At 46.6% G+C, this 128,020-nt stretch overlaps 1 protein-coding gene, 1 long non-coding RNA gene, 1 other non-coding gene and 1 pseudogene across 3 annotated transcripts; 2 read left to right on the top strand and 2 right to left on the bottom strand.

The window, feature by feature from the left end:
- Positions 1–21,081: 21,081 nt before the first annotated feature.
- LOC112209274 (U6 spliceosomal RNA) lies at positions 21,082–21,188 on the top strand. The gene has a single exon (XR_002944025.1). It is a non-coding gene; the product is annotated as a U6 spliceosomal RNA (small nuclear RNA).
- An 11,072-nt stretch (positions 21,189–32,260) lies between these two features.
- LOC134810160 (tigger transposable element-derived protein 1-like) lies at positions 32,261–34,036 on the bottom strand (annotated as a pseudogene).
- A 14,141-nt stretch (positions 34,037–48,177) lies between these two features.
- On the bottom strand, positions 48,178–53,678 carry LOC134810131 (uncharacterized). The gene is made up of 2 exons (XR_010157417.1): positions 53,553–53,678; positions 48,178–48,490 (listed from the first exon to the last, which is right to left on the bottom strand). It is a non-coding gene; the product is annotated as an uncharacterized LOC134810131 (long non-coding RNA).
- Positions 53,510–66,229, top strand: STC2 (stanniocalcin 2). The gene is made up of 4 exons (XM_518105.9): positions 53,510–55,264; positions 57,297–57,439; positions 59,877–60,088; positions 65,045–66,229. Exons 1-4 carry the CDS (start codon positions 55,114–55,116, stop codon positions 65,445–65,447), a joined length of 909 nt encoding a protein of 302 aa, XP_518105.2. The 5' UTR covers positions 53,510–55,113; the 3' UTR covers positions 65,448–66,229.
- The last annotated feature ends 61,791 nt before the right edge of the window (positions 66,230–128,020 follow it).

The raw sequence follows: 128,020 nt of genomic DNA, 5'->3' as shown, positions 1-128,020 counted from the left end.
CAAACCTGGGGGACAAGAGGGAGACTTCTCTAAAAAAAGAAAAAAAGAAAAAAAAAGTTGCTTTTCAAGAGAAGCTCAGTCTCTTCTGGGTCTGTCAGGGCCCCAACAAACAGACTTCATGGTCTACCTGGAATATGGTCCCCAAAATGGCATGAAAATGATGAAGTCATGTTTTAAATGAACGAGGGACGTTTATAGCTTAAAGGGGAATCTTTCTGAAAGCAAATGACTGCTCCCAGTGTCCTTCACTGCTCAAGTCCTAGCCTGACACCTCCCTAGCTCCTGGGGCCCCTAATTTCCTCCAAACACCATGGAGCAAACCTTGGCGATTCCCATTTCTTTTGGCATCCTGTTAGATCAAGTTTCTCCCATTTTCTGAATACTGACTGGAAATGTACTTCTTCAGCTGCTCCAATAAAAAAGTGCCGGAAGAGGTGACCTTTCAAGCACTCACACGTGCTTCCCCACCTTAGGCCTAAAGTTGATCCTTAAGTTCCTATGGGAAGCTTATCCAGGAGAAAATCCACAAGGGTGGGTAATAATAAAGACAGCCATCTCAGCCAGGCATGGTGGCTTATGCCTGTAATCCCAGCACTTTAGCAGGCTGAGGCAGGTGGATCACCTGAGGTCAGGAGTTCGAGACCAGCCTGACCAACATGGCGAAACCACATCTCTACTAAAAATACAAAAATTATCAGGCCATGGTGGCACGCACCTGTAGTCCCAGCTACTTGGGAGGCTGAGGCACGAGAATCGCTTAAGCCTGGGAGGCAGAGGTTACAGTGAGCCAAGATCGTGCCACTGCACTCCAGCCTGGGTGACAGAGCATGATACCCTCTCAAAAAACAAAAAACAGAAAATGAAAAAAGAAAAAAACAGCTATGTCTCAGATACTTATACTGTTCTTCATCCCTTGTACATAGATATTATTTTCCTCCATTTTATGGATAAGGGAAACTGAGGCTCAGAGATACGGAGTGTTTTGCCCAAAGCCCCAAAGCCACTAAGTAAAACCCTTGGATTTGACCCCAGTCTGTCTGACTCCAAAGCCTATACATGTTTTCTCTCTCCTGGAGTTAAACACTTTGAGAATAAATGTTGCATGTCCTTCCAAAGAAACTTTAACAGTTGATTTTCATGTCACATGATTTTTTTTTAATTTTAGAAGGGATAAAAATTCTACATTATTTTAGGGTGCATTGGGTGCATTACAAGTCAAAAAAAAACACACATACTAATGTTCTGTGTATTTTTTTAAAATAAGTCATTTCAAAAGGATTATAACTTCCCCCTAGCAAAAAACAAAAATTTCTTTACTCCACATTGATATCATATGGCAGAAATGAAGCAGATCAGTGACTTTTTTACAGTGTCATCCACAAGACATCAGTATTTGAGATGGAGCTTACGGAAGGGTTTCTATGCACAAGTCTGTCTGCCCACACTATGTGTGATGTGCAGCGTGAACCCTGGGCATCTTGGAAATGTTCCCCTCATGGCAAGAAGGAGGCGAGCTGCAGAGAATCAATGCTTCAGGGGCCAAGTGTGACTTCAGTACTTTGTAAAACATGATGATGTTACAGTTTCAGAGGGCTGCAGGTTAAGCATCTCATGAATAAGGAACACGTTCAACATTGTTTCAGAATGCTACCTGCAAACATTTGAGAACACAGCCATTTTAGAGAAAAGCTGGGCTAAGACAGAATGGCTCAGGCTGGGCGCGGTGGCTCACGCCTGTAATCCCAGCACTTTGGGAGGCCAAGGTTAGTGGATCACGAGGTCAGGAGATCGAGACCATCCTAGCTAACATGGTGAAACCCCGTCTCTACTGAAAATACAAAAAGTTAACCACGCGTGGTGGTGGGCGCCTGTAGTCCCAGCTACTCAGGAGGCTGAGGCAGGAGAATGGCATAAATCCGGGAGGCAGAGCTTGCAGTGAGCCGAGACTGCACCATGGCACTCCAACCTGGGCAACAGAGCGAGACTCCATCTCAAAAAAAAAAAAAAAGAAAAGAAAAAACACTTAGCATGGGTTATGATTTCTTCAAAAAATGCCTCTCTTTGTCTGATGAAGCACGTGTTATGGATGGTTTCAGGAAGATGCGTGAGGCAGTGACCTAATATTTTCCTCTAGCATCAGGGACAATAAATAACATTTTCCCAGGGAATGCAAATGGGGAAACACCGTCAGCAGCTATTATATGAACTTACAAAGTAGAAGTGGATGCCACATTGAACAAGCAAGCATCTTGCTTCTCCAACTTCAAAGTGAGTTGACAAAAATCTCCTAGTGATGGAGAACAATTTCTTCCTTCCCACAACAAACATTGAATTACCAAATTAATCCCATATCATTGTACTGCATGATGGAAAATCACCATCATCTTCTAAATGTAGAAAGACAATGAATCTGAAAATATCTTGTGGATTTTTCCCACAGACTCGATGTCCAGGATTCCACTGGCTATGATAAAGCACGAACCTGTAGGCAAAGGCAGCCTTGATCAATTGCAGAGGATGAACCCACCCTTCATGGCCTGACCCAAAAGCTCTGCTAAGGTTTAAAGGGCAGGCTCTGAGGTCAGACCATCTAGGTCCAAGCTTGCCTGTGTGATCTTGGGCAAAGTTTTTAAACCATATGTGTATATCCCCAGTTTCCTTGATTGTAAAATGAAAATAAGAGTGCCCTACCTACCTCATAGGCTTGTGGTGAGAATTAAATCAAGCAATCTATATAAAGTGCTTAGAACAGTGTGGAGTAAACACTCAGTAAGTGACAGATGCATGAGCGTTTGCTCCTCCATCAGTGCATTTGTATTGGCTAGAACTCTTGTCAGTGATCTGCATCTGATTCAAACTTAGCTCACATAACTGAAAGGTCCAGGGGAGTACTGGCCACTGGTACAGCTTGATTTGGGGGCTCCAATGACACCGTCAGGCCATGGTCTCTCTCTCCACCTCTTACCTCTTCTTTCTCTAGTGTGGCTCCATTCTCAGACAAGCTGTCCCCTCCTGGTGGCAAGATGGCAGCACCAATGTCAGCCTATATCCTCCCAGGTTCAAATCCAGCAGGAAAGAACACGACAGAGGTTGCAGTACGTCCTGCACAAATTCGAGTATGAATCACTGCCCGTGATTTCCCTCATTACTGACAAGGTTGAGCATGTTTTTTATGTTTATTGGCATTTATAGTAATAAAGAATGTTAACCTCATCATTTCATTCACGTTTTATTCACGTTCATTGTGCACAAAATGAGAGGAAGGCGTAATTTCTCCCAAGTAAACTGGTTTCCTGTGAGGGGTGTTCCAGGGTCTGCGAAAATAAGAGGTGCCTCGTCTTTTGGCACAAACCCCTCCCCCCTGTGATCTGTCACTCAGCTATGGCATTCTGTTAAAACGGTAATTCCAATGTGACCTCAGCCCCTCCTGAAGCCAAGGCAACACTCCAGCCTTTTCATTTCACATACTCTTCACCCCTCAAGTCCTAACCCCACACCTTCCTAGCTCCTGGGGACCCTAGCTTCCTCCAAACACCATGGGGCAAACCTTGGCTGTTCCCATTTCTTTTGGCATCATGTTAGATGAAGTTTCTTCCCTTTTCTAAATCCTTGGCGGAAATGTGCTTCTTCAGCTGCCCCTATCCACAGCCCTCAATAAAAAACCGCAGGAAGAAGTAACTTGTCAAGCACTCACACACTTTCTGAGCACAGTGGTTCCAGGGAGTCTGCTGCCTAATGCCCCTGAGGAGCTGGAGCCAACAGTTCTGCCCATCAACATGTTTGGTGCTTCTTGCTCAGCTCCCAAGCTGGTTTTCACCTAGGTAAGGCCTGTTTTCTTTAAGGACTTGAATCAAATGTCACCTGAGCCTCCTAAACTGGGGTTAGTCATTCCCACCTCTCTACTCCCAGGCCAGCTGGCTCATGCCCTTAACAGCGCTGAGCAGAGATGGTCAGTTTCCTACCCACACTTTCCCCCGTTAGACTCAGGGCTCCTGGAGGGTCCTTGAGCGCCTACACCTAGCCCAGCACCCAACACAGAGTGCAAGCCAAGCACTTGTTGGCTGACTGAGTGCCCTCTTGAATGATGGGATATCCGTCTACAACTGAGAGCCCCATCCTCCTCAGGACGCCACTACAGCACTTCCCAGGGTGTGTTACACATCCTCATGGCTCAATAAGGAGCAAGAAGACATGATTGGGCTTTCTTTCTCTTCTTCCTCTTTTACCATATTCTGTACCACCAACCATGGCCAAAAATAGTAGAAGACCACTAGCATGGTGATTGTATATTTGAGAGGAAATACACAACTTGACAAACACTTATCATGGGCTTTCAACATGCAAAGTGCCGAAGGGGAAAGTGGGTGAAAGTGCGGCACGTGTATCAGTCAGGCTGGGCTAGGCTTTGCTGTGATAACAAATAATCCCTAAATCCCAGTAGGTTTTTTTATTTGTTTGTTTGTTTGTTTTTGAGACAGGTTCTGTCTCTGTCACCCAGGCTACAGTGCCATAGCACAATCACAGCTCACTTCAGCCTCAGCCTCCCAGACTCAAGCAATCCTCCCACCTCAGCCTCCTGAGTAGCTGGGACTATAAATGTGCTCCACCATGCCTAGCTAATTTTTAAAAAACATTTTCTTGTAGAGACAGGGTCTTGCTATGTTGCCCAAGCTGGTCTCAAACTCCTGGGCTCAAACAATCCTCCTACTTCAGCATCCCAAAGAACTGGGATTACAAGCATGAGCCACCACACCCAGCCCTCAGTAGCTTTTAACAACAAAAGTTTATTTCTTGTATAGAATACATGTCTCTTGTGGTTTGGTAGGGGTACCCAGGCTGATAGAGCAGCAATCATCTCCAGTGTGATTGGTCAGCATCCCAGATGGGATAAGAACAATTAAATGACACATGTCACTTTCACTCCACAACTCATGCCCCAGAACTAGGCCCCCCCAAACATAAGAGGTCCAGAAAGTACAACCTTTCCATGTATAGGAAGAGGGCAGAACTGGAAATGCTTAATGAGCATCACTCAAGAGATCCATGGTGGGTAAGTTCTGGCCTTGTCTTTGATGGAGGGGGAAATAAAATGTAGAGGGGGAATAGAAAGGACACCACTCATATGGAGGCAGGCAGAAAGGTGGCGAGGGGAGGTTGTGGGTGGAATAAACAGGCTTCAGGGTCACCTGAATGTGTCACTCAATCTGCTTTACTAGAGCTGATTTGCTGCGTGTGTATTTTGTATCAGGTAAGCTCCTGTGCTGAGCTCTAGGATCATTTCATTAGGTCGCTTAGGAAGTTAACAACAGTCAAAGATGGGTGATATCAGAAGGCTCCAGGGAAGCTCACAGAACTGGAGGGAAAATGGAAGAATCAGGCCTCCCACTGGAAATCAGATCAGCTCCCAATAGCAGGACCAAACCACAGCCTCTTCAGCTCCAATTGTTTCCTTTCTTCATGTCATGCAGGTCTCAGATTCCCAGCAGAGAGGCTGCTGGCATGGCTTGGGTTTTGTGCAGCCTTGGCAAAGAAGGGAAGGCCAGGGCTCCTCAACTGGCAACCCCACTAAGACTGAATGTGGTAGGAACTTCACCAGAGGGAAGGCAAGGAGCTGCTTCTGGAAGAAGGGGAGTGACTGATGACTGCTTAGACAAAAAAAGATGTTCACAAAAGCACTTTAGGTCCAAATGGATTCTCACAACCATAACATGAGTATCACTATTTCCATGGTTTCAGACAAAGAGGCTGAGAGCCTCAAAGCCTAAGTAATGTCCCAATATCACGGTTTGTGCTTTAGTCTGTTTAGGCTGCTGTAACAAAATACTATAAAGTGGGTGGCTTATAAACAACAGAAATTTATTTCAGATAGTTCTGGAGGCTGGGAAGTCCACGATCAAGACTCTAGCAAATTCAGTGAATAGTGAATGCCTGCTTTCTGGTTCATAGATGGTGTCTTCTCACTGTGTCCTCATTGACAGAAGAAGCTAACTAGCTCTCTGTGACCTCTTTTTTTGTTTGCCTGTTTGTTTATTTGTTTGTTTGAGATAGGTTCTTGCTTTATTACCCAGGCTGGAGTGCAGTGGTGTGATCATGGCTCACTGCAGCCTCAATCTCCAGGGCTCAAATGATCCTGCTGCTTCAGCCTCCCAAGTAGCTGGGATTATGAGCATGTGCCACCATACCTGGTTAATTTTTAAACTTTTTGTAGAGGCAAGGTTTTGCCATGTTGCCTAGGCTGGGCTTGAACTCCTGGGCTCAAGCAATCCTCTTGCCTTGGCCTCCCAAAGTGTTAGGATTATAGGCATGAGCCACCATGCCTGGCCTATTCCCATTTTTGTCATTGGCATTAAAAAGTGAAGAAGGAATTTGAAATTGCTACTAATCATGTGACTACCATATTTGTAGAACACTTAATAGTGTTCTCCTTGGTCCTCCTCAAACAGTATGATGTAGGCAGACCCTCTATCATTCATCCTATTTGTTGGATTAAGACATGATAAAGTTGGGCCCAGCATCCCATGGTCTTGTTTTTCCACTGGAGGTGACGACCTGGCCGGAACTGCCCTTTCAGGTGTGGGACTGTTTGCTGGTCTGCAGCATGAGGCTGATTGGCTGTGGTCAGCTTGAAGTTGGAGGGAACGGTTGTGGTTGGAATTGACCAGGCACATGACCTGTGTGGGGACCCAGAGCCTTTGAAGAAAGAGCTTGGTCCCTCAGCCTCACCTGGTAGTTTTCAGGAAGAGATCTCTATTCTTGTGTCTGGGCCTTAATGGAAGTGTGTCTAGGTGTTACTTAATGGTGTTAAAAGAACTGGGAAGTGCAACTGCAGGGAAGGAAACTCACCTCCCTGCCACATCTGACTTAGGAGGCCCCTAACAAATGTTTATGTTGTAAAATGGAAATGTGAACATACATTTTCACGGTTTTGGACATACATGAAGAAGTGAGTTAAAAGAACAGAGGGGCCTTGAGTATTGAAGCTTCTCTGCCACTCACCTTCAGCTTCCTGCTTAGATGTGGTTGGTGACCCCTGCTTCCTCAAAGCTTGGAGGCAGTGTAGTGTGGGGTTGACCAGATGTCTCTGGCATCCACTGTCTGGATTTAAATCCCAGTACTACTTGTGCTGTTCTGTGACTCTAGGTGAGTTATTTATCTCTCTGAGTCTGTTTTCCTGTTAGTAAAATGTGCCCTCCTTGTGGGCATGAGCATTAAGTGTGCTAATACACAGACAGCAGCTATAACAGTGCTTGGCATATAGGAGATATTCAAAGACATTTCAATAAATGGTAAATTGGAGAGACTGAGTGACTTGTCTAAAGGTATGCAGCTAGGGAGTGAGGGAGTCAGAATCCAGACTTAGATTGGAATCCAGATTCTGAATGATTCTTCTTCATGCCCTGCTACCTCTCACAGGGGATTAATGGTCCTGGTAGAAATGAGGTTGGTGTTTCACTTCACTTCCCATTGAAACTCTCCCAGGGTTCACTGTCTTATCTTCAATGGATGTCTTACCTCCTTGAGGAGAAAGCATAATCCTTGCCCCAAATTTTTCCCTTAAACTCAACTGGTCTTGCAGTCGTGAGGCCTGCCCTGACCCTTCAAAGGGTGCTCTGTAAGCTTGAGAACAATACAGAGTGTAGCATTTTTATATAGCATATGCTCACTTACATAGAGGAGAATAATTCCTCCACAGAGGGTCCTCTAGCTTGTCCCTGATGCAAACTGATTTGAACAATCAGAAGATGCACATTCTCAAGTAATAGGGAGGTGGTGTAGGCTTCAGGTATGGTATGATCAGGGTGCTATCTGTGGCTCTCGGCTCAGCCCTCCTGCACACATTGACTCCACACTTCAGTCTGACTCTCCATTGTGGCATATGGCAGTCTGCAGCAAATAGATTTGTATATTTGTTACATCTAGGGAGAGAGAGAGTACTGCACACTCAGTACCTTCATTCCAGTGGGGCAGCTTAGGCCACACACCCAACCTTACCCAATACCAGTTGCTGGGCCAACACTATGCTGATTGGCTCAAGGGAATTGGGAATCCCTCAAGCCAGTCAGGTCCATTGCTAGGGTAGGGGTGGGCTCAGGTGCAGAGGGACACAGGGGCTTCTCAGGGGAAGGATGGAAACCAGAAAATGGATTCTGTTGGGATGGAGGAGGGAGGAGTGGATGCTGGGTCCTCAACCAAAACTGCCCACTGTGGCATATGAGGACAGGAAGGACAGGGTGATGTCTCTGCCTAGGAATCCAGGAAAAAAGATCTTATAAAAATGTCATTTAAGTCAAAACTTTAATAAAAATTTCAAGGTCACCACATTTAATTCAGGAGAAAAGTGCCAGAGTGGTTGCCATTTATTTATTTATTTGAGACAGGGTCTCTCTCTGTTGCCCAGGCTGGAGTGCAGTGGCGCGATCATACCTAACCATAACCTTGAACTCCTGGGCTCAAACAGTCCTCCCACCTCAGCCTCCTGAGTAGCTAGGACTACAGGTGTGCAGCCATGCCCAGCTAATTTTTTAATTTTTATAGAGACAGGGTCTCCCTATGTTGCCCAGGCTGTTCTTGAACTCCTGGGCTCAAGCAATCCTCCTGCCTTGGTCTCCCAAAGTGCTAGGATTACAGGCATGAGCCAACATGCCCAGCCCCAATTTACTTATTGAGCAGTCATTGAACAAGAAGTTTTTCGTACATGGTATCATTTGACAATTTAATCCTCACGACAATCTTTCAAAGTTGGAACTTCATCCCTATTTTATAGATGAGGAAACAAGGCTCTGAGAGGTCTTGTGACTTGCTGAAGGTCACACAGCTAAGAAGGACAGAGTGGAAAATCAAACTCGAGTTTCTGTGCAGCAAAAAGCCCCAGAACAAAGTTTTGCTTGTTATAATTAAGGAATTATAAACAGGAACTGTGAGTTTATTTGCTGCAGGTCTCAGACCATTGTCAGAAAGCAGGAAATAGATGTCCTTCCACCTCTGGGTCCATGAATAAACATGAAAAAAATGTTGCAAAATGGGACCAGGAGACTTGGGGGATTAGGAAGCCACCATGCATGCCTCTGCCTAAAAGCCCAGAGTCCTACCTAGAGTTGAGGCAAGAAGCTAGGATCCCCTTCCCATTGCCCGGTGGGGAGATGCTCATAATGGGACATAGCAGGGGGAGTAATTTAAATGGTTGTTTTATGCTAACAAGGTATTTGAAAAGGAGAGATCCTTTGGTCCCTTGTCCTTCATCTAGATGGCATCTATAGCATTAAAACTGACTTCTGTGCTAAAATGACTTTTTCTTGTGAAGGGCACTCAGCTGCACAGGTTATCATACTGATGTTGGTGTGGAAGCTTGGCCAATGAGACTCATGGGATCCTAGCCATCTGGTGGAGGGGCTGGGGGTTCTTAACTTAGAAAGTGGTTCTGTGCTTGTTCCCACTGGCTGCTGGAGTCAGCATCTGCAACCTTCCCCCGGCAGTGGATGTTGGGGTATGATAGTTTCCTATGCTGCCGTAACACATTACCAGAAACCCAGTGGCTTAAAACAACGTGAATGGCCAGGCACAGTGGCTCATGCCTGTAATCCCAGCACTTTGGGAGGCCGAGGCAGGTGGATCACCTGAGGTCAGGAGTGCGAGACCAGCCTGACCAATATGGTGAAACCCTGTCTCTACTAAAAATACAAAAATTATCTAGGCATGGTGGCGGGCACCTGTAGTCCCAGGTACTTGGGAGGCTGAGACAGAATTGCTTGAACCCAGGAGGTGGAGGTTCCAGTGAGCCAAGATCGTACCACTGCACTCCAGTCTGGGTGACAGAGCGAGACTCCATCTCAAAACAAACAAACAAACAAAACCAATATGAATTGATTCTCCTGCAGTGCTGGAGGTCAAAAGTCCAAAATGAGCCTTACAGGGCTGAAGTCAAGGTGTTATCCAGGCTGTGTTCCTTCTGGAGGCTGTGGGGGAATCAATTTCCTTGTCTTTCCAGCCTCTAGAGGCTGTCTGCACTCGGCTAGTGGCTCCTTCCTCCATCTTCAAAGCACATTACTCCAGCCCCTGCTTGCACTGTCACATCTCCCGTCTGCCTGGGAGATGTGACAATGTCACATCTCCTCTTGCCTCCCTTTTATAAGGACCCTTGTGCTTATATGGGGCCCACCTGGATGAGCCAGGACAATCTCCCAATTTCAAGATCCTTAACTGAATCCCATCTGCAAAGTCTCTTTTGCCATGTAACATACATATCCACAGGTCTGAGGGATTAGACCACTGACAGCTTTAGGGGGAGCATTATTCTGCCTGCCACATGAGGAATAATACCAAAGGCATCACCTTATGAAGCCATTGTCACCCACCACTAAGGACTTGGAAAGGCACTGTCTCTAATGGATCAGCTTAAAATGGAGACTGATAGGGGAATGTTCTTAACATTGTTGTTCTCATTTGAGACTTGAGATTTTAGTCTGATAATCTTTAACAGAGAGTTTTCAGGCTGTATACACATACACACCTAAGTATACATGTAACTAGGAAAATGAGGAAATTAGCTGGATGATTCCGTTTCTTAAAACATTAGGCCTGATATTGCAAATAAATGACCTCCTCCTCACCCACCAGGTAGTTTAAACCTGAATGGCCACTTTCCTTTCCATGCACAGGCTCCAGGTGTGTCATTGTGCTGCCTCTTCCCACCTGGCAACGGTAGAAGCTTGGTCACAGGTGACCAGCTGTGGTCACCACAAAGCCACAGCCACCATGCTGCAAGTGGACAGAGAATTGATGAACCAGGGCATCTGGGAGGTAGGAGGGCCAGGGTAGGGGAAGCTTGGGACATCTCCAGTGGGGTGGAGTTTCCCAAACTTCGAGCATTAACAAATCATTAACAATATGTCCGTCCCATATTGGTGACTTACTATACTATAATTTACTTAATATTTTTCTTTAAACTGACTAAATTTTAGTGAAATAAATTGTTCTATCTCATATAAGTTCCATAAATGAAAGAAATAGTATCACTTATAGAGAGAATATAATAAAACAAATAATTATTAAAATAAAATGATGTCCTTGGACCACCTAATATATTCTCATCTGGTGTACACATTAGAACTTTTCTAACTTTAATATGCATGCAGATCGCCTGGGGGTCTTGTGAAAATGCAGTTCTAATTCACTCTCATCTCGGTGGAGTCAAGAATTCTGCATTTTTAAGCAATAATAGTAACTTGAAGTTCAGCATACTGAACAACAGACTCAAGGGACCTGGGGCCTGTTCATTCCACCCCCAGCATCCCCCCAACACCTCTCTACCCACTTCCATATTCTATTCCCCTTTTACATTTTATTCCCCCCTCCATCAAAGATAAAGCCAGAACTTCATGGATCTCATGAGTGCTTCTCACCAACTATTTCAACGCTTCCACCTCCCAACACATGAAAAGATTGTTCTTTCTGGATCCCTTATAGTTGTGGGCCTAGTTCTGATCCATGAGCTGTGAGTGAAAGTGACATGTGTCATTTAATTGCCAGTACAGGAGCCCCTAGAGTTCTTATGCCCTCTGAGATGCTGACTGACCACTTTGGAGATGGTGACTGCTTTGTCACCTTGGGTACCATTGTCAACCCCCAACGGGCATGGAGTATGAGTAGGAAACAAACCTTTGTTGTTAAAATTCACTGGGACTTAAGGACTATTTGTTACTGCAGCAAAACCTAGCCTAACCTGTTTTACCCACTTTTCCCTTCAGCACTTTGCATGTTGGAAGGTCAAGATAAGTGTTTGCTAAATTGTCTGTTTTCCTCCCCAAATCCACAACCACCATGCTAGCGTTCTTATTCTATTTTTGGCCATGTTCAATGGCACAAAATGTGGTAAAAGAAGAAGAGAAAGAAAGCCCAATCATGTTTCCTGGCTTCTTACCAAGCTGCATCTCAATTACTAAGTGGGACCCACATAGTAATTATTCTAACCCTCTCTGAAGGCTTACACTTTCCATGCTAGCCCTGGCTCCCAGTCATCTTCTACTCTGAAGTTTCATTCTGAAGGGATTGTACAAGCCTGCCAAGGGTGAGTGAAGTTTCATCCACCCTTCGATGGAGCAAATATTTCCCAGATAGACCTGCTTGACTGATGTGGACAGGTTTCCATCAGGATAGGCAGCAGTTTCTTACACATGTGATAACATCACCTCTTGACAGATCACAAATGCAGAAGCAGGCTGGCATGGAACACATGACTATGGGGGAAGGACCCAAGTGCAGTGGAGCATGAAAACCTCTCAAAAAAGTTCTCAAAAAATGTCAGGAAGAAACCATCTCCCTTTGTGACAGCACACTGCTATCTCTGTGTTGGCTCTCTTCTCAGATCTGCTCTCCCCAAGTGGCAACCAAGATGACCACAAGCAGAGAGGTCCAGGCTTACAGGCCAGCAGCTCAGCAACCCCTGGTGAAAGGAAGAGCCCCGCTTTCCAACAATTCTATCAAAAGTCACAGAATGGAATTTCATTGGCCTGGATTCAGTCACATGCCCATCTCTGAACCAATCACTGTGACCAGGGAAATGCAAGTGCTCTGATTGGCCAGGTCTGGGACATATGCCCACCACTAGAGTGGGAGATGGGAGTGGTCTCAGTCACAGCACATGGACTGAGAGTTGGGGAAATGTGGTTCTTCCCAGGAAAATCAGGGTGCTGTTACCAAAAACGGGGTTAGCAGATTGGGGAAATCAATTCAGACAAACCAAACTGATGGGAGGTTTAATAAAAGCCTTAATTCCATTCGATGGATTTATCATAAGTGATGTGAGAAGTCTAAAGACGAGAATCAGTTGTCTGCACAGGTATATAGATCCACTCAAAAGCCCAAATTGAACAGGAGTGCAAAGTAGAAGGAGTGAGGGCAACAGCCCTAACATTCAATGATGCCCATCATAAACAAATTCTTAGGTCACCATCAGTGTTACATCTTTAAATACAGAAGATTTCTCAATTAGCACAAAATTAAAGCAAAGGAAAATGCATGGTTTTTAAGTACCATTCACATCAAGTTAGAATAGCTGAATGAATTGCTGTGGTAAGCAGAGAAATGACCACCTCCTTCCCCTACCCCTACAAAAAACATCCCTGTCTTAATCCCCAGAACCTGTGATTCTGTGACCTTATATGGCAAAAGGGAATTAAGGTGACTAATCAGTGGATATTAAAATAGAGTATCCTGGGTTATCCAGGTGGATCCACTGTAACCACAAGAGCCAGGGCAGAAGAGGAGGTTAGAGAGATGCTGTGTAAGAAGGACTTGACCTGCCCAGTCTGGCTTTGAAGATGGAGGATGGGGCTGTGAGCCAAGGAATGCAGGTGGCCTCTAGAAGCTGGAAAAGGCAAGGAAACATTCTCCCAGAGGGCCTGAAGAAGGAGCTCAACCCAGCCAATACCTTGATTTTAGCCTAGTGAGAGTCACGTAGAATTTCTAACCACAGAAATGTAGAATAATTTGTGTTGTTTTAAGTCATCAATTGAGGTAATTTCTTTCAGCGGCCATAGGAAACTAATAAAATCGCCCATTTCCGGTTAAAAATGTAATTAAGAAAAAAAACTGATAGGGCTCCTTGGTAGCCAAGGATTTATTTCATCACTGTGGCCAAGGAGATGAAGTGCCTGGGACACATGCCTATCCCTTGAGTTGGAGATAGGAGTGACCTCAGTCAAACCACATGGACTGAGAGTTGAGAGTAGGTCACCCCAAGAAAATCAGGGTGCTACTACCAAAAAGGGGGAAATGCTTGCTAGAGAGACAAAACTGGCTAAGTGCAGTGGCTCCTGCTGTAATCCCAGAACTTTGGGATTACAGGAGGATTACCTGAGGCCAAGAGTTTGAGACTAGCCTGGGCAACATAGCAAGACCTTATCTCTACAAAAAAAAAATAATAATAATAATAATTAGCCAGGCCAGGCACAGTGGCTCATGCCTGTAATCCCAGCACTTTGGGAGGCTGAGGTCAGTGGATCACGAGGCCAAGAGATTGAGACATCCTAGCCAACACGGTGAAACCCCATCTCTACTAAAAATACAAAAATTAGCACGGCGTGGTGGCGCACGACTGTAGTCCCAGCTACTTGGGAGGCTGAGGCAGGAGAATCTCTTGAACCCGAGAGGCAGAGATTGCAGTGAGCTGAGATCATGCCACTGCACTCCAGCCTGGGGACAGAGCAAGACTCCGTCTCAAAAAAATAAAAAATTAGCCAGGCATGGTAGCATGCACCCAGCTACTTGGGAGGCTGAGGCAGAAGGATCACTTGAGCCCAGGAGTTTGAGGCTGCAGTGGGCTATGATGGCGTCATTGCACCAAGCAACAGAGCTAGACCTTGTCTCTAAAGAAAAAAAATAGAAGGAGAGAGAGAGAGAGACTGAGAGAGACACACACAAAAGCAACTTTGGGCTTCTCCAGCTGCCAACCTCCTCCCATCCCCCTAATCTCAGCAATTCTAAATCACATTCTTTGCCAAGCTCAACAGGAAGCTGAAATGCCTACAATGCAATATCATTTTAATGCAAAGTGACACTGACAATATTCCCAAAGATGCAAGAAGTCATGAATTTGGGAGAGTAATGGTGAAGAGCTGCTCAAATCAAATGCAGGCCCTTTAGCAAATGAGCATCTGGCCAAAGTCAATTAGCTAACAATTAAAACGGAAAAAGGAAATGTCTGTAGGAATACTTTTTTAAATGAAAGTTTCAAAAAATAATTACTTGATTAAAAAAATAATTATTATTTGAACATCAGAGTTTGATGTCCTCAAATATCTTTGTCAACATCGGTCTTTTTTATGGTAAGACTCTGGATATCAGGTAGTGCTACCTTATGATTTTTTTTAATTTATGTTTTAGAAATATCACACACATATAACACAAAACAATAAACATTTAATTCTTACTTTGTATGTACCACGAGTTAGTGCACAGTTAGAATTATAATGTAAATTTGGTTATGTATAAGGTACATTTTTCCCAACTAAATGGATGTGGAGGGCAACCTCGTTGAGGTCTTGATCTGAACTTCCCTGACCCTAATGATACTGAGCAAGAATTCATAAGTTGATTGGCTTCTTGCACTTCCTCTTCTCAAAAATATCTGTTCATGTCTTTTGCCCATTTTTCTACTTTCTTTTCTTATTGATTTGTAGGTGCTCTTTTCATATTAATGACACCAACCCTTTGTTGTGTGTATTGCAAATATCTTCTCCAAGTTAGCATTTCAATTTATTGAAGGTAGCTTTTAATTTACCAAGTACCAGTCAAGGGTTTTTTGTTTGTTTGTTTGCATGTTTGTTTTAGATTTGATAAGAAATATTAGCCCCAATTTTAAGAAGATTTAAGTGTTCCCTGTACTAATTATGTTTGATTTTTAAAATCAACACAGTGAAAGATGCTGATACATTTTTACTCTGACTTTTTTTCTGTTAGCATTCCTAATCAGCACCAGGAATTAACTCAATCTTTCTTGGGATGGAACAGATCAGATATACTTAGCAGGGTTAGTATTTTCCTCACATTATATTGTTTGTCTTAAAATTGATGCCTCTGTTAAAGACTTTCAAGTTACTTTAAGTTACTTTTTGGAAATTAGAAAACAATCTAGTTGCATCACCATTGCACTTAAAAACTATCAGTAAGGTTAGCCATTTTCAAAGATATCTAGAAGAAACCAATCTTGTCATATTCATCTCCAGTATAGAAAATTACATATTATCTTTTAAAAAAGTGGGATCTAATTAAATTAAAGAATGTCTGCACAGCAAAAGCAACTATCAATAGAGTAAAAAAAACAACCTACAGAATGGGAGGAAATATTTGCAAACTATGCATCTGACAAAAGCATATCATCTACAATCTATAAGGAACTTAAATCAACAAGAAATAAAGAATCCCACTAAAAAACGGCAAAGACTATCCACAATAGCAAAGACATGGAATCAACCTAGACACCTATCAACAGTGGACTGGATAAGGAAAAGGTGGTACATATACCCCATGGAATACTATGCAGCTATAAATAAATGAGATCATGTCCTTTGCAGCAACATGGATGTAGCTGGAGGCCCTAATCCTAAGCAAATTAACTCAGGAAGAGAAAACCAAATACCACATGTTCTTATTTATAAGTGGGAGCTAAACCTTGAGTACACATGGACACAAAGGGAACAACAGACACTGGGACCTATTTGAGGGTAAAGGGTGGGAGGAGAATAAAAACTGAAAAACTACCTATCAGGTATTATGTTGATTACCTGTGTGACAAAATTATCAGTACACCAAACCCCCAGGACATTCAATTAATCCATGTAACAAACCTGCACATGTATACCTTGAACCCAAAATAAGAGTTGGAAACAAAAATATGGGCAAAGGACATGAACAGACACTTCTCAAAGGAAGATATACATGCAGCCAGCTAGCATGTGAAAAAGTGCTTAACATCACTAATCATTAGAGAAATGCAAATCAAAACCACAATGAGACACCATCATATACCAGTCAGAATTATTATTATTATTATTAAAAAATCAGAAAATAACAGATGTTGGCAAAGTTGTGGAGAAAAGAGAACACTTATACACTGCTGGTGGGAATGTAAATCAATTTAGCCACTGTGGATAGCAATTTGGAAATTTCTCAAAGAACTTAAAATAGAACTACTGTTTGACCCAGCAATCCCATTACTTGCAATATACCCAAAAAAATATAAATCAGTCTACCAAAAAGACACATGCACTTACATGTTTATCACAGCACTATTCACAATAGCAAAGACATGGAATCAACCTAAATGCCCATTGATGGTGGACTGGATAAAAAGAATGTGGTACATATACACCATGGAATACTATGCAGCTATAAATATATGAGATCATGTCCTTTGCAGCAACATGGATGCAGCTGGAAGCCATTATCTTAAGCAAATTGATGCTGAACAGCAAACCAAATACCACATATTCTCACGTATAAGTGGGAGCTAAATACTGAGTACACATGGACAAAAAGGGAGGAACAATAGACACCAGAGCCTACTTGAGGCTGGAGGGTGAAAGGAGGGTGAGAACTGAAAAACTACCTATCAAGTACTATGCTCACTACCTGGGTGATGAAATCATTTGTACACCAAATCTCAGTGACACATAATTTACTCATAAAAAACCTGCACATCTACCCCTGAATCTAAACTAAAACTCAAAAAAGAAGAAAAAATAAAGAAAATTCTATTCATGCATCGGATTTCATTCACCATCATGCACTAAAAAAAAAAAAACTACTGCAGCTAGAAGAAAAATAAAGTTAGATCCCTACCTCACACCATATAAAACCATTAATTCCTGATAGAGTGAAGTTCTACAAGGACAAATAAAACAACATAAAACGAAAATACAAAACATTTTCATAACATTTTTGGGAGGCCTTCCTAGTAAACAAGGATGAAAGTCAGAAACCCCAAAGGAAAGAGAGCAAAAATATCCAACAACATTTTTAATTTTTTAGGGTTCAACCTTCTTATCAGCCCGATTAAAAGTGAATAAGCAATAAGGACATTTACCCAACCAAAAAAAAACAAAGTAGGATAGATGCTGAATGGGTTAACTTGAATTTTATTATGTCATTGAAGACCCAGGCTCTATCTTGGTACTCCGCCATCCTCAGCTCTTTGGCTTTTGGCCTTGGGCTTGTCCCAAGATGCTGTCACTGCTGCAACCCTCACAGCCCTGCTCAACAGTGTCCAGAGGCAAAAGAAGGAAAGGCAGTACCCCTCAGATCCCTTTGGAAAGTGTGAAACTGACTCATAGGCTTTCCTTCCCAGAAACCCCCCATAGGTTTCCCTTCACATCTCTATGGCCACAATTCCATCACAAGACTGTGCCTAAACCTCAGAATGAGTAGGAGTGGGATAACTACCACTGGCTTAAACTAATCAAGATTCACCCTCTGGGACTGGGGAGAAGCCCATCTTCCCACAGCCCTGAAACTCATGGCTGACCCTGTTAGCAAGGAAGAGGGAGGAATGGCTGTTGGGTAAGCAACCCACAGTTCCTATTGTGGATAATATAAAATCCCCTCTTGAACACAAACAAATAATTACTGAGTTTAGGATATGTGCCAAGCAGCCTTCTGAACTTCATAGACCAGTACAAAAGTCAGCAGACTTTTTGCGTACAAGGGCACATGACAAATATTTTAGGCTTTGAGGGTCATTTGTTCTCTTGCACAGCTACTCAACTCTGCTGCCATAGCTCAAAAGCAGTCGTAGACGATACGCAAACAAACAGGCATAGCCATGCTCCAATAAAACTTTCTAAAAATAGGTGGCAGGACAGATTTTGACCCAAGGGCTGTAGTTTGTGAATCCCTGGTCCAGTGGAAAGATAAGCAAGTAAGTCAATATCTCACACTTGCTGCAGACATGTTTTATTTGGCCAACCCAGGGTTTAAGCAAGATATGCACTGTCTGATTGACCAGTCTCCACTATTCCCTATTGTCTTACACCATGCCACTTTTCACATTTACTGCCATTATTCCTGGGTAAAAGAAAAGGCTGTTTCACTCAGAGTTCTGGGAAACATCCACTTGCTTATTTATGGCATCTCTAGAGGCAGATTTTTGTACATAAACTTCATTAACAAATGCCACGTAATGAAACTGTTCCACTATGACCCTTGGTATACGCTGGTACTATAGTACCAAACATACATACTGTCTTTCTAATAAATTTCATGAAGTTATTTAGGCACTGATTTTCTAAGCATGCAGTGTAGAGGAGCCCTGTACTAATTCTTTCTCTGAAGTGATCAGCAGTGGTCCCTGTTGACAAGCTCCGTGGTAACCCAATCTCTGTATTCTGCTGACAAGCTACACTCCCGTGGTTTATGAGATCAGTGGAATCCCTCCATAGAATTATACCCTTTTATTGAGTCCTGAACCATATATTATCATGAATGTTAAGCCAGTCGAAATGGTCCATCCCCTCTGCCTTAACATTAGACAAAGCCTTGAGCAATTACCCTTCTCTGCAGAGAATGTCCTTTATTTGGCATCAAATCCTGCTGAAACTTTATGTGCCTGGGTCTCCTGCACTTTATCTCCAGGCTCCAAGCCGAGCTGCCCTTAACTGGCATCGGAGTCCGAGGCCATTTGGACAAGGACCATGAGGAAGTTGAATGTCTCCCTTTCCATAAAGAAAGAATTAGCAAAGAAAATTAAAAGTGTGCGCTCAATTTCAGAGGAAATGATTATACCCCTGACAAAGAGTAGCAGCCTCCAGGGAATGTCAAGCACTTGGAAAGCATGCTTTCCACCCACAAGGAGCCAAGTAGTGTACCTAAGCCTCCCCAGAAAATGATGCTTTCTTAAATGCTTCAAAACAAGGAGACATTCATTCAACAAACATTTCCTCAGCATCTGCTCTGTGTCAGATACTGTGCTGGGCACCACAGATGCAACAGGGAATGGAAAAGCCCAGAATTGACAGTGTGTTGCATGTTAAAGAAAGGCTCACACCTGTAATCCCAGCACTTTGGGAGGCTGAAGCAGGAGGATCACTTGAGGCCAGGTAAGTGACCAGCCTGGACAACATAGTGAGACCCCATCTCTACAAAAAATACAAAAATTAGCTGGGCGAGGTGGCATATGCCTGTAGCCCCAGCTACTCAGGAGGCTGAGGTGGAAGGATCACTTGAGTCTGGGAGGTCAAGGCTGCAGTAAGCCCTGATCATGCCACTGCACCCTAGGCTGGGCAACAGAGTGAGACCCTGTCTCAAAAAAATAAAAATAATTTTTAAAAGGGAGCTGGGGGCAGACAGTAAACAAGTCATCAAGTCTGTGACATGAAAGTAAGTTGTCATAAGTGACATGGAGGGAAAAAACAAAGTGCTGTGTGTGTTAATTTGCTGTTGCTGTTCTCACACATTACCACAAATTGGGTGGCTTAACACAACAGAAATGTATCCTGTCACTGTTCCGGAGGCCAGAAATCTAAACTATAGGTGTCAGTAGCGCCATGCTCCCTCCAAAGCTCTTGGGGAGAATTGTTCCCTGTCTCTCCCAGCTCCAGGTGGCTGCAGGCATTCCCAGGCTTATGGCTGCACCACTCTATCCTCTGCCTCCAACGCCATACAGCCTTCTCCTCTCCCCAGGTGTTTCTCTTCTGTTTGTGTCTTGTAAGAACATGCGTCATTGCATTTAGAGCCCACTCAAATAATCCAGGATGATCTTATCTCAAGATCCTTAATTGAATTGAATCTACAAAGACCCTTTCTCTCCAATAAGGTCACAATCATAGGTTCCAGCAAGTAGAGATATCTTTTGGCAGCACCATTCAACTCACTACATTGTAGGAGATAATAAATAATGGGGTAGCTTACTTTAGACGGAGGGGTCAGAAAAGGCCTCTGAGAAGGTGAGACTTAAGACACAACTTGAAGAATGAGGAAGATCACAACATGCAGAGAAGGGGAGAACTGGGCATAGGGAGAAAGCGTTGCTGACCGAGGGCACAGTCTGTGCAAAGGCCCCGAAAACAGCTGAGTTTACAAAAACTGAAAAAAAGGCCAGTGTGGCAAGAGCGGAGAGAATAAAATGGCCTGAGATGTGCTGGGAACATGAGCAGAGGCCTGTCCTGAAAGCTTTGGAAGCCACAGTAAGAAGCTGGCATTTTGCAGCCAGGAGCAGTGCCTCATGCTGAAATCCTAGCACCTTGGGAGGCCAAGGTGGGCGGATTGCTTGAGGCCAGGAGTTCAAGACCAGCCTGAGCAACACAGCGAGACCTTGTCTCTACAGAAAATATTTTTTTAGCATTTTTTTAATTTTTTTTAAATACAAGCAGCTGGCATTTTACCTCAAGTGCAAGGGAAAGGCACTGAGGGTTTGAAGCATAAAAATAACATGAGGAAATTCACATTTCATCTTGAAGATTTCTCAAATAGCATAGCTAGCCTTCATTTAAACCAGAAATTATTGCTTTTACTGTAGCTTTAGCAATAACAAATGCATAGAATCATTTACCCTGTTATATGCATTAATTCATTTAATAAAATGTATATATAGTGCTCACTTTGGCACCACATATACTAAAATTGGAACAATACAGAGAAAATTAGCATGACCCCTGTGCAAGGATGACACAAAAATTCATGAAACATGACATAAAAAAAAATACAATAACCCAAATACAAGTTAGGGCATCATGTGGTCCAGAGTATACCTGTGTTATGGACTGAATTATGTCTGCCCAGTAAAAAATCCTGAATTGTAGTCCTAGCCCCAGAATCTCAGGTGTGACCTTATTTGAGAATAGGGTTATTCCAAATGTAACTAACTCAGATGAAGTCGTACCAGAGTAGGGTGGGCCCCTAACCCAATATGTCTGGTGTGAGAAATTTGGACACAAGCATGCATACAGAGAGCACTCCACATGAACATGAAGATGGCCATCTACATGCCAAGGAGAGAGCCCTGGAACAGAGCCTGCCCTCACAGCCCTCAGAAGGAAACAGCCTCACGGATGCTTTGACCTTCAACTTCCAGCCTCCAGAACTGTAAGACAATAAATTTCTGTTGTTTCAGGCATCCAGTCTGTGGCACTTTGTTATGGCAGTCCTAGTAGACTAACACAGTCTGATAACACTTTAGGAAGCGAGGTCTTCCTAAATGTGAGCAATTCCAGTCTTTACCAGCACCCCTGCTAGAACACCGAAGGGGGTCTAATTCACAACCCATACCAACACCTAATCAAGCCATCTTCTCCACTCTTCTCATTCTCCACTTCTCTTCCCACCCACAGAGCCCCCAGCAGCCTCTTTCCTCATGCCTGGCCTTGACTAACTCCCCACCAAAACTGCTCCCAAAATCCTACAATAAGGTTTTTGATTCCTTCATGCCCCACGCCCACTTCCTGGCCCTGTTCTGTTTTTCTCTCCAGTGGTTCTTTACTCTCAAGTACTCATCACCATCCCCTCTCCCCAAGGATTACCCCATCAGATACATGGCCTGGGAGCCCTGCCGGGTCCCTTAACAGACAGAGAGAGACAGAGCCTGAGAAGAGAGACAGAGAGAGAGAATATTGAGGCAGGAGTAAAAACACAATTTTATATCTTATGCATTTCTTTTCACATGCAAACTTTTAATGATAACCTCCATGAGAACAGAAACTACATCTTGTACATTTTGCACCCCCTGTAATGTGGAGCAGACCACTTTGCATGAAGGTGACACAGATTGATTTTTAAAATCTTGCCTGAGACCCTGAATCCTTGCTCTATGATCAGGCATTCTTCCTACACCATCTATGAAGTTACTGAGCTGAAACCGTCTCGTCTAGTCTTAATTAAGCTTTGGCGACATCTGTCATGAGTGACTGGTGACATTTTTCCATCCACTCATCACTCCTAAAAATGGACTCACTCCTGCTAACGAGGAATCAACAACCTAAGGCGGCCAGGAGCATAGGTGAGGGAGGGTGCAGGAGGCCTCACAGACATATGCAGGGAAGGGGAGGAGTAGCTGCCACGTTGGGACCCTGCTCCCAAATGCAACTAGCATAGACAGCAAAATCCCCTTCTACCAGAAACATGTTCTGTCGATCAGACACAATCCTAAAAAGGATGGAGTAAAGCAGAAAGGGACAGTGTCTCCAGGAGAAGCCAGGGAAGGCCAAGATGCTATGTACTTCACAATGGCCTGCAGGATCCTGAGGGAAGGAACTATACATAATTCAACTTTGTACTTCCTGTCTCCCCTCCAGTCTCTACCTCCAGGCTCCTAGCCTAGGACCTAGCACTCTTTGAAACTGACTGGGTAGTTGGTTGGTTGGTTGGTTGGTTGGATGGTTGGTTGGTTGGATGGATGAATGAGCAACCAAAATCTCCATTCCCTTCCTGAGTACTATTCTTCAGGGATTTTGCAAAGCCCATCATCAACATCTTAAGCCAATCTCTACTGCCTTAAGCCAATCATCAACATCTCCGACTAAGAAAGGAAGTTAAAGATTTCTTAGAATCCCAGAGTCCCCAAAGATGCTCATGAGCTATCAAAGGGAGCACATCTAAGGGATCACTAGAGAATCTTCTATATTAAAACTTTCTAACTTTATACTTTTTTTTGACCAACTTATTTTTATCCTAATGTTTTACAAACTTCAACTACAAACATTTTTAAGCACTTACTGTGCATAAGGTCCCATAAAGCAGTCTTTTAACTTTAAAAGTTAAAGTCTTCAAACTTTTAAGCTCATATTACCTCCTAAAGATTTTTGATATGCTAAGTAAGTCCTTGCACATTTTTGGTTGACATCTAAAATTAACATAAATTTAAATAATATGAACGATGCAATTCCCACTGTATTGTAAATATTGACATTTTATAAATAAAACTGTTACATTACTCTTTTAAATGTTTCCAATGGAATCTAAATACCATAGTAATTTGATACTCACCATCAGTTATTTTTAAAAATACAAGAACAAACTCTTCTTTATGAGTCATAAAATTTTACATTTTTCCTTTTTCCTCTTTGAAATCAAATTTATTTGTTCTAATGTAATTTTGTGCTAGTAAGTCTTTTATAATCACATTGTTATCCTAATTCTATGCAAGAAAAAAATGTATATAAGTTGAAATTCTAGTTTCCTTTTCACCTCCAGCAACCATTAGGCTCCGAGTGCTAATAATTTTCCTCTGGATTGAATATCATTGTAACCATTATTTGTATACATTTCATCAAGGCAATGTAAACATATTACAAATTTTGGTATATGAGTAATAAATATATACATACAATCTATTGAAAACATATGTCTTAATCAGGTTGAGGGGGACATGGAGGCTTTGCAGACATCGGTGTTTTGAATGTCACTGTTTGGCACTTCCAGGGAGATAGGGCTGGGTCTTTCTTTGTTAAGGTGAAAGAAAAACATCTGGAAAGAGTAGGAGGCAAAAACAGAACCAGCCTCCACGACAGGCACATTCTCAGGCAGACGTGTGTTAGCACAGGACACATAGGGAATTCCTTTGAAGCCACCTTTGCCCACATACTCCTTGGAAAGTTCTCCCATACCTCCTGGGGTATCAGTAGCTAAGGTTTGAAGATGAAATCATGAACAATTCAGGTCAGAACAAGACCCAATTTCAGTCTGTCATGAGTTTACATCTGGGCAGGTAGGTGAGCCATAAGCACTCCACCTGAGATGTATTAACAGTGAGAGATGGAAAGCACAATTTAAGGCAATAGATGTGGTGGGCAGAATAATGGCCTCCAAAGATGTCCACATCCTAATCCCTGCAACCTGTGACTATGTTACCTTACGTGGCAAAGGGAATTAAGGTGGCCAATGGAATTAAGAGTATCAATCGACAGATCTTAAAATAGGGAGATTATCCTGGATTATCCAGGTGAGCCCAGTGGAATCACAGAGGTTTTTAAAAGTAGAAGGGGAGGCAGAAGAGGAGATCAGAGTGATTCAAATGTGAAGAGGACTCAACACACCCAGGCAGGCTTTGCAGATGGAAGGAGCGGCCATGAGCCAAGGAATGCAGGCGGCCTCTAGAAGCTGGAAAAGGTGGCCTCTAGATTGCCCCTTGAGAGCCTCCAAAAAGATCCAAAACCAATGGCCTTTAAAAGAAAAAAAATAAAAATAACAAAAAGAATGCAGCTAGCTAGCCCCTTGATTGTAGTAGCCCAGTGAAACCTTGTGTTGGACTTCTAGTCTGCAGAGCTGTAAGATAATACATTTGTGTGTTTTAAGCCACTATGTCTGTCGTAATTTGTTACAGTAGCAATAGGAAACTAATACAATAAAGAAATGGTCTCCACATAGGACAGGAGGAGCCCTGGGTGCTCAGAAAGAGGTGCCCACTCCTGCTGGGGTTGAAGGGTGTTGTGATCAGCACTGGCCAAGTGCAGGCAGTCAACATCCGGGTATGAATCCCAGTCCCTTCCAGCTTGGTGCTGCCAGTCTGAGAACCCATTCAGCCACCTGCCACTGCTGTTCTCATGTTCACCCTGTTGGCTACAGGGCCCCAGCATGTCTGAATAAAGGCTAAACCCTCACAAGCAATACCTCTCCTGCCTCAGCCTCCCAACTAGCTGGGATTACAGGCATGTGCCACCATGCCTGGCTAATTTTTTGTATCTTTAGTAGAGATGGGGTTTTGCCATGTTGACCAGGCTGGTCTCAAACTCCTGACCTCAGGTGATCTGCCCGCCTTGGCCTCCCAGAGTGCTGGGATTACAGACGTGAGCCACCGCGCCCGGCCGAAACTTTATATTCTTTTAGAAATCATTTTAAAATATCATGGACTCAAGGTCATTGTGAAATGAGAGGAGAGCTTTTTACAAAAAGGATGTGAAGAACAGTTCCCATTTTGTACAAATATATATGCATCACCATTTTTAAAACTGGAAGAATTTATATCAAGATGCCAGCGAAAGGCGGGCTTTTATTCCTTCTGACTATCTGGGGATTCTAATTATTTGACAATGAATTTGCATTACTTTTGTAATAAGGAGAGGGGAAATAAAAGATTTTTTAAAAGCAATGGTCTATAATAAATGAAGATGTTTAAAATTCTAACCAAAAGTATTTTTATACCTAATCCTATATTAGTGAAGGTTGCTAAGGAACCATGTGCTGCAAATTAGGAGTAATCCCAACTATAGCTCAAAAGGGTAAAAATCAAAGCTGACAGTCAGGTAGACAGAAGTCTATGGATGGGAGAAAAGAATCATGCGGCCTGTGTCTAATCTTGCTGCCACCTTCTTCCCCTGATCACATGCAAAAGAAAGATAACTTCTTTCCTAAAATACTGGAGGGATGAGCACAGAAGGACGATGACCCAAGACAGCCAGAAGCGTCTCTCCAGAGAATGACCAGGGCCAGGGGAAAACGAATCATCACTAGTATTTATCTGATACTACATGCCAGGCACTGGACTCAGCATTCATTTAATCCTCACAACATCCCGAAAAGGCAATGATATTATTTTCCCCATTTTACAAGCAAGGAAACTGAAGCAGAAAGAGTTAGGTGACTTGCCCCAGGTTACACCACTAATAAGTATCAGAGCTGGCCTCAGAGACCAGCTGCCGAGAGTTTAACCATCAAAGGACACTGCCTCCCGAGAAGGCAGATCCAGAGCTTTTGTGCAGGCAGAGAGCAGGAATGAGACTCGAAGGCAGTTTTCATTGCCAAAGTAAAAGCGAGAGGAAGTATTGGTCTCTCTTCTCAAAACAGAATGACAAATAGGATGAAGAAGTATTCATAGTTAAGGAGTAGAGAGAAAAGTATAAGATTTTATGTTGGCATTTATTTATGTATTTCTGCTAGGTTTCTTGTTTCTATAAATAAGCTGTTGTTTGATGTTTGTATTCCTCTGCTTAATTAAAGAGGGGCATGGTGAGTGTGTGTCCACATATGTGCATGCTTGTGTGAGTGTGCACTCGTGCTTGTGCATGAGAGCATTTGTTCATGTGTGCAGCTTGCGTGTAGGTACACACGTGTGTGCACATGAGTACCTGCATGCAGGGGGTATGGTTGCATGTGTATGTGTCCACGTGTGTGTGTGTGCGTGGGTGTGCATGGCTGTGCAAGTACAATGAGTGGCCACACCCATAAGAAGCATGACTGTTCAGACCATCACCAACATACTTGTGTTTTCCCATGAGCAACCTGGCCTAATTGCCAGCAAAATTCCTCAGAAGAAATAAACAATCTCCCGGAAGCCAGCCCTGAACCCCGTGCTGGAAACAACAGCAATGTCTCCTCCTCCATCTCCTCGTGCGCCCACAGGGCCCCACGGACAGAAGGGCTCAGTACGAGCTGTTGACTGACTGCAAGCGGGGCTGTGGCAGGCAGGCAGATGCATTTGCCAGAGGCGTAGGTAGCGGACAACTCTCCTGGTCTGACGACTGGCCTTCCTCAAATTACTAGAAGATTTAAAAGTAGAAAGTTTCCCTTACTTCCCCGTCCCCTGAAGATGCACAGGGTGTAAATGACAAGCACAGACCGGCCCAGGCAGGGCAGCAGCAAAGGCAGCCCATCTCCAACTCCACCTCCTGCTCAAGCGAAAAATTTGACCCACACATTCTGGAGCTGGCCTTTCCCTGCTGTGATGACAGCCACCTCTCCCTCAGGTGGTACCATTCATGTCCCCATGAGAGGACATCCCTCTTTTTGAGGTTTTCTTGGAAATAGCAGAAAAGCAAAACCTGATAAATCTTTTTAGCAAGCAGGGATCTTCCTTGTCTAATCTTAGCATCATCAATAACTTCAAAGCATATTGCAAGTATTTTTTTCAAGTCATTTTGCAGCCTTTATTCGACTCAAGGCAACCGGCAAAGCTTTCCCAGGGGCAGCTTTTGGGAGACTCCAACTCAGTGTGACAGTGGAATCTCCCAGAAAACAGGTCAAATGGGGAAGATCACTAAAGAGCAACCTCCCCACAGATGGCCGGGAGGGAAACTAGAGAAGTTTCTCCCTGTACTCTTACCATCCGGGGAGATCCTTGTCCAATCTTGAAAGCCAGAAAGCCCTGGGATCATTTCCAAACTAACGGAGCCAAGTGTAGGAAATGGGGAACACACTGCAGGAATGGAACCTACTGAGCATTTAGGTTATTTTTTTTTTAACATCTAGAAGAAAGGTGTCCTTTCCCCAAAAAGGTAAATTACAGAACAAGAGCAGGCTGTGAATAGCTAATGCAAGGTATGATGGGCTGGCGGATATGGGCCTGAGGGAGCTGATTATTAGAACTTGAAGGATGACTGCAGAAAGCTTCGCTGAGGACCCAAATCATGCCTTCATTCCATAGACGCCTCATTGACAGCTGCTCTGGACCAGGCCCTGGGATGCACATTTTCTGAATGTCAGCAGGTGACATGAGCCAGTTTGCTCGCCAAGCAAAGTGGTGAATAAGGACTCCACTCCTTCTCCCTCTGACCATCCCTCTCTACCCTTCTGAGGGAGGCTAGCACCCCTCTGCCTCGCAGGCTTCATCCACTCCCACAGAGCCAGCAAAGAACAACCTTCTATTTTCAGAGATGAGGAATAGAGACCCAGGAAGGTCAAGTCCCTCGACAAACCCGGGGCAGAGGCCGTAGAACCAAGATCTCCCACACCCAGACTCGGTGGCACCATTTCTCATGGCAGGACTATCCCCGAGCAGGTGCTTGGAATCAGAGAATGCTGCTTGGCTCTTGGTGTTCCTCAAATTATGCACAATGAGGCTGCCTGGAAAAGTACCCCGTCCTAAGTAGGGTGGAATCCCAGGCTGGAGATGTCACCATTTCTCGTCTGCAAAACAGGCATGATTCCTGGATCCCTTATCCCTCAGGCAGTGCATGTTCAGAGAACGCCCCACATTTCTTGAGGCCTATGTGCCAAGAACTGAAATTTTAAATGCCTTAAATGCCATACTAATGAGGCCTAGCCTACTTCTGGAGGGAAGGTGTGGGTGGAGAATGGAAAGACCCTAAGGCTAACGGAGATCAGATTTGCATTTTAGAAGGACTGGTTTACAGACACAACAGGGATTAGAGGTGAGCAGAAAGCCCAACCACCAGGCCACTGTAATAGTTAGGTAAGAGGGGACGGGGGTGAAGCTGAGGCTGTGGATAGCCAGCCAGGAGCTCCAAAGATATTTTTATGTTACACATAAATTCTGCTGGGCACAGTGGCTCATGCCTATAATCCCAGCACTTTGAGGCACCGAGGTGGGAGGATCACTTGAGGCCAGGAGTTTGAGACAGCCTGGGCAACATAGCAAGACCCATCTCTACAAAAAAAATAAAAATTGTTTAAAAATTGTTGAAATAAAATAAATTACCTTCTGGAAATGAATGGTGGTGATAGTTGTACAATAATGTGAATGTACTTAATGCTACTTAACCGTACACTCAAAAATGGCTAAAATGGCCTGGGCATGGCAGCTCACACCTATAATCCCAGCACTTTGGGAGGTTGAGGCAGGAGGATCACTTGAGCCCAGGGGTTCGAGACCAGCCTGGGCCTGTTTAGGGAGACCCTGTCTCTACAAAAAAATTTAAAAATTAACAGGGCATAGTGGCTCATGCCTGTAGTCCCAGCTACTCAAGAGGCTGAGGTGGGAGGATTGCCTGAGCCTGGGAGTTCAAGACTGCAGTGAGCTATGATAGTGCCGTTGCATTCTAGCCCAAGCCACAGAGCAAGACCTTGTCTCTCACACACACAAAAAAGGCTAAAATGGTAAATTTTATGTTTTGTATATTTTACCACAATTAAAAGGGGGAAAAACAAAGGCTGGTCATGGTGGCTCATGCCTGTATTCCTAGCACTTTAGGAGGCTGAAGCAGGAGGACTGCTTGAGGCCAGGAGTTTGGGACGAGCCTGGGCAACACAGCAAGCCCCATCTCTATGAAAAATGTAAAAATAAAAAAAATTAGCCGGGCATGGAGGTGAGTATCTCTATACCCAGCTATCTGGGAGGCTGAGGCAGGAAGATTGCTTGACCCCAGGAGATCGAGGCTGCAATGGACAATGAGCCATGATTGCACCACTGCACTCCAGCCTGGGCGGCAGAGCAAGAATGTGTCTCATAAATAAATAAATAAATAAATAAACAAATAAACTCTCCCCCTCACCAAGTAACACTTCTCATTTGCCAAAAGAAACAAAAGTCATAAATGCAATGACAAGGACCACCCTCCCTAGGTCTCAAATACCATGAAGAATGGAGATGGCTAATATTTACGGAGGGCACTTACTGCAGTTAGATATTGTATTACATATGTCTATTAACTCATTTAATCTTCACAACAACCCTACAAGGTAGACACTATTATTGCACTCATTTTACAGATAGGAAAACTAAGAAGAGAGAACCTCAATAACCACCTCAACATCACAAAGCTGATCTGTGGCAAAGCCAGGACTTGAACCCAGTCGATCTAACTTCAGAGCTTTCATGCTTATGCACTACGCGAAGTTGTCTCAATCTAGCTAGATGAAGAACATCCAAATTAGAACAAAAACACGTTGTCTACTGACCAACTAGCCCCACTTTTCAATTATTTGGCTCCACAGAGAACAGGAATCCAGACAGCTGACTGAATTTTTTTCCATTTTCACCCAGATGTTTGGCATCACACAAACAAGATGATGAGTGGGAGCCACTTAGGAATTAGAGCTCTGTCACCAGTAGAAACGCTGTCTTAATGCAAGGTTGTCATTTCACGAATTAACATCCTACCCAACAATGTTTGCTTAACCTCCTAGGGTATTTTACTTTTTGAGGATCTGTTTCTGATAGCCGTCTGGTCAACGCAGTGCACGCTCAAGTAATCGTTAAAAAACATCCTGACCATCCTTCATTCTCCACCCAGTAATAGCTGAAGTCATATTAGATTTTTTTTTTTTTTTTTGCATCACAAATAACAAAAACCATGCATATTTTAACTTCATCTCTGGGATTAAAGTAAATACATAATTTTGGCAAATTACTCGGAATTACGGGCTAGCAACATCTGGTTCGGATATTCTCAAGTAAATTATTGGCACGGTCCCTGCCACATTTTTAATTTTAACCAAAATGTTCTCAGAAACATGTGTTTTCTGTCCCGCTTGCATGTAATCAGTTCGAGAGCGCCTCAGAGTTTTAAACAGGGGTTTGAGACATGAGCTGCCCTACCTGCACACCTCCCTCAGGCCTCAAAGAGCTGCTCTCCCTCCCAGCACCGGGGGAGGCGGCCACCTGGGCCAGGCGCCCGTGGCTTTCTGTTCCTGCCTCTAGCGCTTCAGAACCAGAGAGGCCCACAGGTACTGTGTGTACACGCTCCTCACCCTCCGTTCTGCTCCCAAATTACATACCTCGCTTTTATGTCAAGTCCAATATAGCTTCCTTAGTAGTTTTTTTTTCCTCCCCTCCTTATTCCACATCAAGAGTACCCAATTACTTTTATAAATACTTGTTTTAAAAATATCACAGTGGTTTCCTGCTGCTTCGAATTCTGAAGGGCTATGCAGGATTTTAGACTCTTATAAATCTCTCAAACAGTTCATATTTTATCAACAAAGTGTGTTTTTTTGAAAACCCTTAGTAGAACATCGAGGACTTCTTTTTTTCAATTATTTGACCTTTCCATAAAAACGACAAAATAAAAAGAATTTTTGCCATTTCAAAAGTCATTTGCAAGGCCCTCCTTGTGTTCATTCATTCTGCCTCACTCACCAACGAGGGTGGTGTTTTTGGTTAAAAGAGAAAGCATGAGGGTTGTCAATTCCAAAACATCCTAGCAGAGGTAAAACAGGATTATGGATGGGTCTTTAAAAGAAAATCCCAGGAAGGCTTTGGCTTTTGTTACAAATGAAAAGTTCTCTAGCTCAAGGCAGAGACTTCTTAAGTGAATGTTCACTGCGGCCCCGGGGCCATGTGGCAAAATGTCACCAGGGACATGGAAGCGGTTAGCCTATACCAGGGAGGTGTCCTCGGGATGCCACTGTTCTGCACAGTCTACTGAGCTATTTGGATTTACATAGGCACAGCTGTGGTTTTTCCACTTGGAACAACTTGGAGATACCCAAGGGATGGTCACTTGGACGGGAACCCCCAACGTGATTAGGTAGCCATGAACAAGATGCAGTTCTAAGCATGACAACCCTGAAGCCGTAGCTACCATTCAAACAAATGTCTGAAAGATCAAGCACATCGTGCCTGTCTCAGTCCATTCCTGCTGCTATAACAAAATACATTAGACTGGGTAATTTATAAACAACCGAAATTTACAGGCATACCTCAGAGATATTGTGGGTTCGGGTCCATTCTACCGCAATAAAGTGAGTCCCACAGATTTTTTGGTTTCCCACTACATATAAAAGTTATGCTTAGGCCAGGCACAGTGGCTCACACCTGTAACCCCAGCACTTTGGGAGGACAAGGTGGGCAGATCACCTGAGGTCAGGAGTTTGAGACCAGCCTGACCAACAGGGAGAAACCCCATCTCTACTACAAATACAAAATTATGTGGTGGCGCATGCCTGTTATCCCAGCTACCTGGGAGGCTGAGGCAGAAGAATCACTTGAACCCAGGAGGTGGAGGTTGTGGTGAGCTGAGATCGTGACATTGCACTCCAGCCCGGGCAACAGGAGTGAAACTCCGTCTCAAAAAAAAAAAAAAAAAGTTATGCTTACACTATACTGTAGTGTGTTTAGTGTGCAATGGCATTATGCCTACAAAAGCAATGTACATATCTTAATTTAAATATACTTAATTGCTAAAAAACGCCAGCAATCATCTGAACCTTCAGCAACTTGTGATCTTTTTGCTGGTGGGGGGTCTTGCCTTGATGTTGATGGCTGCTGACTGATCAGGGTGGTGCTTGCTGAAAGGTGAGGTGGCTCTGACAGTTTCTTAAAATAAGACAACAGGGAAGTTTGCCGCATTGATGAACTCTTCCTTTCATGGAAGATTTTTCGGTAGCATATGATGCTGTCTGATAGCATTTTACCCACAGTATAACTCCTTTCAAAACTGAAGGCAATCCTCTCAAACCCTGCCACTGCTTTATCAACTAAGTTTATGTCATATTCTACATCCATTGTTGTCACTTCAACAATGTTCGCAGCATCTTCACCAGGAATAGTTTTGATCTCAAGAAACCACTTTCTTTGCCCATCCATAAGAAGCAACTTCCCATCCATTCAAGTTTTATCGTGAGATTGCAGCAATTCAGTCACATCTTCAGGCCCCACTTCTCATTCCAGTTCTCTTGGTATTTCTACCACATCTGCAGTGACTTGCTCCACTGAAGTCTTGAACCCCTCAGTCATCTATGAGGGTTGGAATTAACCTCTTCCAAACTCCTGCTAATGTTGATATTTTGACCTCCCCCCATGAATCACAAATGTTCTTAATGGCATCTAGAATGGTAAATCCTTTCCAGAAAGTTTTTAATTTTCTTTGCCCAGATCCATGAGAGGAATCACTACCTACGGTAGCTATAGCCTTACAAAATATATCTCTTAAGTAATAAGACTTGAAAGTCAAAATTACTCTTTGATCCATGGGCCACAGAATGGATGTTGTGTTAGCAGGCATGAAAACAACATTATTCTCCTTGTACCTCTCCAGCAGACCTCTTAGGAGACCAGATGCATTGTCAATGAACAGTAATATTTTCAAAAGAACCTTTTTTTCTGAGCAGTAGGTCTCAACAGTGGAGTAAGTCATGCTCCAAACAGATGTGCTGCTATCCAGACTTTGTTGTTCCATTTACAGAGCTCAGGCACAGTAGATTTAGCATAATTATTAAGAGCCCTGGGATTCTGGGAATGGTAAATGAGCACTGACTTCAACTTAAAGTCACCAGCTGCATTAGCCCCGACCAAGGAGTCATGCTGTCTTTTGAAGCTTTGAAGCCAGGCATTGACTTCTCCTCTCTAGCTATGAAAGTCCTAGATGGCATCTTCTAATATCAGGCTGTTTCATCTACACTGAAAATCTGTTGTTTAGTGCAGCCAACTTCATCAATGATCTTAGCTAGATCTTCAGGATCACTCACTGCAGCTTCTCCGTCAGCACTTGCTGCTTCACCTTGCACTTTTATATTATACTGATGGCTTCTTTCCTTAAACTTCTTGAACCAACCTCTGCTAGCTCCCAGCCTTTCTTCTGCAGCTTCCTCACCTCTCTCAGCCTTCATAGAATTGAAGAGAGTTAGGGCCTCACTCTGGATTGGGCTTTGGCTTAAGGGAATGTTGTGGCTGATTTGATCTTCTACCCAGACCACTCAAACTTTCTCCATATCAGCAATAAGGCTGTTTTGCTTCCTTATCATTTGTGTGTTCACCTGAGTTGCACTTTTAATTTCCCTCAACAACTTTTTCTTTACATGCACAACTTGGTTAACTGGTGCAAGAGGCCTAGCTTTCAGCTTTTGACCTGCCATCCTCACTAAGCTTAATCATTTCCAGCTTTTGATTTAAAGTGAGAGACATGCAACTCTTCCTTTCACTTTAACACATAGAGGCCATTGTAGGGTTATTAATTTGCCTAACTTCAATATTGTTGTATCTCAGGGAATAAGGAGGCCCAAGGAGAAGAGAGATGGGGGAATGGCTAGTCAGTGGAATAGTCAGAACACATACAACCTGTGTTGATTAAGTTTGCCATCTTATATGGGTGCCGTTTGGGGTGCCCCAAAACAATTACAATAGTAACATCAATGATCACAGATCACCATCATAGATCATGAAAAAGTTTGAAGTATTGTGAGAATTACCAAAATGTGATACAGACACATGAAATGAGTACATGCTGTTGGAAAAATGGTGCTAGTATTCTTGCTCAATGCAAAGGTGCCACAAATCTTCAACATATTTTTTTAAAAAGCCAGTAACTCAAAGCACAACAAAGCAAAGTGCAATAAAACAAGCTGTGCCGGTATTTCTTACAGTTCTGGAGGCTCAGAAGTCCCAAATCAAGGCCTCAGCACCTTCGGTGTCTGCTGAGGGCTGTTCTCTGCTTCCAGGGTGGTATCACAAACACCGTATCCTCCCAGGTGGAAGAGATAGAAGGGCAAAAGGAGTAAACTCTCCCCCAAGCCCTTTAAAATGTCACTAATCAGGCCAGGTGTGGTGGCTCATGCCTGTAATCCCAGCACTTTGGGAGGCCAAGGCAGGTGGATGACCTGAGGTCCAGAGTTCAAGACCAGCCTGACCAACATCATGAAACCCCCGTCTCTACTAAAAATACAAAAAATTAGCTGGGCATGGTGGCGCACGCCTGTAATCCCAGCTACTTGGGAGGCTGAGGCAGGAAAATCACTTGAACCCGGGAGACGGAGGTTGCAGTGAGCCAAGATCATGCCATCGTACTCCAGCATGGGCAACAAGAGCAAAACTCTGTTTCAAAAAAAAAAATGGCACTAATCTCACCTATGAGGTCAGAGCCCTGAGGGCCTGATCACTTTCCAAGGGACCCACCTTTTAATATCACCATCTTGGGTGTTAAGTTCCAACATATGAATTTTGGAAAGACACACACATTCAAACCCTACCAATCTCCTAATTTTCTCTAAGATATAAGTTTGTTTTAGGTTTGGAGACCATGCTGGGCAAGGAGATAGGAAGAGGGAGAATAAGAAGAAAAGGTAGTTAAGGACTATTTCAGAGCCTTTGGCCTCAAACACCAAAAGAATAAACCAACTGTTTAGATTACTGTTTCGTTGTTGTTGTTGTTGCTGCTGCTGCTGCTGTTGTTGTTTGTTGGAGATGGGCTCCTGCTCTGTCACCCAAGCTGGAGTGCAGTGGCACAATCGTAGCTCACTGCAGCCTCAAACTCCTGGGCTCAAGTGATCCTCCCACCTTAGCCTCCCGAGTAGCTGGGACTACAGATACACACCACCATACCCAGCTATTTTTTTTTAATTTTTAGTAGATACAGGGTCTCACCATGTTGCCCACACTGGTCTCAAACTTCTGACCTCAAGTGGTCCACCTGCCTCGGCCTCCCAAAGTGCTGGGATTACAAGCATGAGCCACCACACCTGGCCAGGAATGTGTTTCTAATCAGCTTAAAATCACCACTCTCCCTGATTTACCACTCAGTCCCACCACGTGCATTCATTCAGCAAATAGTAAGTGACCACCTACCATGTGTTTATCTCTCCTAGAAGCTGAAGGAGAGCCCAATAAGTACAAAAGGGGTACCTATCCTCAAGAACCACACTGAGGGTGCAACCTGAAGCTCTGTAACTCCACAGCCACTGCATGAGCAAAGTCTCAAGGATGCATCCAGACAATCCACGAACAGGAATAGGCCAGGAGGCACAGCTCCTAGAGGCTGGATGCTCAGAGAAGGCTTCAGAGGAGGTAAGTGAATTAGGGTTTGCCGGAGAAACAGAACCAGTAATACAGTTGACCTTTGAACAACACAGGTTTGAAGTACATAAGCCTACTTATACCTGACATTTTTCAGTAAATGTATTGGAAAATTTTTTGGAGATTAGCGACCATTTGAAAAATCTCACTAACTGTGTAGCCTAGAAATACCGAAAAAACAAAAAGGTGTGTCATGAATGCATAAAACATGTAGATACTAGTCTATTTAATCACTTATTACCATAAAATATACACAATCTATTATAAGAAGTTAAAATTTCTCAAAACTTACACATACAAAATCGACCACAGGCACATTCACATTCTAGAGAAATGTAAACAAATGTAAAGATGTAATATTAAATAATTGCATAAAATTGACTGCAGTACATCCTGTACTGCTGTGATAATTATATAGACCTCTTCTGTCTTCTGCAATGAGCTCAAGTGTTTTGAGTATCCACTTAAAACGCTGTGTGACTGTGTGACACCAATCATCTACGTGTGAGCAGTTCATCCCTCCAGTAAATTGCATATTGCAGTAAAAAGTGATCTCTTGTGGTACCTGTGTATTTTTCATTGTGTTTAGTGCAACCTTAAATAACACCATGGGGCCCATACGAGGTGCCACTGATGATGCTGGAAGTGCCTCCCAGAAGCAGAGAAAAGTCATGACATCACAAGAAAAAGCCGACTTGCTTGAGATGTACTGTAGATTGAGGTCTGCAGCTACAGCTGCCTGACATTTCAGATAGACAATTCATCTTGCAAACAGATGATAAGAACTTACTTACGGTATTGGTAAATACAGTACAGTCCTGTACATGTATTTTCTCTTTCTTATAATTTTCCTCATATTTCCTTTTTTCACACTATCTCAGAAGAATCAAATTTCATTGTCTCTAGCTTACTTTATTGTCAGAATACAGTATATTATACAGTATATAATATTGTAGGAATACAGTATATAACATACAAAATGTATGTTCATGGACTGTTTGTGTTATCAGTGAGGCTTCTGGTCAACAGTAGGCTATTAGTAGTTTTGTTTCTGAGGCGTTGATATGGTTTGACTCTGTGTTCCCAACCAAATCTCATGTCAAATTATAATTCCCAACGTTGGGGGAGAGGCCTCGTGGGAGGTGATTGGATCATGGGGGCAGATTTCCCCTTGCTGTTCATGACAGTGAGTGAGTTCTCACGATATCTGGTTGTTTAAAAGTGTGTAGCACTTCCCCCTTCACTCTCCTTCTCCTGCTTGGCCATGGTAAGGTGTGCTTGCTTCCTCTTTGCCTTCTGCCATGATTGTAAGTTTCCTGAGGCCTCCTAATGATGCTTCCTGTACAGCCTGCAGAACTGTGAGTCAATTAAAGCTCTTTTCTTCATATATTGCCCAGTCTCAGGTAGTTCTTTATAGCAGTATGAGAACAGACTAATACAGGAGTCAAGAGTTATACTTGGATTTTCAGCTGCAGGAAGGGTAGGCACCCCTAATCCTGAGTTGTTCAAGGGCCAACTGCATATGTGCGGGGCAGTGGGGGTAGTGTGGAGAGAGAGGATTTCTCGTAAGGAACTGGCTCACACGATGGTAGAAGCTGGAAAGTCTGGCCTGCTAGGACAAGCCAGTAGGCTGAAAACTCAAACAGAAGTTGAGGCTGCAGCCTTAAGGCAGAGTTTCTCTAAGGAGACCTCGCTTTTGCTCTTAAGGCCTTCCGCTGAATAGATGGGTCCACCCACATCATCGAGGTTATCTTCTCTACTTAAAGTCAACTGATTGCAGCTGTTAACCACATCAATAAAATACCTTCATAGCAACACCTAGACTAGTGTTTGATGAAACAACTGGGCAAACAACCTAGCCAAGTTGACACATAAAACTAACCATCACAGGAGGCCTCCCAATAAGGAACAAGAAAAGGCAGCATGAGGGTGTGCAGCATGAGGGTGTGCAGCCTGGGCCTAGACAAATGGTAGGTCAGAGGGCTGATGGCCACGGGATGAAAACAGGGCCCATGAAGCAGGACCTGCTGTCTGGGAGTCACTCGAACTCCCTGCTGAGAAGTTTGCCACCCATGCCGCAGCCTCTGGGAGCTGCCAAAAGTTCCCCATGATACAGGCGCTACCACAATCTGGGAAGTCTGAGGATGAGCTGGAAGGAACAGGCCACTGAGAAATCTGCTCTATAAACCCGAGGGCAAGACCAGAACCCAGGTTGGGGAGGGGAGTGGAGGGACTGAGCGCAGGAAGGATGCCCCACATGAAGGACGCCCCTGGGCAGAAGCAGCAGCACGAGGAGACAGAGCCAGCTCGAATGCAGGGTGAGGAGTCTGACCCTTGATGTTGACTGAGACCACTGGGGACATGCAGACAGACTCAGAACACAGGTGGGGACCAGGTGGGGGCAATCAGTGATAGAAAACTGCTGATGCCATGGAAACTGATGGAGTCTCCAGGGAAGAGTGCAAGAGAAAAGGTCAGAGAAATTGGCCAAGGGGCTAGGAGTGACCCTAGAAATAAAGACAAGCCTGGCCCTCAAGCCTTCTCCCGCATGTGACGGCACCAGGTGCAGTCAAGGATGGGGGAGACACAGCCTGGAGGAGAGTTTCTCTATGTGGAATCAGCCCCTCTGGAGCCTTGAGGCTGCCAGCAGAGGCCCCAGGAGAGGATGAATAGATTTGCAGCAGGCTGAATGGAAGTCCCTGGACACCTAGGAGGATGGGCACCGGGAGGCTCAGGGGTTCCTGAAAGCAGAGTTGTTGGTAACAGGGATACAGACAGCAGTAACCTGGGAGAAAGGGTGAGGTGCATGGAGGATGGGGAAGGACTGGGCGCACGGGGCCTTGTTACTTGACGGAGGTGAAAGGAAGTGGGAGGAGCAGATGCAAATTAGATGATACTCACACAGCCAGGATACAGGAGACCCAGGCTCAAGTTCAGAGTGAAAGGTTAGGCCAGGCACCGTGGCTCACACCTGTAATCCCAGCACTTTGGGAGGCCAAGGCCGGTGGATCACTTGAGGTCAGAAGTTCAAGACCAGCCTGGCCCACATGGTGAAACCCCGTCTCTGCTAAAAATAAAAAAATTAGCCGGATGTGGTGGTACACACCTGTAATCCTAGCTACTCAGGAGACTGAGGCAGGAAAATCACTTGAACCCGGGAGACGGAGGTTGCGGTAAGCCAAGATCACGCCACTGCACTTAAGCCTGGGTGACAGAGCGAGACTCCATCTCAAAAAAAAAGAGACAGAGCAGAAGGTTAGTGTGGCAGCAGCCTCAGGAGGAGGCAAACACTGCCAACAGAGTTCTCAACTTCACACACCTCCCTCGTGCAAAAGGGAGAGGGGAGGGAGCAGCCCCAGATGATGTCAGAAGCTCACACTTCTATGTAGAGTGTACACCAGCCATGGCTTGGGGACTCTCCACACTAACGTGTGTTAAGTCTCTTAATTACCACAATACCCTAAGAGACAGGTACTAGAATTGTCACCATTCTACAGGAAGAGAAACTGAGGAACAGAGAGGCTAATAACCTGCCCAAGGCCACACAGCTAGCAAGTGGCAGAGCTGGGATTCCAATTAGACCGTCAATTTAGGTGTGAGAGGTTAAGTGACCTGTCCAAAATCATAAGGCGAGGAGATAAATTCAGGACTCGGGCACAGGCCCCAGCTATATATATGGCGGCTGATTTACCCACCCAGAAGCAAGCTAGCTGATGTGGTTTGGATCTGTGTCCCCACCAAATTTCATGTTGCATTGTAGTCCCCAGTGTTAGAGATGGGGCCAGGTGGGAGGTGACTGCATCATGGGGGTGGATCTCTCATGAATGGGTTAGCACCATCCCCTTGGTGCTATTTGTTCTCATGATAGTGACTGAGTTCTCCCAAGATCTGGTTGCTTACAAGTGTGCGGCCCCTCCCACTTCACTCTCTCTTGCTCCTGCTCTTGCTTTGCCTTCCGCCATGAGTAAAAGCCCTCAGGCCTCCCCAGAAGCAGGTGCTGCCATGCTTCCTGTACAGCCTGCGGAACCGTGAGCCTATGAAACCTCTTTTCTCTGTAAATTACCCAGTCTCCGGTAATTCTTTATAGCAATACAAGAACAGACTAATACACCAGCCTAGATGACCCTGTAAGCAGGAGCTTGCGATGCCCTCTCCTGACCCTCAACCAGGCATCCTGGTTCCCAACATCCTTGCAAAGGCTGGTCCCAAAACAGCACAATGTCTTCACAGGAGCCCGAGGCCTGGCATCCAAAGGGCAAGGGTTGCAACTTCAGGCACCAGCAACCTGAGCACCTCTAGAGGTGCCCTGAGGAGCTAGTGGGCCACCTGCCAGCAAGGTCCTCCCACAGGTTTACATTCAGATTCAGAGGATGCCAGACATGCTAAAAGTGGCTCAGCCCAGGGACTCTGAGGAGATGCCTCACACCAAGGTCCCTGCCAGCTCTATGAGACCCTGTACCTGTACTGAACCATGAAACACAGGTTTGGCATTTGGAGGTTTATCAATGACGCACGGTGCCATTGACCTCTTAGCCTGCTGAAATCCCAACTGGTAATTAAACCAAATCCAAACAACTGAGAGAGAGTGAGTCTGCACTTTAATAATCATCATATTGCTTTTATTAACTTTACTTAATTTTTGTAGAGACGAGGTCTCACTTTGTTCTCAGGCTTGTTTTGAACTTCTGGCTTCAAGCGATCCTCCTGACTTGGCCTCCCAACGTGCTGGGATTACAGGCATGAGTCACCACACCCAGGCCCATATTGCTTTTACATTGGTACCTTGCCTTTTACTCCTAAACTCCTTTGTCATACAGAAGGGTCACTCACGGCAGCCTAAGAACCAAAATACTGCTTTGGGGCTCGTCCACCCAGTCATCACCTTAAGACTCAACAAACAGATATTCTGCTGACTTCTCATTCTAAGCTAAAACCCTTGTCTTTGCTGCAAGGCAGTAGAGCCAACCCTCCAGCACCTCTCAGTCCCCTACCCTCCATATTCCAGCTCCTCATTTGCGCCTCATTCTCTCTCCTCCCTCAAGCCCACTGCTCAGCCTGTGTTCCACAGGCCCTGTTCCTGTTCCTGTTGGCTCCACTCAGCCTCCTCCTCCGCAGCTGTTCTCAGGACGAAGCTCACGGGGGAAGGAGAGAGCGAGCTCTACTCCCAGCAGGAGGCTAGAGTGGGTAGGAGGGCAAGAAGTCGAGCTTGATGGCTAAGCCCTAGTTTCCTGAGGCCCCCTCACTGGTCACTCACGCAACCTCCTCAGAGCCACACATGGCAAGTGGCAGCCCTGGCTACCACATCCACAGTTCATGGAAGGGGAAGTTACCCAAGGTCCAGAAATTTGCCAGGGACAGTTAATATTTTCCTAAACATATCCTCACCCACGATACAAGTCAGAGTTCCCCAGAGTGTAATGTCCGTTTTATGGTGCCCTGGAGATGATTCAGGGAGAAATGGACATATGCTTTCTATTTAGGAGTTTTGTATTTAATTTTACGATCACCTTCTATTTATGGGTCGGGGTACTGGATTTCATGTGCGGTCATGGTATAAAGTTTCCTGCTAAAATAAATTTTCTAAGTGAAAAAAAGAGCCAATCTTTTTAAAAAGTAGAAAGTAAGTCACTGCAGGGGTGGAATGCAGATATGCCAAAAACCACAAAGGTGGTAAGCAAATGAGTGCTGATTGAATGATTCTGACATCAATTGCATACAGACCCATCCTGTAGATCCACCTTGGTCCTTTGTTAATTGAGAAGAAATCAGAATCACAAACCAATTCCATTTGATGGACAGATGTCTGCCAAGAGCCTCTGCTGCATACAGAACTGTTAAGAGTCACACAAAAGGGGAGTTTCCGCAGCAAGCCCTGACTCAGGAATCTTACTTGCTGCAAAGAACAGGTGGAGACTCGTGGGATCTGCCAGAGAATGGAGCAAACCAATATGTAAGAGAGTGAGGCAGGCACAGCGCAGTGCGGGGCATGAGAAACAGGGTTCAAGAGACCTGGATCAGCATGCAGGAGTCTAGAAACATTCTTTCCACTCTGACCTCACCACCTGGACCCTAAGAAGTCCCTCTTGGACCCTGGTGACCTTCCTGTGGCAGTGAAAGCCACAAGAGGACTGTGCTTCTAAAGGTGGGGAGCATCGTGAGAAAATGACAGCCACCTGCCTGCCATTTCGCCTGCTGCCCTGTGGCCCAGACAGCCCCCGTAGGAGCCCGCAGGGAAGGCTCTCCTGGGCTATGTTTGATCAGGCATGACTGAGCGTCACTCTCTAGCCAGGCTTCCGCCTACTTTCTGCCTTCCTTGTACTGTTCCCTTACTTTCAAACTTCGCATGCTGTTCTCTGTGGCGCTTGCTCCCTCCCATTCAGAAACTGACCTAGGAGCCCTAGACCTTGAGAATTCCTGCATGGCAACAGAGGCAGGCATATGGAACTACCACACTTTCTTCCAAATCTTCAGAGCTGACACTTTCGGGGGCCTTTTGGTGTCTTGTGTACTACGAAGCCACGAGCCTCCGTGGTAGGGGACCGCCCTCCCCACCCTACCCACAGGGTCCCAGCGTGGGCTCCAGTTCACACCACATGACCACGGACATCGGAGTAGGGATCTGAGCCAATCAGATTCTCCTCTGGAATTAGAAACTATTATGAATTTGGAACTAGAGCTGAGAGACTCCAGCTCGCTCTGGGCTGGGCTCTGTACAGCAGAGGTGCAACATTCCAGAGTTAGGGGAGGCCATTTCCTGCCAGGTGGCCCAGAGACATGGAGGAGGCAGAGCTGCAAACAGGAGCAGAGACGTGAAGGGAGATAAGCACTGCCCAGGCCACCACGGTCTATCCAGGCCCTAACAAGCCGTGCCCTTGCCCAGCCTTTGCCCAGTGCTTCCTCTGCCTAGCGTACCCTCCCTGCCCTTCTCCTCCAAGTCCTGCAGGGCTCAAGAGTTCCATCATGTTTTACAATAAAATCCATACTCCTTCCCCTGGCCCTTGATCCTAGGGCACTCATTCTTGCCACCCTCCTAGCACTCGCTAGGCTCTGGCCACACCAACTGTCTTAGTCTGTTTTCTGTTGCTTATAGCTGAATGCCTGAAACTGGGTCATTTATAAAGACAAGAAACATATTTCTTACAGTTTAGAGATCCAAGGTCGAGGGGGAGCATCTGCCAAGGCCTTCTTGCTGCTTGGGACTCTCCGCAGAGTCTCACGGCAGCGCAGGGCATCACATAATGAGGAGGCTGAGCATGCAGGCCCAGGTCTTTTTTTCTCATAAAACCACTAGTTCCCCTCCCATGATAACCCATTCATCCATTAACCCACAAGTGAATTAATCCATTCATGAGGGCAGAGCTCTCATAACCCACCACCTCTTAAAAGCCCCACTTCTCAATCCTGCCACATTGGGGATTACATTTCAACATGAGTTTTGGAGGGGACATACATTCCCACCATAGTGCCAAGCCATTTTCCATTATTTGAACAGGACAACTTATCCCAGCCCCAGGGCCTCTGCACTTGCACTGCTTTTCCCTGGCTGGCTTTTTTGTGTCTTTCAAGTTCCTGGAGAAATGACCCCAGTTCAGTCATTGCCTGACCACCCTGACTAGCATAGGACCTTAGTCACGTCCCTTTTCTTGTTACTTGATTGGCTGCATGTGACCAGCTGGCTTGTCCATCTAAGTCAACCTGTGTCCCCCAAATCCCCACACAGCACCCAGTACATCAAAGGTACTCATCAGCTGTTTGTTGATAAATGACTGAGCTATGAGGCTCTGGCCTCCACTAGTCCCGCTGGAGAGCCACACTGCTGCAGGTAAAAGGAGAAAGGGTGACACTCAACAGGGCCATCACCATTAGCTTGGCCCATGTTCAGAAGTTTCTCCATCAGCGAGCCGGCTCAAGCAAGTCCTCCTAAGGAAACACAAGTCAGTGAAGAACTTGACAAATGGATCCCACGGCTGGTCAAAAGACGGTCACACTCTAAAATATGCACGACCAGATTTCGTGCACCGCTCAAGTTTTATCTTTGACCGTACTTATGGAAACATTATTCAAGAACATCGTGAACACACAAAAATAAATCTTTAAAAATACCATTTGGACGACATACACATACCAATGAAAGATTTTCTCTTTCTACTACAGCAGCCCATTAAGGCGTTTTCAAAGAGCAAATGTGGTAAGTTACTGCACACAGTAACCCGCAAATAAAAACGTACCCAGTTACGACCCACACAGCTTCCTCACAAATCAAAGCCACCCCAATCTCCAAGTCTAGATGGAGCCACCCAACCGGGGGGAACAGGGGAACAGCTCACTGACTCTGTTTCCTTGCTTCCTGCCTTCTGAGGATTTGAAGACAGTGCCCAAAGGAACAGAAAGTCACAACTCTTACTGAGACTCAGATTCCTGTCACAGAATGGCCACAGCCACCACCCCCTGCTTTGATCAGTGAGGGAATCAATGGCTATGCAGTGCCTGCCAGGCGCCAAACACTGAGCAACATTCGCGACACATGATCACATTTAACCCCATGACAACCTATAAAGTACATGGTGTTATTCCTGTGCCTATGTTGACCCGATTGAAGCTCAGAGAGATTAAGTAATCCGGTCATGGTCACACAGCTAATCCACATCAAGGCTGAGACTCGAATCCCTCGACACCTAGCTCCAAGCCCCTACCCTTCCCACCCACACCAAAGCCATCCCCACCTGCGCACCCCATAGATCATCTCTCCTTGCCCTCGAACCTTTCCCCATGTGGCTGCCATCAGCAAACTGAAGTCAAGGGCCTAACATCTTCCTCTTTTCTGTCTTCCCTAAACACCCACCACATGCTGGGCCTCCAGTGCTCACCGTATGGGAATGGCTTGGCCAGGCTGAGCTGTGCTGATCCATGGCCGCCTCCCTCTGCCCCGCCTCGCTTTTCTTCTGCCTCCCCCAAGGGAACTGTTTTCTTCTTCTTTTTTCTTCATCAGTTATAAGCCTTCTTGCTTTAGTTTAGTGTGCCTAATTTATCTTGTTACCCACATCTTTTTGTTGATAACCTTGCCAAAAAACAAGAATAATTTAAATATGTTCTTTGTCTTTCTTTTAGTTTATAATCCTACCTTTGTTTCTTTTCATTTGTTCCCTCTGAGCCCTTTCTTCTAGTTATATTTTTATCTCTCCCTAGTTCTTCTGCCTTTCTCGAGGTTTCAAGATCTTAGGGAGAAAATATATACATACGCACATATATATGGCTTAGCCTTTATATATATATATATATATATACATACACGTGCAAACTAAGCTAAGTTTGATCAGCATCAAAATGAAAGTGTTTTGCAACATGATTCATCATCCTTATTGTTCACTGGTAAAGGTGGAGAAAATGGGTCATGACTTCTAAAACCATAATAAAATACAAAGATCTGGGGATTTGAATACCCAGGTTCAAATTTGGACTTAGAGCCTTCCAGCTGTGTGAGCCTCAGACAAGAATCTCTGTGCTCGAGGTTTTAATCTGTAAAATGGGAATAATCATTCTACTCCCTTCCAAGGCTGTAGAGAGGTCTAAAGGGGCCATGTCTACAGAAGCACTTTTAACCTATAAATAATCTCCGCATAAAGCAGTATGGAATGAGGAAGTGCTACAAGAGTAAGGAGGATCTGAATTGTCCATTGTACATCCCACCTGGATGGCCTGCTCATCCCTTGCTTTCCACACCTTCCTCTGCAAACTGGGCTCCCCCTCTCTGAGTCCCAGTTCCGCAAACGGAACTAGGGGCCTTTTGTCATCCAACACACACACACACAACCACACACACACAGGCGCACATACACACATTTAAAGCTGTGTGTCAACCATTGTAGTGGGTGCTGGGGATTGGACGCTGAACATGGCAGGCAACGTCCTCTCCATCAGGGAATTTATCATTCATTTTGGGTAGGAGAAGGAATAAGGCAAGAAATCATTAAAACAAATAAATAAACAAGATAATAACTGGGCGAGACCTCTGATTTGCAGGAACAGCCTACATTAAGACCCTAAAGCAGGGGGAAAAGCTTGGCTAATTTGCAGTAAAGAAAAAAGGCACCAGGGCCGGGGACAGTGACTCACGCCTATAATCCCAGCACTTTGGGAGGCCGAGGCGGGCGGATCACGAGGTCAGGAGATTGAGACTATCCTAGCTAACATGGTGAAACCCCATCTCTACTAAAAATACAAAAAATTAGCCGGGTGTGGTGGCGGGCGCCTGTAGTCCCAGCTACTCTGGAGGCTGAGGCAGGAGAATGGTGTTAACCCGGGAGGCGGAGCTTGCAGTGAGCCGAGATCACGCCACTGCACTCCAGCCTGGGCGACAGAGCAAGACTCCATCTCAAAAAAAAAAAAAATTTAAAAAAATGCAACGTTAGCCGGGCGTGGTGGTGCATGCCTGTAATCCCAGCTACTCAGGAGGCTGAGGCAGGAGAATCGCTTGAACCCAGGAGGCAGAGGTTGTAGTGAGCCAAGATCACACCACTGCACTCCAGCCTGGGCAACAAGAGCGAAACTCCATCTCAAAAAAAAGAAAAAAAAACGGCGCCAGAAGGGAATGAGGAAATGAGAGAGTAGGTTCCATGAGATCTGCACACCAGCAGGGCCAGATCTCCCAGGGCCTTCCATGTGGACAGGAGTGGATTTTATTCCAAGGAGGCCTCTGGAGTTAAGCAAGTGAGAGGTATGATTTGGTTTGGGGGCTTTTCGTTTGGTGATTTGGGTTTTTTTTTTTAATCATTATTAATCTGGCTACATATGATGCAGAGAATTTGGATTGGAGAGAGTATTGGCAAGTGAAAGTGGACACAAGAAACCAGCTGGTTAACCCGGCAGTGGTTCAAGACAGAGTTAACTGAGGCTTGGAGGGTGGAAATGGGAAGCGGAAAACAGCAAGAATTGATGGTGAGTTTCATGCCGAGGTGTGAAGGAAAGGAGGATACCAAACATCACTCCTGGGGTCTTTGCTGGAGATGGGGGATGGCGAAGGAGGGGTGGGAAAGGTGTTATAGGACAGGAGGGAGGGAAAGGTGACAAGGGGATAGTCAAAGAGAGGCTTTAAACTGCCATCGTTTTTCTCACTTACGCTTTCTGTGCGAAACTTGGTTATCATGCCAGTTTGTCCCTACACGCTCCTCAAAATCACCTCTTCCTTCCCATTTCCAATTTACCACCTGACTTCTCAATGGGTCCCTGACTCAGGGGTCTCCCCTCCAATCCATCTGCAGTTCCCACGTCCTCAGGACTTCCTGGAACAATGCACTCTCCTTTATTATTTAAGAGGTTTGCGCTGGGCTTTCTGTTACTTGCAGATGAAGCCAGATATACCAAGTCCTGGGGTCTAACCCCAGTCAAGGTTCCAACTGTGGGTCCTCTCCTCCCCCAAACACGGTCCCTCCTAGCCATGCTAAATCACCCAGCTTTTGCAACATGCTGCTTGCTCGCTCCTCTAGGCCTCTACGTGTGTTGGTCCATCTGCCTGGATTCTTCTTTCTCCTCTTCTCCAGCCTCGAAATGCCACCCTCCAATTCTCCAGGATCCAATTTCTACTTTTTTAAGTGAGTATAAAAACTAACATTTTTCATCGTTGACACCTTTCACATGTCCCTCACCCATTCTCCTGGTTCATCTGTATCGTAACTCCTGCCATGTGATGCTATAAAAATTACTGCTTCCTCCCTCTGGATTGCTACCACAATAAGGGCAGCAACTGTGTCTATCTTTTCCGTTTCCCAGGATGCAACACCTAATCTAGTATACAGACATGCACAAGAGTTTGTTGAATGAATGAATATACGTCAGAGTGGGTTAGATTCTAAAATCTTCAAAGTGAAAATCTTCTGTGGTCAAAATTAATCTTAAAACATCTGTAAAATATTCATTAAGATATAATGTCCATGAGATATTCTATCAGTCCTGTATAGTAATTCTTATCACCACCAGAATTTGAGAAGAACTGAGTTACACCAAAGAAAGGAATAAACAGAGAGGCTGTGTGATGATGTCCCACATTCAAACCACCCATCTTTAAAGTAATCATCAATCAATGGTGGGCCTGTGTAAGAAAGGGCTGGGAATGGATGGAGACCTCTACAGTGACTCCCATTTGCTAAAGGAGTTTACTTCATTTCTGTTTTAATATTTTACCCCTAAACTCTTAGCCCCCATGTAGCAGGAAAATGTCATCATCATCTTTTACCATCAGGGTCCAATGGATCCTTTCTGTGTTTATGAATAAATCTACAGAAGTAAGACTAAAAGGATCATTTTTTAAAACTTTATTAGAGACGTTAGTAATAGCAAATTTTCACAGCATATTTTCCTGGTTTTGAGTGTAGATAGGCCCAAAATGAGCAATGTCCTCTGAATGCAACTAACTGCTCACCAGCTGTCATGCATAAGCCTGGGACAGACCCATCTTATAAACACCAAGTCCTGATTTCAAGGAAATCTCTGATAAGTTCTAGCTCATCATTACTTCTGGTTCTTCTTCCACTTGCATCATAAAACTTATTACCTTTGAAACCTTTGACAGTTCATAATTTTGTTCAGGAGAAGATGGTCATCTTCTTTTCTCTGTAATTGAAAAGCATTTTTATTTTTAAATTTATAAACACCAATTAGAATGTTTAGTCCAGTGATTTTTTTCTTTCCTTTCTATACCACCTATTTCTTTTCAATCATCTTTGTACTCACCTTTGATCTAACTTCATCATTTGTCCCCTTCAAACTGTATCAAGAAAATTTCAATAAACAAACATAAAAAGTAAAAAAAAAAAAAATTGGCCCCCATTCTTTTAGCAAAACAGGATGCTCCAAGTTTTTGCGGCAAAATATAGTGTGATGAAATCATTCCTGTTGAATGACTAACAGGATGAGAATATCGTATTTTTTGTTATCCTTAGAAATATATTGTTTACTCGTGAATCCTTAAATCTGAGGAAATTAATCTAGGTTATTATCATGTAGGACTCATAGTCTGAGACTTTGCTTATACAGTTCAGTCAGTTTCACCATTATCGAGTCTTCCATAGTGCTGTCTCTTTGCATTCATCTTCTGATTTGACTAATAACTGTACAACATTTTCCTCTGTCACTTTGCTTCTCTTTACAGTTTGTGCAGAAAAATGAAAAATATAGCTGAATTTACAACTATATTTGATAAAAGTAAGAAGAAGAAGACTACAAAGATGGTATCCTCTGTCTTCTTTTATACTTTCTCGAGAAATGATGTAATACTTCGGGCAATGTGATCAAAAACCTGAAGGATGATACAACAGTGATAATTTGTTTCATTCTTGCATCATCCTTCTAGGTGATTCCATGATTCTCCCATTTCTTATTGGTGTTTTTTTTTTTTTACCATAATTGGCAATAATTGATGAGTAATGATGAAATAATTTCTAGGGTGATAAAATGGAAGATGTTTAAAGATATAAGAAAATTAAGATCTCTAAGATCCTATGATACATCATCAATTTATAAATTATTTCAATAGTCATATGGTAACTTCAAGATAGAATGAGTTTTATTCTATTTTTGTTAAAAACTAGATGTTATCTTTCATCTTCAGAAGACTTCTGAAAACAAACAAAAGTCATGAAATACCAATCCTTACAAATTGTTAGAATTTCTCAGGAAAAAAAAAAAAAAAACCTTCAAAATCTAAAATTGGGTCCAATGGACCCTGATAACATACTGAAAGTTAAATCACATTAATAGATTTGGTCGTTTCCTGAAGCTTTCAAAATGTGGCTCCCTAGAAAACTGCCCCACAAAAAGATTCTTCCTTCAGCCACTTGACATCCAACCATTCTCCAACCAAAGTTAAAACCCACCCAGAGAGAGCTCTATCATACTATTCCAGCACCACAATGCCTGCCTCTGGGCCCAACCAGTACTCTCCATGGAAGCCAGGCAGCCCCTTGCCTGGGATACGTTCTCCTGGAGTTTGTCTCAAGATACAACAAGGAAGCAAAAATTATGACCCATGTAAAACAGAGAGGCCTTCTGGGATACCATTCAGGCTTCAGAGAAAGGCGTTAACTCAGACTACAGTCAGATGCCCAGTGTTTACTACTTTATATTCCTTCCAGTAAATGGGTTTATTGTGTTCCTACTCTCTTGGGGGTTTTTTTTAATGCTTTTTTCCTTTTGTATTTCCAGTCAATCCATGAATGGTTTGACTATTGATCTGTGACAGAGAGGAAATGCCCAATTCACAAAAGCATTGTGTTCCCACACTTCCAAAGTTGATTGTTTGGGGAACTCAGAATATATTTTCTTCCAAGAAACAATATTATACATGATAGGTTTACAGGCCAGCACCACAAAATCCTTCTTAACTCATTGTGTTGTTGGTCACTGCACTTTTATGGTATAAATTAGTAGAATATAATTTGGTAATAGTATTAAGAATAAACAAACCCAAATATTGAAGATATAATCTCCTTTATCCCGAATTATATTTAATGAAATAACCAGTTTAATGAAAAAAAGATAAGAGCAAAGATAGAGGCTTTTTTTTTTTTTTTTTGAGACAGGGTCTTGCTCTGTCACCCAGGCTGGAGTACAGTGGTGCAATCATAGCTCACTGCAGCCTCAACCTCCTGGACTCAAGCCATTCTCCCAGAACTTCAGTCTCCCGAGTAGCTGCGATTACAAGCACACACCACCACGTCCGGCTAATGTTTGTATTTTCTGTAGAGACGGGGTCTTGCCATGTTGCCCAGGTTGGTCTCGAATTCCCGGGATCAAGCAATCTACCCACCTCAGCCGCCCAAAGTGCTGGGAGATGGAGGCTTTTAAGGGAGAGACCTCTGCTTGCAAGATAATTTGGGAGGCCTGATAGCAGCAGTTTGTTATTTTTTTCTGTCCGGTTTCACCTTAATACCTTTTTTCATTTTCCTTCATACAGGTATGATGCACAGGAGCCAGGATTAGGGTAAATTTGAGACTCACAAAGGAAAACAGCAAAGGATAGGGGAGCAAGAGGGAAAATAAGTGTGAAAGAGATCTCTTTGATGGGGGGATTAAGGCATGTTATTGCGAGGAGATTGGCTAAATCTGCATTAATTGATTTGCTAAGAAAAGGAAAGGAAACTGGGGAGAAGGCTGGAGACCCAATATCAGAACTTTCCAGGCAGGCAGAGTCGTGAGGACTGTGTAGCCAGACAGTTCCCTCTCTGACCATAAGGTGGTGCCATCAGCCCAGACAGTCGGCCCCAAGGGGGCGGGGCGTGCAGTGGGCGGAGCTCCCCACGTGTAAGCCATGTTCTCCACTCAGGTTCCGGAACTCAGAAAGCCTGGACCAGGCAGCACGTGTCAACTTGCACATCACTGACTCAGCACCCACGAACTATGCCCATCCGCTAAAGCCCCTTCGGCTCACACTCGAGCAAGAACACGTCTGTCTTGCTGGGCATCGAGACGCACGTGAAGATTCCAACTAATTCCTTCCCACTCCTCTCCTCTTTCTCCACAATGGCAGCTCTGGGCCCCTGAGCATTTCCTAATTCCTAAAGAGAACCTAGTCTAAAGCGCCCTACAGTCTCATCCTTAAATACCGTCAGATCTTCCGTGAGGAGCACAGATTTGTCACAAGGGGCCCAGCCATGACAACATGCCCTGGCCGACTTCCCCAGTTTGATGTCCCACTTTCACACCTAACTGGGCAACCCCTATTCCTGATACAAATCCCACCGGATCCTCTCCATGCACTTAGCCCTGCTGGTCCTCCCACCTCCCATGCCCACTTTTTTCCTTGCCTCTACTTGTCACTATCCTCCCCCATCCTTCATGGTCTAACCCAAATATCCCCTCCCCCAAAACCTGCCACTCAGTGTTGACCGCATGTAACTAGCAAAGTGGATTTAGACAGGAAAACATGGGCTCCAGGCGTCAACCACAGAAGGCCCTGGATGACACAAGGTAGGTCATGTCTGCCTCTTCGTGGCTGTGTGTGCGTTAAATTGAGGAGGAGGGCCCATCCAGACAGGTGCTGCTGAACCTCAGGGCAGCAGCAGCTGGTCCATCCAGGAGACCTCCCAGGCCTCAGTTCCCATCTAGGGAGGGCCCTAGGTCTGGAGGGACACCAAAGGCATGAGTGTGGTGTGTAGTGCGGTGTCATGTTCGCTATATAATAGTAATAATGATTATTATTACTGTCCCCTGCCCCACCCTCATCAGCCACAGTCTGCCAAACTTGGCCTCAGTTATAGAGCTAAAGGAATCAGCCAGAGAGAGGGGGAGTCAATCACAACAAAGTCACCAGTCTGAGCCCCCATCCCACTTCTACCCCTGCGGCCTAGACTGGCCGTTTCAGCAAACTGCCTAGTGATTCTGCAAGGGAATTTTCACAGCCCTGGTGGGTCAGACTCAGATGGACATTCTTATCTGGATGCTTTGGACTTGGCTAAGTGGCCCAGAGATAAACCCTTAAGAACTAGTGCCTGTGCTTACGCCACCTCCAATTCTAGCTACTATGTGTTCTTTTGGTTCTAAAGGGGCAGTTGGCTCAGGTGAAAACCAGGAATGTCCCTTGGAAGGCAGGAGCAAACAGCCTCAGGACAAACTTTGAAACTATGTAGGTCCTCTGAGGGCAGCCCCAGGGGCCCCATGGTAGCAAAAGGTAGGCCTAGCCAAAGGCTGGGCAAAGCAGGAGCAGGGAGAGCTCCATCCCCCTGGCCGTCGCTCCAGGTATCCTGGGAGGCCTCTGCCCAGCACACTAAGTGTCTGCATCTGGCAAAAGAGGGCTTGCTCCTGCCCCATGGAGCTCTCTCCTATTTCTGCTTCTCAAAAAAAAACAGGTGACCAGATGCCTTCTTAATGTCAATATTGCTCATGTTCTCTCCTACAAAAGAGGCCACATAGAAAGAAAGTCTACCCAGCTGTACCATAAGCAGGAGTGGGACCAAATGGCTACTTGTTCTCAGGAAATTCAGAGCCTTAAAGAGTTAGTTAGGAGAGGCCAGAATGCCGCTGTGTTGTTTGTTTGCTTTGTTTTTAAGGATCTACAGGAGGTAGTTTTCCATAAACTAGGAAGCTAAGTTAACTATGCAAACCCAAGCAGGGTGGGCAATGTGAACCGGCCGTTTTAATGTATTTGTACCCGCACGTCCTTGCACAAAAGATCCAAGGCTGCGCGGAGTAATTGCTATTAGAATAGTGGGCACGGTCCCTACCGCCGCAGGTTCGGACCTTCAAAGTGACAATTTATGGATGCTCCCTGGCGCTCCAGCGCAGGGGAAGCCCACTCTGAAGACGCCCTCCCCACCCCCTCCTCTCCTTCCTTCCGACTCAGGAGAGCTCGACACGCCGGATGGCTGCGGCCAGCCGTGGCCATCCTGGCCCCCCGCCTCCGCCTTCCCCACGCCCGCGTGCAGCCGGGACACGGGAAAGGAAAGCTTTGGAAGTCAAGCGCCGGCCAAAAGATAACCTGCCCGCGTGTCTCCTCGCCCCCTCCCCCAGCCGTGTCACATGGCGGCCCCAACCAGGCGGGCAGTGCGCCCCGCCGCGGAGACCCAGGGCCGCGTCGCCTGGGCAGTGGGTGATGAAACTTCCCAGGCGCATTACCGCAGAGGGCGCGGGCGGGGCGCGGGGCGGGGGTGGGGGATCGAGAGCTGGTACCCGGGCTCACCTGTTCTCCAGGAGGAGGGTGGGGACGGGGGGAGGGGCGAGTGCGCGCCAACGCCGGGTGCGTGCCCTGGGGCGCTCGGGCGCGGCGCTCGTGTCCCCGCCCTCCCCCAGCCCTGCGAGCCCCCCGAGCTGCGCCGTGGGGTGACGGGACCGAGAGCAGTTCCTGTCCCCGGCCCCGGCGCGGGGGAGACGTGAGCGTGCACACGTACACACACAGCAGGGGAAGAGGCGCTCCAAGCGGCGCCCAACTTTCTCCTTCCCTCCACGGGCCGGGTGAGAAAGTAGCCGGGGGCTATCCCGACCCGGCGGTTCTTGGGGAGGGGGCCGAACAAGAAAAGGGAGGAGATGGAGATAATTTCCCCGGATTTAGCTTTTTTGTCTTTGTTTTTGTTCTCACCACTTCCATCGGATGACTGGAGAGTAAAAGGGAACCCGGAGCGGGGTGGCGAGCAGCGCTTTGAGAAAATGCAGGAGTGTGTTTGGAGACGCGTAAAGTTGCCTTTCAAGCTCTGGCCTCCGGGCACGCGATGCTCCGCGGCGGGCTGACTCAGGGCTGCCTTGGGCCTCCCTGCCACCCTCCTGGAAATGATGCAAGTCCTGACTGTCACCTGGATCCCTGCAGCCCAGCCTGGAATGCGTCTGGATTAGGGGAAAGACGAGAAACGACACTCCAGGTGTTGCACGGCCCACCAAAGCGGGAAGATAGGGCAGTTGCTCAGACCAAATACTGTATCTAGTGCTTCTGCTCCTATCTTCAATCGTGGGGTTCTTTTTAATGCAAAGTGTCACAAGGCCAGGAATTCCCATGTGTGCTCAGTTGGCCCACAGCATCATTGTGCCTAGGAAACTGCTTCAATTTATCAAGTCCTCTGGGCTGGGAATCTCACTGAATTCCAAACGGCGGAAAGAGGAAACTTTCCCAACCCGATGTGGGTGTGACGCGAGGCAGGGGCCCCAGGGACACTGTCCCAGAGCACACCGTCCCCCTTTAACAGCAACTGGAGCTTGGATTCGCTCTTATATTCTACAGTCCTTTCGACCATTGCCCTGGAGCACCCGCACACGCGCACGCATCTCCGGCAGCGCTCACACACACTCATACACACGCACGCAAACGCGTGGCCGCCGCCAGGTCGGCAACTTTGTCCGGCGCTCCCAGCGGCGCTCGGCTTCCTCCTGTAGTAGTTGAGCGCAGGCCCCGCCTCCCGGCCGTGTTGTCAAAAGGGCCGGGGTCTCGGATTGGTCCAGCCGCCGGGACAACACCTGCTCGACTCCTTCATTCAAGTGACACCAGAGCTTCCAGGGATATTTGAGGCACCATCCCTGCCATTGCCGGGCACTCGCGGCGCTGCTAACGGCCTGGTCACATGCTCTCCGGAGAGCTACGGGAGGGCGCTGGGTAACCTCTATCCGAGCCGCGGCCGCGAGGAGGAGGGAAAAGGCGAGCAAAAAGGAAGAGTGGGAGGAGGAGGGGAAGCGGCGAAGGAGGAAGAGGAGGAGGAGGAGGAAGAGGGGAGCACAAAGGATCCAGGTCTCCCGACGGGAGGTTAATACCAAGAACCATGTGTGCCGAGCGGCTGGGCCAGTTCATGACCCTGGCTTTGGTGTTGGCCACCTTTGACCCGGCGCGGGGGACCGACGCCACCAACCCACCCGAGGGTCCCCAAGACAGGAGCTCCCAGCAGAAAGGCCGCCTGTCCCTGCAGAATACAGGTAAGTGCATGTGCCCCCGCAGCCGGGAGCTACTGGGAGAGGACACCGTGCACCCACGCGGCGCGCCCCAGGCGTTTCGCCGGGAGCCAGGCGCCCACCCAGGGCCACGCAAACTCTTGGGATGGCACGGGACGTGCAAAGGGAAGCGCGAGGCAAGGCGAGGTCCGCGCCGGGCTCCGAGGGCCCGGAATCTGCACGTGCTAGCAGGGTGATGAAATGGCTGGGGCAGGACTTGTTGCTGTCCTCCCCAGGGTCGAGGGGAAATGAAGCAGCGTCTGACGCTGCCAGCGCCAGCCCCCGCCCCCGAATCCCGGGTCCGGTGCAAAGCGCGCTTCATCCCTGCCGGCACGCGGGAGGCCCAGAGGGTCCCCGGAGCTGGGCTGCGCCCTGCGCCCGGAGAACTTCTCTTCCTGGCCTGCCGGCCTCAGTAAGGGTGCCGCGTCTTCCCCCTCCTCAAAAGATGCCCGACATCCCAGAACTTTGCCGGCGAGACAAATGGCATTGCGAACTTTCCCCCTGGGGGCACTGCTTTCGGAAGGGAGCGTGAGGGCAGCGCAAAGCGTACCTCCGCGGTGCTGCCGCCATCCCCAGCTCCTGGCCAGGTCGGCAAGCCAAGAAATGGTGACACGACCCGAACCGTGCGCCTCCTCTGCTCTACCGGCTCTTGGCTCACCAGCAAGCTGCAAAGCAGAGCCAGGCGTGCAGGGCACGGGGCTGGCCCTTTTCCCAGCTCGGAAAGAGAAAGAAAATCTGCCTACAGCTCCTTCGCTCCACGACCCCTCCCCCGACTTTGGGGGGCCGTGTGAACGCGGCAGCGGCGGCGTGCGTGCGCTCACCGCACGAGCTGGAATGCACGAGTGCCCATTAGGGACGCCCCAAGTGAGTGAATCGCGGCCCTGTGCGGTCCTGCCCCGGCGGCGCGTGGGGTCTTACGGATCCTGTCGCCTCCACATGCTGGGGCCGGCACCCCCACCACCCCGAGACCCTCGCCCACCCTCCCCCTCCTCTGGCGCTTCCTCTGAGAACTGAACCTGATTCTCGGTGGTTGGTGACCCTCAACAATACACGCCCCTCATTCTCTGGCTAGATTTAATCTGATGCGGGTTATCTGCTCCGACCCCGCCCTTCTTCCAAAATATACTTTTCTGATGTAATTTTGTGGTTGATTTAAATCAGAGACTTGGGTAGTGGAAAGGGAGGGAAGAGGCTTTGCACGCTGCAGCCTGACAGTTAACTCCCTCCGTCTGCCCCTTCCGAGAGAGGACTGGGGGCCACATTCGGTGAAGGGCTGCAAGCTTCCTCCCGGGCTGCGGGAATTCTAGGGGATTGGGTGATACCTCACCCGGATCCCTAATTAAAAGGAGCCTGCAACCTCTGATAGTGGCGTTTCTGAAGGCTCGCCCCCAGCTGACTCCACTCCTAAGCCTGCTCGCCAACCGCAGCTTCCCTAGCTGGTATTTTAATGCGAAGGGTTGGGAGGCACTGCCTTAATAGGAATTTTGTTTTGATTTTTAGGTGTTGAATCATAAAGCTGAATTGAAACTGCTTTTTAGATGCTGTCATTTGGGGGTCAGGAAGCAAATGGCTGTGATTTAATAGCAGCAACTTCTACAGATCAAGTAGAGAAGGGTACTTCATTGATGAAGTACAGTCTTCGACTCAAAATTTTATTTTTGTCTGTGGGTTTAAAAAGCGGAAATATATTTTGCTCTCAAACTAAGTATTCCCACAAATACTTTAATAAAATGGAAAGGATGAAAAGAAGGAATGCTCAGACCAGCCTTCTGGTTGTAATTTTTGTAATTTTTCGGCTCTTTTCTACAAATATTTACAAATAGAGATATTTTTCATGAGTAGATTAAAGGATGAAATTTTGTTTCCCAGGCTTTTTAGGTCCTGAAATAGTCATCACTAACTCTTTTTTCCTCCTTAAATTTTCCTTTAGTTGTTAACTTTTATTTCAAATGACCTCTCTGCATTGCCCAGCATGGGTTAGAGTTTTGTATATATTTGTATGTGATTTTCCTTTTAGCGGAGATCCAGCACTGTTTGGTCAACGCTGGCGACGTGGGGTGTGGCGTGTTTGAATGTTTCGAGAACAACTCTTGTGAGATTCGGGGCTTACATGGGATTTGCATGACTTTTCTGCACAACGCTGGAAAATTTGATGCCCAGGTAAAAATCCATCCAGAGCATGAAGAATGTTTGGGGTGAGCGTACATGATTGAAACGTTCATTGGAAAGCCCTGTTAACCAACTTCCTTTGCTGTTCCTTGTGGTGTGTTTTAGTGCTTGCAAGCGACAGTCTAGGTATAAAACATTATGCCAGTGTCTCCCTTCTGCACTCATAAGCTGTGTCTACACAGGCAGGGTGGACTGGAGACCAATGTCATAATAAACGATAAACACCTTGTAAGGGGACACGCTGTGTCTGGCCACCCAGAACTCAGTCTCCAAAGCCCACTGCATGAGAGGCAGGGGCAGGAACCCCCAATTATACATTTCAGAAGTCATTTCACCTACTAGGAAAATGAGACACAAAGTATGTAGAAATCCGTCATGTGGTGTGTGGGCAGCCAACCCGAATAACTCAGGACCTCCAAAAGAGCAGACTTCTATTCCTCCTGAGTAGCAGATCTTTCTCTCCCAAGCTGACCAGTCGAAACCCTGATTGAGTCCTTCAGTTCCACGCTTTCCTTTTGCTCTATATAATAAATATAGTCAGGGCCTGACCCACTTCGGTTATCCCAGGGTCCCAAGGGGAACGCGGAGTTGCTGCTCAGGGCAAGGCAGGAACACAACAAGCAACATATGGCTCCAGTGCCAACAACGCAAATACATTTTTGGATGGCATGTGGCATCAGACTCACCTTCTTCGTGTTCTCCCTGGCCACTTATATGCCCTGTTGAAACGCCCTGTTACTATATCTCAGAAACGTCTCTCCTGCTTCATTGGAGAGCAATGCCAACATTTGGAGGTGGCCATCAGCTTAGGTGAGATTTATGGATGTCACCAGTCCCCATCCACTGACATATAGTAGTGAGCCTGACAAAGCAGTGCCTGGGAACAAGGAGGGGAGGCGAAGACGGGGCCGGCAGCCTAAACTGCAGAGGATGTGCGGTGTGGCCAGAGGGGAAACTGAAACCAGGGAAGGAAAGAGGTAGAACTTTGAACTCCTGGAGGCTCCCTAATAAAGCATCACTCTGGATTAACGGGAATTAGGAAACGTAATAGGAAATCCGGAGGAAAGACGTGTATTTAAGGGCAATCCCACAGGATGTCAGGGAAGAATACCAAGAACAGATTGCCACAGCCCTCGCATAAATTCATCTTCCTCTTTTTTTTCTCAACCAACAGGAATATGTTCTCAAGTTAGAGACATCCCTTTCAAGTTGATGCTCAGCACATAACTGCTTAATAAACGGGCACACCCTGCCCTCCATTCTGTTTGGCTCTGGCTGGAGAGTCAAAAGAGAGGGGGCCATGGGGAGGCCGCGCGGGCCACATGGTTTTTCAGAGATCAGACGCTATCTGTAGACATTTCTATGGCTGCTAAAGACAAAACCAAAATAAATGTGCTGGCTGGCTTCCCACTTCCAACCTAAACCCATTTACTTTCTCAACTCAGTGACTTCCGGGCCTGTCTAAAAACAGAGGGGTGACCTCTCCGACGACAGCTAGTTTCTATAGTAATGTGGGGTGCGGGGATTCCTGGGTAGGCATCCCACAATGCCTCCGGGCTGCACGAGGTTGATAAGGGAGCAGCACCGAGCTCGCCTCCACACCCCCAACAGCTGTCTCCTTTCTAGGATAAGCACAATCAAACGGGGTTGCCAGGAAAGAGAACTGCAGGCCAGATGTATGCCTGGCTGCCTTCGCCACTCGGAGGCAGGGAGCGTGGGGGAGGGGCCGCCAGTGCGGCAGTTCAGACTCCAGATGCTGCCAGGCAGGGTGCCAGGCCGGCCTTTTAGAGGCAATAATCCGAACAGTTTAAAGGAGTAGAGTCATTTTCAAAAAGGAAAAGAACGCTCTTCCTGGTAGGGTAGGAGGAGACAAGGGTATGGATTTGGGGCGTGGGAGGCACGGAGGCAGAAAGGGAGGTACAATCAGCAATCAATCTTGGTGTCGCCCCTGGAATCAAGGGAAAAAGGAAACGTGTGAGATTTGGACATGCAGGCACCTTCCACTTAGGGAAAACTGCTTGTGAGAACCGTGAGGGATTTATGGATTTGTGTCTGGCCAAATTCCCTTTGTGTTCCAGAAAAGTTGCCACCACACAACCAACACAGGGCTACCTGAGGGACACATAGCCACGGAAGCCCCCGTTGGAGGGAAACTCACAGAGTAGCCAGGGAGGAAGGAGGGAGATGTGTTAGTCTACAGAATGAACATCCCTTGTTGCCCAGTGCTGGGGGTGTCATGTCACTCTGGACGTGCCTCTGGATGTGGCATTGCCTGTCACCTGGGAGGACGTCGGTCTCTGGTGGGGCCTTGGGGCTCTGATGTCAGAAATATCCTGTGTAAGCCCAAGAAGGGCTGAAATGTCCAAGCATGTAACGAGGTCTCCTGCTTTCTGCCCCTCTCTCCCTTCCCCGGCCTGTGTGTTCTCAGGGCAAGTCATTCATCAAAGACGCCTTGAAATGTAAGGCCCACGCTCTGCGGCACAGGTTCGGCTGCATAAGCCGGAAGTGCCCGGCCATCAGGGAAATGGTGTCCCAGTTGCAGCGGGAATGCTACCTCAAGCACGACCTGTGCGCGGCTGCCCAGGAGAACACCCGGGTGATAGTGGAGATGATCCATTTCAAGGACTTGCTGCTGCACGAGTGAGTACTGCCCCGCAGAGGGCCTGGGGTGAAGGGGCCACCCAGCAAGGACGGCAATGTGTATGGGAGGAGAGCCGCGTTGCTTCTAGAGGCTGAATGCCTGTCAAATGGAGAAGGCTTCCATTTACTTCAGAAAGCTACACTGACTCTCCTAAAAGGCCCCTTTCCTGCTGGCTTTTAGGAAAAGAGAGAATTCCCTCATCAGTCTCAAAATCACAAGCAACAGAAATGGGAAATCGTTTTACTAAGAATGAAATGTGTCTATTCAGTAATACTCTTCATCTTCCCCTTAGCCAAGAACCCACTAGCTCTCAGAATATTCTGCGTAGCTGTAGAGGTGTCCTTACAGACAGCAAACTGCTAATAACATTTGTTGAATATTTACTAAGCGCCAGGCACTGGGCTAAGGGCTCCTTGTGAATTTTTCACTTGATCCTCACCACAGCCCTTGTCACCTCCATTTGACAGATGAGAAAACTGAGACTCACTAAGGCAGAGCTCACACAGCTAGTGACAGGCAAAGCCAGGCTTGGGACCTGGCTCCAGTCTGCTGAGCAGTCTGCCTCCAGAACCTATACTCTTAAATCCCGAAAACAGAGCTATAGATGCTTTTCCTGCCTCCTTAAACTTTCCTTTCCCGTAGAAGGTTCGGTTTACCTTCTTTCATACATTAGTGCCCTCTCAGAGGAAATGCAAAACAAATGCCAAAAACTTTAATCAGCTAAACGCTTCTATGCCAAAACAAGGAAATGTGAACTTACTTATTTCAAGACTTGAAATTCAATGATAAATTCAGGATGCATCATTCCTTACAAAATATTTCAGCTACAGGATCCTAAATTTTGCAGCATGGTAAAGCATGTTGGTACACAATTCATCCTAACAGGAGGCAGGGCCAGGAGCCCCTGAAGATTTTTTTTTTAAATATTGACAATGGCTCTTTCCTAAGAGACACAGGGCAGAAAGAAAGCCACTAGCCAACCAGTTCAGTACAAGTCATTACCAGTTTGATGGCACTGTTGGTCTCTCCACGGTGACTCATTGAGCCAAATCGGTATAATTTTATGAACTCTTGATCCTCAGTTTGTGCCACAACCTTCTTCCAGTTATGTCCCTACCACACCAACACCACTTAGATGACAGAGAACAGCAAGCACCTCCTGTCTCTTTCCACTTGGTTATAAGGTCATAGGCATCTTGCAACACCCTTGCTACAGTGTTAGAATCATACAATTCATGGCGAAACTCTGCAGGAAGCTCTTGCCAAAAGCAAAATAATATTGCATTTTCCTTGAATTAGGCTAATGCCTTACAAAATATTTTTTATTCTTCAAATATTTTTAAGGGAACAATAGCAGCCACAGCATCATCAACAACAATGATAGCTGTCTTTTTTTATGTTTTTTTAATTTTGTTTTTTAATGGTCTAGGCCCTTGGCCAGGGCCTTTACATGGGTTATCTCATTTATCTTTCCCAAAGATGCTACAAGATAGAAATTACTATGCCCAAGAGGAGGAAAGTGAAGCTAAGAGATTAGAGAACTCGGACTGAGGTTTGATTCCTGCTTTTAAGCTTTGGAATTGCTGGTATACATGACTGAAGCCAGTCATCAGGAATAGACTTCAAACCTGCTCCCAGCCTATTATCTCCCTGCTAGACCTGAAAGGGCTCACAGCTCCCCACATGTGGTGGGCTTCTTGTCCTTTTATCAAATATATCCCCATTACACAAGGAGAACACTCTAAAATTCCCTTCCTTCAGGTGCCTCTGGAAGAGACAAATGCCCCATGGCTAGGAAACACTGTGAGCTTCACTCGCCTCTAGCCCTGTCCCCCATTAGAGAGAGTTTGCTGGCCTCAGAAATGGGTGGGGAATGGGGCCCATTCCTAGTTTATAAGGCTATAATGCATGCCTGGAGCACAGGAATTCTATCTTTCTTGGAGAAAAGTATTCTTTGGGAAAACTGAAGGTTGGAAGTCCCACCCCCTCCCCTTAATTTAAGAAGAAGGTAAAGCTCTCTGGCGTTCTAGTGTCTCCTTCTTGGGAATGTGGCCCTCGGGGCCATGGTCTCCTCACACCATTCAGAATGAGCCTATGACCCCCCACCCCAGCCTGCTCTGGAAATGCAGGCAGCCCATATAAGAAGCCTGGTCACATGCTGTTCCTCTTGCTTCCCCCTAAGTCAGCATCTCTAGGCAGGGGTCTCCCCTAACTCCAGCTTCCCAAAAGCCCCCATTACCTTTCCTTCTGAAGTCATGATGTGGCCGTGCATCGACTTGTACTTCTAGCTGAACTGCCTGTTTTTTAGTTTTTTTTTTTTCCCAACTGTCTTAACTGATTAAAGTATCCTATCAGTCCCCAAATATCAAGAAGCCCATTTCCAAATGTGTGGCATTGGTCAAAAAAAAAAAAGAGAGAACTGAATTTGCTTTTCACTTTAGAGATGAGGAAATCACAGTCACCCCAGAATCTGCACCACCCCCATTCTTCAACCCAACCCCCATCCACACCAGAACACTCACCCCCAGTTAATGCTGCTCTTTTCAAGCTCTTCCTCTCCGCTCCCCTCACCCCTTCCTGCCCGCCCCACTTTCTGCACAGCATCTGTCTCCCCCTAGCTGCCGCCTGCCTGGTTTTACCCCCACTCGCCATGTCACTGGGTGCTGGCAGGCTCCAGGCACATCCCCCTCCAAGTATTTTTTAAAATCCTTTAGGCTTGCTGACACCCAGTTGAACGAGCTGGACTTTGTCATTAGACACGGGCTGAGCTTGCAGCCTCAGAAGGCACCAGGCCAGCTCGGAACACGGCTTGGATTAACTTGGTTCGGCACACACACCCCTCCCCGCGGTTCACAGCTTCCTCCTGGAGAGAGAGAGGGCCAAGGGCAGAGGACAGCATGGGCTCATCCAGCCTTCTGGGATCCAGATCCGCCTTGGGCTTCTGGGGGCTCATCTGGCAGACAGAACGCCCTGGCCGGGAAGGCGAAAGAGAGACAGTCTGCATATTCCCAAGACAGCCCTCCCCTTACTCTGGGGAAAGGAGCTTGAAGACAGCATCCAGTTAGTATCTCAGAAAGACAGACCCTCACCCCTGCAGTGTGCTCACCTAGCCCTGGTGCCGCGGCAGGCACAGTCAGGTGCTAAAATCCTGTTGCTGCTTTAGCAGACACACTCGGTGAACTTGAGCTCCGGAGGCAGTTTCTAGTTTTCAAAAAATAGAAGGAAACAAGCATGCGTGGAGCATTTCCCTCATATTGCCTCCTGCATGCCCACCTGCCCACCTCAGGGCAGTCCAAGGGACAGGGTTAGGTTGTCTTGCGCTGTCAGGGGCCTGCCTTAGGGGGTTTAAAGCCCTTTGCCCAGCGGCCATGCACAGACTTGCTGACTCCAAAGTCATCAAGCAGGCCCTAAACAGCAGCTTGATCTCTCTCAGCCAGAGCATTCCTCCTCTCTGCTCTGCTCTCAGCCAAGCCCTGGGCCCTGAAGCCCAGAAGCTTCCAAGAGCCACCTTCTCCCTGCTTTTCTCAGTTTTTGCATCCATGAGGTGAGGACAGTTCACTCAATTCCAACTTGAGGAATAATTAATAAAAAGGCAGTAAACTACTTCACACATCTCAAAACACAGTCTGCTCTTTCCACATAGCAACAACTGCCAACTTGCAAAGAAAAGGCTCCATGGGCTGTAACGCAGCCTCTCTGGTGGCCCAGACTTAGGGAGGACAAATCAGATTGCTCCTTGTTATGAATGACCTCACATTCCAGGGTGACTTCCCTGCTCAAGGTGATGGCCCAAAACTGCAATGCTTGTGGTCAGATAGATCAGAAACTTTGCCAGCAAGGACTGCCTAGGAATGCTGGTTAGCCATGTGAAACATTCTATACCCCCCTTGGGGGTTTTAAAGGCCAGTGAGAGGTTAAAATAAAAGCTCAGTGAGTGGCGCATGAGAGCCCATTGCTGGGGACACTCTACCAGATGGGCCCATAAATATAAAAAGCAGATGCTCCTGCCTTCTGCACACCTTGTCCACCCCCTGGAGTAAATTATTCCAGCGGTTTTCCTAAAGAACAACCCAAGACAACCGGAATGGCCTGAGGAACTGGCTCTGCCCTCCAGAACTAGGCGAGTTCATTGCACAGCGAGCTGTCTCTCAGTCCAAACACAGGGGCCCCTGACCGCCAGCCTTCAACTCCAAATCTAAGGAAGCCCAGACTGAAAGAATAAAGATGCTCAGATGGCCACACCTACTCCCCAGCCTCTGCTACTGAGAGAGGGAATCACTGCATGCACGGGCAATGACATCCCAGGGACATGGTCTTCCTCCCTCCCACTTCAGCTCTTCCGTACTCCTCCAGATGCAGAGGAAATGCATCCAATAACTTCCAAAAACACCCTTCTTCATCAGAAGCCTAAACCCGGGGCAAACACAAACATGGGGAAAATGGTTTCTTGGGGGCTTCTCATAGAGGGCACATGGTCCTAAACCTTCATGGTTTCCTCTTCCCTACCAAAAAGAATCCTCTGTTTGAGAGTCTATGTAAGGCCCTGCACCATTTGCCTAATTATGATTCCACTGGACCCCAGAGCCATCTCCACTCTAGCTGAAACTCACCTAGTTAGTGTAGCCTAAAGGCACCCAGAGCTCTCCTGCCATTATTCACGCAGCCACCTGGATTTCTCACCATCCCCAGAGGGTCTTCCTTTTAGGGTCCTAAGCTCTTACCCTATGCACCTGTGAGCCTGGGACACAGTGGCCACCCAATAAGTGTTGGTTGAGGCCAGTACTCCATAGACTATGAGAAAAGGCTTGAAGTCATTTGAGAGAGATCTTCCACCGAACCCAAGACAAGCACTGGCCATGCCTCCTTCCCAGCATTGCCCCTGCCCTCTGTGGTCCATTCGGGACTTGCTCCATTCCCAGCCTCTCTCTCTCTCCCTCTTTGCTTTCAATCTTTAGACCCTACGTGGACCTCGTGAACTTGCTGCTGACCTGTGGGGAGGAGGTGAAGGAGGCCATCACCCACAGCGTGCAGGTTCAGTGTGAGCAGAACTGGGGAAGCCTGTGCTCCATCTTGAGCTTCTGCACCTCGGCCATCCAGAGGCCTCCCACGGCGCCCCCCGAGCGCCAGCCCCAGGTGGACAGAACCAAGCTCTCCAGGGCCCACCACGGGGAAGCAGGACATCACCTCCCAGAGCCCAGCAGTAGGGAGACTGGCCGAGGTGCCAAGGGTGAGCGAGGTAGCAAGAGCCACCCAAACGCCCATGCCCGAGGCAGAGTCGGGGGCCTTGGGGCTCAGGGACCTTCCGGAAGCAGCGAGTGGGAGGACGAACAGTCTGAGTATTCTGATATCCGGAGGTGAAATGAAAGGCCTGGCCACGAAATCTTTCCTCCACGCCGTCCATTTTCTTATCTATGGACATTCCAAAACATTTACCATTAGAGAGGGGGGATGTCACACGCAGGATTCTGTGGGGACTGTGGACTTCATCGAGGTGTGTGTTCGCGGAACAGACAGGTGAGATGGAGACCCCTGGGGCCGTGGGGTCTCAGGGGTGCCTGGTGAATTCTGCACTTACACGTACTCAAGGGAGCGCGCCCGCGTTATCCTCGTACCTTTGTCTTCTTTCCATCTGTGGAGTCAGTGGGTGTCGGCCGCTCTGTTGTGGGGGAGGTGAACCAGGGAGGGGCAGGGTAAGGCAGGGCCCCCAGAGCTGGGCCACACAGTGGGTGCTGGGCCTCGCCCCGAAGCTTCTGGTGCAGCAGCCTCTGGTGCTGTCCCCGCGGAAGTCAGGGCGGCCGGATTCCAGGACAGGAGTGAATGTAAAAATAAATATCGCTTAGAATGCAGGAGAAGGGTGGAGAGGAGGCAGGGGCCGAGGGGGTGCTTGGTGCCAAACTGAAATTCAGTTTCTTGTGTGGGACCTTGCGGTTCAGAGCTCTTGGCGAGGGTGGAGGGAGGAGTGTCATTTCTATGTGTAATTTCTGAGCCATTGTACTGTCTGGGCTGGGGGGGGACACTGTCCAAGGGAGTGGCCCCTATGAGTTTATATTTTAACCACTGCTTCAAATCTCGATTTCACTTTTTTATTTATCCAGTTATATCTACATATCTGTCATCTAAATAAATGGCTTTCAAACAAAGCAACTGGGTCATTAAAACCAGCTCAAAGGGGGTTTAAAAAAAAAAACCAGCCCATCCTTTGAGGCTGATTTTTCTTTTTTTTTAAGTTCTATTTTAAAAGCTATCAAACAGCGACATAGCCATACATCTGACTGCCTGACATGGACTCCTGCCCACTTGGAGGAAACCTTATACCCAGAGGAAAATACACACCTGGGGAGTACATTTGACAAATTTCCCTTAGGATTTCGCTATCTCACCTTGACCCTCAGCCAAGATTGGTAAAGCTGCGTCCTGGCGATTCCAGGAGACCCAGCTGGAAACCTGGCTTCTCCATGTGAGGGGATGGGAAAGGAAAGAAGAGAATGAAGACTACTTAGTAATTCCCATCAGGAAATGCTGACCTTTTACATAAAATCAAGGAGACTGCTGAAAATCTCTGAGGGACAGGATTTTCCAGATCCTAATTGGAAATTTAGCAATAAGGAGAGGAGTCCAAGGGGACAAATAAAGGCAGAGAGAAGAGACAGAACTAAAAATACGAGGAAAGGAGAGTGAGGATTTTCATTAAAAGTCTCAGCAGTGGGTTTCTTGGGTTATTTAAAACATCACCTAAATAGGCCTTTTCTTCCTAATTGGCCATCAAATTAAAGCCTATCCTTTCTCAAGCAGGAGCTGGTATTGTAGGGAGTGGCCGGGTATTCTGGGCTGGGCTCTTCTGGAGTAGGGGTCAGCAAACATTGTCTGCAAAGGGCCAGATACTGAATCCAGTACTTTGAGTTTGACGAGCCGTGAGGTCTCTGTCGAAACTACTCAACTCTGCCATCCTAGCACAAAAGCAGCCATAGACAACACACAAACGAGAGGGCTTGGCTCCCTTCCAGGAAGATTTATTTAACAGGCCCTCAGCTGAATTTCACTCACAGGACACAGTTTACTGATCTCTGTTCTAGTGAGTGGGTCAAAAAGCATATGCATCCTTATCTGTCAACTCATCAGCTCTTCCTCAAGGCAACCTGAGGCCAGACACCAAGAAACCAAGCGTATCTGCTCTAAAATGACTTGTTCCTGGGGAATGCCTTCAACCAACACACAGCTAGTATTTCTATGCCCCAAATCCAATCCCAGTCTTTCATGATCCATGCCGGTGGTTGGGTGGGGAGGGGAATCATTGGGGCGGTTGGGTGGGGAGGGGAATCATTGGTTGGGGGAAGGGAGGAAACCCCACCTCCAGCCCCCGCCACCGGGCCCCCCAGGCACCCAGCAAGATCTGGGGCTGCAGAGAACAGAAGAGCTGGTGCACTTAATCCAGCTCTGCCCTTGGGGGGAGGAGGACCTGTGTGTCAGGCTCTGCCATGGGAACGAGTGTAAACCGTGGCTGTCTCCTGCAGTGAGCCACCGCGGCAGGCACGTTGACTGTTTTACTGACATCACTCAAAAGCTAAAGCAATAACATTCTCCTGCGTTGCTGAGTCAGCTGTTCATTTGTCCGCCAGCTCCTGGACTGGATGTGTGAAAGGCATCACATTTCCATTTTCCTCCGTGTAAATGTTTTATGTGTTCGCCTACTGATGTCCCATTCGTTGCTTCTATTGTAAATATTTGTCATTTGTATTTATTATCTCTGTGTTTTCCCCCTAAGGCATAAAATGGTTTACTATGTTCATTTGAACCCATTTACTGATCTCTGTTGTATATTTTTCATGCCACTGCTTTGTTTTCTTCTCAGAAGTCAGGTAGATAGCATTTCTATCCCGTCCCTCACGTTATTGGAAGCATACAACAGTATTTATTGCTCAGGGTCTTCTGCTTAAAACTGAGGAAGGTCCAAATTCCTGCAAGCATTGATTGAGACATTCGCACAATCTAAAATGTAAGCAAAGTAGTCATTAAAAAGACACCCTCTACTTGGGCTTTATACTGCATACAAATTTACTCATGAGCCTTCCTTTGAGGAAGGATGTGGATCTCCAAATAAAGATTTAGTGTTTATTTTGAGCTCTGCATCTTAACAAGATGATCTGAACACCTCTCCTTTGTATCAATAAATAGCCCTGTTATTCTGAAGTGAGAGGACCAAGTATAGTAAAATGCTGACATCTAAAACTAAATAAATAGAAAACACCAGGCCAGAACTATAGTCATACTCACACAAAGGGAGAAATTTAAACTCGAACCAAGCAAAAGGCTTCACGGAAATAGCATGGAAAAACAATGCTTCCAGTGGCCACTTCCTAAGGAGGAACAACCCCGACTGATCTCAGAATTGGCACCACGTGAGCTTGCTAAGTGATAATATCTGTTTCTACTACGGATTTAGGCAACAGGACCTGTACATTGTCACATTGCATTATTTTTCTTCAAGCATTAATAAAAGTTTTAAATAAATGGCTTCCACTTGAGTAGCATCATTGTCTGAGAGGGTCATTGATGTCCGGTGCACAGGGGGACAGCTGTGAGCAAGTGGGCTTTTACGTCAAGAGAATCCTATGCTTCTGTGGATGTTCAGCCTACAGGGAGGGAAGTCAGATGAAGAGGACTACCCTAGGCTTCTCCGTCATGAGGGACCCTGTCCAAGCCCCTGCCTGAGTCACCCAGACAAGGAGGAGAATAAATTTCATGCAGTTGGCCTGGAAGTGCCACCCCCACACCCCATTAGGAAGGTCCTTAAGGCTCACTCTGGTCTCACCTTTGAGTCTCCCCTGTGAGTCTCCCCTGTGGCTTGGCCACCCCTTCTCTCAGACTGAGCCTGCAGCAGACACCACCAGCTTAACAGCTGAGTGGCCTGGCACATAGAGGGAAGCCCACTGCCTCCTCCCCAGCTCTTGCTCACGACAGCGGAACAGAGCTGGAGCCCCTGGTTTACGTGACCTGTGCCACTGTTGGTGTACCTACTATGTTCCAGGCACCACAGTAGGCATTTTGCATGCATTCTTTCATCCTCATTACATACCACAAATAATAGGTATTATCCTCATTCTACAGGTGAAGAAACTGAGGTACAGACTTGTCCCAAACTGTGTGGCTAGTGAGTGGGGTGGGGTCTGAACTCAAACTCAGATCAGGACTCCTAAGCCCACACACCTTCCCCTACTTCAGGCCTAGAATCTCCACTTTAAATTCATTTTTAAGTTAAACCAATCAGTGTTATGCCTACTTTACACGAGGCTTGGGGAAAGAATAATTATACTCTTACATTTATAGTTCCAGGCCTCCAAGGAGGTCTGCTTCAAAATGGAAAGGAAAGTTAATGCTCTCACCTTTACTCTCTGCAAAGACTCAAATTTTGGTTCCGATAAGGAAAGCAGGAGAATCGTGGAGCCTCCTCATTTTTCTTTGCATGTGGATAATTTTTTATAAGGTTCTTCTCATGCACCACTGGGAAAGCATTTGGGGAGCGTCTGGTTTTCTTGAAACATGCAGCTGGAGCTTTCCTCACTAAACTCACCCCATCACCTTTCTGAGAAGCCAGCCTCCTCCAAACCCTTCACCAACATCATCACCCTCATCAGGACAGCTGCAGATTCCTGGGGACCCATGATGTGCTCCGTGCTTTGCCTGGTGCTTTAGGGATATTATTTCTGAAACCCATTTTAAAGATAAAGAAACTGAGGCTTCATGACATTTAATATGCCTGGAGCCAGTCACAAGGCTAGTGAGCTCTAGAGTCAGCATGCAAATGCACCCCTCCACCTTGTCTTCTTGCACTCCAAGTGTGAACACATGGGTTAAATGCACCCAAATGAGTCGAGAAATTCAGCTGCCTCCCTCTAAGCCCCAAGGTTCTTCCAATCCAACTGTGCTGGAATTATTAGGCTGTGGGGGGAAGAAGTCAGAGAGCTTCCAAATATGCTGGGATTTAAGAAGAGTTTCCAAAGGAAGCTGGATCTATGCACCCCAAAATCTGGACACAGAAAACCAAATTGGTTCTAAAGTCAACAAAAAAGAAAGCCCCCTGCTGAGGAGGCGACAAGCCCTGGCCAGAGAACAGTTTTTATGTGAATTATTTTTTGTGGGTGGAGAAGAGAAGAAAAGAGCAATAGAAGCCTTGGGCTAGGAGTCCCGTGTTGCTGCTTGCATAAGCAGTTCAGTTTTTATCACTCCCCAAAAAGAACAACAAAAAAAGTCACTTCCCAAAGAGTACAGAAAAAAAAAAAAGTCACAAAGCCAACCTAGGCTTATGCATGAAATGGACTCCACACCAAGATGAACCCAGATCTCATGGCACCTTAGAATCTGTAACCACCTTGCCACCATTGAACATCACGCCTGAGCTAAAACTTGGGAGAAACAAGGAAAGCTCCTACATGGAATTCTCAGAGGCAGGGTATTGTTCACAAGGTAATGAGGAGAATCAGCTGGTTCCGTTTCCCATTCGATAAATTCCAGGAATTTTTATGGTTCTTAAAACTAAGGGGGAATGCACATGTAAAAAAGCAGTGGCATGCTAAAGAGGACAGGGACCACCTGCTTGTCCCCTGAGATATGAATAACGTTCTGCAAAGGGCCAAGGGCTCCAAAGAGGGCTTTGTTCAGAAAGAATGATCAGTCTCTAGAATTCTGTCCCAGATGTTTATTGCTGTTTAACAAAACTATTCCTGAAGCTTAGTAGGTATAAAACAACTATTTTATTTTGCTCATAATTTTACAGGTCAGAAATTTGGAAAGGGTGGTTAGACTCTTCACATGGTGGTGGCTGGGGCAACCGGGGCTGGAGGATCCACTTCCAAGATGACCTTCTCAAGATGGTGCCTCAGTGCTCCAGGCCTCCTCTCTTCTCCCCTCCCACCTCTCCCACAGTCCCCCATTGTGGTGCCTCATCCCCCAAGGCCTGTCAGAGCATGGCCGTCCGGGGGTAGTCTCACTTCTTCCATAGTGACTGGCTTCCCTCAAGACAGGCTGGAGGATCTTACACCATACTCTTCAAATCTAAGCTCTTTTCACCCTTGGTACTATAAGAACCACAGGTTCTAAACTCCATGAGGACAGAGGTTATGTCATTTTTGGTACACAGTTGCCTGTATCCCCAGCAGCTCTGCCATTGCTCGATGTGAGTGAATGAATGAATGAACGAACGAATGAACGAAAGAAACCTCTTGTCTAAAATGGTGCCAAAATGTCAAATCAGATGAGTTTCAATGTATTTTAACTTCTAAAGCAAATATATCCTTGCATCCTTGTACAAGGGATCAACACATCATAGAATCAGTGAGAGGGTGTCAAAATTGAAAATCGCTGGGAAGCCTGTAATTTTGAAGTCAGGAGACATAGACAGGGGTACCAATCCAGCCACCTACTCATCTTGCACCAGGTAAATCTCTTTGGGGATAAGAAGGAAATATAACTAATGACTGAAAAAATCAGGACTGGCCCTGAGACCTTGGCGAATCGGTTCAATTTTCTAAGCCTGTTTCCTTAGCTACAAAATAAGGAAACCAACAGCTATCCTGCTTTTCTCAGGGGGATGGGGGGCAGTTGAAGATAAAATGACTTAAGCTATATAAAAAGTCACAAAGCCTAGGAAATGCTTTGAAGACTATGACATGCCACGTAAAGGGTGGTGGTTATTTCTCTCGGCCATTTCAGAAGACAGTGGCCTAAAGCCAAGATCACGGATGGGATGAGCTGCCTCATGCTTTTTACTCTGTCCTGTCTCTTCTGGGGCAGGCTCAAGGTCTCTAAGGGACCCAACAGAGGGGCCAGCCCTGCAGGGTGAGACTTTGCCTGAAGTGGGCATGAGGGGTTAGAGGCTAACTAAGTGGGAGCCCTGAACGAGTCCCAGCCCCTGCCCCAGCGAGGTGAGTGGACCCTGAGCAGCTCCTGAGCAGCCCCATGATGCTCTCACCGAGCTGAGTTCCACCAGGAGTGCCATGTGGCAAGCTCCACCGGGTAGCACCAAGGCCCATGCCCAGGAGCAGAGGGCCCTTCCTGCCAGGGCTCCCTCTGAAAACCTCAAGGCAAAGGACTCACAGAAAAGCTAATTAATAAACCTCTTTACTGAGAAAGGAAAGCAGAGCCTGACAAAGACAAGGGAGGAAAGAGATTTGGGGCCAGAGCCCACTCTGCTCTGTGCCAAGGTTCCTAAGAGTTTGACATTTGGAAAAGATCTGGCCTGCAGGAGCCAAGGATTCGGGACAGGGCTCCTTCTGGCTCCCGGGAGTGTCAAGAAGAGAAGGAGGAGGAGGAGGAGGAAAATGACTCAGCTGAAATGAAGAGAAATGTATTTTTAAAAAGTGAAACGATGAAAGGCACAAAGGAACGAAATGGAGCCCCAGGACAGGGTCCAAGTGCCTTCTCAGAGTAAGTGGGGCAAATTTTCAAAAAGCTAGAGAGCTCGCCTGTGTTTCTTAGCCAAGAATAACACCATGAAAATGAAGACAGTCCTCTGGGCTTGCCAGGCCCACCGTTCTCAGAAGCCTTCCCCTCCCAGGTCTCTGTTGGGGCTCGTGCCCACCTCTGCAGGAGAAACACTGAAAGCCACCTGGCAGCAGAGACCCTTCTCCTCTCTTCCAACTTGGAAAATGCAGGCGAGGTCTGCAGCAAATGAGTTAGGCTGCACTGGGCTCACGTTCACCTAGTAAGGCAAGGACAGAAAGGGGGGTCCCATTGCTCCATCGGGTGCATGGGAACTGTCAGGGGGGCAGTGAGGAGAGGGAGATAGAAGGAGCCTCCCTCCCCAGAAGCTGCCACAGCCCCATCCCTTTCAACAGCCAAGGTCAGGTGACCCTGATTGCAAAAGTGTCATTTTGAAATATTCAATGGAGAGTGAGCACAATAACGAGATATGAGAAGAAAGAGAAGCCACTGCCTCCACCGCTCAGACCTCCCTTCTCCAGGGTCATTCAGCAAACATCAGCTTCATGCCTTCATGCTGGGTTCCTACCTCTTCCCTAGCATGCAACGCCATGGAAACTCACATTTCTAGGGAGCCAGCATGGCTGGGAGCACAATGACCAAAGCGGCGGAGGACCCCAGGAAGGGGATCAGTTGATCAAACTTCCCTGCCCCAAGTGTCTCAAAGCAGGGCCAGGGTAGGAGGCTCCTCACAGCCCTCAGGAGAAAGCAGCCTAGCTGTATTCCCCACATTCCAACAGAAAATAGCAAACCAGCAGAGAGTTCCTGGCCCTCCAACCCCTGGGTCATCCCAGCGCCTCCAAGGAGGGAAGCCATTCCTGTAACCCCTCCAGATGGTCACCAGCACCTGGTGGGGACGTCCTCGGCCTCCTAATGGCTGCAGCTGTGCAGAAGGAATGGGGCCGGCTGCCCTCTGAGGCCCCTCCCTGCCAACCTTGAATGTCCTGAGATTCCTTTTCCAACCACCACTTGTCTAAGCAAACATGTTAGGCCAAGAGGGAAGCCAGCTCCATACTTATATTTCCAAGCCTGGAGCCCCAAAAGCTGCGCCCGTTAGGGTCCTCTAGGAAGCAGAGGCAGAATTAAATGCAGGGGAAACGCCGTGAAGGATGATGCGAAGAACAGGCGTGGGTAGGCAGAGCCTCAGCCCATGGTGCTTTCTGACACTTTTGGAGGGACAGAGGGACAGAAGGAGAGCTGGGCAGGACTGCAGTTCAGCCCCAAAAGTCCCTGCCAGGATGATGGGGAGCCCCAGAGTGAAACGTGAGGCCTGTGCTGGACAGATGGAGGCCCTGCTCCAGCACCTCTAGGTGCTCAGTCACTGCTGGGAGCAGCCTGGGAAGAGTGTGGCTCAGCAGGGACACCGTCAGGGGCCCTGACAGTGGGGCAGCTGGAAGCTGTGAGCAAATCTCATTCTTCACAGCAGGGAGATATGAGCAGCACACACCATGGCTACCTGAGGTCAACGCTTTTTTGGAAAAAAAAAACAAAAACAAAAACAAAACCTTTAAACAGAACACTATGCTTAGTTCCTGAGACAGGTTCTACACGTGACAAGATCTCTGGCAAGAGGCTTCACAGAGTTGTTGTAAGAAAGAAAAAACAGAAGGAATGGAACACTCATTTGCACACTGTAGGGTCCATACCTGGGGTGGGTTGGAGGGGGACAAAATGGTGGCTCATAGGCCAAATAGTGCCTGTAAGTGTGTTTTGTTTGACTTACATGTTGATTTTTTAAACACCAGATTCGTTGCAAGCAAGTGCAAGCCACAAAAATCCAAATTTGCAGCATCTTTTCAAGAATGAAAACATCTGCCAATACTGAGCCCACATTCCAGTTCAACACAGTCCCCACCACTCCCTATTGTCTCCTACCCTGTCCACTTCACTCAAGGGCTTCACCAGCCTGGCCCTCGCAGGCCTCCTGCCCACATTCACAGGTGCATCTAAGCTATTCATGGTCATCCCATTTCTTAGGGGGATATGAAGAAGAATATTCAGGAAACCAAACAAGAGTTCCTGAAAATTAGAATAAGAGAGAAAAAATAAAAAAATACAATAAACCAGTTGGAAGATAAATTTGAGAAAATCTCTCAGAAAGAGATGGGCCATGGAAGGAAAAAGATAAGAAAGTCAGAGGATCAGTCTAGGAGATTTAATACCCAAGTAGTAGGAACATTAGAATGAAGGAACAGAGAAAATGGTAGAGAGAAAATTATCTAAGAAATAGTACAGAACTGAATGGTAAGAGATTCCAGATGTAAAAGGCCTGCAGAGAACCCAAGGCAGTCAATGAAAAGTTTCCCAACAAGACACATTCTTGTGCAATTTTGAAACTCCTACTGGTAAAGAGGAAAATCCCAAAAGGTTCCCGGAGCAGGGAAAAAGTCACATAAGAAGGATCAAGAATCAGTATGGCATCAGACTTCTCAACAGCAACTTTGGAAGCCCAAAGCCAGAGGCTCGATGTTTCAGCCTGCCAAGGGAAAATAATTCTAAACCTAGTCAGATCATCAATCAAGTGGGCTACTATCAAGATGTATTTCAGGCATGGAAGGTCTCAAAACATTTCCTTCTCAAATATCCTTTTGCATGGAGCTCCTGGGACTGTGCTCCACCAAAAATGAAGTACACTGGCTAAGACATAATCTGATTCAGGAAGCAGAGATCCAGCCCAGGAAAGAGGGCAGGGTCCCAGAACCTGCAGCTGTGCAGTGGTGGAGACAGCAGCCAGCCCCACCAGGAGGTGGGGACAGGAGGGGCTGCAGGTGATCATTGCATGGTTCTCTCAGATGGCTTGGGGATAAGTCAGTTATGATTAAATTTGGTACAGATAGCAAAGCCAAAAATGAGCAAAAGACTTGAACAGGCATTTCACAAATGAAGATGTTCAAGCAGCCCATAAGCACATGAAGGGGGCCTCGATATCATTAGTCACCAGGAAAATGGAAATTAAGACCACAATGGCAATCACTGTCCACCCAGCAGAGTAGATAAAATTAAGAACAACAGACAAGCCCAAGTGTTACAAGTCAGCGAAGCAACTAGAACTCTCATTTGCTCCTGGCAGGGGCATGAATGGTACAACAACTTTGGAAAACTCTTTGGCAGTTCTTTTTATTTTATTTTATTGTTATTTATTTATTTATTTATTTGAGACAGAGTCTTGCTCTGTTGCCCAGGCCAGAGTGTAGTGGTGCAATCTTGACTTACTGCAACCTCCACCTCCCAAGTTCAAGCAATTTTCCTGCCTCAGCCTCCTGAGCAGCTGGGATTACAGGTGTGTGCCACCATGCCTGGCTAGTTTTTTTGTATTTTTGGTAGAGACAGGGTTTCACCACGTTGGCCAGGCTGGTCTTGAACTCCTAACTTCAAGTGATCTACCTGCCTCAGCCTCCCAAAGTGCTGGGATTACAGGCGTGAGGCACCGCACCCAGTTGGCAGTCTCTTATAGTGTTAAACATAGACCCATCAATGGCCCAGCAATCCCAGTCTTGGGAATATCCAGAAAAGTGAGTGCCTATGTCCACAAAGATACTGGTACAAGAATATTATAGCCAAAAACTGGAACCAGCCAAATGCCCATCAAATAAGGGACAGATAAACAGACTGTGGTGTTTCCATCCAAGGAATATTACTCAGCAATTAAAAGGAATGAATGGCTGATTCACACCACAACTTGTGGATCTCAAGACATTACGAAGCCAGGCAGAAAAGGACACATGTAGTAGGAGTCTATTCATATGAGATTCAAAAACAGGAAAACTAATCTATAGGAATAGAAGTCAAAACAGTGATTATATCCACAGAGAAAAGCATAGGCAGGTATTAACTGGATAGGGACACAAGGGAACCTTCAGGGATGACAGGAATGTTCTATATCTTGGCCTCGGGGGAGGTGTCACAGGAGATCATGTGTAAAAGTCATTAAGCTGTGCACTGAAGATTTGTACATTTTACTACATGTAATTTGTTCCTTCACAAAGTACTGAAAGAAAAGAGAACTAGACACATCCCAAAAGATACATTATTAATTCCATGCAAAGTAAAGAGTTATTTTCAAAAACAAAATGTCATCCTTAAAACGCTCCCTGCATAGGGACTTAGCTCAGATGTGAACAATATTCACACGGGTGTAATAAGGGACAAATGCACTATATGTGGATTCAGCCAGTCATCTGCACTGGGAGGATGAGCAGAAGGACAGTGTTTGGGGCAGTAGCAGAGGATTGGGGGTGAACAGAGAGCTGAATCCCAATATTTTGTAGGAAGATGTCAATAGATAACATCTAAAATAAAATAAACACATAAACAAGACACAGCAGCAGAGCTGTGTTGTTCAGCCATCTGGAGGGAAATACTAGAAGAAACAGCTCCAGAGCAGCAAGTGATTGTCTCTGAGAGTGGGATTCAGTGGTGGGAAACTGTACAGCTACGTGTAATTTGGTTCTGCTAGAATCAGTTTTAGCAAAAAGAAACTGGAACTCAAAGCAAAATCCCTTACTTAAAACAGAAATGTGGCCAGGCGCAGTGGCTCATGCCTGTAATGCCAGCACTTTGGGAGGCCAAGATGGGCAGATCACCTGAGGTCAGGAGTTCGAGACCAGCCTGGCCAACATGGTGAAACCCCGTCTGTACTAAAAATACAAAAATTAGCTGGGTATGGTGGCAGATGCCTGTAATCCCAGCTACTTGGGAGGCTGAGGCAGGAGAATCGCATGAACCTCGAGGCGAAGGTTGCAGTGAGCCGAAATCATGCCATTGCATTCCAGCCTGGGTGACAAGAGTGAGACTCCATCTCAAAAAACAAAAAACAAAAAAACAGAAATGTATTTCTATCTCAGACAAAAGGCTGGAGCTTCGCATCTCAGGGCTGCTCCACAAAGTTCTAGAAGACTAGATCTCCTTTTTCTCACTGCTACACCATGCATGGCCTCCATTTCCAAGATGTCCTTCTTGATCAATATGGCTGCTCCAGCTCCAGCCATCGAATCCACCTTCCAGTCAGCAGGATGGAAGATGGAAGGGACAAAGATGAAAAAGGGTTCACACCCTCTGTCTTTTTAGGCAGTTTCCCCCTAAGCTACTACATAACACTTCCGGCCAGAACCAAGTCCTCACTGGCCAGAACCTAGTCCCATGGTTACTCCTAGGTGCAAAGGAGGCTGGAAAATACCATCTATATTCTGGAGTGCCATAGCCAGCTATGGAACCAGGGAGTCTCTGCCATTAAGACTTGTATTTAAAGTTGTCAACTATCTATAGGTATTACTTTGATAACATGTAAAATGTAAACAAAAAGAAATAGCATGAGCTGCCAATAGACAAAGTGAAGAGTACTTGGGCAGGGTGCGTTGGTCCTAAAGCACACACCTGGGCAGATAGCAGGGATGCCTGATGAGAGCAGGACCACCACCCAGGCCCCCCAGCACAGTCCAGGAACCAAAAGAGGAGCTGTAGGAGGAAGACTAAGAAGCTGGCCTGGCAGAAGGAAGGCATTAGGTGCACGCTGTCACTATGGGGCCAAATAACTCCATGTCAGCAGCCTTGCTGATAGCCTCAAATGCTCAACTCTTTCTGGTCTTCCACATTTAGACCAGTGTTTAAAAAAATATTGTCTCACGATGCCCCCCAGTAAGGTGGAAATGGTTATTCCTACTTTACAGATCAAGAAACAGACTCTCAGAGGTAAAGCAACTTCCCCCAGGTTGTAACTGGAGGGTCCTAGGCTTAACCTCAGGAATCCAAAGACTAAGTCCAGGTTCCTGTCTTCCGAGGGGTCTGCCACCCGCAGCTTTTGGGTTCTCTGCAGGGCCAAATCAGGCCTGTCAATAAGTCACGAGAAGCAATGATTCATTTGAAGACAAGATACACAACAGGGAGGCCCGGTGGAATGAGCAGTCCTGTTTCCTAGGAAGTCGGCCTTCTGCAGGGCTGAAAGAGTACACAGTTAGCAGGGAGGATCCCCTTCTGCAAACACCAGCACAGCAGTTTCCAGACAAAGAGAAAGTGCTGCTGGTGCTAGCGGGGAGCTGCAGTTATTTCAATCCTCAAAGGGCTTTTGTCAAGACGAGGCCACAAGCTGGAGCATATAGAATTCCAAGTTTTTCCCTTCCGATTCCTCCAAAACCAGAAGGGAAAGTCGTTCTGCACTGCTCTAACAATATTTGCCCCCTGAGTACCATCTGAGAACCTCAGAATGCTACACTAACATTTCTGAATAAACCTGCAGAACCTCCAAGTGACCTTGGGACGGTCATTGCCTCTCGCCACACCGCACGTGTCATGGAAGGTGCTGGAGAGACACTGTGCTTCTTGAAGAAAAGGAGGCAAATTGGCAGAGGGCAGAAGGAGTTTACTGTCCCCAGAACCCATCCTAGCCATGCCTGTCTGGATGCAATGAATGCATGAGGACCAGCCAAAGCCCGGAGCTCAGATGGTCCAACCAAAAGGGGCAGGCAGATTAGGGAGAGCCAGGCAGACAGAAATAGGTGAAGGGCAGAGCAGAAATGTGCACAGCCTGGCAACAGGGACCTAGCTGGAGGTTCCTGGACAGCGCTCAGCACCTGCAAAGACTCGGATCACGGCAGGACCCCCCCACCCCCAGATGGAATCAGGTTTCAAGTGAAGAATCCGGGTAGAGCTGAGTCATGGCAGGGTCACTGAGAAACAAGACAGGAGAGGGGCCTGCTGGGGCTGTAGGTCACAGTGAGGTGACAACCGTAGTGTTGACTCAGCCAGAGAGACATTAGAGGAAATGTTCACACTCACACTCCTGGCTGGTCACAGAACTGATGCCAGAGTCTGCAGTTGAGGCAGCTTCAAATGTTAGGGGACTATGGAGACTGATCGGGCACCACGGAGGCAACTTGCTCAGCAGCAACTGCTTTGCCCCTCCCCCTGTTTTCTTACTGAGAGAAATCTTTCTCCAAATCATCAGAGCCAAGCAGGTGACCTTCAGTCCAGGACTGTCACCCTCCTACAGCCCCTAGAACTAATCCCCGCTCCTCCTTGACCCCTTCCCAGACTCCTCCAGCTTGAATGAACCTTCCCAATGCATGAGTTTTATCTCTGACCCAATTTAAATCTTCTATTTTAAAAAGTTTTTTTTTTTTAAGGTGTTCCCCAGATGTTTAATTTTATGTTGCCCAGGCTGCTCTCAAGCTCCTGGGTTCAAGCGATCCTCCCACTTCGGCCTCCCAAAGTGCTGTGATTACAGGGGGTGAGCCACTTATAATAATAGAAGGCCCAGCCTTCTATTATTGTGTTTAAATGACTTACTCTCACTCCACCCCATCCTCCAGCACACTGTCACATAACCAGAAGAGTTCAGTAAATATCTTTGTTGGGTTTTTTTTTACTTGACTTGAAAATATCTAGTTAAGGACATAAAAGAACAATACCACCAAATAACAATATACAAATAAGCACAAAAGGATACCACGCAAATAACAGTTACCAGTCCTGAGGGAGCGTTGAAAAGGATAAGTGAATCTGTAAGAGAGGGCACTGATCTAGGGAGGTTGCATGGAGGAGGCGAGTTCTGAACCAGCTACTGGGAAAAAAATAGAGTTTGGGTTAATAGATTAGACTTATTTTGGTTGTAAGCAACAGCAATCTAATTCAAAGCAGTTTAAGACAAAGAAAAAAGAAAAAGGATGGAAGGAGGAAAACAAGAGGGAAGGAGGAATAAAGGAAAAAATAGAGGAGACTATATTGCCCCAGGTAATGGGAAACAGGCATGGCCGGTTCCAGGTGCTCAAATGATAACATCAGGAATCCACTTCTCTCCATTCGGCTTTCTTCTGTGATAGCTTCATTCCCAGGCAGACTCCCTGCCAGGTAGCCCCCCAGAGTTAAATGCACAGATTTGCAATGCCAGTACGGAGAGGGAGCTTCTCTTTTTCAGTAGTTGAGGGGGCATTTAAAACACACACGTGCATACATACATACACACACACACACACACACACACTTCTGTTGTAAAGAGATATTAGCAGGATGATTTGTTACTGCAGCTTAACTCGGCCTGTCCTGAGTAATAATATGCTTCACTGGTCTAGCTTGGGACACACACTCATCCCTGTGGCCAGAGGGGCACAGTGCTCTGATTGGCCAGGCTGAGTCACAGTCTAGCCTCCAGCCATGGATCTGAGGGCCAGCCCCACCCTAATCACAGGGTTTCAGATTTCCTTCAAAAGAAAATCAAGATGAGGTTGCCAAAAGAGAAAGGGGAATTGATCACTGGGCAACAAAACTCAGCAGGGTTCAACAAGCACTTGGCAGAATGTGGAGGAAGGGTGGGCACCCTTCACCTCAACAGTTTCTGGATCTGGGGCCCACTGCTCTGTCTAATACCCCCCACCCCCGCCACAAGGCACATGTACAAAGGTGCCAAGCTCCCTGCCTCCCCACGGGTTCCACAGGAGAGCCTGGGGCTCCCAGCACAGGGACAGGTTCTAGCCTCCCGCCCCTTGCCGCCCACCTCCTGGTGTAGCCAAGACTCCCAGCTGAGACAATCTCCCAGCCCTGCAGGGAGACCTGAAGGTGTCTGAGAGTGACATGGAGGCCAAGCGTCCACACCTGCAGCCTCTGAGGGCCACCAAATTCCACCCAGACCCTCCCAGCAGCCAGCACACGGATGCTCACACATCATTCCAGCAAAGCCCATTCCTCCGGGAACTAAGTGAAGCCATCCACACTTCTAGCCCTGCCATTCCCCTACATATTTTTAACCTCCTGGGCTCAAGAGTTCAATCCTGCTTGTCTGCCTCTCCCACAGCCCCCTGAATCCAGCCAGAGTCCGTACGTCACACTTCCTGCAGCAGGCCCGAGGGTCAGGAGTTCATCCCATTGAGCCATTGCCTGGGCGGGGCGGGGGTCCTAATAAGCATGACATCCTCCCCCAAAGCTCCAACAGCTGTGTTTCCCCCTTGCTTGGAAGGAAAGAGACCACGTACAGCAGCAGAAAGAATTTCGTGCTGCAGAAATGCTCAGGGTAGGACTCGCAGTCAAAAGGTCAGACTCTCAGGATTTCAGGCAGGTCATTTTTTTTGGTTTCTGCCTCGGTTTTCCGTTGGCAAAATGGGGCTGAAAGGGGCAATTTTAGAAAAGCAAACAAGCCTGTGATGGGGTACCAGCTTCTCCGTTCCAGCTCCACTGGGTCAAACAGCAGTCCAAAACCAAGCCAATCCTTTTACAGAGAATTTTCTAGACTCCCAGACCCACTTTAGGAAAGAGAACTGAGAGCTGAGCATGGTGGCTCTCACCTGTAATCCTAGCACTTAGGGAGGCTGAGGCAGGGGGACCATTTGAGGCCAGGAGTTCAAGACTAGTCTGGGCAACAGAGTGAGACCCTGACAGAAAGGAAAGGAGAGGAAAGGAGAGGAGAGGGGAGGGGAGGGGAGGAGAGGGGAGGGGAGAGGAGGGGAGGGGAGGGGAGGGGAAGAGAGGGGAGGGGAGGGGAGGGGGAAGGGAGGGGAGGGGAGGGGGAAGGGAGGGGAAGGGAGGGGAGGGGAGGGGGAAGGGAGGGGAAGGGAGAGGAGGGGAGGGGAGGGGAAGGGAGGGGAAGGGAGGGGAGGGGAGGGGGAAGGGAGGGGAAGGGAGAGGAGGGGAGGGGAGGGGAGAGGGGAAGGGAGGGGAAGGGAGAGGGGAGGGGAGGGGAAGGGAGAGGGGAGGGGAGGGGGAGGGGAGGGGAGCGGAGGAGGGGAGGGGAGCGGAGGAGAGGAGAGGAAAGGAAAGGAAGAAAAGAAAGAAAGAAAGAAGAAAGGAAGGAAGGAAAGAAAGGAGAGAAGGAAGGAAGGAGAAAGAGAGAGAAAGAAAAAGAAAGAAAGAAAGACAAAGAAAGAGAGAAAGAGAAAAAGAACTGAGGACTGAGGGTCTAGCTAAGCGTGTGTGGTCAGTTCTCTGTCTACACCTGCTGCTGGGCAGAGTAGAAAGCCAGAGGGTTGAGCCATCAGCTGATGGCCTTAATGGCTGCTAAGCATCTCTTGAAGGTGACCAGAAGCTGGCCAAGGAACGGAAGCAGGACAGGCCACAGTGTCCCCGGAACACTGGGCCTGGCCTCCTACACTGCGCCTGAGAGCACCACAGGAAGGGGCGCCTCTGAGAACTCGCAGCTGCCACGCTGAGTTCTGTGCACACTTATAAAGGCAATGAGGGCCGCAGTGACAAAGAGAGTCCACAGTCTGGGGAGGGGCTTGAAGAGAATTAAACATGCAACGAGGTCAGAAGAGGCAACAGAGAGGTGGATCCCAGCTGTTAGTCTAGAACTCAAAAGTTATTTATTAAAAAAAAAATACACAGTAGAAATTTTTAAAATCTAGTCAACGCACCTTCTATGCTCTAGGCTGGGATGAATACAACTGAATATAAGGTTCTGAGCCTTCCAGGAAGCAAGGCTGACCATAAGGCCTGTGTGTGGAAGGGGCTTCAGAAAGCCAGATCCAGCAAAATCATTGAAACAGAAATAGAGCGAGTCCTGGCCGTTGCATTAGATGACTTCAGTTACCAGTAGCAGCCACCGAATTCACCCTGGCTTAGGCCAACAAGGAGGATTTATTGGTTCACTCGACTAAAAAGGTCAGGGTCCAAGTTTCAGGCATAGCTGGACCCAGGCTCAGACAGGGCCATGAGGCCTCCACCCCCTCTTCTCAGTGTCTCAGCTCTGCCTCCCTCTGTGCCCGCTTCATTCTAAGATGCCGCGTGGCATTGCCGAGGCTGCAGGCTCCCAGCCTCCTTCTCACGGGCAATCCTGGGGAAAAAGGAGCTTCTCCTCCCAAGGGTCCTCATTGGCCCTGTTTGTGTCACTATCACTGTGGTCAGGGACAGGGAATACACTGACTGGGCAGACCTGGGCCTCATTAGGGGGCCTGATACAAGGGTCTTGAACTTGGGAGGCCTGGGCTGGAAATAGAAAAGGAAGTCATGCCGGGCGAGGTGGGTCACACCTGTAATCCCAGCACTTTGGGAGGCCAAGGCGGGAAGATCACTTGAGGCCAGGAATTCAAGACAAGCCTGGGCAACGTAGCACAGAGACCCTGTCTCTACGAAAAAAATTTTAATTAGCTGGGCGTGGTGGCACGCGCCTGTACTCTTGGCTACTCCGAAGGCTGAGGCCGCAGGATCACTTGAGCCCAGGAGTTAGAGGTTACAGTAGCTATGATTGCACCACTGCAATCAGAGTGGCGCTCAGAGCAAGACAGACGGAAGGGAGGGAGGAAAGGGAAAGCAAAGGGAGTTCCGGGATCCAGATGGAGCCCAGGGTTACCCAGCTTTGCCGCTGACTAGCTGTAGGGCCTTGGGCAAGTCGTTACCCCTCCATGAACTTCTGTTTCCTCATCTGTAGATGGGGGTCATGATACCTACTGCAGATGGCTGCTATAGAGATTAAGCATGATAAGTTATGTAAGTTAACCGGCACTGGGCACTTAGCAAATAGTAGCTACTAGTATTCTTTTCTCTACGTCTTCCATTTGTTTCTCACTTCAGTTTCCCTTTGCCTTGTTTCCACCTTAAGACGGCCAGGGGCTGGCCCTTCAGCATCACTCAGTACCCTGGGAAGTGCAGAGGCTAAAGAGAGGGCCTGTCCTACCATTCATTCCCACGTGTTCTTGGAGCCCTGATCTGAGAGACAAATTGGAGATGCCATGAGCCAGCCAGGGGGCTGAGGTTGAGATGGGGTTCCAAGGGGCTGGGGGAGCAGGGAGTTCCATCCGCGCTGGCACCACCTGGGAATGTCCAGTGCAGAGCCCCCAAGAATACAGCTCCGGTTTGGAAGCATCAAGGCAGGAATGGAGCTGGGACTGCCAAGCTGGGAGGGCGGGAGCAGGAAGGGGAAGCAAAGGGAAGAGAAGGGGCAGAGAAATGACCCATGGAATCCAACAGCTCATCAGGGACGGGAGACCTCCTCGGCAAGGCTCTAGGGCCCGGCTGGGGCCATCCCTGAGTTCTGAGAGATTTGTGAAATTCTTTGAATTCAGAAAAACATCAGGACAGCCCGACCCACTGTTCCTGGAAAGGGCCACATAATGATGACAGCAGCAGTTATGGCCAGGAAGCCGGGTGGGAATCCAGGGAGGGACGGTCACAGGGAAGAAAGAGCGGCCACCGATTTCAGAAGAGCAGCCATCCCAAAAACCCTCTCACGCCCTTCCCTTCGTCTCTGCCTTCGCAAGAGTCTTCTCACCGAGAATGCCTCCCAGACCTTCCAGCACGCAATGAGAGTTCTCCAGCTGAAAAGAGCCCCCTTTCTCCTTTTCTAATCCTCCCTGCAACCCAGAGGAACAGCAATTCTACAGACAATAGGGCTGAGAAGGGAGGCTGGGCCTGTGGGCTCGCAAGAGAGCAGGGAGAGTGGACAATGCCGGGTGTCTGTCACTCCTGGACTGGGGGTCCTTGGCAAGTCTCATTTCCTCGTTTGGAAAGTTGAAATAACTATTTCTCACAGGGTTTCCAAAAGGAACAAAAATAATGTATTTGAGAGTACTTCGCAAAATCTTAGGAGCAGTTTCAATGCTAGTTTTTAATATTATTATGAGCACCTGCAGAAGCCAGTCCTCTGTCCTTCACTCACCTGCAACCTCTGTGTAGCAGACGCTGCCATGGCCGTGCCCCACCCTCACACCAGCACACTCCGTGCTGGGACACACACCTGTGCCTCTCTCCCTGGAGGCTTTCCCAAGGCCTGTGCATGGGGCAGGCAGAGGTGCTGGGGAGCTGGTAGCCGTAGGAGCAGCCTTTAGCCGGGACAGACACTCCTGCTGTTTTCACCTGCTTGGAGCCCACGCTGTCTTCAGGTAACTGCAGGACAGTTTGGGGGCAAGGGGAAACTCCCCTCAATCCATGTGCTACAGTTGCGGGGACCAGTCCCTCCCAGCAATCCCAGGTTAGCCAATCAATATCGGAGGCTACTCGGGAATGAGCCTGTATCTGTCCCCAGGCCAGGGGACTCACGGTGGGGAGGCAGCTGGAGCTGGCAGTGGAGGCCTGCCCGAGAAGGCAGTGGTCTTCGATGGGCTTCACAGGAAACAGATTCAAGACAGAAAATTGCAAGGTTTGTTGCGAAGAGCAGTCAGGAGATGCCCCTGCACGGAATGACCAGGCGGGAGTGGGCAGCGGGGAAGCCAGCCCACCGTGCCATAGTAAGTGAGGCCGCCGCTGGTCCTACAAGGAAAGCTGAACATGGTGATCCTGCAGAGTAGTCCCAAGGGCATCAGGAGTCAGCAGCCACAGGCCAGCCCACTGGAGGTGGGGCGTGACCTTGGGTGAGGTGTTCCTGGAGTCCAAGGGCGATTCCTGGTGAGGGGAGGGGAGGGAGGTACTGGTGGGCCCCAGCATCAGCAGCTCAGGGACCACGGGCCCTGAGGAGGGGCAGGGGCTGCACACGCAGCCTTCCTCGACAGAACCTGACTCTGAAGAAAGCAGAGATGGGCCAGAGCAAGGAAGGCGCACTGGCGGCCTGTGTGACCCCAGGACCCACTGCCCAAGAGAGGCTCGGGTTGGGGAGGTGATGCAGTCACTGCAGTGGAAATGGCCCCCTTCTGTGCACCACGCGTTTGCTGCAGGACAGCCTCTGGCCAGAGTTCCCCCTGGGAGAAAATGTAGGGGCAGGTCAGAGTCCAGAGAAAGCTGGAGTGGATGCATGTGTCCCCACCCTTCAGATACCCTCCGCTGGGTACATTACCCATTCGGTCATGTCCTCGGTGCACACTCATTAGTGCTGACCATGGCAGCGGTGGGGGGGGGGGGGCGGTGGGCGGCACAGATGTGAGCAAGGGGCACTGCGGTCCTTGACAAGCAGCAGGGGCTGCCCTGCTCCACCTGCTACCCTAGGGGCCTCCTGGCTTGGAAACCCAGAGGCAATGCTTCAAAGGCCTCTAGTTCTCCACCCCCAGGTCCTCCCCTTGCAGCAGAACTCTGGCATATCCCTGGCCTTTCCTGAGTCTGAATCCCTCATCAGAGTGGCAGTGCAGCTTGCTGGGAGGCAGGAACACAGCAGCTCAGCACCTATGTTTTGGGGCCCCATGGCTGGATTCAAATACTAGCTTACTATTAGCTGTGTAAATTACTAGCTATGTAACTACGGGCAAGTCATTTTTCTGGCCCTCAGTTTTGCCACCTGTAAAATAAAGATAATAGTTTCTATGTCATAGGATGTCGAGAGGGTTGCATGATCTCGGTGGCTAGCACATAAAAATCACTCAGTGACGATAGCCGCTGTATCAATATTGTTGTGATTATTATTATTAGGCTTTGGGGATGAAAAGATGTCTTCAGCAAAACATCTCAAAATCCACAAATTTAAGAGAGATGACTCACAACCTGAAATTCCATTTTGTCACTCCTTTATCTCTCTGCTTTCTCGTCTCTTGGGCACCTTCCTGCAAAATTGCCCGAGCATCTGCCCTGTGTGGATGAGCAGCATGGAAATGGACAGCCAGAAATCAGACAAGGAAATGGAAAAAGTTATAGCCACAGACAGCAGCTGGAAAATCAGACTGGGATGCAAGTGTTGGCATCTGATTGAATGGGTGAATGCCTATGGAGCTCTAAAACAGGCCTGGGTTAGAATTCTGCCTCTGCCACTTATGATCTGTGTGACTTTTGGCAAGAGGTTTAACCTCTCTGAGCCCCATTTCAGCTGTAAAATGGGGAGAATAATACCTAACTCATAGGGCTTGAAAAGGATTAAATGAGATAATGTATGTGTTCTTGGCAGAAAATAGATGCCCAATAAATGTCAGCTCCCCTTCCCAGGAGATGAGTGCCAAGCCAAGCAGTGGAGTGGGTTACCTTTACCAAACACAAGGATAAAGTCAAGGGTCTTGTTCCAAGCACAGCCCAGTGACCACTTACATTATAAGCACTGAGGTCTTTGTATTAGGACTGAGGTCCTTACAATGAGCCTCTAGCTAGCAACTCCGTAGCTAGGATCTGGGGAGCTGCCTTTAACAAGAACACACGGATTGCCTAGTTCATCCCTAGTCCTGGGGTTCTGTGGTTCATGAGACCTAGTGCTCACCCAATGAGGTGCCCATGGCCCTATTTCTTTTTTTTCTTTTCTTTTCTTTTTTTTTTTTATTATACTTTAAGTTTTAGGGTACATGTGCACAACGTGCAGGTTTGTTACATATGTATACATGTGCCATGTTGGTGTGCTGCACCCATTAACTCTTCATTTAACATTAGGTATCTCTCCTAATGCTATCCCTCCCCCCCTCCCCCATGGCCCTACTTCTTGGCTCCTCACCCCCCCCCCCCACCCACAAGGAGGGGGCCAGCTGTATTCATTCCCACTTCACCAAGGCAGCTGATGGAGGAGAGGGACAGAGAGTGTGTTGGTCGAGAGCAATCCCTCTGAACCTTTCAGACACTCCCTGTCCTAACCTATCCTTGCAGATGAGGATTCAGACATCCCAGAGACCATGAACCTCCAGAGGCCTGGGAGCATCCAGGTCTCAATGGCCACACTGACATCCTTCAGCTTGGCACCTGAGCCCACTTGCCCACCCCGACATCCTTTGTACCTGGCAGGTGCCTCAGCAGACAGCAAGCTCCTCCAGGATCTCAGCCTTCAGAGTTGGCCAAGGCAGGAGCATTTGGAACCAAGACAGGCTTGATTTGGTGGCTGCCCCAGGGACAGGCATCCTGGACTTGGCTGCCCAGAAGACCACATCTGCCAGGGCAAGTTCCAGCACTCTGGCTGGGATTTAAGGGCTTCCCACGAAGCGTCCTCCTCCCCAGGCTGCTCTGATTCACTCACCCAGCACCAGCAGCAAATCCTGTACGCACACCACATACCTTCCTACATCCAGGCCTTTGTTCACGTTGTCCCCTGAACCTAGAATGCCGAGATCCTAATCTCCCTACTCAGTTACCGCCTGATTTCTCAGACCGGCTCAAGCCCCACCTACTCCAGGAAGCCCTCCTGGCCCCCTTATCTGATAGCCTGTAGTAGCTACTGTCTAGCTCGCAACTCGAAACCTTCGATCATGTTCTGTAGAGTACACCCGCTCAACTGATCCAATGCAACCAATACAGTATTGGAAGCTTTCTACGAACAAGGCACCCAGAGAGGGCTCGGAGGAAGATGACAGTGCCAACGGGCACAGGGAGAATCCTGAGCTTACTGCACCTTCCCAGCAGGCGGAGTGAGCCCGTAGGACAAGAGCCCCCTTTCTCCGTTTCCCATCTGCCCTGCAGCCCCGAGGAACGGTCCATTCTACAGACAAGAGGCCTGAGGCTCAGAAGCAAAGCAACTTGCCACAGTCGCATCACTAGTAAGTGCCTGAACCTGCATCCAAACCTGATCCCTGTGGCCCCGGAACTCACAGGAAAACCTCCTCTCATAGGAGGTTTTTAATGACACTGTGTTCATTGGCTCCTTGCTGCTGTATCTTTCTCCCCCAGTGTGTGTCTACTTCTGCCGGGCTCTCGCCCTCCCTCCTCACTCTGCATGGTGCACACACCCTTAGTGGCTGTGCATTTTCAGCTTGCTTCCTTCTTTTCTCTAAAAATCTCCGCTTTGCTCTCCCTTTATTTCGCCTTTCGCGCACTGAGCAGCGATTCGTTTCCTATTCCACATCGCCACCTGGCGGCCATGGAGAGAGAACACCGCGCGTTTTTTATCAAGCGGGCAAAGGCAGGGGAATCCTCACGCCAAACGGGTTTGAAGACCTCTTCACACGGACGGCCAGGTCTCTATGGGACTCACCTTTACACTAACTCCACTACAGCCCGCTCTGTCGGTGGAGGAAATGGACGTGGAAGGCTTCCCTTCATCACCTGGTGGCTGCCGGGCCACATCCTGTACAAGCCGGGGCCAGCTCTAAGTCTACCCCAAAGCCTCAGGGTGCCTCTTCCCTCTAACTCAGGAGAAAGTACCTTCAAGACAGTCCTGGACGCGGTGGCTCACGCCTGTAATACCAGCACTTTGGGAGGCCAAGGCAAGAGGATCACTGGATCACTTGAGCCCAGCAGTTTGAGACTAGCCTGGACAACATAGTGAAACCCCTGTCTTTACAAAAATTAATTAATTAATTAATTAATTGTTTAAAAGAGACTATTCCTCATTCTTTTGACATCATTTTAAATGAGAATGCAGAATATGACATTGTACATACTGATATTTGATTCCTTTTACATAACCTTTCATGTATTAAAAAACTGCACTGAAAATCTAGAATTAAGTTAAAATTGATGTGGGTTATTTGTGAATGGTGGGATTTTTAAAATGTAGTCCAACACCCATATATTCCAACTTTTCCACACTTCCAAAGTCTGGAATACTTTGAGGATGGGGAGGAAAGATATGTTTACGGTTCTTGGGAAACTGAAAAGCATTTCCTGTGATGTCCCAGGGAGCTGGGGCACAGGAGCCAGCCTTGAAGTGGAAACCCCAGGCCATCCACTCACAATCTGAGTATCCTTGGGTGAGTGATCTCTCTAACCTCCCATCGAGTCCCCTGTAAACTAGAAATAATTATAGCTGCCCACGTCACAGTCTTACTATAAGAGTAAAATGAGATAATGTATTTTAAAACATTGGTATAGTGTGAGTATTCAATAAATATTCTTTGAGTGAATTTAGTGCGTTGTTTTGTTTTGTTTTTTTGAGACGGAGTCTCACTCTCACCCAGGCTAGAGTGCAATGGCTCGAGCTCGGCTCACTGCAACCTCCTCCTCCCGGGTTCAAGCAATTCTCCTGCCTCAGCCTCCCGAGTAGCTGGGATTACAGGCGCCTGCCACCACGCCTGGCTAATTTTTGTATTTTTAGTAGAGACAGGGTTTCACTGTGCTGGCCAGGCTGGTCTCGAACTCCTGACCTCAGGTGATTCGCCCACCTTGGCCTCACAAAGTGCTGGGATCACAGGCATGAGCCACCGCGCCTGGCCAAATTTAGTGTTTTATATACTTTGGATTGATCAGTTTAATGCAAGTGACAGAAATCCAACTCAATCCAGTTAAAAAAAAAAAAGGAAAGATAGAATATATTGAGTTATTAAACTGAAAACTAAAAAGATTAGGGTTTCAGGCACAGCTACATCAGTGTGCTCAAATGGTGCCATTAGAAATCTGCTTTCTCTGTCTACAGCCACACCGCCCTGGACATGCCTGGTCTTGCCTGATCTCAGGAGCTAAACAGGGTCAGGCCTGGTTAGTATGAGAAAGGGAGAAATCTGCTTTGTCTGTCTCTTGGTTCTTCTTTCCTCTGTACTGACTCAAATCTCAGGCAGTCTCTTTCAACGCAATGGCAAGATGGCCCCCCACCAGGCTGCAGCTGACATCTCAGCTTCTCAGGGCCTTAGTAGGAAGAGAGCTTCTCTTTCCCAATAATTCCAACAAAATTCCTCAATGCTAATCCAAACACTAAGGCAATGCAGCCTGACCATCAGGCCTGGGAAGTCACTAGCACTCCTGCAGGAAAGGGGTCAGGACCTGCCCTGCCCAAACCACATGATTACTTGGGGTGTTTTCCCAAAGGAAACTGGAGATGTCCTCAAAGTGCACATTAATCAAATTCAGCACAAAGCCTGTCATAAACGCAGGGTTACACTGCCCTTAAGATTGAAATGCTGATGATTAGCTTAAATACCTGTGGAAAGAGCCACAGGGCAGTGGGAGTCCAAAACGCGGATTCCACTCACAGCTATATCACTGTGTGACCTTGAATAAGCAGCGTGGCCTACCCGGGTCTCAGTTTCTCCATCTGTCCAATCAGGGGTTGGACTAGAATCCGGGCTCACATCCCTCCAGGGCTATGCAGTTAGGAAATGAGCGCAGTGGCCAGGTCAGCACAGCAGGAAGTGGTGGGGCCCTAGGAGATCTGTGAGTGCAAGTCCCATTTAGCATTGTGATGCCAGCTGTGTACTATGAGGTCCTCTGATTTTTCAAGGCATTCTATGAAATCTCCTGATTTTTGAGTGTTAAAAACTAATTGTGGTGATGGTTGCACAACTCTGAATTGCACCATTGACTTGCACATTTCAATAGGTGAATTGTGTGGGTGGCAAATTATATTTCAATAAGGCTGACAGAAATGAATTCAAAAGCTTTTTATCATTTTTCAGCCTTTGAGAAAGGATGCTATGATACAGGAGAATCTTGCAACCCTTATGGGAAGTGAAAGAAGCCAAACACAAAAGGCCACAGTTTGCATGATTCCATTTAGATGGACTATCCAGAAAAGGCAAAAAGCAGATTGGCAGTGGCCAGGGTCTGGGAGGAAAGGACATGGGAATTAAGTGCTTAATGGGGACAGAGGTTTTTTCTGGGGTGATAAAAATGTTTTGAGACTAGGTAGTGGTGATAGTCATAAAACATTGTGAAATGTGTTAAATGTCACTGAATTGTACCCTTTAAAGTGGTTAATTTTATGTAATGTGAGTTTTCCCTCAATTTAAAAAACAAAAAAGTTTGCTAAATATTCTGCTAGCCAAATAAAACATATCTGCAGGCTGAATTGGGCCCCGTTTTTAATCACAGCCAAACAGTCGCTAAGGTCCCTTTTAACATTCTCTCAGGTCATATTTCCAAAGATCAAAAATGTCACCTCCAGTCGGGGGCATGGTGACCAGCTGACCACAGCTTACAACAAAGAGGAAACAGGCATTCTCTTTCCTCTAAGTAGAGCCTCCCCCAAAATAATTTTAGGCCAGAAAATAAAAGCCTGCTTAAGCTGGAACCACGCCAGGCTTTTTCTTTCTTTCTTTTTTTTTTTTTTTTTTTCCTAACTGCCCTTTGCCACCATGAAGGGCAAAGAGTCGCATCTGGGTGACAGTGAGTGGACTTTGTTGACACAGCCCAACTTCAATTTTTGTGAAGTTAATAATTAGGCTGTCATCCCTCTGCTCCAGAGCAATTAGGGGCCTGCGGAGGCAATGAATGGGCTCTATTATCAAGGGAAATTATAAATAGAAAAAAGCCCAACTGGACGGGAGTTCTGCACAGCATCACTGCCCTGCCCTCTCTGTGCAGAGCTGCAGCGAGCCTGAGCGTGTTGACTCGCCTCCGGTTGACAGCTCAGATCCCAGCTGCCATCCAAAAGGGCTCTAAATTCTGCCTCTGTCATCCGAGCCTGACTTTTTATGCTGTCCAGAGCCTGGCTGGGCAGTCCAGCAGAGCAGCAGGAGAGCCCGGGTGAGATAAACGCCTTTGTTTAAGTTGCCTCCCGACTCCAGGGTCTGGAGGTGTCTGGTGCTGAGCAGGAGGAACTGGACTCAGCCTGACAGGCCAGGGTGTTGGGGACGCTGAGTGACACCCTGCTCAGTGGCTCCCTAGGTCAGGGCAGGTTCCCAGCCAGGAGTGGCAGCCCCCAAAAGTGTGGCCATGGTAGAAGGCAGCGCAGGTTCTCAGAGGAATCGTCTCCACTTGCCTTGCTTCATCCAACATCTCCAACGGGTTCATACCTAACCCTCCCTGCAAACTCTTCTATCTGTCTGATCAGAGGGAAACAAAGATAAGTAGTTCTAGAAGAAAAAGCATCTGTCACTGTAAAGGGAGAGCAACAGTCCAAAAATGAAAACACCCACAACTAGAAAACAATGATAATAAGGCTGGGTGTGGTGGCTCACGCCTATAGTCCCAGCAGTTTGGGAGGCCGAAGCAGGAGGATCACTTGAGCCCAGGAGTTCAAGACCAGCCTGGGAAATATGGCAAGACCCTGTCTCTACAAATAATTTTAAGATTAGCCAGGAGTGGTGGTGAACATCTGTGGTCCCAGCTGGTTGGGAGACTGAGGCAGAAGGATTGTTTGAGCCTGGGCAGTTGAGGCTACAGTGAGCCTGGGGAAGTTGAAGCTACAGTGATCCAACCACTGCACCCCAGCATTGGTGACAGAGCAAGACCTGTCAAGGAAGGAAGGGACGAAGGAGGGAAGGAGGGAAGGAAGGAAGGAAGGAAGGAAGGAAGGAAGGAAGGAAGGAAGGAAGGAAGGAAGGAAGGAGAAAGTAAGATAGGGAGGGTGGGAGGGAGGGAGAGAGGGAAGGAGGAAGGGAGGGAAGGGGGGAGGGAGGAAAATTCATTTAAGACTCTTAAAACAACCCTATGAGATATGTGCTATCAGCCCTGAGACCTGTATTACCAGGTTTTCTGATTTTTCGAGGCATTCTATGAGATCTCCTGATTTTTCAATGTTAAAAACTAGTTTAATTAGTTGAAATTAAATGAATGTCCCCATTTCACAGGTTTGTAAACCAAGGCAGTGAACTAACTTGTCCAAGGTCACACAGCCAGTTGGTAAAATTCAAATCCAGGCCTTCTGGCTCCACGATCCATGCTCCAACCTATCATCTCTACAGCTCTTACTTCGCTCGACGGTGACGCAGATCAGGGGTGGGAAACAAGAGGGCGTGGTGGGGACTGCGGTGCCCTGGACACAGCACACTCTAAAGGACTAAAGGAAGCAGCTGCTGTAGCCGGCTGGTTGCCTTAACAGGAATGAGGACTCCAATATTTTTAAGAAAAGCTGGACATCTGGATTTAGCATGAAATCTGATTTTTAAATGTTGGTGGCCGGGTGAGGTGGCTCACACCTGTAATCTTAACACTTTGGGAGGCAGAGGCAGGAGGATTGCTTAAGCCCAGAAGTTCGAGACCAGTCTGAGCAACATAGTGAGACCTCCTATTTTTTTTAATAAAATAAAATAAATGTTGCCAACTCACTCAAAGCTCTTAAAAACACCAAGCAGATCAAACAAAGCACCTTGTGTGGGCCGCCACTTTGCAACTCTGATATGGAAGGATGCTCCTGGATCACTGGCCTGACCTCTGGCCTCACTGGGTTCCCATCAGAGTCAAAGTTCAGCTCCTTACTCTCCAGGCATCTTTCCAAGCAGAGAGAGTGAGACAGAGGATGAGCCAAGGACCTGGGCTCAAAGTTGGGCTCTATAAGAGCTGTGTGACTTTGGACAAGTCACTCACCTGGTCTGGGCCCTCATTCTCTCATTTGTAAGGTAGAGATGACAATAATTTCTGTGTCACAGGGTTGCTCGGGGCCTGGATGAAAAGGACGCAGGAGGAACAGTTTGGTGGGCTATAGAGCTCCTTGCAGATGTGTTGGGGCCACCTCACCCAGGTAGCCTCAGCCTGTGGTCTGCCAGGAGAGGTAGAAAGGAAGTGGCCCCAACCCCACCCCATGCAGCCAGAGTCTACCTCACAGCTACTTCCCCCACCTCCCGCCTTTCCACCCACACAGCCTGGAGCCTGTGCACCCCGCATCCCTGGTGACCTCGCCACCACGCTTCCTCCCAAGAGGGAGACTGCCCGCTTTGACCAGTAGACGTCGCAGGCCAGCCACTTACGCCCGTACATGACACAAAATTTTAAAATCAGAGAAATATTAAAAATATTTAAAAATGAACAACCCCTATGTACCCATAAATAATTTGATGCACAATCAACTAAGTAATTATTTCCATGCACAAAGACAGGAATTACTTGCAGTATGTTTTTATGAAACTGGAGTCAGGTGCACATTGCATCTCCTTTTGACTTGCTCATTTCTCCATGCAATTGACATACGCGACTGTGTTCGTTTCAATGGTGGCACAGAGTTTCACTGGTTTTTAAACCAGTCCCCTGTAGGTGGACGTTACTTCCGATTTTTTTTTCTTTCTAACACAGGCAGAGCCCCTGAGAGCACCCCTGTGCCTGTAACTTTGGGCACTTTGGGGGATGTTCATTCTTAGAGGTGGAAACACTGAGTCAGAGAAGTGAGCGTTTTGTGTGAACTGACATTATCAAATTGCCCTCAGAGGGGCTAGACCAATTAATGCTTCCCAAGCAAGGTGTGAGGAGACCTCATGACCTCATCCCCTGCGAGCCTCCTAACATCTTCCTTTTGGTCCAGGACCTTAAGAAAACCCATTCCCAGGCCGGGCGCAGTGGCTCACACCTGTAATGCCAGAACTTTGGGAGGCCTAGGCCAGTGGATCACTTGAGGTCAGGAGTTCGAGACCAGCCTGGCCAACATGGTGAAACCTTGTCTCTACTGAAAATACAAAAATTAGCTGATGTGGTGCGCACACCTGTAATCCCAGCTACTTGGAGGCTGAGGCAGGAGAATCGCTTGAACCCGGGAGGTGGAGGTCGCAGTGAGCCAAGATCACACCACTGCTCTCCAGCCTGGGCAACAGAGTGAGTGAGACTGTCTCAAAAAAAAAAAGAAAGAAAGAAAGAGAGAAAAGAAAACTCGTCCCCTTTGCACCCACTGATGCATCAACTAGATGCTCAAAGTTGCCTTCCAGGTGCCCTCATCCAGAATTTGTTAAACTCATTTCCTTACCTGAAATCTACTTCCTCAGTGCACTATTCACTCATTTTGGTGGCCAATCCTGCCCTCTGAACTCACCATCCCTCCACCTCCTTTATGCTTTGCCCAGCCCCTTCCCTCCTTCTCAACCCCTGCCCGTGAAACCACCTGCACCAAGCCCGCCTCCCTATTGCCCTGGTAGCCCCACCCCCACGCTCCCCATCCCCTCCGAGGGAGAGATCCCCAGCGCAGGTGTACAGGCTGCACCCCAGATGCGTCATCACTGTCTAGTCCTCTGGCCAGGGCTTGTTAAGAGAGAAAAGTGCTATATTGGGATGGTAGAAATTTATGAGTCCTTTCATTTTCTTTGATTTATACAAGTTATTTTAAGTTTTAAAACATTTATTTACTAAGGAAAGTAAAGAAGCCTAAGGTAAGCATCACAAACTAATTTTAAAAATCTTTGTAACCAAAATATTGTGGCTTATCACAGTAGGGTATTGCATAGCTTTCTTAATAAACTCTGAGACTGAAAAGTCAGTGCTTGTGGTCAGGGTTACCGTTTAAAGAGAGAGAGATCCCCTGGGGTTTTCCTGAGTTCCCTCCAAGCATTCTGGATGAAGAGGGACACTTATGTCCTCCCTGACAGGGAAGAGAGAGTTCCCAGATGCTCGGGCCAACAACATGGAAGACCCAATTATTAGCTTCAGGTAGTTCTTACCTGAAGCTAAGGACAGAATAAGAGAGAAGGTAGAGGAGGTATAGGAGAAAACCGGTGAATCAGGAGGAAACCTCGGTTGGAACCCTGACTACATCTACAGTCTGTGTGGCCCTGGGCAGGTCATTTATCCTCTCTGACCCTCAGTCTCTTCCTCTGAGAATGAGTGTAATAATTCCACCTTATAGGTATGTGAGGAATCCAGCACAATCTTTAATAATCATTGGCAAGTAGCAAGTATTTAATAATTGTTGGCTGGACCAGAATCTTTGAACCCACCCCTGCAAGCAATCTAGCAAATTCTGTCTAGGTTCACAGTGGACTCCTGAGCTAAGTGAATTTAGCAATCAGTGGCTAAAGTGCCTCTCATTGATTTTTTAATCTCAGAATAGGCTGGCTGCTTCCCTTCCTCAGGGAATAGTTTGTCTTGACAGGGCCCACCATTAGTGAGTTTTTGTTTTGTTTGGTTTGGTTTTGTTTTGGGCTAATGCCATGGCTGATAGGCTGAACATGCACGCACTATTGTGTAGGAAAATATTTTTGCTTGAGCAGTCCCTGTCCGAATACACCCTTTCCACTTCTCTCTAGCAATCCTGGTTCTTAAAGACTAACTAGGGACCCACGCAGTGACTTACACCTATAATCCCAGCACTTTGGGCAGCCAAATTGGGAGGATCACTTGAGGCCAGGAGTTCAAGATCAGCCTGGGCAGCATAGCAAGATCTCAGTCTCTACCAGAAAAAAAAAAAAAAAAAGATTCACCTCTTGAAGAAGTCCACTCTAGCCCCTCACTTTGCACTGCTTCAGCCCACAGGCCTGCAGTTGGTACACACACGTATGCAAGCACACACATGCATGCACAACAGTCTTGCAATATTTTATACTTGTTAAAACTCTCCAATTGCTTTATGTACCTATATCAGGCCTCCCTAACTAATACATAAGCTTCTACAAGATTAGGTGTCTTCTAAATTTCAGAACTTGTAAATGCCATTTACAGAGCATCTACTATGTACCACGTATTTCACCTACATTATTTTGTTAAGTCTTCCCAACAACTTTGCAAAATTTAGGTGTCATTATGTTCAATTTGCAGATGTGGAAACTGAGGCTCGAAGAGGTAAAGTAACTTATCCAAAGTCATAGAGCTCAGCACTCAAGGTGCACAAGTTGACACTTGTATTAGTCTGTTTTCACACTCTAATAAAGACATACCCGAGACCAAATAATTTATAAAGAAAAAGAGGTTTAATGGACTTACAGTTCAACTTGGCTGGGGAGGCCTCACGATCATGGCAGAAGGCAAAAGTCACGTCTTATATGGCAGCAGACAAGAGAGAATGAGAGCCAAGTGAAAGGGGAAACCGCTTATAAAATCATCAGATCTCGTGAGACTTATTCACTACCATGAGAACAGTATGGGGGAAACCACCCCCATGATTCAGTTATCTCCCACCAGGTCCCTCCTGCAACACGTGGGAATTACGGAAGCTACACAATTCAAGATGAGATTTGGGTGGGGACACAGCCAAACCATATCAACACTCAACAAATAATTTTGAATGACTGAAAGGATGGATGGATGGACAGATGAATGAATGGATGGTTGGATGGATAGTTGAATGATGGGTGGGTGAGTGGATGGATGGATAGATGAAAGGGTGGATGATTGGATGGATGAGGGGATGGATGGATGGATGGATGGATGGACTGATGAATGGATGGATGGTTGGGTGGACTGATGAATGGATGGATGGTTGGGTGGATAGTTGAATGATGGGTGGGTGAGTGGATGGATGCGTAGATGAATGGGTGGATGGTTGGATGGATGAAGGGATGGGTGGATGGATGGATGGATGGACTGATGAATGAATGGATGGTTGGGTGGATAGTTGAATGATGGGTGGGTGAGTGGATGGATGGATAGATGAAAGGGTGGATGATTGGATGGATGAGGGGATGGATGGATGGATGGATGGATGGACTGATGAATGGATGGATGCTTGGGTGGATAGTTGAATGATGGGTGGGTGAGTGGATGGATGGATAGATGAAAGGGTGGATGACTGGATGGATGAGGGGATGGATGGATGGATGGACTGATGAATGGATGGATGGTTGGGTGGATAGTTGAATGATGGGTGGGTGAGTGGATGGATGCGTAGGTGAATGGGTGGATGGTTGGATGGATGAAGGGATGGGTGGATGGATGGATGGATGCATGGATGGGTGGACTGATGAATGAATGGATGGATAGATGGATTGATAGGAGGGTGGATGAAAATATGCAAGGGTGGTGGATGAATAGATGGACAGGTGGTTGGATGACAGGGTGGACGGACGGATGAATGGATGGATGGGAGGGTGAACGAATAGATGGATGGTGGATGGATGGATGAAGAGACTCAGCATATAAGTGGTGGAGCCAAGTTTATCTGACTCCAACAGGCCTTTCCATGTGAGCATAAGAGAGCTCCTGCTTTTTAGCACCAGAATAGGGACACAGCAGGCACTGTCACATAGTCCCCCAAACACAGGGTAGCAGCTGACCATCCTGGTTTCAACCAGTTTCCACAGCTGCCTGGATGCGGCGCGTGCGAGCGGGATTCACTGGGTGAGCCATGACGGTGAGAACCAAAGATTCTCCTCCTCAGTAACCCCACGAGTGAGTTGATGGGCTGAGGTTCTGGTTTACCGGGACGCGCCCCCAGTGAGCAAGAGGAGCCCCCGCACCAGGCCACACGGGGGCAGCAGCTCGGCGTCTGCAGGCACCCGCGCACAGCCGGCGGGCAGGGCTGGTTCCGGAGGCCGCTGGGTAAGCACGTGGCGCCCGGTCTCATCTTCGCGCTGGCGGCGGGCTGGTTCCTGCAGCGCCGCTGGGGTGGCGGGGGCGTGGCTGAGAGTGCTCTAGGAAACACTGGAGCAACCACACGTCCGCGCCCGCCCATGGGGCACCTTCAAACCAGCCGGGCATGGGCGGCACAACTCTGCGCAGCCCTTAAAAGAATGGGGTCTTGCTGCTGCCAAAGATCCCGGAGCAGCAGCAAATGAGAAAAGCAACGTGCTGGACGCGCCTGGAGTGCCACCCCTTTGTGGATTCTAAATGTGTGCAAGTAACTAGATGCATTACTTGTCTATTGGCCCACGCACAAGAAAATTCTTGAAGGAAACCCAGCAGTTTACTTTTTATTTTCTGCCTTTCTGTGCTGTTTGAATGACTGTTTTGCCGTGGGAATGTATTCTCTCTCTCTCTCTGTCTCTCTCTCCCCACCCCCTCCCTTCCCCTCTCTCCCTCTCTTATCTCCCGCTCTCCCTCTAGTCTTAATAGGAATTATCTGGAAATTGGGATTGGGAAGATTTTTTGTTTGCTTTTCCTTTCTTACACGTTCTTGGTTTTTTAACCTAATGTTTTTAAAGGAGGAGGGAGACAGTTTAGGGGTTGCTGCTGGCCCTGCCTCCTTAGCCCTGGGGGCAGGAGGGCTGGCTGGCAGCACTTGACTGCTTGGTGACCCTCCCTCTCTAGGGCAGGGAGCAGGTTCGGCCTTAGAGCCTCAGGTCCAGGACGCCCAGAGCCACAGGGAGGCCCAGGCCATTTAACTGTCCAAGGCTGCCTTGAGGAACCAGGATGGGTCCATGAGGGACTGCGTGCATGTAAAGCGCCCTGGCCCGCTGACATAGAGGGCTTCCAGTGGGGCCCGAGAGGCAGAGCTCCAGTGAGAATAGCAGGGCCATGGAGTCACCGAAGCCACAGACTTGACTTGAAGATCTGCCAATTCAACCTGGGCTCGGATCTGCATCGTCCTTGACAGTTTCATCGGGAGATCAGCCTGCTATAGCAAAATGGTCAGGACTTAGAACCCAACAGACTTTATTTGGACCTGGTTCCTGCATCTGACAGCTGGGTGACTTTGGGCAAATAACTTGACCTCGTGAGTCTCAGTTTTCTCATTTGTAAAACAGTAGTTATAAGAGTATTATCATAAAATTTAGCATGGATGTATGTAAACCACCTAGCAAAAAGACTGGCGAATAGCAGTTTTTAATTCTTGGTGGCTCTTTCCATTCTCCCTCTCCCTCTTCTTCCTCTTCTTCTTCTAGTAAGGAAATCGTAAAACTGAATGGAATAAAAACTGAATCGAGAGGCCAGGCGAGGTGGCTCATACCCGTAATCCCAGCATTTTGGGAGGCCAAGGCGGGTGGATCATCTGAGGTCAGGAGTTCGAGACCAGCCTGGCCAAGATGGTGAAATCCTGTCTCTACTACAAAAATACAAAAATTAGCCAGGTGTGATGGCACATGCCTGTAGTCCCAGCTACCTGGGGGGCTGAGGCAGGAGAATTGCTTGAATCCGGAAGGCGGAGGTTGCAGTGAGCCAAGATTGGGCCACTGCACTCCAGCCTGGGTAACAAGAGTGAAACTCCGTAAAAAAAAAAAAAAAAAAAAAAATGAATCGAGAAAGTCAACTATCTGGTGATTGTCATCTAATTGCCCCAGGTCCATCTCTGAACCAGATTAGTGTCTCCTAAAGATCTCAATCCTACACCCAAACTCAAGTGCCCCATCCAAGGCAGAGACCCATCTCCCGACCCTGCAGTTCCTGCATGTTCTCACTTGAAGGCAACATTGAGCTTTGGATTTCAACCTACCCAGGAGCGCTCCCCTCTCCTCTCTTCTCCCAGCCTAGACTAACAGAACCAAGCTACTCGCGACACTTAAAGAACAATTCTAGAGATAAAGCAAAGGCATGCCACTTCACACAGCTGACAGCAAAGGTAGGAAATTTACTAACCCTCAAAGTGACACTGGCTGAAAATATAAATGGGTCTCAATGGGAGACAAAATAAATCAGGTGCATGGGGGAGCTATGTGCATCTTTGCAGACTTAACTATGAATAATTTTTAAGATTACAAGCAACATAAATAACAGTGATGGCTAAATAAACTGATGCATCCACTTGAATGCATATTTACAATTATAATGAAGATTACGCAGTAACTTGGGAAAATTCTACAAATGGAAGGAAGAACACAAAAACATATTCAATATTTTGATTCCAGATATCTAAAAATTCTATGTACTTGTAGGAGAAACAAAAGGAAAACAAATAAAATTGAATTGCTGAGGTCATAGGGCTAGGAGTTGTTTTCTCCTTCTATGTTGATTTCATATTGTTTATTCACTTTTTTTTTTTTTTTTTTTTGAGAAGGAGTCTCACTCTGTCGCTAGGCTGGAGTGCAGTGGTGCAATCTCGGCTCATTGCAACCTCCGCCTCCCAGGTTCAAGAGATTCTCCTGCCTCAGCCTCCCAAGTAGCTGGGACTACAGGCGCCCGCCACCACTCCTGGCTAAATTTTTTTTGTATTTTTAGTAGAGACGGGGTTTCACCACGTTGGCCAGGATGGTCTTGATCTCCTGACCTCGTGATCCACCCGCCTCGGCCTCCCAAAGTGCTGGGATTACAGGCGTGAGCCACCGTGCCGGGCCGTTTACTCACTTTTTAAATATTAGGACTATTCACAGGCAGGGTGTGGTAGAAAACACAGATTCTGTCATTGCACAGTCCTTATGCTTCCAGCTCTCCGAAGTCCCTGGATGTCCAGAGTAGAGGCACTCCTGTGAATGAAGATACAGATGGTCTCCAGAAAGCTCCTCAGAAAATGTGGACTCTTTAAAAACACATTAGAAAAGAAGAATGTATGCATCTCTTAAGTTAGCTCTGTTTCCTATAGAAAAGCAGAATTTCAACAGGAAGGGAAGAGAATGGAAGAAAATGGCAGGAGACACTATCGCGTAATAATAACCGCTTTTTTGAACAACTTGGTTTATCTACCTATGATATAATAATAATTCTTTGCCAAGTATTAAGCCTCACCATGTATTAGGTGCCAAGCGTTACACTGAGTACTTCACACACATTATCCCATTTAATGCACTCAACAACCTCATGTGGCAGTACGTGGTGCTTTCCACCCTTTTTATCTTTCTGTTTTGGAGACAGAATTTCGCTCTGCTACCCAGGCTGGAGTGCAGGGGCAAGATTAGAGTTTACTGCAGGCTCACACTTCTGGGCTCAAGTGATCCTCCTGCCTCAGCCTCCCGAGTAGCTGGGACTACAGGTGCATGCCATCACACCTGGCTAATTTTTTAATTTTTAGTAGAGGCAGGGTCTCACTATGTTGCCCAGGCTGCTTTCTACCTTTCATAGATGAAAACTAGAAGTCACAAATGGTCACTGGCCTGACGCTGCATCGCTTGTTAGTGGCCACGCCAGGATTTGGACCCCAGTGTGTCCCTTACTAATGCATATGCTCTTCCCGCACATACACAGCCAGAACTGCCTAGAAGGGCAGGACCTGGGCTTGGCCTTAAACACCAGGCAGAAAACAAAAGCCTTCACTGGAGACCCTCATCTGCATCATAATGGTGACAGTGTGATATCTGACATGTGTGATGCCAGCAGACCTGGGCATTTTTGTTGCCAGGGTGAAAGCAAAGCGTTCAGTTAGCAGGAGGGCAAGGGAAGGTCTCAGGAAGATGCTCACGGGTTCTGGCTCTACTTTTTGTTCCACCTATTCCTCCTTTCTCGCTTTCCTGCCTCTCAGCATCAACAGGTGACCCTACACAGCCCACTGGCACAGACTGAGTCCCTGCCCACGTGTAAAAGTTCCAGGGTCACGCAGCTCGATTCAATCCACAGTTCCCAAGAACTGAGAACAGGCCATCATGAAGACTGTGTTTGCGAATATGCCAAAAGGAAAGATTTTTTTTTCCGAGTGTGGTGTTTCACGCCTGTAATCCTAACACTTTGGGAGGCCAAAGCGGAAGGATCACTTAAGCCCAGGAGGTTGAGGCTGCAGTGAGCTACAATTGCGCCATTGCACTCCAGCCTGGGTGACACAGCAAGACCTCATCTCAAAAGACAGACAGAAAAAGAAAGAAAGAGAAAGAAGAGGTAGGGCACTAATAGGAAGGCGCTGTTATTGTGCCTATTACACAGATGAGAACACTGAGGCTCAGAGACAGGAAGGAACTTCCCAAGCTTACTTAGCTGGGAATGTGACAAATTCTAGAGTCCAAAGAGTTCACTGGAGCTCAGGCTTTCAACCCCTGTAATAGAATGGCTTTCGCTCTGCAGACCACTTTGATGGAAAAAAGAACAAAAACTTCACGGCAACCTCTGTACGCCTCAGGCCCTTCATCTGTAAAATGGGCCAATAATAATAATGCCTAGCTCCAGGGCTGTTGTAAGGATTAAGTAAATTAATATATGTAAAGTGACACATGGTTTGCACTCAGTAGATATTACTTGCTCTTTAATTATTATTGAGATTATAGAGTCAAGGCTTGGAAGGACCAACACCCCTAGAACAGCTTCCAATCTCCACTTAAACTGCAAAGGTGCATCCTTGCTCCATGAGGCATTTTGTTCTTTCATTAGGACATTTGTGATTAGAAATGTCTTCCTAATATATTTGGCCAAATCTGGCTCATACAGCATGCATCCTCCCCCAGGTCTATTTCTGCCCTGGGAGGGAGATAGAATGCAGCCAGCCTCTCTAGCTTGGCAGTGCTTCCCTGCTGAGGAGGAGCCCAGCGTCCACCCAGGCCCCCTCACCACTCAGCACCTCTCTAGAGGCCCAGAGCAGGACGCAGGCATTTAGCTGGGCCCTGCCGCCTCCCTAACCTGGACTAATATCAATGCAAAATTGATTCCCTATCATCTTACGTTAACAGAATGTGGGAAAAGGAGAAAAGATACAAAAGTATAATATTGAAAAATAAAAATGGCAGTTGCATTCAGAGCACTCTCTGGTGTCATGTATCTCGGTTCACAACACTTCCTGATTTTTTAGCTTCTGTCCCCAGATTTATTCTCGCTGACAACTCAAGCTCTTCTGGGGTGAGGCCCTCATCCTGGCTTCTGTTCGCTTCTAGCACATTCAGGCACTGAGAATAAACCCGGCAAACAAGAGTTGGATTCAAAACACATTTCTGTCCACGCAACCACTCATCACGTGGCCAGGCCTGTCTGAAAGCCTGAACCCTGCCCAGGGGCCTCCTGTGCCAGCGTTCATCACTGGAATGGTGTCTACGCAGCAGCCAGAGGAGGGCCAGGCTCCAGGCCAACTTCCCACAGAAGCAGCATTGGCGTTTTGAGTATCTTTGTCTCCCAGGGGCTGCAGGGAGCCGGGACGGTTGAGGGAGCCTCTCCATGTCAAAGAAAGATGTTATGAGACTACAGGAAGGACAGATAAAGGGTTGCTTTCTCATCTTAGAACTTAGTGAGATTCCTCTGAATGTGTGGAAGTATTCTGGAAAGTGAAAGCCTTATTCCAAGTCTGAGTTAAGTACTCTCACCTATGTGCCCTCCTTCTCTGAACTCACCGTCTTAGTACTTACCACTAGATTGCAATGGTCTGTTTGCTTGTTTAGATCTCTCACTAACACAGAAGTTCCTTGAGGGTAGGGACTGTGTCTCTGTTATTGTCACCTGATTTCCCAGTACAATGCCCAGACATAGGTGGTCAATACGTTTGCATTCAATGAATTGATTACATGAATGACTCATTTTAGCACTTACCATCCGATCCACACACTGTACTTGAAAAGAAGTTGCACAGGTTGAGCATGGTCACTCATGCCTGTAATCTCACCACTTTGGGATTTCTGGCCAGGAGTTTGAGAACAGCCTGGGTAACCCCATCTCTAGATAAAATGTCTAAATTACATATTAAAAAATAAAAAATATAAAGAATCGACACAGCCTAATGAGAGATGCATTGGAGGGCTTCCAGTCTCAAGATAAGGGAATAAAGATTTTCCTTTTGACAATCTCACAAGGACGAGAAGCAGAAGAAACAGATGTACAGACTACATCTTCCCTGAACCCAGGAGACGTGGCGTCTATAACACTGAATTCCAACACAGAAAGATAAAAGCACTGGAAAAATGTAAATGACTCAGCGGAGAAGTAGCAAGGCAAACACAAGCGTCTTCAGGGTTGGGTGGCAGGGCCCACAAATTGTTCTACAGAGCCCCAGAAAAGGCTCAGAAATAGGAGGCATCGAGTGCTCACGTGAGATAGAGATTGAACAGGAATGAAAACAAGAGTTGTTTGAAAAACCTCTTTAAAGAGTACAGAGTCAATCAACTGACGAATGGATAGATGTAGTCTATCCTACAGTGGAATGTTACTCAGCAATCAAAGGGAAGGAAGCGCTGAAACGTGTCACAATATGGGGGAACCTTGAAAGCATCATGCTAAGGGAAAGAAGCCAAACACAAAAGGCCCCATTCGGTATGATTCTATTTTGATTATATTTATAGGAACGTCCAGAATTGGCAAATCTATACAGACAGAAAGTATATCAGTGGCTTCCAGGGGCTGGGGCGAGGGTGGAGGGAGGAGTGACTGCTCATGGGTACAGAGTTTCTATTTGGGGTAATGAAAATGTTCTGGAGTTAGATAGTGGTAATGCAGTCATTGTGAATATACTAAAAGCAACTGAACTGTACAACTTAAAGAGGTGAGTTTGCTTTATTTTTTGTTTGTTTGTTTTTACTTTAAGTTCTGGTATACATGTGCAGAACGTGAAGGTTTGTTACGTAGGTATACATGTGCCATGGTGGTTTGCTGCACCTGTCAACCCATCATCTAGGTTTTAAGCCCCACATGCATTAGGTATTTCTCCCAATGCTATCCCTCCCCTTGCCCCTCACCCTGACAGTCCCCCGGGTATGATGTTCTCCTGTCTGTGTCCATGTGTTCTCTTTGTTCAGCTCCCACTTATGAGTGAGAACATGCAGTGCTTGGTTTTCTGTTCCTGTGTTAGTTTGCTGAGAATGATGGCTTCCAGGTCCATCCGTGTCCCTGCAAAGGACATGAATTCATTCTTTTTTATGGCTGCATAGTATTCCATGGTGTATACATGCTGGAGAAATAGGAATGCTTTTACACTGTTGGTGGGAATGTAAATTAGTTCAACCATTGTGGAAGATGGTGTGGCAATTACTCAAGGATCTAGAACCAGAAATATCATTTGACCCAGCAATCCCATTACTGGGTATATATCCAAAGGATTATAAAAAGAGGTGAGTTTTATGGTATGTGAATTATATCTCCTTGAAAAGGAGCACACAGAGCTTCCAATCAGCTTCTGATTTAAACATAAACCGAGAAACGAGAATCCCCATAATCTTGAAGAATACCACCATGAAAGACAGACCAAACATAAAAGACTCTGAAGAAACTCAGAGCACAGAGAGATCATGTACAGCTCAGAAAAACATCAAAGAATCATAGTTAATATTCTCTGTGTGATAAGAGAAGATATTGCTCCCATGAAACAGGAGATGCATACTATAAAAAAGGAAAAGTCAAAGAACGAGAAATTGCTCTGAGTAAAAATTTTTGTTTATTGCTGAAATGAACGAATCCTTCAGTAAGAGGAAGATAAAGGATATTTAAAATAAAAAGCTTAGATAAACGTAAAGTTCAGTATATCCTCCTGAAATATCCCTTGCAAAATAAAGAGCCAAAAAGATGGCAATAGGTAAGGAAAGATTGAAAAGAAATTAGAGAAGCAATTTGAGAAACCTCACATGAAAATCGAAGTAATAGGAATTCCAGAAAATGACATCAGATAAAATGGTGAAATGGAAATTATCACAAAAAAATTCAAGAAAAGTTTACAGAATTGCAAAGCATGCATCTCCAGATTTTAAAAGCCTTCAAAGCCCCCAACATAACAAATGATAACAATAACTATGCAAAGGAACATAATTCTGAAATTTCAGAACAGCAAAGATAAAGAAAAGATACTGAACACATCCACAGAGAAAAAAAAAAAAGCCAGTCCAGATACAGCGGCTAATGCCTATAATCCCAGCACTTTGGGAGGCCAAGGTGGGAGGATCATTTGGGCTCACCAGTTCAAGACCAGCCTAGGCAACAAAGTGAGACACCATCTATACAAAAAAATAAAAATAATAAGAATTAGCCATGCATAGTGGCATGCACCTGTATCCCAGCTACTGAGGAGGCTGAGGCAAAAGGATTGCCTGAGCCTAGGAGTTAAAGGCTGCAGTGAGCCATGTTCACACCACTGTACTCCAGCCTGGGCCAAAGAGAAAGACCCAGTTTCAAAAAAAAAAAAAAAGAAAGAAAGAAAGAAAAGAAAAGAAAAACAGCCAAGTTACATACAAAAATATCAAGAAATAAAATAGTAACAGACTTCTCAACAGCTAGAGAAAAATAGGGAACTTACTTCAAAAGCTTAGGAAAAATGAATTTCAACATCTATATCCAGCCAGATTATAAATCAAGCGAAAAGACAAAATTAAGACATCGTAAGCATGCAAGATCTCAAGAATTCACCACTTGCACACCCTTCCTGAGAAAATTACTGAAGGACAGTATCCAGGAAAACAAAGAAGGCAGAGAATCAGGAGAAGAAGGAACCAACAGAAGAGAAAAGTAAACAGATTTCCCAGGAAATGGGTGAATGAAAATATCAGGATAAGCAGAAAGCTTATAGATCAGGAAGAGCAGGCTCTTCAAGAAAAAGACTGAACTGATGCATTATCTGATGGTTTGACCATAGAGAAAATGATATGGAGTGGCTAGCAGAGCTGTTGAAGAGCAAGTCAGATATTCAAAGAAAACCAAGCACATAGAAAAATTGTACAAGAAAGGAAACTTAATCACAGTAGACTATCAGGTTCAATGGTGAATACTGTTGAACCATGTTTTTACAATGCCATAATAATGTAAATACTGTATAAACATTTTATAAAATAATAAGTTCTATTGGAAGAAAAAGGAAAGAGAAAATATACATGGAATAAAATCTTCATTTGCATAATTGAAAGTCAAACAATAATGGTCACAATTGATAAATCAAGAGATAGCTTAATATACATGTTACTTGGAAATATTGAAGCAAATACCCGAATAAATAGCAAATAGGCTAAAAGATGTTGTTTCTGGGAGTGGGGATGAGGATTAGTTGGGTGGCTGGAAGTGATAGGGCAAGATTCTTTTTTTCCACCCTGTCTCCCAGGCTGGAGTGTGATATCTGCTCACTGCAACCTCTGCCCCTTGGGCTCAGGCAATGCTCCAGCCTCAGACTCTCCTGAGTAGCTGGTACTAGGGGCACACCACCATACCCAGCTAATTTTTGTATTTTTTGTAGAGACGAGGTTTCACCACGTTGCCCAGGCTGGTTTCAAACTCCTGGGCTCAAGTGATCCTACTGCCTCAGCCTTCCAAAGTGCTGGGACTACAAGTGTGAGCCACTGCACCCAGCCTGAGCAATATCATTTTAACAACACTTTGTACATTGTTTGCACTGGCTTTGAAGGCAACATAATTTGACCTGGTTCTGCCACTTCCAAGCTGGTGACCTTAAGTGAATTATTCCCCTCTTCAGGCCTCAGTTCCTTCTGTGTTAATAATTCCTACCTGGTACGTGACAGGGACACAATGTCTTAGTAGATGGTAAATAAATGGGAGGCCCTTCTCACTCCTCCTGTGTTCCACATGAAAGTCATTTTGAGTCGTCTGGGGAGCAGCGGCTCTATCCTTTGCCCTTTTTGTAAGCACCCAGCACCTAAGAAAGTATATGACAGGGATGTCATTTGACAAACTGCCAAATCGAATAATTGGATGTTACAACTGAGTGCTCACCTGAGAGACGGCAGTTTATTGAGGGATAACTACAGGAAAACAGAGATAATGCTATTATAATAATACCATTACTACTATAGCATTTCAATTATTCCCATAGTAACAGAGTTGTATGAGTTTAGCTAAAATAAAAGACTGCAAGATAGTCTGGTACAGTCAACAATTTCTAGCCCTTCTTTTATTTTAAAAGTCCCCGTGGCCGAAGACTTTCATTTTCCCCCAGTCTCATTTTCCCCTTCTTTTTAATAATAAAACCCCAGGCTGCATCCTGGCTGCCCTGGCAGAGATTACATTTCCCAGACCTCTTTGCAGTTAGGGGTGGTCCCTGACCAAGTCCTCACCAATGACAGTGAGAAGACTTGATGTGTCTGACTCCCACATCTCTTCCTGGAAAGGAAATTGCCTACCCTCAACTATCTCTCTTTCTCCCATCACACAGGCTGGTGACCAACAAGATAGGAGGAGCCTGGGGCCCTAGATGTCTTAGTGGAGCCGAGCTGCCTTCCTGCCTTCACCCAGCTATCGAGAGCCTACGGTGTATTATGAGGCCGACTGTTGATTATGAATGCATGGTGCTGGACATGCCAGGGAAACAGAGCTGACTGTTGATTATGAATGCATGGCGCTGGACATGCCAGGGAAAACACAAAAGCCAGTTATAGAGGGACTCCTGCTTCAGTTCTACAATTAAGCAGCAATTAGAGTTTGTCGTTAGTTTTTAATTTTTTAATAAGTCATAGATACACATGCTTCAAAACTCAAAATAGCAAAAATGTATGCTGTGAGACGTCTTTCTTTACCCTGTTTCCCTGCCTGGATCCCATCCCACCCTCAGTGGTCAGATAAATACTGTCATTAGTTTTCTGTGGATTCTTCAAAAATTTATTTACATACATACAAATATAGGTGCTTATATTTCATCTTATTTACATAAAACATAGTTTTCTACATTCTACACCAACACTCTACACTGGTACCACTTCCGGGAATCTATCCTTAGAAAACAGCTGAAACTTTTACTATATGACCAAAGAAATTAATTGCAGCATTATTTATAATAGTAAAAAAAAATGGAATCCTTAATGCACAAAAAAACACAAAACTTAGCTACCAGTATTAAATGTATTATGGTATATATAGTGTCCATGAAAAAAAATTTGTAAGCAACATTCAAAGGCAGGGGAAAATGCTTATAATTTCATATTAAGTGTAAGAATTAGATCAGAAATTGCAGGCCATGTGTTCACAGCTATATAAAAAAACATACATAGGCTCACTCCTATAATACCAACACTTTGGGAGGCTGAGCCAGGAGGATCTCTTGAGGCCAGGAGTTCAAGACCAGCCCCGGCAAACTAGTGACACCCCACCCCCATCTCTACAAAAAAATTTTAAAAATTAGCTGGGCTCAGTAGCACACACCTGTAGTCCCAGCTACTCAGGAGGCTGAAGTGGGAGGATCGCTTGAGCCCAGGAGATTAAGGCTGCAGTGAGCCATGACGGCATCACTGCACTCCACCCTGGGCGACAGAGCAAGACCTTGTCTCAAAAAATATCCATCTAGAGAAATGAATGAAAAGCACCACACCTAAATATTATCAGTGTTTTTTGTTAACTAGCGAAATTAGTTTTTCTTCTGCTTCTCTGTTTCCCAAAATGACAATGACCTTGTGATTCTTTACATAATAAGGGAGGGAGTGGGCTGAGGGAGGGATAGAAACAAACCCTGGCCTGCTGCCAGAAGCACTTGAGGGGTCCGCGGGCCCTCCTGCGGAAGCGGAACAGTGAAGTGGGAGTGGGCTGAGCCTAAGGCCGAAGTTGCATTTTCCTTTTCTCTGCTTTGGAAACAGGAACTCCTGGGCCTCGGCCTTGCTGCTGCCATTTCATTAGTCCTCCCCACCGGTGCTCCCTTCTGCCTGCTGTGTCGAGGTTGGGGGTAGGAGAAGGAATCGCCCATAGGTGCCAAAGCCACGGGTAGCCACTTCACTGGGTGGCCTCTCTGCTCAGCTTGCCCCAGGTGACTTTCACTCCCAGTATAGACGGGGCTGGGTTTAGTAAGCCTTCCTGATTGGACAGCCATATCCAAGGCAGAAGCTTTGTACTAGCCAATTGGGATTTCAATGATATCTCTCCTTTTCAGCCCAAGGAATGAATGTTCCCCAAATAAGATGCTGCTCTACCTTTTCCGGCCAATTAAGTTTCTCTTCTGCCACTTCTCCCCTCCTCTACCCACGCCCCCTCCACCAGCCACGTCCACCACTGAGCCCCCTTGCAGATGTGTCTGCCCCCTCCCACCCATGCCTGCGCCATGGCGACTGGAATTCTCCACTTTTCCGTCTTTCATTTAGTTAGGCCAGCATTTTCCAATGCATGATAGTATCTGGGCTTGTGTTTGTTTGTTTGTTTGCTTTAGAGATGGAGTCTCGCTCTGTTGCCCAGGCTGCAGTGCAGTGGCAGGATCTCAGCTCACTGCAACCTCCGCCTCCCAAGTTCAAGTGATTCTCCTGCCTCAGCCTCCCGAGTAGCTGGGATTACAGGCGCCTGCCACCACGTCCGGCTAATTTTTGTATTTTTAGTAGAGACGGGGTTTCACCATGTTGTACAGGCTGGTCTCAAACTCCTGGCCTCAAGTGATCCTCCCGCCTTGCCCTCCCAAAGTGCTGGGATTACAGGCGTGAGCCACTGCGCCGGACCAGTACCTGGATTTTTTAAAGTTAGTATTTACTTTAAAGTGTAGAAAGACAAAAAATAACTAGGGCCTCAAACCCATGATATCTTGGATACTCTTACTTGGATACTTGAGACATATACTTGGATACTTGAGACAATGCTAAAATAAGTTTTTGTGTTAAGAAAAAGGTGAATCAATGTCAATAAAAATATTCTTTCAGTAAATATATTCTTTAATATGTTTATTTTTATTATCTATATTTTTATGTCTTTATTGATACAGTATTTATCTTATCTAGGCTATGGTAAACAACTGGGGTTTAGGAAACTCTATGCTAGGGTAAAAAAAATTGGGGGGCACAGATGTGGTGGCTCATGCCTATAATCCCAGCACTTTGGAAGGCCGAGGCAGGAGGGCCACTTGAGCCCAGGAGTTCGAGACCAGCCTGGGCCACAAATTAAAACCCCATCTCTGTTAAAAAAATAAAAAATAAAAAATTAGCCAGATGTAGTAGCATGTGCCTGTAGTCCCAGTTACTTGGGAGGCTGAGCTCAGAGGATCACTTGAGTCCCAGGAGTTCGAGGCTGCAGTGAGCGATGATCATGCCACTGCACTCCAGCCTGGGTGACAGAGCAAGACCCTGTCTCAAAAATAAATAAATAAATACAAATAAATAAATGATTTTTAAAAAATTAATACATACCTGGGAGGGCTAACTTGTCACCCTTGAGATTTCTGCCCTGAGAGATGAGCCTGGGCAGAGAAGCCCAGAGGGACAGAGCTCCACAGTGGGTTATGAGAAGCCAGTGGCTACACCAAACATACTGTTTTTTTCTGGGCAGAATCCCTGGGGCTGCATCTGAAGCCTCCTCCTGATGTGATGGTCTCAGAGCTCCCAAGGCAGGCACAGCCAACGCCTGGCATTGCCTACTTTTGCCCAGGAAAGGGAGTGAGCCTGCAGGCAACCTTCCTAGGCAAGTGGGAGAAGCCTCCCTCAATGCACCAGGGGCTGGGGGCAAATCCCACCTACAGTCTCTGCATCTCTAAGAAGTTTGCTGAGGTAAGTTAGTGCAGCCCCAGTGAGATAGAACATACCTTCAAAAAAAAAATCCTGTCCATTTCCTGAAAGACAAGCTGACAAGCCAGGATCTTCCCACCTCCTCGAGGGGACGACAAAAAAAAAAAAAAAAAAAAAAAAAAAACCAGGGATGGAAGGCGAGATGGAAACGAAGATGGAGCAAGTTAAATGCAGCAGGGCCTTTTAATCCCTCTGCACTTACATTTGGGACTCTCAGGCACTTGGCACTTTTCTGAGCTGCCTAAAATGAGGGCCATTCAGAACGCCTCACTGCAACAGGGAGATACACGTGGGTCGGGGTGGAGCAGGAGTGGAGGGCAGGCGAGAGGGTTCCTAGACTTGAAGACTTCAGGGGATTAGGGAGGTGACAGGCGTCTTCTGCAGGGACTGCTGCCAGCCCTCCACCCCTCCCGCCCCCAAGTCTGTGTCCAGCCTTCGCCTGTCGCTGCTGACCTGAGTCTCTCACAATGACGCAGTTCACTGCTCTGGACATGTGGGAAGTAGGTGGAGGAGGGGTTGGCAGGTCTGGTCCCCACCAACTGCCACCTTGCCGGGTGTTAGCAGAACAGCAGGTGGGTCCAAAAGGAAGAAGTTTGCCCACATTGGCATCTGGCAGCATCACGCTGCAGCTTCCATGATATAAATACAGGGAGTGAAAATAGCTAATCCCAGATAACAGCGGTGTAATCACCCAGCACCCGGCCTTGAATCCCAGAGCATTTGGAGGAAGCAGCTGCGGGGCTGCCCCCTTCAGCGGCCACTGACCCTGGGTGGCCTGGGCTGAGAGTCTAAGCCAGAACAAAGCTGGAGAGCGGAGAGCAACTGGAAGAAAGAGACCTGATGAAAAGCACCTCTAATCACAGCTTGGCCTGGGATGGGATGATTTTTCTAGAGGCACCATGAAAATTCTGAGCTTCCAGCAATGTGAACCTGGTCTCCCTGCTCTTAGTTGAGACACGTGATGATATACATGGGATCATCTAAGTTCAGGGTTTGGTTGTTTTTTTAACCTCTGGGTATTATCATCATGGGTATATTATTGTCCTCTAGTTTGGGAGGGTCAGGGCCTCTCCCAGGCTCCTCTTACATCTGGCCCTGAGCACCAGGGTGGTCGATCTGTGGCCATAACCCCAGGCTTCTGAGTTCAGTTCTGAGGCACTAGCCACTCAGAGTAGTTACCCCTGAGGATCCAGAAGGCAGCTCGCAGCCACCGCTCCTGTGGTGACCAGAAACTGTCTGGGAGAAGCCACTGGGCTTTGCTGTCCTCAGTCATGATGCTCCAACAAGACATTAAATGAGGGCTGGCAGAGACGGCGTGAAGAGCTCAGGCGCTCCTCCTGTCCCATGTAGGGCGCTATTCGATTGGCTGCTAGCTGATGGACAAGCCATCCCCAGCCACCAGTGACCTGGCTTCCTAGTTGCACTTCTGAAGGCTGTGGGCACTCAGATCCCTTCCGATGGGTCATGAGGCACCCTCTCTCTCAGACGCAGAGAGCCGACAGAGCTGGCCAGCACTGGAGCCGCCTTGGGCTCAGCTACGACGTGAGGACCCTAAGACAGAGAGGCCGCAGAGGTGCCCAGAGGAAGGGTGGAGAGCTGGGCCTCAGAAGGAATTCTCCTGCGAGCACCCAAGATATGTGATTCCTTACAGAACCAGCGTTACTATACGTGGGAAAAGGAGAGAGGAACCGCCCAGAACAAACCAGAAGGAAGGGGAAACAGAAACATTTCTCACCTACATGCAATCTAGGAGTGGGGATGAACAGGACTCTTGACTGGTTTCTGAGAGGCTGTTCTCTGATTCTCTAGATTAGAGAACGCAGCTTATTATGAATAATGTTATTTTTGTTTGGAGTTTCACGTCACTTTATTAAACAAGTGTTTCCTTTAGTCAACCACAGATGAAAGTCACTGTGCTCTCAACTTCTAATAAGATCATAAAGATCAGTCATGAGTATTTCAGTGAAAGCAAAACATAAGCTGCACAAATCTCTGAGCCCCAAACTCGAAGTTGTAAATGGTTGGGAGACTGAGGTGGGTGGATAACTAGACCCAGGAGTTCGAGACAAGCCTGGGCAACATAGTGAAACCCTGTCTCAAAAAAAAAGAAAAGAACATTTTTCAAATGCTGCAAATGGAGTGGGTGGACAGCTTGCCCACCTCAGAGTCCCATCAGCTCACCAGCAATAGAGACCTTGTCCAAAGAGGGTCCCATGAAGTTGTAATGCCACCCTGGGCCACCACAGGAACCTCAGCTCCCAAAATCAAATTTGAAGAGAATATTTGCTGATATGAGGAAATGCGTGTAATTTTAAATTAGGTAGAAAATCAGAACAGGCTGGGGATGGTGGCTCATGCCTGTAATCCCAGAACTTTGAGAGGCCAAGGCAGGAGGATCATTTGGGCCCAGGAGTTCAAGACCAGCTTGGGCGGCATAGCAAGACACCTTCTCTACAAAAAAAATTTTTTAATTAGCCAAGCAGGGTGGCAGGTGCCTATAGTCCCAGCTACTCAGGAGGCTAAGCAAAGAGGATTGCTTGAGCCCAGGAGGTAGAGGCTGCAGTGAGCTCTGATTGCCCTACTTCACTCCAGCCTGGGCGACACAGTGAGACCCCCATCTCAAACATGAAAAATCAGAACAGAAATTGCATACAATATGATCTCAACTATGTAAAATATATATACAGAAAAACAATAAAAAGCAACACACCTAAATATTGTCTGATACTACATTTCAATTAACACGTAAAATAAAGAATAATATGACTTTTTATTGACTATGGCAAGCAACTGAGGTTTAGGAAATTTTACATTAGGATATTCATTCAAAAAAAAAACTTTAAAAATATATACAAGCATGTATATATTTTTTATATACCAGGCACAGTGGCTCATGCTTGTAATCCCAGCCCTTTGGGAGGCTGAGGTGGGAGAATCACTTGAGCCCAGGAGTTTGAGGCGGCAGTGAACCATGACTGCACCACTGCAGTCCAGCCCTAAACAGAAGATGACACTGGTTCCCTACTTTACCCTGCAGGTGAACGCCACAAGGTTCTATGTAGATCCTCTTCCTGATCCCATCTTCTTCCGCCTTGGCTTGGACACTGCTCACCCACTAAGATCCTTGGTAATGGACTGAGATCAGAGATGACAGTTGACATAGGATCTATGGTGGGATATTAACTATAGTGCAATCTAACTATATCTGAGTCTCTTACTCCGCATCAAAACCTTTTTCCTGAAATACTTAACAGAGAACAACCAAAAAATACATATAAGAGAATAAAAAGAGAAGGAAATCACCATTCATCGAATGTATGCTAAGTGCCAAAAATTATTTTTCAAACATTATGTATTTTCTTTAATGCAGCCCTCAAAACAGCTTAGAGGATAAGATACTCTCCTTTTTGTGGATGAGAAAACTAAGTCTCATGGAAGTTAATTAACTTGCCCAAAGTCACCCAGGTAAAAGTGGTCGAGCAAAGTTCAAATCTGGTGAGTCTGACACCAAAGCCCAATGTCTTTGCCCCCAAGCCCTTTGCTCCCTGCCCCTGAAAGGACTTAAATACACAACAAAAGCAATGAGTGGGTAGGAAGACGAGAAGGAATATAAGCTGAGATTGACAAGATTCCAGGTGGTTGGAATAAAACCTTTGGGTTTTGGATTCCAGGTGGTTGGAATAAAAGCTGCTAATAAAACCTTTATTAGCAGATGTTTTAGCATTGTGGAAGCATGCAAGCTTAGAAAAAGAAAGCCAGAGAAGGAAAAAAAGTGAAGAAGTAAAAAGCAAAAGCTCAGGGAAGCATTGTGGAATGAGCCTCTCAGCTCCACATTTCTGCCTACTACTCCAGAAATGGATTTCTCTGGCCAGTCTGAAACTGCGGGAATCCGCTGCCTATGAAATGAACAGAACCAAGTCTTCCATCTCCGCCAGACAGGCAACTCCGCCGTAATCTAATCGCACCCCTTGAAGCCCCAGCCAGCAATCTCTTTCCCTCACCCTGTCACAAATGCCATCACGTTGCATCACCGCCTCCCTCACATGCACAGCCCGGGCAGGACACTGGGACCTGTCTTGGCCACACATCCACAGTTCGGCAGGGTCAGCCCTGGTTCTGCGCAGTTCACAAAGGCCAAAATAAGTGTGAGCCCCAGAGGGGCCCCTGCCAGGTGGCAGGCTGAGCTGCCCAGGGAGGTCAAGGTTTGGAGGTTTCTTTTAACCAAGTCCAGGGATCGTCACTGCTGCACACTGTGGGGTCTGCTCACGGAAAGTTATTAGACACGAAAACTAAAGAAAAAGAAATAACCCGGGGACGCTTCCTGAAATGCAATTATGGGGGAAAAGAAATGAGAAAAAGTACGATAAAAACTCACCTGATCATCCACATTCAAGATTTGACTCGCAGAATGGTGTACCATTAACCTGCCTGATGTTTAGAAAGCAACAAAAGAGACCACCTGATGCAAATTGCTCTGGGCACCTGCACCCTGGGGCTGGGAGTCAGCACAGGCCCTCCTTCTCACAGGGCTCAGATGCCTCGGGAAATCTGGGGTGCAGGACCTGGGCTTTAGCATCTCACATTTACACTGGGTTCCAGGTTTCCATGTAGCTTATCCCATTTGCTCCTGCAATAATCCAGGAGGCAGGTAAGCCCAGTGTTAACAATCTAATTTGACAAATGAAGAAAGAAAAGCACATGTGACCCAAAGTTTTTTGTTTTTGTTTTTGTTTTTTGAGACAGAGTCTCGCTCTATCGCCCAGGCTGCAGTGCAGTGGTGCCATCTTGGCTCACTGCAACCTCCGTCTCCTGGGTTCAAGCAGTTCTCCCTGCCTCAGCCTCCCGTGTAGCTGGGATTACAGGCGCCTGCCACCACACCTGGTTAATTTTTGTATTTTTAGTAGAGACGGGGTTTTACCATGTCGGCCAGGCTGGTCTCGAACTCCTGACCTCAAGTGACCCGCCCACCTCGGCCTCCCAAAGTGCTGGGATTACAGGGGTGAGCCACCGTGCCCAACCTCAACAAAAGGTCGTAGAAGTAATTAGTTACCATGCTGAGACTAGAACTAATAAAATCTGGAAGGGTGAACTCCCATTATCAGTAATAGCAAAGTACGTAATTCAGACTGCCCTCCATTCCACTGAGGACAACTGGGAATGCTGCAGAATAAGTAAATCCTAAATCAGACAAATGGGAAAAAAAATCACGAAATGTCTTGGAATACATAATGAAGAGGGGTATTGTCAAGCCCTCTCTGTTACTTTGCCCAGCACATTTAGAATTGAGGGTTATTAATCGACTCAAAGTAAATAATGAAATTAACCTGCCCTTCGTCTCAATAAATGTAAAATAATAAGCCAGGAGTGGTGGCACACACCTGTAGTCCCAGCTACATGGGAGGCTGAGGCACGAGGATCACTTAAGCCTAGGAGTTCAAGGCTGCAGTGCACTAGAAGGGCACCTTTGAATAGTCAGTGCACTCCAGGCAGGGCAACAGAGCAAGACCCTGTCTGTAAAAGAATAAAATAAATGTAAAATAATTTATGATGATGGTGATTCTTAAATGATGATCACTTTGTCTCAGGTGTAAGGATTTGTCACTAAAGCATACAAAAGTAAAATAAACTGAAAGAAAAATCGGTATAGACTTTGTGAGAATTTTATTGGTCAGATGAAATGAAAAAGATTATCAGCTTATTTTGCGCTGTTTATAAGCATCTGTTGTGCACTTTTAATAAATTTGATAATTATTCAAAATAAAAAAAAAAACCAAACTGCTTAAAGACACCAGAGAGCTACAAAATAGTGAAGAATAACCAGCCAGGACCCAAAGGAAGGAGGAGGCCGTGCGAAGTGAGTCTGTCCTTTGAGCTCCCCTGGGCCTGGCAGCGTGGGCCAATTCTACCATGGCTGGCAGAGAGGCTGGGTGGACTTTCAAGAGCCTCACGGGGCTAAAGGGGCAGGGACAAATCTGAAGCTTACCAAGATTAGAGTTGAGATTCATCTTGAACTGGGATTCTAAAGAGAAGCTCCCTACAAGTAAGTGTGACCCAGAAGCAGACAGGCCCTTGCAGAGACCACGGCTCCACTTCAGGTATTCTAAACCCCCGAAATTAGATTTCAGTAAACCTAAATTGTCGGTGCCCCAGGAGCCTAGCAGAGACAAACATAAATCTTCTTAGGAGGAAAATATCATCATCTGAAGCCTATAATTAGTTCTGCAAGCAATTTTTCAAATGCAATGTCCAAAACACAGTAAAAAATAATAAGCAAATAAATAAGACACAAAGAATACAAAGCAGTATTTTTTAAGGAAAGAAAAATTAAATATAGAAAAATCAACTAATAATAGAGAGGCTGGGCATGGTGGCTCATACCCATAATCCCAGCACTTTGGGAGGCAAGAGGATTGCTTGAGCCCAGGAGTTTGAGGCCAACACTAGTCAGAGGTCATACACAGTCATTTCTACAATACTCTGTTGGTTACCAGGTCAGTCCTACTCACTGTTGGAGGGGAGTAGGAGCCTCAGTTCTCCATGTGGCCTCCTATCCTTCCAGAATATCAGGAATTGAGAATCACCAAGGTCCATCTTGGAAGCTGGCTACCACAGTTGGCCAGAGTGGAACTGAATTTTTTCTCACACTCCAGTAGATGGAACAAAATAGCAATGCTGAGAGAGGAAGTACAGAAATGGAAATTAGCTGGGCGTGGTGGCACTTAGTCCCACCTACTTGGGAGACTGAGGTAGGAGGATCACTTAAACCCAGGAGGTCCAGGCTGCAGTGAGCCATGATTGCGCCAATACACTCCAGCCTGGGTGACACAGACCCTGTCTCCAAAAAAAGGAAAGCAGAAGAACAAGACTGCTAAGATAATAAAGTAATAATAACAGTATGATATCATCAGTAGCTATCACTTATCAAATGCTTCTCTGGCAGCAGGCAATGGCCAAGATCTTTCCATACTCTCTCACTGAGGCAACAAATTACACTCCATGGCCCAAATCTAGCCCACCACCTGATTTTGTAAATTAAGTCTTATTAGAACACAGCCATATCCATTTGAATACATACTGTCTATGACTACTTTCACCTACAACAGCAGAGTTGAGTAATCGTGACAGAAACCATAGGGTCTGCCAAGCCTGAAATATTTACTGTGTACCCCTTCACCAGAAAAAAATTTGCTGATCTGTTGTCCATCTCATTAAAACCTCATAATAAATCCCATGAAGTGAGTGATATTACTTTCCTTATTTGATAGAAGAGGAAACAGAGGATCATATAAGTGAAGTGACTTGCCCAAGATCATGTCTGTCATAAGTAGCAGAGTAAGGTTCATACCCAGGCAGCCTGACTTCAGGATCCGAGTTGCACTGGGCTAGGAATCAGAAAGGCTGGCTTTTCTGAGTAGCTATGTGGCAATTATTTAAGGTCTTGCTCCTCATTTTTCTCTGCTGAGAGGATAGATGTTTAAATGTCTGTTCAGCTATTTCACAGGAAGATCAAATGATAAATATAAAAGTGGAACAAAGAAGCAGCTAGTGTTCTTAATTTGTGATGCTAGGGCAGGAAGAAGAGCTCTGAAAGAAATGGCTAGAGGAGAAGTCGCTCGGTTACCTCCGCATAACCCAAAACTTACTGGCTTAAAGCAACAGTGGTTGATTGTGGCTCATGATTTTGTGAGTTGGCTGGGTGGTTCCTCAGCTGGTTCCCCACGAACTCATTTATTCAGCTGCATTCAGCTGGAGCAGTGGTTCTCAACCAGGGATGACTGGGGACTCTGTTGGTAGGTGCTGCTGGTACCTGGTGGGTAGAGGCCAGGGATGCTGCAAAACCTACACAGGAGAGCCTCCACAACAAAGAATTATCTGGCCCTAAATGTCAATAGTGCTGAGGTTGAGAAATCTGAGCTGGAAAGTCAACTGGGATGGAAAATTCAAGATGCCCTCACTCGTGAGTCTGGTGGGTGGTGCTGGCAGTTGGCTGGGGGCCTCAGTTCTCTTCCATGTAGTCTCTCATCCTCCAGGAGGCTAGACTAACTTTGCTGCAACATGGTCTCAGGGCAGAATTCCAAATGAGTGAAGGTGGAAGCTGCAAGGCTTCTTGAGATCTGGGCTCTGGAACTCACCCAATGTTGTTGCCATCACATTCTCTTTTGTTGTTGTTGTTGTTGTTGGTTTGTTTTTGTTTTTGTTTTTGTTTTTTGAGACAGAGCCTTGCTTTGTCGCCCAGGCTGGAGTGCAGTGGCATAATCACAGCTCACTGCAGCCTCAACCTCCCAGGCTCAAGCGATCCTCCCACCTCAGCCTCTCAAGTAGCTGGGACTACAGTGTGTACCACCACACCCAGCTAACTTTTTGTGTTTTTTGTAGAGATGGGGTTCTGCCAAGTTGCCCAGACTGGTCTTGAACTCCAGGCTGGTCTTGAACTCCAAGAGGCCTTGAGTGCTGGGCTCAAGCAATCCACCTGCTTCAGCCTCCCAAAGTGCTGGGATTACAGGCATGAGCCACGACACCTGGCCTGTTTCCATCACATTCTATTGACCAAAGCAAGTCACAAGATTAGCTCAGGCTGGGTGCGGTGGCTTGTGCCTGTAATTTCAGCACTTTAGGAGGCCAAGGCAGGAGGATGGCTGGAGGCCAGGAATTCAAGACTAGCCTGGGCAACATAGTGAGACCCCATTTCTACAAAAAAATTTTTTTAATGAGCCAGATGTGATGGCGAATGCCTGCAGTCACAGCTACATGGGAGGCTGAGGCTGCAGTGAGCCATGATTGCACCATTGTACTCCAGCCTGGGCAACAGAACAAGACTGCATCTCAAAAAAAAAAAAAAAAAGAAAGAAAGAAGATCAGCCCAGATTCAAGGAGTAGAGATCTAGACTCCATCTCTGCTGGGGAGGAGGAGAAAAGTCACATTGCAAAGGGCGTAAACACTGGGATCGGAAGAATCCGTGGCTATTAAACCATTATCTACTACAAGAAGTAAGATTAACTATATTTCCACTTTAGCTACATAGCTCAGGGGACAGCTCTATGCCAGTGGTTCTCAAAGTGTGGTCCTCAGACCTGCAGTATGAATATCACCTCAGAACTTATTAGAAGTGCAAATCCTTGGGAGGCTGAGGTGGGTGGATCACCTGAGGTCAGGAGTTTGAGACCAACCTGGACAATATGGTGAAACCCCTCCTCTACTAAAAATACAAAAATTAGCAGGGCATGGTAGGATGCACCTGTAATCCCAGCTACTAGGGAGGCTGAGGCAGGAGAATTGCTTGAACCCAGGAGACAGAGGTTGCAGTGAGCTGAGATCGCGCCATGGCACACCAGCCTGGGTAACAAGAGCAGAACTCTGTCTTAAAAAAAAAAAAAAAAGAGAGAGAAAGAAAAGAAAATTCTAAGGCTCCAAATCAGAAATGTGGGGTAGGGCCCAGCAATCTGTGTGTTAGCAAGCTCCCCAGAAGATCCTGACTCTCAATCAAGTTTGGAAGCCACCAGCCTAAGGTAACCAACCAGATCAGAAACCTCTCCATGCCCAGGTCTCTAGCTTGAATGTTGGTGGAGGCCAAAACATCCCTCCCCTCCTATCCCCTACCTCTCCATGGGTCTCTGCCATTTGCCTGAGGATAAAGTGCTGTCTTTAGGCCAGGTGTGGTGGCTTACACCTGTAATCCCAGCACTTTAGGAGGCCAAGGTGGGAGGATCGCTTGATGCCAGGAGTTCAAGGCCAGCCTGGGCAACATAGCAAGACTTCATCTGCATAAAAGTTAAAAGTTAATTTTGTGTCAAACTCTTATAGAAAATAAGAAAGAAAGAAAAATTAAAATAAATAAAAACTGTTTTTAAATGCTCTCTTTAATAATGGAGTTTAGTAGAAACACTCTTTATATAGATGGTTCCCGACTTAAACAATGGCTCAACTTATGATTTTTCTACTGTAAAATGGTGCAAAAGCAATAAGATTTCAGTAGATTTCAGATTTTGGACTTTGATCTTTTCCCAGGCTAGCGATGTAGGTACAGTACTCTAGCAATGCTTCACAGCATCGTGAGTATGAGAGATATTCACCATGAGAGGACATGAGATGTTCAACACTTTCTTATAAAATAGGCTTTGTGTGAGATGGTTTTGCTCAGCTGTACTAATGGAAGTGTTCTGTAGGCTAAGCTATGATGCTCGGTACTGTAGGTGTATGGAACGCATTTTACTTAACAATATTTCCAATGTATACTGGTTTCATCTGGACATAAGTCGAGGGGCATCTGTACTCAAAAGGGAAAGGTGTCAACAGCCAACGAGAGGGCAGAAGCCTGCAGCAGCTATTGCCCAACAGAGTCCGTGGGGCGGGGGTAGCAGGGAGTCAGCTCCCTCATCAGGAGCTGGACAAGAGGAACCAGATCACTTTTTTAGTCTTTGCTGCTAAAAATACAAGTGGGAAAAAAACTTTAATGTTAAATAAAATAAATAAATAAGGTTTTTTGTTTTTTTTTTTACACACGTACACACACACACTAGCAGAGCACATTTAGAATTTTTATCCCCAGCCCGGAACTTAAATTTACATTATGACCCAGAAGCAGAAACTGACTAAACCACTGCCGGTGACTGCTGGCAGAAAGTTGGAAGAAAACAATAAAAAGCTCTGTCTTCCAACACCACCAGGCTCTGCAGCCTCTGGGCCAAATCAGAGTTAGGAGAGTCAAGATCCCAAGCTACCCTTGAGTCCCCCTCTGATGACTATGCCTCTGACTATGCCTCTGGTTGTTTTTGTTTGTTTCTTTGGGTTTGTTGTTGTTTTCAGGAAATTACCAAATCAGCCTCCAACCTGGGTAACACCAGCTGATAAAGCGACTCCTTTGCAAGGCTGGTGTCTGCATGGGAACATGAAAACCCAAGGCTATCCCTGTGTGCCAGAAAAGCATCAGACCAGAGGCCATGGTAAGAACAGGCATGGGCCTCTGCACCTCTCCCAGCCTTCCAACAAGGTCTCTTGAGGGAGGAGGGTGACGTGAGGGTGACATGTGGCCGACTTCTGCCCCTGACAGTGTCCACACGGTGCAAATCAAGATGAACCAGATCCCTGGCAGACCACACAGTCCAAGCAAAGGACACAGTCATTGTTTAGCACACCCATGGCTCAGCAGTTGGAAATATCCACCGTCTCCAGCACAGGTACTAAATGGGCTACTATTAGAACCTTCTGGGGATCACAGATTTGGGAGAGGAGTAGGTAAGAGAATTTTATTGTTATTAAAGTAAGTCTTTCTGGCCAGCAACAGTGGCTCACGCCTGTAATCCCAACACTTTGGGAGGCTGAGGCAGGAGGATCGCTTGAGCCCAGGAGTTGCAGGCCAGCCTGGGCAACACAGAGAAACCCCATCTCTACATAAAATTTTTAAAAAATTAGCCAGGTATGGTGGCTCACACCTGTGGCCCCAGCTACTTGGGAGGCTCCGGTGGGAAGATCACTTGAGCCCAGGAGGTGGAAGCTTTAGTGAGCTGAGATCACGCCAGTGCACTCCAGCCTAGGCACCAGAGCAAGTCCCTATCTCAAAATATACAAAAAATAGCAAATGATAAAGCAATGCTTTCTGACCATTGGCTCTGTCTTAGCACAGTAGAGGCTGCTTTCCAAGGCACTGGGGGTGTGAGAGGAAGAGGCAAGACCGTAACAATCAATTGCTGGGGATGCTACAATGAGGATTTAGGGACTGGATAGAAATTTAAACAGAGAAGTTTCCAAATAGGAGCCACCATGAGGTCAGGGGGAGCCGGTATTGAAAGCCCCGAGTGCCAGGCCTCTGCTACGCTCAGTCCTTCTGTTTGATGTATTGGGATTTTGCATAAACATATCATTTGCTATGAGGGTTCCATTGCTTTAAAGCAAAAAACTCGAAAACAACTGGATAAGCACTAATGTTCCTTTTAAGTTCCAGATTGTAATGTTCTGTGTTTTAAGTATGTGGGTGCCCAGAGTGTTCAATAATACCCAAAACATAATCATCCTCCTTATACTCATGTACAACATATAAATATAAACTATTACTATACATAAACAACCCAACCTCAACACTCATTTCCCCTTCCACTGAAAAACTGAAGATCATCTTCTTTGGTTTGAACAGGCAGAGAGGAGCGCTTTCATTAATGACCTTTTACTTTTCGTCGCTAGGAGAAAACGGTGATGACATCTTTTTGGCCAGATGGAACTGATGGAAGATTTATGGAGCAGCTGAGAACTGTCAGAGCCAGGCAGAGCCCAGAAGACAGTGACCGTGGCCTTTTCATCAGGGAGCACACTGTTTTCTGGACTCTGCTAACACAAGAGAGCCCTATCTACCCAGTCATCAGTGAGGTTATCCCAATACCCCACCAGCTGCTGCCACCCAATCTGGAGGCCTGCGCTCCTGCTCTTGAGAGATGGCATGTGACTGCACAGGAGCCTCAGCCCCCCCTTGCCCCAGTCTGGCACCCAGGGCCCTCCCAGAGTGGGAAACCTCATCCAATGCCTTCTCAGTTACAGAGATTTCAGAAATTAGTCACAGAAAGGAGGGCGGGAAGAGAGTGGAGGTTTCCCGAAGGAGCCGGTAACAGTATCTGGGGTCTTTCCCCTCAAGGTCACAGCAGTTCGGATTGTCCCTGAGTTAGCCACGAGTGGTCAAGAATGAAATCAACCTCTGCAAACCCTCTGCTGACTTGCCCACCATTTACTCTACAAAGAGCAACTATGGGGTAGGGCCTCCCGCAAATGAGACTCCTCATTCACTGAGCCTTTCTCTTTGGAGATTTTCATTGCTTACCCTGTACCTTCCCCCAGCCTCAGGGGGCTACCCCAATGCCCACCAGTTACCGGACAGAAGGAAAGGGTGAAGCTGGAGGCTGGATTCCAGCATTTGTTTGAGACAGTCTTGGACTGACTTCAGATCCTCATCTTGTGAAGCGTCTCCTATTAAAACACGCATTCGGACTCTGTCTCTGGCCCTAGTGACCAAATGTCCAAAATCTGCACAGGGCAGTCTGAGTCTGTACCTCTTCATGTCCTGGAATCATTACCGCTATCATTGTCTTTCACTCTCAAAGTTCCCATGTGGACAATAAACCATACAGTTACCCGACATTTCACTACATCATCACCTATGTTTTTCAGGAAGAATCTGAGAAACCCCAAATAGTTCTGCATGCCAAGAGATGTGGGATTAAAAACAAGCCAAAAAGCAACGATGTTCATTGGTTAGTAACAGGGAAGCCAGAGAAACAAGTCAAATGTCCACCAATAGGAAATGGTTTAATAAACCATGGCTTGTCAGTATGGAATATTATGCATCCCTTTAAAGGGAAAAAGCGGATCTATATGTCCTGATGTAGAAAGATCTCCGAAACAGGCTGGTAAGAGAAAAAAGCAAACCGTAGGTCAATGCAAAATGAATGATCCCTGTTATCTTTTCTTGTAATTATACATGTAGAGGCGCATATGTATGAATATAAATGCATAGGGAAAGGTCTAGGACAACATTGTCTAATAGAAACAGAATGTGGCCGGGCACAATGGCTCAGGCCTGTAATTGCTATACTTCAGGAGGCAGAAGCAGGAGGATTACCTGAGGCCAGGAGTTTGAGAGCAGTCTGGGCAACAAATCGAGACCCTATCTCTACCAAAACAAAAATGTTTTAATTAGTACGGTGCAATGGCATGAGCCTGTAGTCTCCGCTACTCGGGAGGCTGAGGCAGGAGGATTGCTTGAGCCCAGGAGTTCAAGGCTGTGGTGAGCTGTGATCGTACCACTGCACTCCAGCCTGGGTGATCACAGAGTGAGACCCTGTCTTAAAAAAAAGAAAGAGAGAAAGAAAGAAAGATAATGTGAGCCACATATGTCATTTAAAATTTTCTAGTATCCATATTTTTACAAAGTGAAATTTATTTTATGTAACCCAATGTATCCAAAATATTATGCAAGTCAATTATAAAAAAATTAATGAACTATTTTACCTTTTTATACTAAATTCTCAAAATTATGCTTCCAGTGATCTCAATTCATTTCAGCCTCATTTCAGGGGCTCGGCAGCCACATGTATTATTGAATAGCACACATCTAGAAAGACACACAGCTAACAGATAAGAAGGGTTATCTCTGAGGAGAGACGTGAGACTAGGGAAATAGAGTGATTCGTATAGAATTTGAAATGTTTACAATGAGAATTTATCCCTTACTTATAGAATCTTATAAAACAATAAAAACTTTTAATGTTTAAACATAAGGAGCAAGAACATGAAATGCAAAGCAAAACCTATATGTGGCTATGAGGAAACAGCATTAGATTTATCAGCCAAAAACAGAGTTTGCATATTTTTTTTAATATTTGGTCCCCCCCATCCCCCGGGGCTGGCCCTCTGGCTGTGGGGCTTTGCTAGCTTGCCGGGGCACCCCACAGCAAGCCTCCAGAGGGCTGCCTGGCTTGGTTTCCCCATCTAGAAACAGGAGGCCCTGGCTGCCTCCCTGAGGAGTCTGTCATCTCAGGAAAGCAGGATGGTGCTCTCGAATACTCACACGGAAGCAAAGTGCAGATCCGAAAACCAGTGCCATCAAAATAGCCTGGCGTGTTTGTTTCAAAATGCAGGCTCCTGGGCCAGGCGTTGTGGCTCATGCCTATAATCCTAGCACTTTGGGAAGCTGAGGCGGGAGGATCGCTTGAGGCCAGCAGTTTGAGACCAGCCTGGGCAACGCAGGGAAACCCTGTCTCTATTACACATACTTTTTAATTTTTTTAAGTTTTTTTTTTTTTAATGCAGACTCCTGAGACCTACTAAATAGGAATTTCTGAAGGGAGCCCAAGAATCTTCATTGAGCAAGAATTCCAGGTGATTCTTAAGCCCAACTGAGATACCATGGGTTATCATTCTCTTCTGGCCTTTTTCCCAATGCTGAGGATTCCTGGCTAGAATCTGATTCCAGCTCAAATCCTGCTGACAAAGCCTGGGAGAAGACAGGAAATCCAAACACTCTGAGCTCCCCCTGCCCCACTGGTGGTCCGAGTGCAATGGTGTTTACA

The sequence above is a fragment of the Pan troglodytes genome, chromosome 4 (genome assembly GCF_028858775.2).
Source record: "Pan troglodytes isolate AG18354 chromosome 4, NHGRI_mPanTro3-v2.0_pri, whole genome shotgun sequence".
Taxonomy (NCBI): domain Eukaryota; kingdom Metazoa; phylum Chordata; class Mammalia; order Primates; family Hominidae; genus Pan; species Pan troglodytes.
This window is presented reverse-complemented; position numbering and strand designations above follow the sequence as displayed.

Coding starts and splice junctions, on each gene's coding strand:
- STC2 (XM_518105.9), top strand. CDS start 55,114: ATGTGTGCCGAGCGGCTGGGCCAGTTCATGACCCTGGCTTTGGTGTTG. Junction 57,440..59,876: donor CTGGAAAATTTGATGCCCAG/GTAAAAATCCAT, acceptor GTGTGTTCTCAG/GGCAAGTCATTCATCAAAGA. Junction 60,089..65,044: donor AAGGACTTGCTGCTGCACGA/GTGAGTACTGCC, acceptor TTCAATCTTTAG/ACCCTACGTGGACCTCGTGA.